The following is a 144,179-nucleotide window of genomic DNA, read 5'->3' as shown; positions in this document are numbered from 1 at the left end:
CACGAAATCATGACATGTTGGACCGATCAATATGTTGAAAGTGGAGGTCAGAACCACCAGAATCTATCAGAATAAAATCCATAAAATATAATGAAAGGAGCTAGTCTTGATCCCTAAATTTAGATATTTCGCTTCTGTCACCGTGGATTGTATGCACAACAATCAGAAGCAGATTCCATTTTGAATTTCACATGATGCTGTGCAACGTGTGATCAATGAATGATTTCCTTTACCCGGTGTAGCAGATCAAATGGAGAATTAGGAAAGTGAGTATCAAGGTGATGGGTAAACGAGACATTCTTGGTTCGAGAGAAGGGAGATGAAGGGGTCAGTATAGATCAATGATGGGTGAATGGAACAGTGTAGCTCAATGAAAACAGGCATGATGCGTGAAAGAGACAGTGTAGGTCACGTTGGACAGAGATGAAATGTGATCGGGACATGTTAGGTTGAAGTGAATGCTTGAAAGGAACAATGTAGGTCCACGTGTATACAGATGACGGGTGAAATCAGAGCAGTGCAGCTAAATGTGCACAGGGGTGATGGGATAACAGGACAGTTTAGATCAATGTGTATAAGAATGATGTAAGGTTAGGCAGCATATGTCAGTGTTTTGGGTGAACTGATCCACATAGATCAATGATTAATGACATGATTAATAAATGAGATCGTACAGGTCAGTAATTACAAGCGTGACTGGTGAATGTGACAACATAGATCAATTAGTACAGAGGTACTGGGTGAAAGGGAAAGTGTAGTTCAGTGAGAATAATGCTTGATGGGTGAACTGGACTTTGATGGTCAGTGGGTATAACAATGCTCGATGATTGGAATAGTATAGGTCAGTAAGTATGGTCAGGGCGACATGGTGGCTCAGTTGTTAGTACTGTTGCCACACAGTGCCAGGGACCAGGGTTCGATTTCACCATCGGCCGACTATTGTGTGGAGTTTGTACATTCTCCTCGTGTCTACATGGGTTTCATCTCAGTGCTCTGGCTTCCTCCCACAATCCAACGATGTGCAGGTTAGTTAAATTGGACAAGCTGAATTGTCCATAATGTGCATAGATGCGTTGGTTGGGTGCCTTGGTCGTGGATAAATATAGAGCAACAGGGTAGGGGAATGGGTCTGTGTGGGTTACTCTTTGGAGGGTCTGTGTGGACTTGTTGAGTAAAGGACCTGCTTCCAGTTATGCCAATCGTTACAAAATCTCAAAGGAATGAGACTGACCAGATCATCTGGCATCAACCGAGGCACCGGAAAAGACAATGGCAGAAAAATCCCTGTTGACCATACAAAGTCTTAATTACTACTATCTGGGGGCTAGGGACAAAATTGGGAGAGCTGTCTCAAAGACTAGTCAAGTAACAGTCTGTCACAGACTTAATTACAAAATACCAGCATAAAGACAATGTCCCAGACACCACCTTTACAACTCTTGAATAAGTTCTTTGCTACTGGCAGAACACAATCAGCAATCGTGGTGGCACAGTTGTATCCAGTCCGGTGGGAGTTGCCATGGAAGTCCTCAACGAAGATGATGGATCCCATGAAGTCTCATGGATTCACGTTAACAACAGACAATGTAACCTCCTGCTGATTACTATGTACTGTCTTTCGTCAGCTTATGAATGGTACTCCTGCATGTTGACCGACAACTGGAGGAAGCACGGAAGATGGCAAGGGCTAAATTTATGCTCTGTGTGTGGGACTTTGATGTCAATCACCAAGGGTGGCTCGGCAGCGGCTGTATTGATCGAGCTGTATCAGTCTTTACGGACATAGCTGCTAGACTGGGTCTGCAGTGCGAGGTGAGGGAACTAACAGGTGGGAAAATCATTCTTGTCCTCATCCTTACCATTCTGATAACTGCAGCTACATCTGTCCATGACAATATCAGTCAGTTTGAAAACTACACAGTCCTTGTAGAGTAGAAGTCCTGCGTTCCCATTGAGGATAACGCCCATCCTGTGTGTGGCACTATCACCGGCTAAATGAGGTAGGCTTTAAACAGATCCCAAAACTCAAGACTGGACATTTGTGAGATTTTGTGGGGCATCAGCAGCTGCTGAATAGTACTCCAGACCCAGTACTGAAAACTTATGGACTGGCAAAGCAACCAGTCAACAATTAGCACCAAACCAGGAGATCAACACTAATTCAATAGACTGAGGAGGTGGGCATGCCAGGATCAGCACCAGTGCACATCTGAAGCTGATATATCAACAGGACTACCTGTATGTCACCCAGCATGGGTAACAGTTGACAGACAGATATAAGCGATCACACAACCAACTGATTGTACCTAAGCAGTGCAGTCGTGCCACATTCTTGCAAGAATAATGGTGGACTTCTAAACAACGCAGTGCAAATGTACCCATCCGGAATGATGGAAGAGCCTAAAACAATAGTACAAAAGATCAGCCTGACGCTTGTGCAGCAAGCTTCAATCAGAAGTGCCCAGTAAACAATCCATCTCGTAGTCCTCCACTGGTCCCCAGCAGATACCAGTGTTCAGCCAATTTGAGTCGCTCCACGTGATATCGAGAAACGGTTGGAGACACTGAATACTTCAAAAGATACAACCTTCACAGTATTCTGGCAGTAATATTAAACACGTTGCTCCAGAACCTGCTGCTCCCCTAGCCAATCTGGTCCAGTACAGTGACAACACTGACATCTACCCGACAATATCAGAAATTGCCCAGGTATATGCTGTATCTTAAAAGCAGAATAAATCCACCCCAGCCAATTATCGCTCCCTTAGTCTTCTCTCGATAATCAGTAAAGCGATAGAAAGCTTCATCAACAGTGCAATTACACAGCACCTGCTAAACAATAACCTGCTCAGTGACGCCCAGTTTGGGTTCTACCAGGGCTTTTCAGCCCCTGACCTAATTGCACCCTTGGTTCAAACATGGATAACATAGCTTAATTCCAGAGATGAGGCGAAAATGACAGCCCATCAAATTAAGGCTGTACTTGACTCCGTGGGAGATCAAGAAGCCCTGGCAAATCTGCATTGAATGGGAATTTGAAGGCAAACTCTTCAGTCATAAGAGTCATACCTGACAGAGAGTAAGATGGTCATATTTTTGGAGGTCCATCACCTCAGCTCAAGGACATCTCTGCAGGCATTCCTCAGGATAATGTCCTAGGCCTAACCATCTTCAGCTGCTTCATCAATATTCTTCCCTCCATCGTGAGGTCAGCTGTGCGGATGTTTGCTAATGATTGCACAGTTGCTTACCATTCAAGACTCCTCAGGGTCTGAAATGGTGCCCACATAGAACAGGTGGTAAGGAACATTCGTGCCACGGAAATGCCAGGTTGTGACCATTACCTTTAGGAGATTATCTAATCAACACCCTTTTGACAGTGAACGGTGTTTTCACGACTGTCAACATCCTGGGGATTGCAATTGATCAGAAAATCAACTGGACTCACCACATAAAACACAGGAGCTGCAAGAGCAGTTCGGAGGCTGGAAATGCTGCGGCGAGTTACACACTTCCTGACGATACAAGGGCACTCCAGCACTTGCAAGGCACAAGTCACGAGTGTGATGGACTACTCCCCACTTAACGGAATTAATGCAGACCCGAAAACACTGAAGATAAAACAGTTTGCCTCATTGGAATTACATATGCATAAATCCAGTCGCACCCTCCCAAAGTTTAGCAGGAGCATAGTGTAAAATGCGACTGCAGAAATTCATGAAAGTTCATCAGGAAGCTCCTCCCCCACACAGCAGAAGGGCAGCAGGTGTACGGAAACAGCACCAAATTTTGTAACCCTCTCCACACCCCAAGCCATTCACCATTCTGATTTGGAAACAGGATATATTCCTGCACCTTGACTGGCATTGTTTCAAAATCCTAGAATTTCGGTCCGAATGGCATTGTTGGTCATTCCACTGTAAAGGACTGCAGCGTTTAAAAAAAAAGTCATTACCACTTCTCAATTGAAACTATGGATGGGTAATAACGGCTGGCCAACCAACGACGCTCTCAGCCACAAGTAAATAAGTAAATAGCCATTAGTTACTCAACTGATCCATTTTCCTTTATGAATGCAGCCAAATTAGAACAATAACTACGAACATTAATATTCAAAACAGGTACAATTAAACATAAAGGAACAATAGATATATTTGTGATTTAGATGCGATTCCCATTTCTTTTATCTTCTCAACAGTTCAAAGATATAGAATATGCTAATGTCCAGAACCAGCCAAAGAAATGTTTTACAATGCAATCAAGCACTGCACAATCCAAAATTGTGTGGCTTTCATTCCATTTTTGTCTATTGCTGGCATTGAAAACTTTCGAATCACTAGCTATTTTAATGTGAAGATGTTTAATCGATTTATGAAGCAACTCAGGATCTGGTTCATTAACGTTGTTATATCAAGGGAAGACATTGCTGTCATTGACAGTGTGGAAACATTCTGTTGTACGCCTGAGATGCAAACATCTGGCAGCATTTATATATTTGCTTCAAAACAAAGTAAATGTCACAGCGTAATCTTTGGCAGAAAGGCCTCTTTGATTAAAAATAAGCAAGATTTCACTTGATAAAAACTAATATTCTCAAAATGCAATCTCCCAATATTCCCCTTTGTTTGGTGCCTGATTATTTTGTCGGACGAATTTGCCTTGATGGTGTATATCTTCCATAAAATCAAGTATTTCTCACTGATTAACCTGCCAATTTCCATCGCAATATAAGAGCATACAGCGATGGAAGTGACACATTAGTTCAGATAGACAGTTGGCTCATGATGAGAAACAGTGATCCAGTAAAAATGAGTAATTTCCAGATTGCCCAAGTCACAAGCCTCCAATTCGGCACGCCCACTGGACCTGCACATCACTCCTCCCATCTGACATGTCACCATCTCACACCCGCCCCCCAACCCCGCATTTATCTCTCAGCCTCAGCCCACAAGCCTCATTCCTGTTGAAGGGCTTTTGCCTGAAACGTCGAGTCTCCTGGTCCTTGAATGCTGCCTAACCTGCTGTGTTTTCCCAGCAACACATTCTCAAAAAAAAAGAGAAAAGCCAAGTTAGGTTAGCTAAAATGGTGAACTGAATGGAAGATAAATTAATATATTTTCAAATTCGTGTAGAACATAGAAAATCAGAATAGACATTAATTGAATAAGAGTGGACAATAATGTGATAAAAGGAGTCTGTCTGTCCTCACATACAAACAAAAACAACTTACCACTCACATATATGCACCTCTATGCAGGATTTCCAGCCTTTTACCTTCTCTTGCAGCCATTCTATCGATATGGCGTTTCCACTTCAGTTTCTGATCATGCTATGATTTTGATAATGGAGGAAACTCAGTGATGGTAGCTCAGTTCAGTGTCAAGGGGCAATGGTTAAATTCTTCCTTGTTTGAGATGGCAAACCCAAGAATGGTGACAGTAAGTGCATTCAGTGATGGTCACGATATCGAATGTCAACGGACAATGGGGATATACTTCACTGGATATGATCATTTCCTGGCATTTGTGTGGCGTGAATGCTATTTGCCTCTTGTCAGAACCGTGCTGGAATTTGTCCAGTTCTGGTTGCATCTGGATAGACACTGCTTTGCGATCAAATGATTGGCCAAAATAACGATTATTGTGCAATCATCAGCGGATATTCTCAATTCAGGACACTAACCTGATTAACCCCTGCACAGAAATGACTGAGATGAAATTAAATGAATGACCACACTCACCGCAACCAATATCCTTTGTGCAAGATTGGCCACCAGCTAGAGATGGATCTTTCCCCTGATTTGCAGTTACTTGCATCTTTCTTGGACTCCATAATATCACACTCAATCAAACATGGTCTTGATATCAAGGGCAGTCACATTGAACTAACGTTTGGAATTCAGCTTTTTTGTGCTTGTTTGCAGTAAGGTTGGAAAGAGACCCGTATCTGATTGAATCTGGTATCCAAAGAAAGCAGTTTCAATACTTCTGCAGCTTGGTTATAAACAGATCAGCCCATTGTCTTTATGATTACTACATTTCACTGATCACAATATAATAGACGTTACATGGAACCAATGCAGTCTTTTCAGCTGATCGAGGGAGTAACGATCCTATCCCTCATAGCAATGTACTCCATATGTTGTCGCATATGTACCCAATTCTAATCTTGAATGCTCGCCATTGAACCTGCCTCATTCACATTTCTTGTCAAAAAATGGCATGACCTAGGTACTCACTGTGTGAAAGGTTCCCTCTTTGGAATTTGCAATACCAACCACGAATGTTTAATCATTTAGGCATTTACTTCCACGTTAGATGTATGGCGATCATCCTCAATCTGTTTTAAAAAGTCGATGGTTTTATTCAATGAATCCTTTATTTCCCGAGAATGATGCATCATAATCTTCTGAATAACAGCTCACGCAGAGTAATGAATGCTGACAGAGACAGCAGTAGTCACGTGAGATTCATCATCCACTTCTATTTTCTGACCAATTACATATTCTTCGATATTTCTGGTTTCATTTAAGGCTGAGATTATCCACTGCAATGAAACTCTCGACTTGGTCCAAGGTATCAATTGTACATTGGTTTCTATGTCTCTATATAGCTTTCTTCAAAAGCTCTTTAGAGAGCCATCAGAGAGAATGTAAATATGTGGCAATGCCTTGGTACCATGTGTAAGTTGGAGGATACTACATTCCTCGACCCTAAGAGACTGCAAGCTCTAGAAACACACAGAATATAAAAAAGGTGTGATATAAATGTGAACAATTGACAGTCAAGAACTGTTGAATAAGTGTTAAAGCAAGACTGTTTGTTACTTCCCGAGAAGCATCGAGGTCGTGATTTTCCCATTGATGTTCTGTCCTTGTTTGTTCAACTGTTAAATGAAGTAGGTTTGAAACGGAAGGTAGGAGGTGGGTTGATGGCTGTCTCGGTGAATTTTACTTATGCTACGCAGAAAGTGAGGACTGCAGATACTGGAGTACCAGATTTTAAAAATGTGGTGCTGGAAAAACACAGCAGACCAGGCAGCATCCGAGGAGCGGGAGAATCGACGTTTCAGGCATAAGTCCTTCTTCAGGAATGAGGCTGGTATGCCAAGCGGGCTGAGATAAAAGGTAGGGGGGAGGGAACAAGTGGGAACTGCGCTGGGAATACGAGATAGGTGGATGACCTGGGGGTGCAGTGAGAGAGGGACTCACTGAGATCCTTGTAACGGGAGGAGGAGAGCTTCTTCAAGGTAGGCATCCATGCAGGAGGATTTGCAGTAAGATAAGATCAACTCGGAGACAATGAGTGTAATCACTGCAGTTCTGGAAAGTTTAAAATCATTACCCGATAGATGCACTGTTACACTGATCGGCTGCTCTGCACTGAAGTCTGTGGAGATCCCTGAGGTTGCTTATTTTTGGAGGTTGATGCATGCAGACATCCATCAATAATGCTATCAAATTTATTCCGTGACCCTAAGAAAACATGACAGAATTTGTGAAAATATGTCGAGATTGTCTAGTTGCAGAACTGCCAAAAATCTGTATTTTTTAAAAAATATTCTCCATCAATTTATCTTCTCAGAATGACAGCAGTTCCCGTTTTCAATATTAGAACGTTCACATGATGAGGACAACAGTGTGCAGAGTATTTTGAGGATTATGACTGGGGCAGGTTCAGAGCGCGCTACTTTCACAGTACTTTTTTATGCTTCAGAATAGTTTGGAGAAAGTGCAGGAGAAGTTGTACATTTAACCAGAAACTTAGTTGATGTTCTAGATTTCACTAGGATTCAATTGCCATCATGTTAAATGGTGGAATTTTATTGCAATAAAAATAATCTGGAATTTTGGGTATAATGTTAACCTTGAAACAATTGTCGAATGTCAGAGAAAAAAAATCGTTTAGCTCCCTAATGTCATTGAGGGAAGAAAATCAGACATCATTACCTGGTCTGGCCTATGCATGAATGTAGACCATCAACAATATGGTTGAGTCTAAGCTGCCGTCTCAGCAATTAGAATTTGGCCATTCGTGCCACTGTAAATAGATGCACACGCTTCATCTGAGCGATGATAAAAGATTGAAGCTCTACTGTTTTACTTTTCTCTGCAAAGTGACAGAATCCCCATCTACGTGGGAGGCGGTTTTCAGCTTAGAAGGGAAACAAAGTGGACAGAGAATGCCATGAAACTGATGGGGTAAGCTCAACAGGCTTTCGTACTCCAAAACTTCGGTGCGTACGTACTTTCCGGCTATCAGTTGTATTCTATACCTCTGTTTGCGTGTTATTGCAATAAAATATCCTGTGCGCTGTTACAACACAAGGTAAACGCCTCTGTTGACTTAAACCAGCAGCACAGAAAAAGTTTCGCCACTCACCAACTCCCCCCACCCCACCACCCCTACCCGCTGTAATTGCTAAAATTTGAGAGGCAGTAAACAATCCCAAAGTCATCATTTAAATAAAACATTTAAGAACTTTTTTTAAAACGTCTAACAGAGAATAATTAACTAACAATTATTTACAACCCCTTTCCCTTGACCCTAACTTTTACCTCACCTTCGACAATACTGGTCTGATAAAAATCCCGATTACGATCTGCAAAAAAAAAATCAGTTTCGAAACCAGTCAGCTTTGCCTAGTGTCGTCAGTAGATTTTCCCCTGTAGATTCCCTCTCCAGCTTCGTCTCTTTGTTTAGTTTGTGCAAACACCTTCACCAGACAGGTACATTTCAGAGAGCTCTTGCAAGCAAGCAACATCTGACATTCATACCCCAAAGCATGGGATTGTTTATTTGTTTTAATATTATCAAAATACTGAATTCAAACTTGATTGGTGTTTTGTGTATTGAGGCATATTTTAAACTGATTTCCCGGAATTGAAATTTGGTTTTGACACATAGAAACCCAGCTAAGCTAACGGTTCGATCAAATATTACATTGTTACCTTGTTCAGAACACCTTGTGCTTTGTCGGGGAGCTCTGCTAGTTTGTCAAATCTCTTAAGAGTAACGTACACCTCTACACCATCATAACACACCTCTGAAGAAAAAATGATCAATCATAATGAAAATGCGGTGTCCTTTTATTCGTATTCTTTAAATAAATTATCAATACGTACAGGTAATTTTAATCTAAGTTCATATTAATTTCCTCCCACCTGAATATAACAGTGAGTATATGCGAATCTTCCGTATACTCCATTAGTTAAATGTACGCTTGCATGCTTATGACCTGCACCATGTATAATATGTAAATAAAAAGAGCATTACATTAGAGTCCAACAAAATAAATAAAAGTGGATTGTAATCTGTGCGGACAACAATCTCCGACACATGGTTCATGACACACATGAAAATGTTGCAAGTATCAACTCAACAGTTCTTTTTGATGGTGGAATATTTCCACTGGTAGGTGTTTAGTTTCTTTGAAAAGCAATTAACCGGCAGATCAATCGCATCGTCTTTTACCTGCAGCAATATAGCTCTAACTTGTATGTCACTAACATCAATGGCAACTATGAACGGCTTTGAAACGTTTGGTGTAGCTAAAACTGGTTTGCTGGTTGATGTTGTTCTCAAATGGTCAAATGCCACCTGAAATTGTTCTGTCCACTGAAACTTTGTGATCTCTTTCACCTAATTTGTTAATATTTTCCACTACACTGTTGACGTTAGGAACATATTTCGGATATCATCATCTCAGTCCTAAGTATCAAAACACTATTTCTTAGAAGTTGGTCATGGATGTTCCTGGATCAACCTGGGATCAACCTTCATAACCGATGTTATGACCAATGAACATCAACTCTGCTTTTGCCAATTCAGTTTTGTGTTAATATCAGCTTTGCTTCTCGTAGTCATGCAAAGAGCTCTGTCTCTGCACCATGTGATTTTTGCGGGACTTACTAAAACATCACTACTTTTTCTAAAGAGACTGAAAAGCCACAACTCTATTCATGAGTGTTTGGACTGTCTTCATTCCAAAGGGTACGACTATCCCATTTGGTGTTTGTAAACACAGAAATTTCTTTTCCCATCTCTTATAAATTATCAAATCTTTCAACTACGTTCTGTCGTCCTGAGACAGATAGCTTACTAACCTACCCTACTCCTGAAGGACCTCGTCATATTTTAATGTAATTTGTGGCACATCAAAATCCACATTAACTGAAGTTGATTCCTCACTCTGCAGGGCAGTAGCTAACACTTTTTTCTCCAGTTTTTTTTTTCTCTGCAGTATACAACGTTTTCAATATGTTCACATGACATACCTGAAATTTTATTTTCCAACTGGCAACTTTACTTGATAGTTCACCTGACTCAACTTTTCTCAATGTTATGGGGAATATTACACCTGGCTTTGAAGGGATTATCTACCCCTGGTAACAGTACAAATATATCATTCCTTCGGGAATATTTTACAGTTTTTAATCGACCACATAGTTCATTCTATACTGTGCCTTTTTTAGGCCCTGTTTAGTTAAAACCCTACCCGATACAATCTCTCCCTCGTCTCCGATACATAACCCAAGTGTGAGATCTCTGTCTTTAGTTATGTCAATACCTCTTGAATTAAGTCCGAAGGTCCTCTCACTTCATGTCCGAATATTATATCAAATGGATGAAACTGAATAGGTTCGTTTGGGGCATCTCTGATAGTAAACAATATGAATTGGACACAATTTACCTAATCATTCGGGTAATCTGTCAGAACGCTCTTAACGTGGTTTTCAGGGTCTGATGCCTCCTTTCTAAAGCTCCCTGGGATTCAGGACGGAACACAATTGATTTAGAGTGTTATAGGTCTAATCTCTCCATGATTATTTAAACAGCCAATCAGTAAAATTTGACCCTTCGTCTGATTGGATTTCTCTGGATAGTCCATCCCGCGAGAAGGTAGCTACTAACTCCTCCACCACCCTTTCTGCTTTAATAATCCGTCATAGAACTGTCTTCGGAAATCTGGTAGGCGCATCCATTTTGATTAGCAACTAGAGGCTCCCACTTTTAGCTCTCGGGAGGGGATCTACCCAGTTAATTATAATCCTCATAAAAGATTCTTGCAATGTGGGAATTGGCAACAAAGGTGCTGATTTTACTACTGCCTGTGGATTACGTAACCGTTGCCATATATGACATGCATGGCAAAAAGTTAACCACATCCTTGTGCACTCCAGGCCAATGTTTTTGTCCCTGAACCGGAGTCTTCCTTACACCGAGGTGACATCATACTTGTAGTTCATGAGCTACCCGTAACACTTCTTGCCAGTGTGTTACCTGCAAGACAATCTAGTGCACTTCTGCCCATGTCTCCTCTGTACTAACTTGCTGTGGTCTCGACTTCGTCTTCGGGTTCTGTCAATAAGATAATAGCCCTCAGGAATATTCTCTGCCTCCTTTTCTGAGTATGCACCAAAACATTTTTTTTATTGTCTCGTCTGTCTGTTGTACATCCATGAGTCTTTAAGGTTGAGCACTTCTGCCTGACCCTCTACTGTTCAGATTTTTATTCCACCATCAGTTCAAACAATGTTTGCGTTGGCTGAACAACAAATTCTTCATTCTTCTGTTTAGTTTCTGCTTCGTTTTGTGACTTATGATGGGGGATCGGGATACTACACAGTCTGGGAAAATTATAGATAATTTTTCTTTGAACTCCTCAGTTACCTGGTCTTGCTGGGGCCTCTCCACTAGAGTGGGGGTTAGTCCCATTTTGTATCTTGCTAAATCGTTCCGAAGAACAATCTATGTTCCTGGAACTGACACTCTGTCAATCACTCCCACGGTTACTTGCCCAGTCTTGAGTGAACACTCCAACCTATCCTTACATAAGGCAACGCAGAATTTCTGTCCAAGTATCCCATAACTTACAACCCTCTCAGCTAACAGGTTAGTAAAGTGTCAATACGCTCATCTCCTGGTTAGATTCAGTATCTCAACATTATAAATTCTTTCTCTTCTCCCCTGTTATTTCTGAACAAACTTTACCCACAGAGGCGAATTCTTGATAGAGATCTGGCACAACTCTATACAGAGCCCTTTCCAAAGTTGTACACTTTCCTGCAGCTCCTCGACTTTTCTTGGGATTTCCTTTACTAGTTGTGCTTCATCATCTGCATGTACGTTCATTCTTGATAGATTAGATTAGATTACTTACAGTGTGGAAACAGGCCCTTCGGCCCAACAAGTGCACACCGACCCGCCGAAGCGCAACCCACACATACACCTACTTATACCCCTTACCTAACACTACGGGAAAATTGGCATGGCCAATTCACCTGACCCGCACATCTTTGGACTGTGGGAGGAAACCGGAGCACCCGGAGGCAACCCACGCAGACACGGGGAGAACGTGCAAACTCCACACAGTCAGTCGCCTGAGTCGGGAATTGAACCCGGATCTCTGGCGCTGTGAGGCAGCAGTGCTAACCACTGTGCCACTGTGCCACCGTGTTACCCACTCTATGACAATAATTGAGTCATCTAGGTGACAGCCAAAGGTTGCATTTTAAGATAACATCTTTCCATTCTCCAATACACCGTGTGACTGGTAGTAAGTCATATGACCGGTGCTTGCCAACTTTCACTCTCTCTTCGAGGTATCGTACATGTCTTCACACTTCTAACACCTGCTGTACATCTTCATGACTTTATAATTGCTGATGCCTTCTTCAATGCATATTTTTATCTATCTCTAATATTTGTCTGTGCCACAATGGTTTGCTGTGTTTTACAGTTAACCTGAAGGCTGGTCGTTGCAAGTCAGCCCTGGGCCCAGATTTTTTTCCTCAATCGCCTTCTCAGTGAGGAAACCAAAAACTGAAAGTAGGAAAGAGTACTTGTTAACCATAAAGGATGTGTCTACCAGATTTACACAGCCAACTTCATTACGGAGTATGAAGGCAGAAAGAGTCGGCAGGGAGTGCATAGCTTTCTTCAAACGGTATGCGCTACCAAACAGAGATTCAGTCGGAACAAGGGTCAAACTGCACTGCTACGGTGATTAAGGAGGTTATGGATAGTTTAGGTATACAACAATTCAAATGCAGTGCATATCTGGCGTACAACCAGGGAGCTTTAAAAAAGGCAGGATCAGACCGAGAAGACCATGTTCAGAGCATATTGTCATGATTACCTGAATAACTGGGATAACGTTTTCCCATTACTTTCTTTTTAGACATTAAGGATGCCCAAGTGAATCTACTCAGCTCAACCCCTTCAAGTAAATGTTCGGGCATCAAGTGAGAGGCCTTTTGAAATTAATTAGATGAAAACTGACAGAGCCAAATTCTGGGATCTCACACCTAGATTATGTATCAGAGGTGAGGGAGAGATTAAATCAAGTAAGAGATTTAGCTAAACAGCACATAAAGCATAGAAAGATGCAGGTGCGAGATGCAAGCTCTAAGGTTCAGAAGTTTTCACGAGGAGCTTGTACATCTGCAGGAAGATGAGGATGGGATTGAACTGCTGGTTTACTTTTTGGAGAAACTCAGCATCCAAAAGAGAAAATGCACCATGATCGAGAAAGGACTATTGAACCTTACAACATTTGAACATGTCCATCATGAATAATGCGTCAGAAATGGCTGTGTTCATCTCACTTCCTGAACTTTATATTCCTCCATGTGAATTCTGACCATCTCTGGAAGTGAGTTTATAAATTCCTCCAGTAGAATAATCTGTCTTAGAGCCTCAAAGGTTGAATCTATCGTTAAAGCACACACTAAACCATCAACGGACAATGTTTATTGTTTTCAAACTCAACGTAAGTCTGACTTGGTTCCTTCTTTCCATTTCGGAACTGAAGTCTTTATGCTTCTGGCACCATTTCATAAGCACGTAAAATAGCGTATGTTTATAATCTCTGGACCGTCTCATCTGTCAGCACAGCAAATACCTCACTAGCTCTGCCCACCAGTTTAGTTTAAACTAGCATGACCCATAAATCCTCGGACCACTCCACCTGCGTTTCCAATTTTCGAATTAAAGAAAGAATGCTTTGACATCTTTTTCATCAAAATCTGGCAGAGTTTTGACATGTTTATGTACAACATTCCCATCTCTTTAAATCTCCATTCTGTTAATTTCACATTGCTGACAATTTGGCAACCTCTGAAGTTCTAATTCTCTCTCTTTTTGTCTCCCTCTTTCTGCTCTCTCGTTTTCTGTCACCGTTATTTTTCTTTCTTTCACTCTTTCTTCTCTCGCACCTGGATCAGCTAAGAACCTTCTCCCTCTCATTTTCCTCTGTCTCTGTCTCTCTCTATATATATATATATGGTCTCTTTCTTACTCACTCACTGTCTATTGTCTCTTCTTTTCCTTTCGTCTCTCTCTGTTTCCCTTTTTCTGTCCCTGTGTTTATCTTGAAACTCAATTTCCCTCAATTTAATGTAAGCTTCTTTGACCTCTACTGTGCTTGCCTGTTTCGCAGATACACCCAAGTGCTTCAGTAATTCCGTTGCAATTTCAGCTTTATTTTGTCCTTCGTTAAACCCAAATCTACCTTCTTTGGTAATTCTGAAAGTACGACCTTTTTCTTCCATTCTAACCTTTTTTGGCAAATTTGAGAATCATCGTCTAATTCCAGACCTGCTTTAGCAATTTTAAGAATAATTTCTTTATTTCTTTTACTGTAATCAACCAGAACTGACACAAATTAAGCAAATCATCGCACCTACAATAGACAATAGACAATAGGTACAGGAGTAGGCCATTCTACCATACGAGCCAGCACCACCATTCAATATGATCATCCGCTTCCTACCTTATCTCCATCACCCTTGATTCCACTATCTTTGAGAGCTCTATCCAACTCTTTCTTAAATGAATCCAGAGACTGGGCCGCCACTGCCCTCTGGGGTAGAGCATTCCACACAGCCACCACACTCTGGGTGAAGATGTTTCACCTCATCTCTGTCCTAAATGGTCTACCCCGTATTTTTAAGCTGTGTCCTCTGTTTCGGCACTCACCCATCAGCGGAAACATGTTTCCTGCTGCCAGAGTGTCCAATCCTTTCATAATCTTATACGTCTCAAACAGATCCCCTCTCAGTCTTCTAAACTCAAGGGTATACAAGCCCAGTCGATTCAGTTTTTCAGTGTAAGGTAATCCCTCCATTCCAGGAATTGACCTCGTGAACCTACGCTGCACTCCCTCAATAGCCAGAATGTCCTTACGCAAATTTGGCGACCAGAACTGCACAGAATACTCCAGGTGTAGTCTCACCAGGGCCCTGTACAGCTGCCGAAGCACCTCTTTGCTTCTATACTCAATCCCTCTTGTTATGAAGACCAGCATGCTATTAGCCTTCTTCACTACCTGCTGTACCTGCATGCTTGCCTTCATTGATGGGTGTACAAGAACACCCAGATTTCTCTGTACTGCCCCTTTACCTAAATTAATTCCATTGAGGTAGTAATCTGCTTTCCTGTTCAGATCACCAAAGTGGATAACCATACATTAATCCACATTAAACTGCATCTGCCATGCATCTACCCACTCACCTAACTTGTCCAGGTCACCCCATAAGCTCCTAACATCCTCATCACATTTCACCCTGCCACCCAGCTTTGTATCATCAGCAAATTTGCTAATGTTATTGCTGATACCATCATCTATATCATTAACATATATTGTAAAAAGCTGCGGTCCCAGCACGGCTTTCTCCTCGTCCAAATATATTCAATTCTGTCCAAATCTTAGACTGGAGACATCTAAACCTGTTCAAACCACGAATGTACCATGCGACGAACTCCAAACTGCTCAAATCCCGGACGAGCCCGCAAACATGTATGGCATGGGATAAACTCCTCTCCTCATTAAAACCGGCAAAACAGAAAAGATTCACCCCGTACTGTAATCTGTTAAAATTCGAGAGGCAAAGAACTATCCACAGTCAATATTTAAACTAAAAAAAAACGCTGTTGTTTAAATCCGAAAGAGAATATTAAATAATGAGTATTGGCAACTCCTTTCTCTTAAACCTATATCTTCCCGCTCCCTCAATCCCCCCCCAAACCCACTCACAATACTGGTCCAATAAAACTCCGATTAATAGTTTTAAAAATATAATCTTTCACGACCACTCAGCTTTACCTAGTGTCGTTTGCTAATTCTTCCTTGATAATAGATTCAAGTATTTTCCCGACTGCTGAAGTTAAGATAACCTCCCTATAATTCCCCATCTTTTGTCTACATCCTTTTAACAAAACCGTTGTCACATTTGCTGTTCTCCTATCTTCCAGAACTGCCCTTGAGTCCAGCGAATTATGAAACATTACCAAAACTGCACTTGATATTTCTGTCACTATATCTTTTCATACCCTAAGATGCATTTCATTAGGACCAGTAGAGATATGTAACGTTTAGCGTCATTAGCTTCACCAATACTACTTCTTTTCTGATAATGATCATTTGTAAGTCCTAACCTACGTTCACATCCTTGACATTACTGACATGTTATTCGTGTGATGACTGACATTAAAAAAAACTTTTCAATGTTTCACAAATTTCCTGTTATCCCATTATGAAATCACTCTTCTTGTCTTCTAAAGGACCAATGATTGCCTGAGCCACAACTTTTCATTTTATATTCTTCAAACCTTTGCTATCAGTCTTTACATTCTAAGCTAGTTTTTTCTCATAATTTATCCTACTTTCCGTTATAACCAATTTGTGGTTTTTTGTTGACCTTTGATGTTTTCCCAACCTTCTAGATTCAGGCAGGTCTCTGCCACTTTGTATGCGTTCCCTTACAATTTGATAGCCTCCGTTATTTCCTTTGGCATCCATGGCAGATTACCACTTTTCCTACAGACCTTCCTTTTCGCTGGTGTATACTTTTGCTGAGCACTTTGAAGAATTGTGTTGAAAGTCCTCCACTATTCGTCAGCTGATCTACATTAAAGTCTTTGCTTCCCGTCGTCTTCAGCCGTCTCATCCCTCAAACTATTGTAGTCTCTTTTGTTTTAGTACGTGACCCTGATATGGGATTTTATCTTCTGAGTTTCCACCTGTATTCTAAACTCAACCATACGGCGATCTTACCTACCAGAGGATCTATTACGAGGAGATCGTGAATTTTTCCTGTCTCATTGCACAGGACCAGACCTCGGGTAGCTTGTTCCATTGTTCATTCCAATATATACTGTTGAACAAAACTATTGCGGATACTTTCAATGAACTCCTCCTCAAGGCTACCTTGATTGACCTGTAGATTAAAAATCCCATAAAAAATGCCATACTATTTTGACAGGCAAATGGTCCTTCATTGTTGGGTGTGTACACCAATGTGATTCTATTATTTCGTGGCCGACAAACCATGCCTATCAGTGACTTTTTAGAATTTCGCCCAAATGAATTCAATCTTATTCTCCATAGAACCTACATCATCGCCTTTGTCCTTAAATATGAGAGCTACATTACTTACCTTACCTTTTTTCTGTCATTCTGAATCGTCTGATACACTGGATGTTAAACTCCCAGTTGTGATCATCGTCAACCATGACTCTGTACTGGCTATTAAATCGTATTAGTTCTCAATGATTTGTGCCATTAACTCAACTACCTTATTTCAAATGCTATCAGCATTCAGAAAAAGTGCCTTTGTGGTGGTTTTCATACCGTCTTTTTGAATTGTAATATCTCTAATAATAATATCTCCGGAGTTGTCCTTCCTTTCAATTTCTTTCATAGTTAAACTCTGCGTAGATAAACTCTGTGTAGTTAAACTCTTCACGCATGCAAACGTGCTGTTTCCCTGTCGTTTGCCCCTCCCATCATCCCCACCAATGCACTCGTGTGAATTCCAAGTGACCACGCTATTTGTCATTTTCGCTGCAACACTGGTTCTGCATCGGTTCAGACGTTGACCATCCCATTAGGTCAGATTCTCTCGTTCTAAAACTGATGCCAATGTCCCATGAAGTGGAAACCCTCTTCCCACACCACTCCACAAGCCATGTGTTTGCTTGCTAATTTTCTTATTACTAAGCAAATTTGTAAGTGGCTCAGGTCGTAACCCAAAGATTATAAATCTTGAATACCTGTTTCTTAATTTCTTTCTGAGGGCTTGATAATCCCCAAACAGATCATTCCTCCAAGGCATGCCTGTGTTCTTTGTCCCAAAGTGGACCACAGCAACTGGATCATTCTCCTTCCTCTCAATCTCCTTTCAGGCCGGTCAGCGTTGTCTCTCAGCCGAACTAGGATAGGCAACACACCGTATGAGACCTGTGATCCTCCTTACAATGGATGCTATTTATCCCCCAAGTAAAAATCCCCTACAACTATCACTTGGCTTTTGCTACCCGCTTTTTTCTCTCTGATTTCTCTCCCATATCCTTCCTCTCACTCATGATATTGATACAAAGCATCAATTGAGATCACTACCACCATCATCTTGTTTCAGATACGAATTATCACAGTGGTCCTGAATGCAATCTGTGTTTTCTCTAGTTTTGTTTGTATCCTGAAAGTTCGAATAAAGTTAATTGATTTTCCTTTTTTCTCAACATTGTTCTTTTATGTCTGCGTTTTTCATCTTATCTTATTGTTAAATTTTTCCTTGTTCATTCCGTACTCCTTTATAATTTCTGCACAGTATTGACGATAAGGATGTGTAAAAAAATCACTGATTTTGAGGGTTTCATGATTATTATTTAATTGAACAGTCTGGCCTGAACTGTCCTCCCTTCATTCTTGAATGTGCAAACGTTCTGACACTTTCAGACTTGTCGAGAAAACGCCTTCTTCCAGTCCTCTCAGGCCAATCCTCACATGACTTTATTTAAAGCGGCCTTCTCCTCATTTAGAACTTCGATTCCATGCCGATTCTCGTCCTTTGTTTTCCATGCAAATCTTGATAAAAACTGAGTCTTTACTCTCCAGCATTTGCAGTTCTCACTTTCTCCTTGGTTATAGTGGATTTGTGAACTACTAGATGTACTTTAAGAATTCTGCTGCCTCTCAGCCATTCACGTTATCATTATTCCAATTAATAACCAGAAAGTTGAAATCGCCAAAGCAGCTCCATATGGATTTGACAATTCCTGGAAATTTATCCACATATATTCTCATTTGTTTTTCCCGGAGTAATAGACGGCATATAGTACATTCCATAGTGATGTAATTGCTCCTTTTTGGTTTGTGATTATTTACTTTTAATTGGATAACTTCACTTGAGGAAATTCCTCATGCTTTATCATTCTGTACTCGTGGAAATTTATCACTGATCAATATTATGACTTGTCCTCCGATTTTTACTGTTTCTCTGTATCGCTTGAAGCCTGTGCATTCTGGAAAATTGACCTACCTATCTCTCTGCTTGCCTTCAGTGACATTAATTACTTCAATCCTTGTCTCTGAACTTGTGCTATCAAATCCTCCGTCCTTGTTTTTCAGACCCCTCGCTTGAAAATATGAATCATTCAATCTTAACAATTTCAATTTCGCTACACCGTGACTGGCTTTCTAATTATTAGAACCTCCTAATGTATTTCCGGACTGTCTTTTCTCGATCTTACTCTGTATCTCCCCCGATGACTCATACCTCCCCGCTACCATCTTAGTTTAATCCTGCCCCAACAGAATGAGCAATCATTACCGGAGGGATTCAGTTCTCATTCTGCTTAAGGTACAACTGGTATGGCTTTGCTACTACCTGACCAACAATTGTCACAAATAGCTTTCCAGAAAGCAAAGTCATCAAGATAAATTTCATGCAGACCAAAAACAAAAGTAAGATTTATTCTTATCGAGAAAGACCTGTGATGTACTTTCATGGTTTTCGAAACAATTTAAGACAAATATAAATAAAATCCATGAGTGGTACAAAGAAATGCAAGTTCTTGAGAGATGGGGGGTGGGGGTGGGGGGTTAATGAGAATGGTCAGGGAATATTTATCCTAGTAGAGCAGCCGACCAACTATACAATCTTTAGAAAAGGGATTCTTGAATGAGCATCAGATAAACCATAACATTCAAGTCTATGGATCACATGCTCAAAAGTGGGAAGAGTTGATAGACCGTAGTTTTGGCAGAGTAGCATCGATGGTACAAAGACCGAATTATTTAGTGGGTGATTCGATGATTATGTGTCTTATGACACGAGGTAAACCTCTCCCCACCCCTCCGGCCCGTTAACTTAAACGAACAAGACAGATAAGGTTTACCCCATGAGCTAATGTGAAAATTTGTGATGCAAAGAACTATTCCAAATCACTATTTAAAGTAAACATTAGCATCTTTGTTTAAAGTCTGTCAGGGAATATTAACTAACAACTGATTACAACTCATTTATTCAACCTTATCGATTACCATCCCCTCTACAATACTGGTCTGATAAAACATCTGATTAAGATTTGCTGAAAAATTCAAATTTCAAAAAACAGCCAGCGGTTGAATCTTCTCTTGGCATCTACCTCTGTAGGTTTGCTCTCTGGGTCGGTGTCGATCTTTTTTTACTTGCAAACTCCTTCTCCAGACAGATAACTCTCAGAGAGCTCTGATGAGTGTCGTACATTTGTTAGTATTTTGGCAATTCTCTCTCAACTGATCAAGTTTATTTTTTATCTTCTTCTGGTTTTATATCCCAAAACATCGGATCACTTCATGGTTTTAATATTGTCAAAATACCAAATTCAAATTTGTTTAGAATTTGGTACCTTGGGGCATAACGTAAACTGACTGGTTCAATTTGCATTTGCTTTTGTATCACAGCAGCTCAGCCAGTGCTAGCTGTTCTGACCAAGTGTTACATTATTATCTTGTTCTGGACTCTGTGCCTCTCTAAGACCTTGCGAGCTTTCGACTGTCTTAAAGGTACAGCACCCCTGACGTCATGAGTGATTGCAAAAGAATTAAAATCGTTCCAAGTCAATTATTTTTTTCAGGAATGTGGAAAACCACAATATTACTCGCTGAAATCACGGAAACCCAAGCTCACACGGAATTTATGTATCATACTTCATATTTAATAAATCACAGAATTTATTCAAGATGTAATACATATCACACAGTTTATATCACAATATCTTGCAAAGGTGGCCAGCACACTGGCCAGCATCTTGGAACAGCACACTACGTTTTAGTGATGTTGTGAATTAAATATATCAAGTTGCATTTCAGCTTGATGAATCCCCATTAGAACTGGAAAATGTTGAAGTTGTCACTTTTATAAACGTGGAAATTGAGGCACGAAGAAACTAGAACAAAGGCAACAAAAGGCACAAGGCTCTGGTAGGAAGAATGTTGCTGATGATTATGTGTGGTGATGAAAACACAACAAAAATATCTGCACAAAGTAATATTCTCTGGAGTAGATCAAATTTGCAGGATTCTTTCCAGGAACTACTAAAGGGTGAAGTGAAATTTGATACGTCTAATGATCATCTGTGTCACAGGGGGACTTGTCTCATAAGATTCTTCTTATCGAGAAAATGACGTTGTATACATCATCACATCTGTATCTTTCATGCACATCAGAATTGAAGTATGCATACAGTGTGCCTTTTGAGACTTGACAATCCAATAATCCAGTTTCAAAAACACATTTTTCATAACCTTTGGTTTTCTACAAATACCATGTAGTCACTAGGCAACAATTCCTCCTTGGTCAACATAGAGCTCCGTTTCATCAAAGTTTCTGTCATCTCATTCCCCCCAAAAATTTCTAAGTTCTGAAACAAAACAACAGATTCATGGCATATTCCACAGGAGAATATAATGCTTCGAACTTGGGCTGGCATGATGGGTCAGGGGTTAGCATTGCAACGTCACAATGCCAGGCAGCTGTGTTCAATTCCCCTCTCTGGAGTCTTTTTGTGTGCAGTTTACACATTCTTCATGAACCTGCAAGGGTTTCCTCCCGAAATCCAAAATTTGGGCAGATCAGGTGAATTGTCCATGCTAAGTTCCCGTAGTTTGAGGTGCATTAGTTAGGATTAAATGAAGGGGAATGGGTCTGGTGGGTTTCTCTTTGGAGGGTTGGCGTGGGTTGTTGGGCCAAATAGCCTGTTTCCACACTACAATGAATCTAATGTACAAAAACACATGAAAGCCCTTCAGCCCACTTTGTGCGTGCTGTCCATGTCGTCGTTGTAAACATACACCGTTTGTCTGCACATGACCCATTTCTCAATTCGTTGGCTTTTCATGCATCGATGTGAATGATTCTTTGGTGTTCCAATCGTAACCATTTCTAACATTTACCCTAGCAGCATATTACAGGCCCTGTTCACGTGCTGTCTAAAAGGATTTTTCGTTGCAAATCCCCCTTAATCTCTTTACTGCCCACCCCAGCCCACATTCAACCCCCCCCCCCCCCCCCACACTAACTTCAAGATATGCAGCCTATTTTGTGACATTTCCACCCCAGGCTAAAAGCTCTGACTATCGACCCTATTAATTCATCCCACCGTTTTGCAATTCTATCAGGTTTTTCCTTGGCCTCTGAAACCTCTTGAGGTCATTAATCCAAGTATATATCCCTCTTCTGCTGATAAGTAATGGATTACGATCCATGAAATATTCTGGTAAACCTCTTTTCCACGCTTCACAAAGACTTATTATTCTTTCCTATATTTTAAACAGTACTGTATGCAATACTCCAATGTGGCTCAAATCTTACATGCTTACACACTAAGTAGCGGGGGGGGGGGGGGGGGGGGGGACAAACTGGATGTATAAAAAGGAAGTTGAAGCGAAGGTTAGAACAAGAGAAGTCAAGAAAGACAACTGCATCAATGAGTCAGAAAATTCCAAAGGGATCATGCTGTGAGGTTGAGTGGAATAGGGGTTGATGGGAAGGGTGAGAGCAGTAACAAATTTAAAAATACTGTATATGAACGTACGAAGCATTAGAAATAAGATGGATGAGCTTGAGGCTCTTTTGGAAATTGACAGATACGACATTGTGGGGATAACTGAGGCGTGGCTTCAAGTGGACAGGGCCTGGGAAATGAATATTCAAGGCTACACGTGCTATCGTAAGGATAGACAGACGGGCAGAGGGGGTGGAGTGTCCTTGTTGGTAAGGGAGGATATTCAGTCCCTTGCGCTGGGAGGCCTAGAGTCAGGGGAAGTAGAGTCAGTGTGGATAGAGCTGCGAAATACTAAGGGTAAAAAGACCCTCTTGGGAATCATCTACAGGTCCCCAAACAGTAGTCTGTATGTTGGATGTAAGTTGAGTCAGGAGCTGAAATAGGCCTGTGGTAAAGATATTACTACAGTTGTTATGAGGGATTTTAACATGCAGGTATACTGGGAGAATCAGGATGGTATTGGACCTCAAGAAAGAGACTTCGTGGAGTGCCTCAGAGATGAATTCTTAGAGCAGCTGGTGCTGGAGTCGACCAGGGAGAAGGCAATTCTGGATCTAGTATTGTGTAATGAACCAGAATTGGTCAGAGACCTCGAAGTGAAGGAGCCATTGGGAAGTAGTGACCATAATACAAAAAGTTTCAACCTGCAATTTGAGAGGGAGAGGGTACAGTCGGAAGTGACAGTACTTCTGTTGAATAAAGGGAACTATGGAGCTATGCGGAAGGAGCTGGCCAAAGTTCAATGGTGCAATACCTTACCAGGGATGACCGTGGTGGCACAATGGCGGGTATTTCTGTGTATAATGCAGAAGGTGCATGATCAGTTCATTCCTAAAAGGCAGAAAGATCCCAGGAGGAGGCATGGGCGGCCGTGGCTGACGAGGGAAGTTAAGAAACATATAAAGTTAAAAGAGAAAAAGTATAACATAGCAAAGATAAGTGGGAAAACAGAGGACTGGGAAGCTTTTAAAGAACAACAGAGGATTACTAAGAAGGAAATACGCAGAGGAAAAATGAGATACGAAGGTAAACTGGCCAATAATATAAAGGAGGATAGTAAAAGGTTTTTTAGGTATGTGCAAGGCAAAAAAATGGTGAGGTCTAAAATTGGGCCCTTGAAGACAGAAACAGGGGAATATATTACAGGGAACAAAGAAATGGCAGAAGAATTAAATGGGTACTTCAGATCTGTGTTCACTAGGGAAGACACAAGCAATCTTCCTGAGGTAACAGTGACTGAAGGACCTGAACTTAAGGAAATCTGTATTTGCCAGGATTTGGTGTTGGAAAGACTGTTAGGTCTAAAGGTTGATAAGTCCCGGGGCCTGATGGTCTACATCCCAGGGTACTGAAGGAGGTGGCTCGGGAAATCGCGGATGCGTTGGTGATGATTTTCCAGAATTCGATAGATTCGGGATCGGTACCTGAGGATTGGAGAGTGGCTAATGTTATACCACTTTTTAAGAAAGGTTGGAAGAGAGAAAGTAGGAAATTATAGACCAGTTAGTCTGACCTCAGTGTTGGGAAAGATGCTGGAGTCTATTACAAAGGATGAGATTACGGCACATCTGGATAGTAGTAACAGGATAGGACAGAGTCAGCATGGATTTATGAAGGGGGAATCGTGCTTGACTAATCTTCTGGAGTTTTTAAAGGATGTAACTCTGAAGATGGGCGAGGGAGATCCAGTAGATGTAGTGTACCTGGACTTCCAGAAAGCTTTTGATAAAGTTCCACATAGGAGGTTAGTGAGTAAACTTAGGGAGCATGGTATTGGGGGCAACGTACTTGATTGGATGGAAAATTGGTTGGCTGATAGGAAACAAAGGGTAGTGATAAATGGCTCCATTTCGGAATGGCAGGCAGTGACCAGTGGGGTACCGCAAGGATCCTTGCTGGGACCGCAGCTTTTTACAATATATGTTAATGATATAGAAGATGGTATCAGCAATAGCAGTAGCAAATTTGCTGATGATACAAAGCTGGGTGGCAGGGTGAAATGTGCTGAGGATGTTAGGAGATTACAGGGTGACCTGGACAAGTTAGGTGAGTGGGCAGATGCATGGCAGATGCAGTTTGATGTGGATAAGTGTATGGTTATCCACTTTGGTGGCAAGAACAGGAAGGCAGATTACTACCTCAATGGAATTAATTTAGGTAAAGGGGCAATACAGAGAGATCTGGGTGTTTTGTACACCCGTCAATGAAGACAAGCATGCAGGTACAGCAGGTAGTGAAGAAGGCTAATAGCATGCTGGCCTTCATAACAAGAGGGATTGAGTATAGAAGCAAAGAGGTGCTTCTGCAGCTGTACTGGGCCCTGGTGAGACCACACCTGGAGTACTGTGTGCAGTTCTGGTCGACAAATTTGAGAAAGACATTCTGGCTATTGAGGGAGTGCAGCATAGGTTCACGAGGTCAATTCCCGAAATGGAGGGATTACCTTACACTGAAAGACTGAAGCGACTGGGTTTGTATACCCTTGACTGAGAGGGGATCTGATTGAGACGTATAGGATTATGAAAGGATTGGACACTCTGGCAGCAGGAAACATGGTTCCACTGATGGGTGAGTGCCGAACCAGAGGACACAGCTTAAAATACGGAGTAGACCATTTAGGACAGAGATGAGGAGTTACTTCTTCACCCAGAGAGTGATGGCTGTGTGGAATGCTCTGCCCCAGAGGACAGTGGCGGCCCAGTCTCTGGATTCATGTAAGAAAGAGTTGGATAGAGCTCTCAAAGATAGTGGAATCAAGGGTGATGGAGATAAGGCAGGGAGCAGATACTGATTAGGAATGATCAGCCATGATCATATTGAATGGCGGTGCAGGCTCGAATGGCCTACTCCTGCACCTATTGTCTATTGTCTGTTGTCTATTGACTGGCCAACGATCTCAGTTAAGGATCATACCGATGTCAAAAAGCAGAGCATTTGCCTTCTTTACCACCTGATGCACTTGTGTTGTCACTTTCGGGTACAAATGGTATTTATCCCATCTAATACTTCATCCAAAATGAAACAAACAAGAAATCTGAAGTAATTTTGGAAAGTGTCAAATTCAATTCAATAGAATCTACCATTAAGTTTAGATTTAATTAAAATTAACCTCGTTTGATGGATATCACGTAACTATTTAAACAGCTGAAAATAACATCTAGCTTACGAACAAGCTTCTTCGAAGAAAATTCGCCTGTCTTACCGGGAGTGGTTTTCATGTCATTAAAGAGATATAAACAATCCGGTTGATTCGAAATGGTCTTTGAAGCAGCTTCGGAAGCCAGTCATGTGTGTAGATAATTGTGAAGTATAATAGATTTTGGATTTCTCATTGAGAATTAAATTATTCATTTCTAGTGTGTGGTAATGTATACATATCACCTACGCATATAAACATAAAAATCAATGTATTTCTCGGTCACAGTGAACAGTCAGAATTAGCATAGTGGGATGATTAACAATCGTAGCCGCAACTTATTATCAATAGTATTTTGAGCATTTTTGACGTCGTTGGAATTAATTATTTTCTGACAATGTTGTCGTGTGAATTTACTTGAAAATTATCACTTCTAATCTGGAAGTTGTGCAGCTCATTCAGCATGTGGAAGTGGTTGATGTGGGTTCTGAGATATCACTAATATCGTACAACCTTTGAACATCATCGTTTGAGATGGACAAATGTGATGATTCCACATTTAATAAGATGTAAGGCAACACTTGGTATAATTGGACTGAGCACATTGGGCTGAGGAACACCTGAATTGGCACGGTGTCATAATTGTAATCTATATCAAGCATAACAATCTTGTATGATTCCTGCTTTGACAGTCCCGAGATTTTCCGCTGGCTGCAATTGATTTCAGATTCTTTTGGATTCTTCGATGATGTGATTATTCAATAGCTTATTCCAGGTCATGGATAGTTAGCCATAGTATGTGCATTTCATCCATATGAGCCAAAGGGAACTGAATTTGTTCCTTTCAGCAAGTTCTGCTGAAATTGAGCATGGTTGAGAGGATGGTACGTCACATCAGTTTTGCTGAGACCTCCCATCATGTTACTAATGGGAAATAATTGGACAAACGGATCTTGTCACGTTCTTTGCCAAGTAATTGTCATGTTTCCCCAACAACGCACTGGTGCAGACTTGGTAAGTATGCAAGTTACCCTGAAGAATACTTTAGACAATGGGATTGATTGAAGTTTCTGCTGTCAGGTCTAAAGCCATTGGAAGATTGATCTCTGCATTAGATGAAATGCCTGCACGAGTTATAACGTCTGGATTTGCACAAGCTGTTCGAAGGACTGGGTTCGTTGACGGCCATATGTCTGTTGAACATTAACTCATTGGTGGAATCTATACATCACAGATTCATGTCAGTTGGATGTGAAGGTGGTTCAATTTCAGTTTCTTTGTTGAATAATTTGTATCATTGAAGAACCTCGACTGTTCAGTGAATCATTACAGATTGGGGGATACTCTGGAGTTGAACCTCATGCACTGGTTGGAGAGTGTCAATGTTTTTTGAATAATATTACTCAATATATATTAGATTGAGGGAATAGGCATTCAATTCACAATGTGAAGTATTGTGGTCATTTGTGTTATTTGCACTTATTTCAAAAATCGAATGCGCTGTTTTGTTTGCAACATGTGCGTATTGGAACTGAAGTTCATTTGAAATATTTTATTTCCTCGAACTTCCATCGAATCCCTATACTGCGGAAACAGGTCATTTGGCCCAACATATCCATAATGACCGTCTGGAGGGTATTCCACTCAAATCCATTTCCCGACACCATTTATCTACATTTCACCTAATGCACATCACCTATACATCCCTGAACACGATGCGAAATTAATCTAATCTGCACGTCGTTGTGTTGTGGAAGGAGATTGGAGCACATAAAGGAAACCTATACAAACACAGGGAGAATGTGCAAACTCCACACAGACAGTCGCCCGAGGCTGGAATCGAATCTGGTCCCTTGTGCTGTGAGGCAGCAGTGCTCACCACTGAGGCACCATGCTGCATGAGGTAGAGATAGTGAATGAGTTGATGTCATAGAAGCAGATTCAGATTTTCAATTGAGTGTCTGGTTCTCTGTGTGCATATGGAAAGTGTTTGTTTCATGCGATTGCAATTGTCTTGCAAAGTGCTGGAATGAACAGAACTTGACAGGCTTGGAGGCGGTGTTTAAATATGGGTTTATGCAATTGCGAAATAATTCCAAACGTTCACACTAATTTTGAAGGCAGTCTGAATGTAAATATATTCATATCAAAGAGGAGGCTTAAATATAGTTTACAACTCTGAGGTATGAAGCAGGCATCAGTAATATTCATGAAAATGGTATCATTGAATACCAATCGATTTTAAAAACTGAGGATGCTGTGAATCAGAAACAAGAAGCACAGATGTTGCTGAAAGGCTCAGCAGGTCTGGCAGCATTTGTGGAGAGAAATCAGGTTGAACATTTCTTGTCGACTGATGCTTCCTCAGAACTGTTGACTCCTAGGTCAATTTATATGCACAAGAAAGTCTGAGGGAGGGGGTAAGTAGTAAGGGAATATAATTAGAAGAAAGAGAAGGAATGTTGAACAAATTGATATGGCCTAGGAAAGTGACTTGCAAATTTACAAACCTGCCACGCCAGGTCAATCAAGCAATTCTGGTAGATGTTTGAAATGTTCTTTGCTTGTGTGATTAATGATCATCAGGTCGTCCATGTACACCAGACAACCGAGTAATCCAGAAACAACTTCCTTAGTAAGTATTTAAATTGTGGCTGATGCAATTTTCATGCCAGATGGTATGTCTTTAGATTGGTATAGTCCGTTATATGCCACAAATGCCAAATTGTCTTCTCTCTTAAAGATGAAGGTACCTGACATTACCCACTGAGTATGTCCAGATTGTGTTGCCGATAGAATGAAGAGAGGAAGTATTGCGAATTAAATGTAGTTAGTCATCTAGGATTAAGGAAGATTCAGGCCAAGGAAAAGAAGCCTTTTATTGTTTTGGATTATGCAAGATGCGGTTGAATTTTTCTGTACCTTCATTAGGTACCATGAAACCCATAGGTAGAAATAAAATCATAGCCTTTGATGTCAATTCCCACATTTCAATAACCTTTAGACGGGATTTAATATATTATGTACGTCCCCGAAATAAAAACAGAAGTGGGAACCAATATTTCCTAATTGTAATGGGTGTTTCTACCAGGTATCCAGAGACAATTCCATGATGGAATGTCAGGGCATAAAGGTTGTGACGGAGCTGCTTACTTTATACAGGAAGATTCAGTCACACTAAAGGTTCCATTTTACTGCCAAATTATTCAAGGAGGTTATGGACAGTTCAGACATCAGTCACTTTACGTCAAGTGTGCACCATCCTGAATCTCAGGGATTAAAGATGGCAGCAGGCCGTAAAACTCACTTGAGCACTTATTGTCAGGATTACCCAAATGTTCCTATTTTTATTATTTACCATGAGGGATGCTTCACATGAATGGACTCCGTTTACACCACTCGAATTGGCATTCGGACAGAAGTAAGAGGGCATTTAAAATTAATTATGGAAAAGTTGACTGGTCCGAAGTCAGATAGCTTAAGGTTAGATTACATTTCTGAGGTGAGGGAAAGATTCAATAGTGTCGATAAATTAGCTAGACAACATTGGACGGTGGCACAGCACCGCATGAAGCACGAAGCAGATAAAATCCGGATGTTTGACGATGAAGATAAAGAATTTGTGCTGTCAGCAGTGGTAGGAGATTTTTTTCATAACTAGATTTAATTATTCCTATCAGATTGAGAAGAATTTAACTCAGATGAATTATCTGGTAAAAATAGCAGATAGGAGAAAAAAAATCAAGGATATTGTTTGAGCACGGTGGAATTGTACAATGGTAGTGAAAATGAATCAAAGAAGCAGGTATTGTTTCCTGCAGTCAATGTGAGTGATCAAGGCGTGACGATTTGGATTTTGATGTGTCACAGAAAAATGGTGAAGGAAGAAGAAGTCATTAGGAAATTGGATAGGGTAGAGTCCTATCTGTCCAAGGAGCAGAGAGTTATATTGATTTTTTTTACCGTGCTATGGCACTTATGTAGAAATGGAAGAGGGAGGACTAATGAGGTGAACAAAGGGATAAAACAACACCCGTACAGATTCAATCTTTTGAAATAAACGCAGCTTCAGAAAGAAGTGGAAGTTCATAGAGATGAATTAAAGCAAACGTAGTTTGCCAATCCTTTTGACGAAATTTGATGTTACTGAAGTATTCTGGAAAGACTGTCTGTAGGTCAATGGTATGACTAAATCTGACTCAGAATCAATTCCTAGACTGAAGATTTGTGTGGAGAAATCTGGACATGATGCATACATCACAAAGTTAGACTTCTTTTGTGATTGTTTTGTCAAAGTAAGACAGAACAAAAAATGTTTCTGCTTTTGTGATGCCAAGTGGGATATTTTAATTTAAATTAATGACCTGTTGTAGAGTTGACCAATTGTGCTGACTTAACGATATTTAGCCATTCAATGAAATATCAGATGGGAAATGTGGTAGAGTTCTTTAAAAGACTATGGCAGGGGACGTTGATCATAAACTTGCAAAACAAGTAATGGTGAAGATGAAAATAGTATTCTTCGGGCACAGCAACGGAAGTGGGTGACAACACTGAGGAAAATGAAGGTGAAGGCAATCCAGGAATTCCCAAAACCATTCTCAAACAAGGAAGCACTACGAGTTTTACAATCGAGCGGATTCTACAGGAAGTTTGTTCCAAACATTACTAACACTTTTAGTTCGTAATTCATGGGCCAACCTCCACTTCACAACAACGTGGATTTCACTCCTGCATACATTACAACATCTGTGACATAGTTAGCGTTAAATACAGCTGCAGCATCACTTTTGCGCTCTTATTAACAAAGGCAAGTATGCCATATACCTTATTAACGAGGTCACCCACCTGTTCTGATCACAGACTTCTTATGCAGCACCATTCAAAGCAACGAGGTTGACAATCTGGTAGCATAAAGGCTGTCTCACGTTGAAACACTACTCTCCACAATTTCCCCACCACACCAATATATAATTCTTCCATTACTCTCTTAATTGTTTCCTGTATTCTGATTTGGTCTATCTTTGCTTGCAGTTCGGTTGCTGGTTCATCATCATGCTTTGGTATACATGGTGAACTGTACCCTTATACTGGACCAGATAGCCTTATATTTACCTGTACAGTAACTGCAGAAGAGAAGTTGGATTGATTCATGTGCTAATCCCTGTTTGTACTGGTGCAGGCTCTAATTAGCAAAATAGAAGGACTATATGAAATCCTCAGAGAAAGTTGGCGATACTTGTTTAATTGACTGCCAAGCCTTTATACAGAATACTGAGTAGTTATTTATTTTTCATTTGAAGAAGATATTCTCATTTCAAACACACAACAATTCAAAACCTCTCTCTCAGAACCACTGTCTCACACACACACACGAAGACACATGCACAAATTCTCTGGCTGTCTACTCTATATCTTCCCCTAATCATCTTAAAAACCTCTATCAAGTCACCTCACATCCTTAGCTATTCCAATGAGAAAAGGCCCAGCATTCTCAACCTTTCCTCGTACGACCTATTCTCCATTCCAGGAAACATCCTGGTAAATCTCCTCTGCACCCTTTCCAAAGTTTCCACATCTTTCCTAAAGTGAGGCGACCAGAACTGCACACAGTACTCTAAATGTGGCCTTATAAAGGTCCTGTACAGTTGCAACATCACCTCACGACTCTTGAATTCAATCCCTCTGCTAATGAACGCTAATACACCATAGGCCTTCTTAAAATATCTATCCAACTGAGTGGCATCTTTCAAAGATCTATGAACATAGACCCCAAGATCCCTCTGCTCCTCCAACTTACTAAGAATCCTACCGTTAACCATGCATTCCGCATTCTAATTTGTCCTTCCAAAATGGACAATCTCACATTTGACAGGGTTGAATTCCATCTGCCACTCCTCAGCTCAGCTCTGCATCATATCTAAGTCCTTTTGCAGCTGACAACAGCCCTCCTCACTATCTACAACTACACCAATCTTCGTATCGACTGCAAATTTACTGACCCACTCTCCGACTCCCTCTTCCAAATCATCAATAAAATTTACAAATAACAGAGTACCTAGAACTGATCCCTGTGGAACTCCACTTGTAACTGGGCTCCAGGCTGAATATTTACCATCTACTACCACTCTCTGACTTCGACCTGTTAGCCAATTCTCTATCCAACTGGCCAAATTTCCAGTCCCATGCCTCCTGACTTTCTGCATAAGCCTACCGTGGTGAACCTTATCAAATTCCTTACTAAAATCCATGTACACTACATCCACTGTTCTACCCTCATCCACATGCTTGGTCACCTCCTCAAAGAATTCAATTAGACATTTAAGGCAAGACCTACCCCTCACAAATCCAGGCTGGCTGTCTCTAATCAAGCCATGTCTTTCCAGATACTCATAAATCCTATCCCTCAGTACCCTTTCTATTACTTAGCCTACCACCGAAATAAGACTAACTGGTCTGTAATTCCCGTGGTTATCCCTATTTCCTTTTTTGAACAGGGGCACAACATTTGCCATTCTCCAGTCCCCTGTTACCAGCCCCGTTGACAGTGAAGACGAAAAGATCATTGCCAACGGCTCTGCAACTTCCTCTCTGGCTTCCCCCATAATCCTAGGATACATCCCGTCAGGCCCGGGGGACTTGTCTATCCTCAAGTTTTTCAAAATGCCAACACATCTTCCTTCGTAACAAGTATCTCCTTTAGCTTACCAGTCCGTTTCATACTATCCTCTTCAACAATCCCTCTCTGGGCTTATTAGTTGAAGGGACTTTCGCAGAAATTGACAAAATGTTTAATTTGTATGTTCATTCCCAGAACCGTGACGGCCTTGTGGGAAATCACTGCAATTTGGTGGAAAACAAGGTATGTCTACGTCATTTGAAACTCAATGAATGCAAATATAACCTGATGCAAAGTATTTTAACAGGTGAAGCACATAAATTATATGCTTCACTCTCAGACGAGTTTTTCGGTTGTGAAAACAGTGCAAAATATAATTACTTGTCAGTGAATGCCTCAAGGCATCGAGGGAAAGGAGAGAACCAGGACAAACCTATATCAATACTAAACAGGCTAAGTAAACTAATTATGAGATGTGAATATTCGAAGCCAATGCAACACCAGAAGCTCTTCGACCTCTGAGAGAGGTTTACACCTTTGATGAAAGTCAAATCTCACCACCTGGCAAAGTATTCAGAACTGATGCATTTGTAACTGCTGAGCAGGAGAATAACCCCTGCTGGTTCTGAATTATTCGCTGAAACTAAATACTTTAGTTTCACATCAAGCTCATAAATTGGAAACGAAGCTGAATACATACATTGAATGGTTGGCAGCTGGCTTAACTGCAGTACGAACAAAGGAACATTGTAGTTGGAAGAAGGAGTAGGCAATTCATTCCTCAGAGCTCGCTCTGTCATTTAATATTTTCAAGGCTGATCTTATCCTGATCTCAACTCCACTATCCTACCAAATGCCTATAGCCCTTTATGACACATTTAATCAGAAACACATCTATTTCTTTCTTGAATCTGTTGTTTGATTCGGTCTTCACTTAACTCTGGGGTAGTAAGTTCCATATTCACAAAACCCTGAAAAAGTAGTTTCTTCGCATCTAAGTGTTGAATGTGCCTCCTCTAAATATATCTTTATGACCTCATGTTCAAGACTATATCACAAGTGGGAAAATCGGATCAACATATCCAGCTTATAAATACCCTTTAGTATGTTAAATACCCCAATCAAATCGGCTCAATTTATTCTGAACTGGATGGAGTAAAAGCGTGAACTATTTAAACCCTCATCACATCACAGCCCTTTCATTCCTGGAGAATAACCTGATGAACCTCCTCTGAACGGCATTCAATACCACCACATCCTTCTTCAGGCGAGGAAACCAAATAGAGACATAAAAGTCCAAGTGTGGTCTCACTAAAACCTTACAAATGCATAATCGCACTTCTTTAATTTTCTAATTCTGTCCAATTCGCAATAAGTGCCACGAATCCATTTTCAGATCATTTGTACTGATTGTAAACAATTGAAGTCTGTGAACTGATTCCTATGGCATACTGATAGCTTACAGTTCGCCAACAAGAGAAGGGCCCATTTAACCAGACTCTGATTTCTCTCGGGAAATCAACCCTCTTTCCCAGGAAATACTCCATGTTTAGCCTCCTGGCATCGAACTTTCTGCATCAGTCTTCTGTTCAGCAGTTTGTCAAACACCTTGTGGAAGTCCAGGAATATTACGTCCACCATATCCACCTTGCTGCTGACATCCTCAAAGAACTTCAACTCTGTAAAGCACAAAATGCCCTGCATGAAAGCGTGCTTCACTGGTAAATTGATGTTTGCCTTTCCAAGTGTTCCGTTTACTCCACTTTGTGATTGACTCCATCTACTACCTTATTACAGAGGTCAAACTACCTGTACGTTATTTCAGCTATCTCCTCTATTGAAGAAGGATGTTACATTTGAAAGTCTCTATCCATAAAAAGCTGTATAGAATCCAGCGAATTTTGGGAAATCATAAATTATGCCTTCACTATCTCTGCTGCGACCTCATTTTACATCCTAGGTAGAAGGTCATCAGGGCCGATCTGCCTTTAATCTTATCAACTTACTCCAAACAGTTTACCTAGTTCATCAAGTTCCACTGCAGCACCTGCAGGTTTTGTGAATAAATTATGTTGTTCTACTGTGTAAACTGGGACAAAGTATTGGTTTCGGACCTCTGTCATTTCTGAGTTTATCATTACTGATGCCATTTTCTATATCCGAATGTCCAATATTCGCTTTCACTATTGACTTCCTGTTCATACGCTTATAAAGGCTTTTGATATCAGTGCTTATGTTTTCTGCTAACTTGGCTTCTCTTAGCTCTATTGATTCTGCTCTTCGTGAACATTTACTGAAGTTTGGAATACTCCCACTGCTCCTGAGCTTCACTAACCTTCATAGCATGACATGCTTAATATTTATGCTCTCATTGACTTCCTGGATGGCTTTGAACCATTTTACACTACATATACTTCCATTGAGATGTATTTAGCACCTCCCACAGCATTTCCCACTGTTGTTCACCTCTTCCACAGCTTCACTTTTTCCCCAAGCTACTCCGACCAACTCCTGCCTCAGATCTGAATAATTGCCTTTTCCCAACACGAAACCTCTCATATAGGACTCTGTCTTCACTAGAGTATGATGACATCATTCCCTCCAAGTGGATTGTAAACGATAAGGTCATTTATCAATGTTTCATTATTGCATAATATCAAAGCAAAAAGTGCCAATACTCTGGTTGACTCCCTGACATGTTGCTTTCAGAAATAGCACCTTACAGTCTGAACAGTCCTTCGAGACTACCCTAACCACGTTAATTAATCCTATCAATACATATGTTTAAATCGCTCATAACTGCCATTGCGCCTTTCTCACATGGCCACCTTTTTTTCCTGGTTTATGTTACGCTTTGCTTCCTAAGTATTCTTCAGGATGCTGTAAATTATCCCTGTCAAGGAGTAGGAGTATCTTACTTTTTATTTCCATACAGACCGATCAACCATTTTTGTCCCTCATGAAAATATCAATTCTCGATGCAACCTTGATGATATCCTTCAACAATAAAGCAACTCCCCACCGTTTCTTCTTGTCTATCATTTCAGAATGTTGAATACCCTTGGATAATTAACTGCCCGTCCTGATCTTCCTGTCAATATTTTTAATAATCCCCACGAGGTGATATCTGGTTGTCTCTATTCGTCTCGTCAGCACAAATGTCTCCTTCTGTGCTGCATAAACAAAACCCTGGGTATTTGCCGCTTGGAGTACTGTGATTAGATGTGGTCAGCACACCTTGGGAAGGACATAGCGAACTTGCAGGGCGTAAAATATGCATGTATCGGTAAAACATAGCCATCTAACTATTCAAATCCCATGTGCTCATCCATTCGCCCACAGCCTTGGCCTTGTAGGTGCACATCTGAATACTTCCTCAATGTTATGAGGTTCAGACATCTTGGAAGGAGTGTAGCATAGGTAGATGGCGATGTTTCCTAAACTTCATGGCTCAAGCATTTCCAGGAAAGACTATCGAAATTATATCCTGTTTCCCTGTGAATTTGAAAAGATATGTTGTGATAGATTTGCTGTAAAGTTTCAAGATATAATACAGAAAAGACTGGGAATTTAGAGATGGAATATCTCCACAAGTGAGTGATTCTAGAACTAGGGAGCAACTCAATTCCACAAATGGAAGTAAATAGAATATAGAACATAGAAAAATACAGTGTAGAACAAGTATTTTGGTCCTCGATGTTGCGTCAGTCTGTGAGCAAATCTAAGCCAAACCCCCTACACGATCCCATCATCATCCACGTGCTTATTCAAGGACTGTTTAAAGGCACCTAATGTCACTGAGATAGCTGCATTGGCAGGCAGGGCATTCCATGTCCTTACCACATTCTGAGTCAATACCTGCCTCTGCGTCTGTCTTAAATCTACTCCCCTTCAATTTGCAGCCATTCCCCCTCGAACAAACTGACGCCATCATCCTAAGAAAAAGACTGTCACTGTCCACCCTATCTAATCCTCTGATCATCTTGTATGTCTCTCTTTAATCCACTTCTCTCCTAAGAGAAAATACACAAGTTCCTCAGCCTTCCCTGATAAAACCTTCCCTTGAGCCCAAGCAACATCCTGACAAATCTCCTCTGCACCTTTTTCAATTCCTCCACGTCCTTTCTGGAATGGGGCGAACAGAACTGTACTCAATATTCCACGTGAAGCCGCATGAGCATTTGTACAGTTGCAGTATGACATCATGACTTCGAAATTCAATCCCTCGAACAATTTAACACACTGTATGCCTCTTAACAGCACTATCAAGGTGGGTGGCAATTTTCAGAGATTTATGTATTTGGACACCAAGATCCTTCTGCATATTCACACTATCACGAATATTTCCATTGGCCCAGTATTTGGCCTTCCTATTATTCTTCCCAAAGTGAATCACCTCACATTTATCTGCATTGAAATTCATATCTACATTGAAATCCAATGGCTTTGGAGTTTATTGAACTTGATTTTGAGTCCTGAAGACGTGAGAGTTTCCAAGGGAAGGCTTTGCAGATGTACCAGCACTATGGACCACAGAATGTTGGATAAGTTGTTAATATTAAATCTGAGAGAAGGATTCATATGTTGTTAAAAATTTAAAGGGCTCTCAGCCAAAAACACTTGCCTTTGGCATATTTAGTTAGAGCAAAATGTAGAAGAAACGCTAGGTATGTCAACACCTATAGAGACAAAACAGAGTTAACTTTTTGAGTGCAGTGATGCTTCTTCAGAACTAGAAGCGGCTTGGAAAATGAGGAATTTCTGCTGCTCGTGCGTCGTTGGGTGCGGGTCGGGTGGGTGGAAAATGGAGCGATCAGATAAGTCGTGAGAGAGCCGAGAGAGAGAGAGAGAGAGAGCGAAATAAAATGACAGGTCGGCCAAGGTAATGTTAATGGTAAATCAGGCAAGAGGAGAAGCTGAACTGGTTACAATAAGCTCCCTGAGTTGGTAACAATCAGTTGGTACCAATGAATGTAACCCATTTCATGATAGGGTGCGTAGTGTTGTTATACCAAGGAAATAACCATTAGCACTTTGATATTATTGAACTCGGTTTTGAATCCTGAAGTCTTCAGGGTCTCCAACTGGACGGTTGTTTGCAGATGTACCAGCACAATGGACGATAGAGAAAATTAGCTTTTACAGAAATAGGCTTTATACAGTGGTTGTCTGATTGTTTTCTGGTTGGTTGACATCTTGTGGGTGTGCACGATTTTGGCAGAACTCTTCAGTCCTCCAGTAACCTGCGGAATCAGAGACATTGCACGTTGTATGCCGGCCAACCTGTGCCTCCTGCAAGGAAATTAGATTATCCTGAAGAAGTGAGATTAAAGAGAAAGACGCACTGATATTCAAAAGAATCATCTTGGGAAGGCATGTGGACTGCGGCCATTGAAACGAATTCCCCTTTATACCACACCATCCAATATACTGAATTATTTTGACTGCCTATTTTCCATCGAGCCATATAAGGTAATGGCATAGGAAAGGTCTCTTTAAACAATGAATTTGCACCAATCGAGAGCAAATATTTAAGTATTCTCACCCCATATTCCACCAATTTTATCCCTGTCCATTGCCGCCATTACTTCAGATGAAAACTCAATTAAGTTGTCAGACACGACCTGCTCTTAACATAGCCATCTCTACTGTCTGGCATTAACTTACCATTTTTCCAAGAGATATTGTTTACCTTGGTATCTCAAGTCACATCTCAATGCTTCTTCAATGTTTAAAGGTTTTCTGCTTCAATCACCCTCATAATCACTGTCATGGTATTACAGAATTAAGTAGATCAGACGAGATCTTTCGTACCAAATCTACTAAACTGTCAAGAAATACTTACTACAAGTGTAGCCCTTCGACTATACAAAACGTCATTCTCAAAACAAAATGTGTAAATCCACACTTGGCCCACTTTCATGCACTAAGCCAATAATTGTGAATGTTGTGACATTTCACGTCTTCATCTGAAATACTTTTTAATAGGTTTTGTGATTTGCACACTCAACTACCCTGCCGGACAGTGCATCTCTGACCGCCATATATCCCTATATATTTTGTAACCATCTACTGTCATTGAAGTTCACCTGATGCTCCCTTGTGAATATGTCTCCACCACTCTCCCAGGCAGTGCATTCCAAATTCTGATAACTCATTGAGTAAAAACGTTTCTCATCACCTGGCTCTTGCTGACAGACTTCATATTGTTACCCGCAAGTTACTAATTATAATTGTCACAGCATATCACTCTTTACACTGTCAAAATTGATGATAGTTTTAAGCATACCAAGTAGGTCACTTTTTAATGTTCTCTGGTGCAAGGAAAAAATGACTATTCACTCTATCCTTTCATTGGATCCAAATTTCCTCCCTAATTCTTCCAAAACTCCCTTTCACTCTTTCCTGGGCATTAAAATATTCCATACTGAATCTGCCTACAGCTGAATATAAAACTCCAAATGCGTCCTCCAAATGATTTTTCGAGGTCTGGCATCGCTTCATTGCTTTTATCTTCCACGCCTGTACGTAAAAACCACAGTATTCTATTCCTTTCTGAGTGACTGTTTCACAGTGCCTCACAGCACCAGGGACCCAGGTTCAATTCCAGCTTTAGGCAACCGTCTGTGTGGAGTTGGTACATTCCCCCCGAGTCAACGTGGGTTTCCTCTATGTGCTCTGGCTTCGACACACAATCTAAAGATTAGGTGAATTAGCCATGCTAAAATGTTCAGGGATGTTTAGATTAAGTGCATTACTCAGGGGTATATATAGGATAATGGAGTAATGTGAATGTATATGGGGGGATTTGTGTTCCGACGGTCCGTGTGGACTAGTGGGGCTGAAAACACTCTTTCCAAATTGTAGCGATTCCATGATATTCTATGATATTTCAACTTCCCTGGCTTCCATCTGAAATGCATGCCCATTAACCCTGAAGTCTCTCTGCTCCTGTATGTCCAGCGAAGTTGTATTATTCAGTCTGTATTGTATCTCTGTTCTGTCACCTGTACCTAGCTATTGCAATTTATCTGCCAGGTGTCTGCCGATTTTGCCAACATACGAATATTCATTCGAAGATGGTCAGTGTCATCCTCACTACTCACTATTCTCCAAACCGCCTTATCATTTGCGAATCTATATTCGAGTATTATCCTCTCTGTTGCGTTTGAGATACTCTTCCTGATTCTGACAGCTATTATTATCGTGCTCTCTTCTACTTCCTTCCCCTCATTTGGAGGTTTGTACTATTTCCTGATGAAGGGCTATTGCCCGATACGTCGATTTTCCTGCTTCTCGGATGCTGCCTGACATGCTGTGCTCTGCCAGCACCACACTCAGAGTACACGAGCCATTACCTGAGCTGCAGGGCAGATGTGAAGGTATATAAAACAATGTTAAAATAACAGAAAGGTTTTGTGTTGTACATGGTGTACTGAAATGAGGAAAATGAATAATTTTAAAAGCCTAAGACTTGTTACATTATTCCCCCACGCTTGATAAATAAGTTAGCTCACACTCATTGTAATTGGTGTTCACACAGCTATAGCTTCAAGCAATAGAGTAATCCTATTAACGGAGGAGCTGAAGCCAAGGTTTGCGGATTTTTTAAGGAATTAAGGAAGAACTAGAACTTAGTCTAGGAGCATGCTTGGCCATGCAATTAGAATCGTAGGGATCTGTGGAACAGCAAAAGACCCTTCAGTCCATAATGTCTGTGATGATCAAAACCAGTCAGCAAACTATTTGCATCCTAGTATCCGGTAGTTGGCCTGTAGTGTTATTTGCATTGGGATTGTAAGTGATGGAAGGACCAGTGACGATAGCACCAGTGATTAAAGGTAAGGGTGAGAATGTGTCAGAATGTCTGAGGCAACACTATTGCAACCCGACAGTGTTCGAAATCTGAAAGTCACTGCGTCTGAGATTGTTCAAGGCAGAAACTCTGAATACATTGAAAAAGTACTTAGATGTGCAATCTATTCTGTCTCTGCCCCACACAATGTTCTGTTTACATCTCAATCATATCCCCTCACAATCCCCCCTGCTCTCAGATAACCAACATCAGTTTGCCCAATCTGTCTTCAGGATTAAATCTCTCCAGCCTGCTCTACACCATTTCCAGTGCAATTATGTCATGTGTGTAAAGCGAATTTCAGACATGTGCACAATACTACAACTGTGGACTTACCAACGGTCAATACAGTTCCACCGTTACATCCCTGCTCTTCAACTCTGGGCCTTGACTATTGTTTATCACTCTTCCATTTTTAAACCATCTGCGAACTTAATAATATAAGATCAGTATTTCAGGAAAAGCGTCCTGCTGTCAACCACAAGCGTGTGGAGGGGAGTGGGGGGAGGTGTGGTAATCATCGGATCGCCAGAAACTCTGAACGACTCTGCATTAAAATACAACTTCCAAACTCAACCTCGGCGGTTTTGTTCCACTCCTCAGTTGCTATTGGCTGTTGAATTTAGTTATAAAAAATACCTTCTCAGATGTGCACGATCCAGCCCTTGCCTTCTGTAAACAAGTCAAAGGAACGAGGACAGACGGTTCCGAATCTGCATTGTGATTAACCCAAGGATCATCTCAGTCAATTCTGTGTACAGGACCAATGTACTACATACTCATTTTCTTTCCTCCGCCAGTTACATCCATATACTTTACCTTGGCTGCCTGTGCGTGTGGATGACAGTTATTGTTGTAATTGTTAGTGTTGTGTATCGATGGTTCAGGGCTGCTCAACTGTTGTGTGAAGCTACTTATTTGTAATATATAGTGATCCTCGGCAAATGGAGGCTGGTTCTGAGGCCGATGGTATTGATATTATAGAAAGGATTCACTGTATTAGAATTGTTTTCACTGGGGTTCGGGCTAATGGGGGGAACTCATACAGACTTACAAAGTTCTGATAGGACGAGATAGGATAAATGGTGGGAGTGTCCAGACCTAGGGGTTCACAGTCTGGGAATTCGACGTTGATCATTTATTGCTGAGATTAGAAGATGTTTCTTCACACAGAAAGTGTTGAACCTTTGGAATTCATTCCTACAGGGGACAGTTGATGCTGAAACATTGGATGTATTCAAAAGGCGTCTAGATATTCCTCTTGGAGCGAATGTGATCAATGGTTTTGGGGATAAAGAAAGAATAGGCTATTTAGTTGGATGATCAGCCACGATCGTGATGAACAACGTTGTAGGTTTTAAGGGCCGAACGGCCTCCTCCTGCACCTATCCTCCATGTTTTTGCGTCTTGATGTTTGCCCCTTCCTTCTGCAGAATTTGGTCCAGCTGACCGGATAATTGGGAAATCCTGCGTTCTTTCTAAATTTTTGAATGGATTTGTCGGGCATGGCTATGGAAACTAGGGAGAAGGGGACTAAGTTGGATGTTCAACTATCATTTTCCTGAATGGACGGAGCAAACTCAAAGGGCCAAATGACCAATGCGGCCCTTATATTAATGTGAACATTGAAAGATTTCCAGTAGCTGTTGGACCCAGTTCCAAAGAAACCACCCTGGTGCCATTATTTGGGGAACTAACCTCCAAAGGAAAGCCTAATACCCCATATTTGTACAGCAGCATACTTCTGCCCTCGGAATAGGAATGTGGAGACTTTTCACAATGTGGTGCCATGTCCCCCACCACTAAGCTGTGGAAGACCACTTTGCTGTCGGTGCCCACTTCAGCAATTGCAGAGGACGTGACAGGATTTTGGGTTCTACTCTCTGCGAGGTTCTGAGGATGCAGAAAATTGAAGATTATTTAATTGCAGTTCCCAAGTTAACTCTCTCTACCTTCTTTCAATGAGCCAGTTGAACATTATTATTTATACACACACGGGTAACACCAAGTGCTTATTATTCAGCCTTTCATGAATTCCTGGACATTGTAGGGGAAAGTTGACATCATGAGCCCTGGAAGTCCTGTGAAATGTAATGATCTACCCCGACAACAGTGCTGCTAATGAGGAGGGTTTTCAGGTTTTGGTTCTAACAACACTGAAGGAAGGGTTGGTATTGCTCCCAATCGGGACGATGAGTGTGTGCGGGAATTGATAGAATTTGTAAGTGGCTTTTCAACATTTGCCTTTGCTGCCTCTCGTGCTCCCAGACGATTTATGCGACGGGTTTTCAATGTGATGTTCGACAAGGCTGCAGTGGTTCTACAAGATGGTAAACATTGGCGAGCATGTGCCTCTGCAGTGGAGGAGAGAGTGTTGAATGCTAGGAGCTGCACTTATCCAGTCAACTGGTGCTGAACATTGCATAATCATTGGTGAACATTTGTGCTTCCGATGGAGGTAAGACCATTGATATTGCAGCTGAAGATGATTGGGCCTTGGACACTCCGAGGGAACATCAACAGGGATGTTCTTGAGCTGAGAAGGTTGCCCTCCATCAACCACAAATCTCTTCCTTTGTGCAAGATAGGTTTCCAAACAAAGGTGCATTTATCGCAGACACCCATAGACTTCAGCATTGTTAGTACTCCTTGATATCACACTCGTTCAGAAGCTGCCTTGATGTCAAGAGAAGTCATTATCACCTCACCTCTGGAGTTGAGCTCTTATGTCTATGTTTGAAACAAGACTGTTTTGAGGTGAGGTGTTGAATGGTCCTTGTCTCCAATCAAAATAGTGGTTTAGATTCTACATCACGGTAATTGAGCCTTCAGTCCATTGTGTCCATGATACCTTCTTTTCGAATCTCATTTCCTAGTTGTTCGCTCCTAGACTTGTATGCTATGGTGTTACACGTAGTTCTCCCAAATCTCTTACTCTTAAATCACGAAACCACAGCAGTGTTAGGTAGCAAAACAAAATTATTGGACTCGTCGAGTCAGAACCAGGAGTATCTCCCGAGAGTCAATCTCTTAATATTCCCCATTTCTGAGCAAACATTTCCACACAAATAAATATTCCTTATTCCTCCATTGTACATGCCTCGACCACAATTCCACAACTACACTGCATACACTGATAACTGACTAGGTGCAAAATCTTTCCTTCTCATCACCCGTTAATTCATTTGGACACCACTTTAACTCTGCCTCTCTTGACTTTCATTCTTCCTGTGACATTTTGAGTTGGCTCTCCTTACCTCCTCTGAACTATCCCCATCTGATTTCCCTGTCTCGGCCTTTTTCTCTTGGAGAGGACAGTCCTCAACCACCTTCATCTCTCTTCATTTCCTATAGGTTCTCATCCATCTCCCAGCTTCTGGAAATCTCTTCAGTGCTCTTTCTCTCTCTCCCTGTCTCTCTACCTCTCTCTCTCCACAGATCTCCCTCGTGATCAATTGCTGTCATTATGTTGCTATCTCACACCATCTGTTACCTCTCTATCTAGTTCTACAAATTCTGAAATGCATATTTGCAATTTATTCAACACCTCACAATTTACAATTCTTTCAAAATTGAGTTTGTCTCCTGAAGATAGGTATACGTGATTAATGTGTAGCACTAAGGAAAAAGCAAGGGTCCCAGGACTAACAAGGATAGAATACCGAATGGCCTGGACAGAGTAGACGTTGGGACGATGTTTGCATTGGTCGGAGAGACTAGGACTCAAGGGCACAGCCTCACACTAAGGGAAGACATTTTAGAACAGAGAAAAGGGAAAATGTCTTCAATCAGACAGAGGGATGAATCGATGTAATTCATTGCCACAGAGTTCTATGGAGGTCAGGTCATTAGGTTTATTTGAGACTGGGATAGATAGGCTCTTGTGGACCAAGAGGATCAAGGGTTACAGCAGGAAAGCTGGGGAATGTGATTGAGAATCTTATCAATCATTATTGAATGGCGGAGCCGACTTGATGGGCTGACTGGCCAAAATTCTGCTCCTTAGTCTTATGTTCTTATGGTCCAAAATCCTGGTGAGCTCCACTGCAAGTTTTCCTCCGTTCCCGGAAAAAAAATGACCATTCCTATCTCTCAGTCAATTGTTTCTGTTTGCATTTGACCTGGGGTTCCTCCTTCCAATCTCTCGATGTAAGACTTCCTGTCACCTCCCCATTAAGTACACTGCAACTTACTTAAACTATGCTCTTGATTATAGGTTCCCTCTACACCATCTCCAACAAATTCTTCAAGCACAACTACAATGGTGTTAGACAAAGAACAAAACCCTCTCTTCTCCCCAACAAAAATTAACAGGATAGAAACAGTATAGGGTTAGATACAGAGTAAAACTCTCTCCATACGTTCCACCAGAAAACATTCCCTGGACAGGCACAGTAGGTGATCACAGCTTAATTCTTTCCCAACTAATCACCTCCAGGTCCTGGGCAGCAGAGGATAATATACACTTTTGTTAGCGAGCCCTCCAACTCACTGCCCCCAGTTGGTACCATACGGTGTAAAAATGCAATTACATTGTCCTTATCACTGTCAGGACCGGAACAGCGAGGGATCAGATACAGAGAAAGTGACATTCGGTGATTGTATAAACGCTAATACTTGGATTCCGTGCTTTTAATTCTTGTCTGTCGCAAAGCACCAATGCGTTATTATTCCCAAATTCAAAATGTTCATTCAGCATTTTTGTGAATTTGCGTGTAATCACCCGGAGCAGCATGAAATTTGAACATTCAAATACTTCAATTCTGTGCATTATGTAAAATCAGAAATGCCCAACCATTCAATATAACTAAATAAGATCCTAGAACGTTAGCCAGCTTAATAGATCGCACCTTGAATGTTTCCAGTGATTCCACGTGGCGGTGAGTCACTAAAACAAGTTTAACCAAAGCCACAGATGTTATTTTAAAGCAGAATATAAGTTGATTACGTGGAAAAAAGAACGAAGCTAGAGAATTTGGTTTGAAACGTATGAACATTAGCATCGAAATAAGCCTTCAAACTATTTATCAGTACTATGCATGACTGATACTCAAGCCCAGAGCAATAATATTCCCATCTCATCACCGATTTGACACTTTGCAGCTTCATTCTTTTGGACAGTTAAGACGGATATGTTTGGGATTCGTTACTGATTCCTCTGAAAGACCATCCATAATTCTAGCGGATCACACATTTCGAGAATTGGAAATAGATAGAGGCACAGACAGACGAATACATACATAGAGAGATAGATATGTGGACGGACAGAGAGATCTGTAGATAGAAAGATGGATTGATAACAGACTGGTAGATAGATGGATTGATGAAAGAGTCGGTAGACAGACAGAGGGTTGGACAGATTGCACTGTGGCTTCAAATGAGAGCAGATCCTGCAGCCAGCAAGCCCCCTTCGAATTCCCTCAAACGTTGTTCACAATATCTAATGACGATAAATAATGGAGAAGAAACGCCTCACAGATCTGTCTTCACTTTTTCGAAGAAATCAACCTTAGATTGCAGACTGGTGTCACATTCAGAACATTCTACTCCCTCCGACCTTGACAGTCAGTAATTAAAGTGAGTTCCATCCCGGTACATTGCCAAAATTTACATGAGTTGACTGATCCAAACTCCAATCTCTAATCCCTCCATTGACCAGCACAATATTCAGTAATCTCCCGTCGCTGGGTAGACACAGCCCTGATGACTTCTGGTTCATGACTAAATATGATTCGTCAATGTATGACTGAGTTCCGAACCGCTGTCTAACCCAACAGCAAGCGCACCATTGTATTTACTGCGCCAGATTATCAGTGAGTGACCACACTAGGTGTTAGTATCTGCCATCATAGGACTGATATGAATTGTTTGTAGGTCATTATTGGATCCACCGTTGGGTTCTAATCTGGAATCTATCAGCCCTAACAAAATTTAATTAATTTCACTGCAATAGTGAAGGGATATGTCACTACATTCTTGAATTGTCCTCTAAACTTAGCTTGTGTTACGGCGTAGATGCCAGTGTTTGTGCAACAACTCAGGAGTTGGAGGATGAAGCCTAAATCTCTAAAATACGCAGGTACATAGGTATTAACACCCAGATCACCCAATCGCCGAAGTATAGATATCACTGTGAACACTGCCCACAACAGGATGAAATTGCCAGAAATAGCAAACAGTAAAATAATGGATTTCCTTCGATTCTCCATCTCAGTATCTCGGAGACTCTCCTTATTGCTGTGAGCTCGGAGTCTCCTGCGGGCATTGCTGCTCACTAAAATGTGTCTGACAGTGAAAACGTTGAGCTGCAGGATCAGTGCAAATGGAAGGCAAGGTGTGATAATGTAGGTAACAATTTCAATTGCAGCCCATAATGTCAAATTGGTATCATCCAGATTCAGACCACAAAACAAAGGATCATTCTGGAAACGATACCTATTGTTGTACATAAAATACCAGATTATGTTCTTCAAAGAGCTCAAGACAGTCACTGTTCCCAGAACTACAGCTGCTGTTTTGTCACTACAATATTTGGGTTTCAGCTTCTGGTGGCAAATGGCCACAAAACGATCGAAGGTGAATGCAACAGTGAACCAGACAGAGCAGTCTGTGACTGCATAAAGCAGCACAGCGTGAATGTTACACACATCCAGGTACTCCAGGAAAATAAAGTGTTCTGGAAAAAGAATGGGAATATGTCTCAATATCAGGTCGATGAGCACCACCAGCAGATCTGCCATTGCCATGGTCACGAGGTAGCAAGTGACACATCCAGCGAGTCCGCACTTGCCCCGGGAAAGTATCACAATCGTTATTACGTTAACTGAGAAAGTAAACACAGTTATTATATAACATGACATCTACGACAGGTAAGAAATCATTCAGCATCCACTCCCTCCACGACAGATGCACAGTCGCAGCAATGTGTACAATGTCAAGGTCACACTGCTATTTCCTCCAACAGCATCTTTACAACCGATGATCGCAGTTGCATGCATGAGAAAAGGTACTAGACACATTAAACTCTGAAATGAGTCACAGACATACCATTGAGATTGAAATGAAAGTGGCCATTCATTCAGTATCACTGCAGCAAAATGCAGGAAATCCATAACAAATGGCTCTGCGGGTACCCTTTCACAGAGGGAATGCAACATTCAAAGAACGAAGCTCATCATCACTTTTCCTTGGACTATTGTAAACGTGGGAACTGTACATGAAGGCTTGGCTGAATCTGAATTCGATGGCCACCAATATCCGGCGCGTACTTTTGCCAAAACTCTTCAGAAGGTATTCAACTGGATTGGTGGGGGAAGGGAACTGGAGCTGCAGATCCGGTGATGGAGAAGGCAGTGAACAGTCAGATACAGAGGGTATAGAGGTTGTGAAGAGGGATAAGGATAAACCGCAGGAGAATCGACGTTTCACTTAATCAGGAGTGATCATTTCATGCCTTCGTGAGGGGCATGTCGTGCCTCAGAAATCTTATTCAATTATTTTGGGGATATGATAAAACACAAAAATGTATGTTGAAAAGTGGATGTGATGTACATAGGTTTTAGCAAGACTTTTGGTAACGCACCCCACGGTAGGCTCTTTCAGAAAGTAAACAGGCATAGAATACAGGGAAATCGGTCTGTCTTGGTACAGGATTGGCTGGCCCACGGAAGCCAGGGGATCTTAGTAGGTAGAAAGTATTCATCCTTGGAGTTCGCTGACCAGTGGTGTGCCATAGGGATTGGTTCTGAGACCTCTGTTCTTTGTGATTTTTATACATGATTTAGATGAATAACTGGAAGGTTGAGTTAGTACGTTTGCCGTAGTACGTCTGACATAGGGTTACCATTCACCATACACAACAAAGGAGTGAGAAGGAACTGACAACACAAATACAGGAAAAGAAAGACTAAATCGGAGGACAGAAGGCAACATTCAATTCGGGAGAATAAGAAAGTGAATCGATGACAGAGTTTAAAACTTACGTGGGACACTAACGGCAGCAAGTAGTGGGAAGTAGATCCTCTCTACCTCCTGAAATACATCCTGTATGATGATCGCCTCCTCATAGAATGAAACTAGATCAGCCAAATTCATGATGCCTCTCCTGTCGATGGTGAAGAAAAATTCTGTGGAGATCAATTAGCACAAGTTGATGTCAGTGAAGGGAAATCCTAAATAAAGTAGAGAGGACAATCCCTGCGAGACAATATTCTGTTTTTTTTTTAGCTGACGTTAATTCATCGTGAACACCTGAGCTCTGTTAATGCAATTGTTTACTGCGTTTACAGCCACTGGGCAAATGATTTCAATGAACGCCCTATTAGTTCAAGGTTTTCCATGGAAACAAAATTCAGTGATGAAAGTATTCTCTGAGTGTTACAATGTGCTCAAGTCACGGTTTTAACCAATTTGAGAGTGGAAGACATCTCTGTCGTGCACAATGTAGTGTGTGTGTGTGTGTGTGTGTGTGTGTGTGTGTGTGTGTGTGTGTGTGTGTGTGTGTGTGTGTGTGTGTGTGTGTGTGTGTAAAATTCTGTGTATTAGATGGTGTACTACACGTTTGATAAATAAGTTACCTGATGCTAATTGCAAGTGTTGTTTACACAACTCCTGGGAGGCCAAGGTACAGAGGAATTGACGCCAATGATTGTGGCAGCATTAGAAAAATAATTAGAGCTTTGTCCAGCAGCATGCTTAGTTCTTGAATTAGAGTCATTCGGATCTACAGCACTGAAAACGACCTTTCTGCCGATAGCTTTTTGAATCACCAAAAACAACAAATGAACTGTTGTCTTCTATTTTCTGGCAAATGTTCACATCGCCTACCATACCTTGACATTGTAGGTACACTTCTCAATATTTCTTAAATGCATTGACGGTTACTGCCAATAACAATCTTAGAAGTAGTGACTTCCAGATTCCCACCAGTCTCTGGGGATGTAACGCTTTTGCCTCACATCTCCTTAGAAACTTCTAGCTTTCACCTTAAATTCATGTTCCCGTGGTAACTGATACCTCCACACGAGGGACAATCTCTTCGGTCCATATCTTTTTAACATCTCAATCGCCTCCTCTCTCAATCTACTCTGCTAGAACGTCAGTTTTTCCAGTCTATCTTCATGACTAAAACTCTGCAGTTGAGACAGCATCTTTTTAAATCTGCCCGGTAACATCCTAGTAAATCTCCTCTGCGTCCTTTTAAGTGAAATCGCGTCCTTCCTTTAATGTGGATTCCAGATGTGCACGCAATACCTAGCTGTGGCCAAGACAACGTATAAAATAATTTCACCTTCTTGCACTTGCTGTTGAAATGTGTAAATTAACTAATACTTACACGCCTCCAATTTATACTATCTAGAGTTTACTAACATGGCAATGCTATGGCTGGTAATCGTATCCTATCGTTCAAAACCCTGGTGAAGCTGTATTTGGAGTACTGCGCATAGTTCTTGCCGCTACACTATAGAAAGTATGTGGAAGCATTGGAATAGTTGCAGAAGAGATTTACCAGGATGTTCCCTGGTATGGAGGGAAGGTCTGATGGTGAAAGGCTGAGCGAATTGAGGCTGGTTTAATTCGAGACAAGGATGAAAGATGACTTAATACAGACATACAAGATGATAAGATGATTAGATATGGCAGACATTAAAAACCTTATTCCTCGGATCGTGATGGCTATCACGAGGGCACCTATCTTTACTATGAGGAATGATAAATACAGAACTGATGTCAGAGGTAGATTGTTTACTCAGCAAATAGTAAGGACTTGGAACGGCCTGCCTGCAATAGTAGTGTACTCACTAATCATCAGGGCATTTAAATGATTATTGGATGAACATACGACAATAGTGAAAGTGGGTTCTGCAGATGCTGGAAGTTAGAGTCAAGATTGGAGTGGAGCTTGTAAATCACAGCCGGTCAGGCAGCATATGAAGTGAAGGGCTTTTGCCTGAATCGTCGACTTTTCTGCACCTCGGATGCTGCCTGTCCTGCTGTGCTTTTCCAGCGCAACTCTGATATCAATGATAATGGAATAGTTTCGGTTCAATGGGTTTGAGATTGGTTTCCTAGTTCAGTGCAACATCGAGGGCAAAACGGCCTGTACTGCGCTGCAACATTCGATGTTCTATCTTCTATGCTCTAATGGTTGGGACTGAGTAGTCACACACTGAAAATTAAAGTGAAAAATGTGGAATTTTCCTCCATGTCATTCTAGACAGAGCGTTTGAGAAACGAATGAGGCCGTTATCGAAAACAGGTGGAATTGACATGTGAACCTGACAAAACGTATCCTTCACTGTCAAGGGATTCAGTCCGAGGCATGACGATGCAAAATCGAACAGTGCGAGGAAACTCTTGAGGAAGAGATGCAAATGGGAGAAGCAGCGCAAACTGAGATTAAATCTGAAGGGGTTTGCAAATTAATTTTGAAAGGTGAGGATTTGAATTCAAAACTATGTCTGGAGCTGTCAGATAGACCGAACACGGTCGGCAACATCTGTGAAGAGACAAACAGAGTGAACCTTTCCGATCCAGTGACCCTTATCAGATGCTTAAACACTTTAGAAAAGTGACATTCATGACGTTGACTAGGAGGGGGAATGAACCTGAGGATAACTGTGGGGAGCGTGTGGGGAGCAGGAACTGATCTGTGTAGCAGGAACTGAACAAGACAGAGACTGAGAGATAGAGAGAGAGAAACAGCGAAAGAGTGAGATAAATGAAAGGACAGACAGAAATAAACCAATGCTCATAGTAAACCAGGGAAGAAAACAATTTAGAAGCTTGGTCATGGGAAGTAGTATGTCAGTGAAAATGGATTTGCGGAAGGCAACACATTTCATGAATGAACTGGGGACTGAACGCGGCAAAGAGAAAGGAAGGGAATATTCATGTATGAAATTAGTGGAGTAGATGTTGAGTCCACGAGGCTGTAATATGTCCAAATGAAAGACTATTTATAGATGGACCAGCAACAAAATGATTTATTATGTGTAACCAGCTGCGATGGTACCTATCGGTGCTCCTGGTCGGCTGGACAGCTTGTGGGTGTGCATGGTAGTAGCAGGTGTCTTTGGACAACAGGACGTAACAGATGCTGTACCATTCTTTCCCGTACCCAGCCTAAACCCCTGCAGAAATCTGATTTATGTTCCCACACTAGCAGCTTTACTTGAAGCCTTTAACTAGTGAATCAGATACTTTGCAGGCTATGTATTGGTTGCACTGTGACTCCGGCAATGAGGTGAGTGCAAGCTGGTGAAGAGAGATGAAGGGAAGGAAGCCCTCACAAACAATAGAATGCCAATTTATATGTCATTTATGTGTCATCAGGAAATAGAGGTCTATAACAGTAAAATCATTGACACTAAAATGCCCGAAACAGTCACAAACAAGAAATAAACTATTCTCATTCCATATTCCAGCAGTTGTATCAGAGCCTTTGATGCTTTTGCATTGCAAGTGCACTTTTTTTTCAAAAATATGGAAGCTTCTGCCTCTATCATCCTTACAGCCAGTGTCACCGAATCACAGAATCAGACAGTACAGAACAAGTTCTGCAAACCATTAAGTCTGTGCATGACTTGAAATTGCATTGACACTCATTCAGCGTCTCTGCATCCAAAGCCTGGAACGTCTTCCTGAAAGCCATTACGTGTGGGCGTACTGCACGTGGACTGCACACGGTCAGAGGGTACAAACCTACAGAAAGGTGCTCACTCATTGGAGGCTGATATGAGAACGAATTCCACCGCTCATGGTCGAGTGAATCTGATTAAATACTTACCGCTGAGGGATGTCGAGGCTGAGCTTGACAGGTTTTAAATTCGGTAGGGAACCTATGCTTATGGGGAAAGACAAGAAAGTCGTGCTGGGGATTGGATATTACAGACAAACCTATAAAGTCCTAAGAGGACAGACACGGACAATGCAAAGTGTATGTTCCCGATGGTAGGAGTACTACAGAACTGCGTGGTTGTGATGTTCACAGGCTAAGGAAACGTGGTAGGCCTAGAGAAGGAGAAATTCCTTCTTCCAGAGAGTGTGATAAGATTGTGGAATTGTCGGCCACAAAAAGGGGTCGAGGCCAAACCGTTCAATGTTTTCCAGGAGGCGTATGATGAAGTTGCAAAGGGTTTGGTGAAAATGGGAGCGATCTACTGAAATCCGATTGAATAGATGGAACAACTCCTGGGATCGACTACCTTTCCCGTTCTCCTATTTACGTTGTGAACTTCGATTTTTTTTATCGCGAAATCGGAGAATCAAAAACTAACCACGAAGGAAAACGGTTCTTTGTAAACCATCGTCCCTCCATTGTCAGAACAGGGGTGAGGAGACTCTTCAGACTGAGCTCGCATCGCTGAACTTGCTCCCAGCTGACCCATTGTTTGATTGAGGCTGCGGATAATGTAAGGGACTTGGAGGGGTTCACGTCCCACTTCCTGAGTGTTTCATGAATGGAGACAATTGGAGAAGAAATTGTCACACACTATGCTGAAGTGGAAATATCACAGGCTTCCTGGAACGAGATCGTTCGACATTATTTTCAATTCAATCATGATGCATAGGTAGCAAAGATGATACCTAGCACTTATCGCCTGACTCTAATCACCAGAGCAGCAGAGGAGACGAAGATGAGTCATGTTCTTGAAATATTGCGTGTCCCACGTGGAGTGGGGACCCTGTCATTGCGAGGAAGGACCAGGCTTTGGACCCTGCGGCACTGAATGAGCGGCCGCGATCATTCTCAATTGGGATAGTGCGTGTTTATGGGTGACCCCACCTTACCCGCACTCTCTCATTTTCTGCTATCACTTGTCATTCCAGTAGTGTCTGTGGAAGGTAAAGTCGGAGAAGGCTGCATTGTTTTCTTGTAGCTTTTATAACCTGCTGCAACTGTGCCTTGTTGGTGGAGTGAATGTTAATGGGGGCTGTTGTCATATTGATAAAACTTTGGCGAGGTGGGGGGGTGTAGGTGTGAGATGGAAAGTTGTTATATCCCTGCATGGTGTCAAATCTCTGTCCATTGAGTCCACGTAATGACCAACTCTAATCTCATTACCCAACTATTGACCTGCAATTTTATGTGCCTGGCATTACGCTTGTTAGTCCAAATTCATCAAAAATCATAGGAGGTCATTCAATGAATGGAACCTGCAATGTTTCCCACCTCGAGTGCCAATCCAATGCCTTTTCCCCTTATCACTGTAGTCCATTTCTAATAACCATCTCATCCCCTCTTGAAGGTGCCTCCACCAAATTGACAGAGAGTAAAGTCCAGACTCTAGCTACACACTGTGTAAGAAAGTTTTCCCTCACATCACCGTTGGTTAACTTGCACATCATTTTCAACCGACAAGATAGAACATAGAATAACACCGCAGAGAACAGACCCTTCGACCCTCGATGTTGTGACGATCTTTGAACTAATCTCAGCCCATCCTCCTACTCTATCCAAACAACATCCATGTGACTATCTAAGGATTGTATAAATCTCCCGAACGTGCATGGGTTAACTACATCGGCAGGCCGGGAATTCCACACCTTTATCACACTCTGAGAAAAGAACCTACCTCTGACATCTACCTCTTTCACCCTTCAATTTGTAGTTATGATCCCTCGTACAAGCAGACATCATCATTATATGAAAAAGACTTTCACTGTCTACCCTACCTAGTCCTTTGACCATCTTGCATATCTCTATCAAATCGCCTCTCGGCTCCTTGTTTCCAATAAGAACAGTCTCTCTGCCTGTCCTCATAAGGCCTTCCCTCCAGATCTGGCAACATCCTGGTAAATTTCCTCTGCATCATTTCCAATGCTTCCTAATACTTTTTGTAATGGAGTAACCAGAACTGTACACAATATAACAAGTGCGACTTCATTCGTCCTTTTCACAGTTGCAGCTTGACACGACAGCTTCGGAACTCAATACCTCGACCAATAAAACCGAACACATTGTATGTCTTCTTAACAGCACTAGCAACCTGGGTAGCAACTTTGACGTATCTGTGTCCATGGACACCAAGGTCCTGTGCACATCCACACTGCCAAGAATCTTTCCATTGTCCCAATACTCTGCCTTCTTTGTATTCCTCCCAAAGTGAATCACCTCACATTTGTCTGCATTGAACTCCATTTGCCGTTTCTCAGACCACTTCTGCAGTTTAGCCAAGTCCACCTGTAAGGTGCAATATTCTTCCGCTCTGGCCACTACTCCAAAGCGTTTAGTGTCATCTGCAAACTTACTAACCCATCCACCCCTGACTGGATCCAAATCATTTATAAAAATTACAAACGGCAATAGTCCCAAAACAGATCCTTGTGGCACACCACTAGTAACCGGACTCCAGGCTGAATATTTTCCGTCAATCACCACTCACTGCCTTCTTTTAGAAAGCGAGTTTCGAATCCAAACTACTCAATCATCCTCAATCTCATGCGTCTGCATTTTCTCCAACAGCCTACCATGTGGAGCTTTATCAAAGTCCTTACTGAAGTCCAGGTACACCACAACAACTGCCCTAAACTCAGCCACATGCTTATTCACTTCCTCAAAAAAAAAATCAATGAAGTTTGTGAGACATGAGTTGACGTTGACGAAACCATGTTTTACTATCTGAAATCAAATTGCAAGATGACTATAAGTCATATTGCTTATAATACTTTCGAAAACTTTTCCGACAATAGACGCGACACTCATTTTTCTATGATTCCCTGGTTCATGTCTACTGCAGTTTCGATAAAGGTCACAACATTTGCAATCTCCAGTCCTCTGGTACTAAACCTTAAAACAAGGACGGATCAAAGATCGACGTCAAAGGCTCCAAAACCTCCTCCTGAGCTTCCCAGATAATTCTCGGGTGAATCCATCCGGCCTTGGGGGCCTATGTACTTTCACTTCTTCCCGAATTGATAAAACGTCTTCGTCACTAAACTCATTCCTTTCTAGCTTAATATCGTGTATCTCATTCTTCGCTTCTACAATATTCTAATTTTCCTGAGTGAAAATCTGTCCTCTCCTCGTTTGTATTCTCTTTTTCGAATAGGAATAGCATCTCCCTATCTTCTCTTCCTAACCCAGCTAAAATTATTGATACACTAGATCATATATCCGTGTCTCTGCCTTCTTGTATTCGAGGAGAACAGTCCACAACTTCTTCAATCTCTTCTCCTCACTGAACCTGCTTATCCTTGCGATCACACTTGCAGAGCTCACAAGCATACTCTGTCGGTCTCTCTTCTTAACCTTGACATACCTCATCATCCGATAAATAGCTATTATCAGATAGATATATAGGTAGATAGTTAGGTGGGTAGATAGATAGATGGATGGATAGATAGATAGATAGGTAGATGGATAGATAGATAGATAGATAGATAGATAGATAGATAGATAGATAGATAGATAGATAGATAGATAGATAGATAGATAGATAGATAGATAGATAGATAGATGATAGATAGATAGATAGATAGATAGATAGATAGATAGATAGATAGATAGATAGATAGATAGATGGATGATAGATAGATAGATAGATGGATGGATGGATTGGTTAATCGACAGCGATAGATTGACAGATGAATAGATCGATCGATCGATCCAACTGGTGAAGGAGCAGCACTCTAAAACCTAGAGCTCCAATAAACCTGTTGCAAAATAACTTGGTATTGTGTGATTTTTATCTAAGTTTTAACTTTGTCCACAACAGTCCAACACAGACTGTACCACATCTTGGCCACAAGAGCAGATCAGAGGCAAGAAGTCCTGCAGCGAGTACCTCGTCTGCTGAAAACCCTCCGACTTTTGTCCACCATTTAATTGTAGTGAATTGGTACAGATGTAGCACCTCAAATGTGTGTCCCCATCTTAAAGAGCAAATCAACATCAGGCAGCAGAGTCAATGTCGGGTCTGCAAACTTTCAAACCTGCAACATTGAAGCTCAGTTGCTGCTGTGCACATCATCCACTGGATGAAGAGCCAAAATTCAGAACTGGTGACTGAGTCTTACGCTTCACTAGACCTTCTGATTTAAATAGGTATAAATAGGTTGAACAAATAGGTAAAAATATTATAGAAAGATGTAGAGGCAATAGCGAAGTGGTGATGGGAGATTTTAATTTTCCCAACATTGACTGGGATATACTTAGCGTCAGAATTCTGGATTGGGTCGAATTTGCAACAAGCGTTCAGGAGTGTTTTCTAGAGCAGTATGTAAATACACCGACGAGGAAAGGAGTCATATGGAGACTGGTACTGGGGAACGAGACAGGACAGGTGGTAGATGTTTTGTGGGGAATTTACTTGCGAACAATGCCCACAATTCTGTTAGTTTTAGAATACTCTTAGATCAAGAAGAGAGTGGTCCTAAGGGAACAGTACTGAAACTGGGCCAAATCCATATACATTAAAATTAGCAATGAGCTCGGAAATGCAGATTGGAGATAGCTCTCTGAAGGCAAGTGCACGTTTCAGATGTGGGAGGCTCTCAAAGATTGGTTAAAGGTAGTGCAGGACTGGCATGTCACTTTAAAGGAAAAGGAAAGGAAGGGCAATATCCATGAACCGTGGATGACAGGGGTAATTGTGTGACTAGCCCAGAGGAAAAGGGAAGCATACATAAGGTCGAGGTAGCTAAGACCAGACCAGGACCTGGAGGGATATCGGAAGAGTGGGACAAGTCTGAAACGAGTAATGAAGCGAGCTAAAAGGTGTCATGAAACAGCTTTAGCGAGCAGAATTAAGGAGAATCCCAAAGCATATTATTTTTATATAACAAGCGAGCGGATAACTAGAGAAAGGATTAGTCCACGAAAAGATAACAAAGGAAGGCTTTGTGTCGAACGTGAGCGAATGGGTGAGATTGTGAATGATTACAAATTGTCAGTGTTCACTGAGGAGAGGAATACGATGAATGTTGAGATTAGAGATAGAAGTTTGATTCGTCTGGATCATGTTGACATGAGTAGGGAAGATATGTTGGGTGGGCTCGAGGATATTAAGGTGGACAAAACTCCAGAACCGGATGTAGGCTATCCAGATTGTTGAGGGAGGCGAGAGAGGAAATAGCTGCGTACCCTGAAAGATAGCTTTGTGGTATCCTTAAATACAGATGAGGTGCTGGAGGACTGGAGTATTGCTCGTGTTGTTCCCCCCCGCCCCGCCATAAGTAGTAGGATATTACTCGTAACGACAGACAAGAGAGCCTGACGTCACTGGTGGGAAAGTTGCTGGAGAAGGTACTGATGGATAAGATCTATGTATATTTAGAAACGAATGGGCTTATCAGTGAGAGGCAACATGGTTTTGTGCTTGGGAGATCGTGCCTTACCAATAGATTTATTCAAGGAAGTGACCAAGTTGAGAGATGAAGGAAGGGCTATTGATGCCATATACATGAACTTTACTAAGGCGTTTGATCAGGTTCCCCATGATAGACTAATGGGGAAAGTGAAGTCACATGATTTGCAGTGTGTTCCAGCTAAGGGGATAAAGTACTGGTTAAGCCATAAGAGACAGAGTGTAGTAGTTGAAGGGAGTTCCTCGAAATGGAAAAAGGTGGCCAGTGGTGTTCCACAGGGGTCCGTTTGGGGGCCACTATTGACTGCAATATAAATAAATGTACTGGAAGTGAGCAGTGTTGGTATGATCAGCAAGTTTGCAGCTGTCACGCAGATGGAGTAGCATAAAGCATAAGGGTCAGTTAGAGAATACAAGATAGATAGACTGGACAGTTGGGCGGAAAAGTGGCAGGTGGTTTCGAATCCAGACAACTGTGAGATGATGCATTTAGGCAACACTAATTCCAGGGCGAATTATGCAACGGACGAATAGCCTTGGGAAAAATTGATGGGCAGAGAGATCTGGGAGTGCAGGTCCATTGTACCCTGAGATTTGCTGCACAGGTGTATAGGGTAATCAAGAAAGCATATAGTATGCTTCATTTTGCAGGGTATTGAGTATAAGAGCTGGCAAGTCATGTTAAACATTTACAAGACATTGGTTCGGCCGCATTTATAAAACGGTGTACAGTTCTGTTCGTCACATTACCAAAACGTTGTGGGCGCTTTGAAGAGGGTACACAGAAGGTTTACGGGGATTTTGCCTGATATGGAAGATGCTAGCTATGAAGAAAGGTTGAATAGGTTAGATTTATTTTCATTTGAAAAAAGGAGACTGAGAGGTAACGTCATTGAGGTGTACAAAATCATGGAGGGTATAGACAAAGTGGATCGAAACAAGCTTTTCCCAAGGGTAAAGGATTCAATAACGAGAGGTCACGCTTTCAAAGTGAGAAGTGGAAAGTTTAAGAGGGATATACGCTGCAAATACTTCGCACAGAGGGTGGTGGGCGTTTTCAACGCGTTGCCAGCAGAGGTGGTAGAGGTAGGCACGGTAGATTCATTTAAGAGGCGTCTGAGTAGGTGGGGAACACTGGGACACAGATACACAGATGCTTAGGTATTGACCGACAGATTTGGATCGGCTCAGGCTTGGAGGGCCGAAGGGCCTGTTCCTGGCCTGTAAATTTTCTTTTTTCTTTGTTTTAATGTATCATCTCAAATCTTATACTGCCAGCTGACTGGATGCTCACAACACTGATTCACGTGGACTCATCACATTCCCAGTACTAGTTAGTGACACTGTGCTAGAGGCTTTGAACTATGGGTATGACTGAAATCGAAGGACCCATGCGTGGAAATCTGTTGTTCAAAATTCGATTCTCATTGAGTTTTGATAATGAAATCAATTCCTTTCACCGCTTAACTAATTGAGAGCTTAGGCTGAAGGGATATCTCACCTCATTCTTCAATTGTCCGCAGAACATAGCTTGGGCAATGGCATAGATCCCATTGTGCAGCAAACCAGGCAGTGGAGAATGAATTGCAAATCTAGAATGTACAAAGGTAAACAAATAAAATAACGTTTGGCCACAAGGAGATGAAAATGGGTGAAATAACAAATCGTAAAACATTTGATTTCCTTGGGCTCTGCATGTCAGAATTTCTGGGATCCTACCGATGCTGAAAGCCCAAAGTCTCCTGCGAGAATTGTTATGCAACAAAATGCATCTGATCGTGAAAACATTGAGCGGCAAAATTAGGGCAAATAGAGACAGGGCGTGAGAATGCAGCGAATGTCAAAATAATAACAGAATGATTATATAAATACATATAAATACATCATGTCGAAAATTACACATTTTCAGGTGCATAAAATGCCAGGTCGTATTTTCTAATAAACTCAGCACTATCACTGTTCTAAAATCCTGCATTCTGCATTTTCTTGGTACACTATGTATTGTTCATTTTTGGCAACAAACAACAGAAATTGGTGTTCCAGACAGAGCAGTCAGTTGTTGCAGAGACTGGCACAAAGTGAATGCTGTGCACATCCATACGCTTCAGGAAATTAAATTCGCCTCGATAAAGAATGGGAGTATGTCTCAATATCAGGTCGAGGATCATTCCAAATGGACCTGCTGTTGCCATGGCCATGAGGTGGACCTCACTTTGCACAGGCCAGGATCGCAATCATCACAAAAATGAAAGCAAAAACAGAAAAAAAAAATGAAAGTTAGACATCTGTACTCAAGAAGATGTTGATCCCAAGACAAAATACTGATTTCTTTGGCACCAACACACTGTGGCTGCAATGCATACAATGGACATGAGGCGCTGAAGCAATACATCTAGGCTGCCAAGAAGGGAATTTCCAAATCATCCTTTGCCGTTGGGTTACCAACTGCAGAATGGAGGCAAAAATGTAATTAGTTTAGTGTTATCTGATATCCATACTACTTGGAAGAACAAGGTTCGCAGACACATGGGAATACATCACCTGCAAATCATCCACTGAGCTGCACAAAACATCGTGACTTGAAAGTATATTGGTCATTGCAACAACAATGTTGCAACAGCCTATCTGAACAGTGCACAGTTATGTACAATTGACTTACAGTTGCCGCTTTTTGCTCGCAGTCTAATAACAGAAAACAGAGCTTTACATGTTGTTCATATAAGAAGTAGCTACTTTGCATTATGTACTTAAACTTAGCACTCTTTCAGAAACAAAATAAAAGCGTCTGCAGAAGATTGTAAGAGGTCAATCCCCACTTAGGATTAGGAACTTAGAAACGTAACAACAAGGGTTACCAGCAGTGACCTGATCCAAATTGTACTCAGCTGTCACTGTATAGGCCATGCAAGGCAGAATGGCCCAATAAGAGATCACATGTACAAACAGTTCGGGGTAACAGGTAGGATAAGAGAGGAATATAGACGGTTTAGAGAATGGCAAAGTCAGAGAGTAGATCTGCACTGAGAGACAGTTCACACGAACAGTCAGCGAGTGGGTCTGTACTGTAAAAGAGCACATTTGGGGTTTTTGTTTCGGGACAGCAAGTGTGGTAGCATATCGTAACTACACGTCCTAAGGTTTATAATGCGTGTTGAATGCTTCCACAACAAATTGAGTTATTTGATGTAAACTGAGGATATTTCTTCCGTCAGTTCCTGGAAGAAACTCAACTGCAGATCTGGGGGAATGACAGAGGACATGGTGGTTCCCAATGATATGATTCGGCGATTATGCAACGCCCACTGTCCAAACACAGTGACTGGATCATTCGTAACAGATTTATTGACTGAGATGATGCATTTAGTTTCAACATTTCATATCAAAGTGCCACTGCAATGACAGAGAGTTCGCATCGACAGTCAGAGTGTGGGTCTGCACTGGAAGAGAGTACACAGGGAGAGTCAGAGTGTGAGTCTGTGTTGTCAGCGAATTTACAGGGACAATCAGAAAGTGGGCCAGTACTGTCAGAGTGGCCACTGGAAGAATCAACGACCAGATTGCACTAACAGAGATTTCACAGATACAGGGAGTGAATCTGTCCTGATAGAAAGTTCACAGAGAAAGTCAGGGACTGGACTTGTACAAACAGATAATTTCCAGAGACACTTAGACAGTTCTGTTCTATCAGGGAGTTCACAGGGACAGTTCGAGAGTGGATCTGTTCTAAAAGGACCTTCATTGTGAGAGTCAGAGAGTGGATCACTTTACCATGGGATTAAAAAAGTGAGTTGAAGGGAGGCTCTCCAATTAATTTAGAGCATATTTCTCTGGACACTACCCGTGCAAACACACTCTGGAGAGGGATAGCATGGGTTTTGATTCAAAGTTACGCTCCATCCGCAATGTACTTTACGAAGCACTCCCAAGAGATGTACGGCGCGGTTCGATGCAAAGAAAAGATCTTTGTACATTGTCCCCAACATAACATTCCCAGGAAAGGAACATCTCGGTTTTAAATTTGAATAAAGCTCCCGAGAGAATGCACCTTCAAATAACCACAGTGTCAGGAACCGAGTGAAAATCTGGAAACCCAGAGAACACAGGTTCATTGATATGCAGTCACAGTCACACTGCAGCAGGAATCCTGTTCAGTTCCAGAATCTAGTTATGAAAGGTTTCAGAGGGGCCAATGGCCAGTAAGGAAGAGTTTGAGCCGTTTGGTGCTTAGTGAAGGAGTATGTTAGATTTTAACTTTTGTGAGGTAATTTGAGGAATAAACCTTACCTCAGTGCCGAAATAAAGAGCTCCCCAATTAAATACATTTTAATAAACGACTGATGCCTGCCATCTCAGACATGAATGCACAGTGCTGTTGTCAACCCTCAGCCTGCCTGCAATGCTGCATGAAACCACTATCCCATGAAGAGGACACATCAGTAATCAATTGGACATTCCCACACTGAGCAGACCTATCACCAACTGACGTGAAGTCTCCACCACTCTCTCAGACACCAAACAAAAAGATTGCTACATACCGAACAACACTAAAAGTTGCCCTCCCTGCCCTCCTCATCAACTGGAATGGACGCTCCACTCCCCATGTCATAATTCCAGGGCTGAGACGTCGCCTGCTTTGGCATCATCGTTCAGCCTGATATCAATAAACAGCAGAATACTATTCCACAAAAAACAAACTCAATTCAATCCCTAGTTCCAACATTGCGTCTCGACCCAATATGGGGAAAATGGAAGCAGAGAAGATTGGAATAGGATAAGTAATTCGACCGTTCGTTCCTGTTCCATTATGCAATGCGATCAATGGTCGATTATTCAACTCAATATCAAGGTTTCCGCTTGTACCCCCATATCATTTGGTCACTTTGGTCAAAGAACCTTGTTAGGTCCTGCTTGGAGATTTAAAATGTTTTGTCATTGTCTGCTCTCTGTGGCAGATAATTAGATGCGCTCACCCCACTGTCTGTGTGAGGACAGTTCTACTTATTACAGTCAGACACTGTTTAGACTGTGGCTCCTTGATTGTGGATTACGCATTCCACCCACCACTGCCCTTCCTCACCATCCCCCGGACGATCAGAGCAAGTATTCTCAATCCACCACTCTCATTCTTCTAAACTCCCCGTGAATGCAGTCCGAAAAAATCCATTATATCTTCACACATCTAACCTGCCGTCGCAAGAATCAATATTTGCCGCAATCTCATCATAGCCAAAACATAATTACAGCAGGGCATTCCGGCTCTTATACAAGAAATATATCACAATGAAAGACACCAAACTTCTTCAACATTTGCAATGCTTACTTTCATTGACTGGTGTAGTGGAGGACCCAGATCCTGCAACACCATCCATTTTCCTAATCTATCTTCATTCAGATGATATTCCACTTCCTTTTCCTCCGAAACGGGATAGCTTCACAATGATACACATTACACAGCGTCTGTCACGCATTTTGTCATTCGCCTAACTTGTCCAAATCACACTGAATTATTTCTGCCTCAGTGAACCATTATGGTTTACTAACCCATTCTGTTTTGTGTCATCAGCAACTTTTCTGATGGTCCGGCATGAAATCATTATTTATTGTTGGAAGTAGCTGTGTTTCAAGTACTGATTCTTGTATCCCGTTTGTCACTGGTTGGCACTTAGAAATGTTCTGTTTACTGCTACTCGTTGTAGCCTGTCTGCTGGTCTGCTTTCCATCCATGACAGTACAATACCCCAATCCCATTTTAACACAAAGTCTCCCCCAAAGCCAACAGATGTCCCTGACCAAGCACCAATGTGTTCGATCACCAGCTCTTCTGGCACTGCTACCTCTGACATCTCTCCTTGCTTCATTGTGGAATTGAGTTGTATTCCTACTTTCGTATGAGATGAAGTGAGAACTGCAGATGCTGCGGATCAGAGTCTAAACGTGCAGCACTGGAAAAGCACAATAGGTGTGGCAGAATCCAAGGAACAGTAAAGTCGATATTTCGGACATTCGAACTGGCACTCTTATCAACAATCTTGTCGATTTGCGCTCGATCTACAATTCTCGGAGAAAAAAATCTGGAAATCACACCACCAACCAAAAGAAGCAAAACATATAAATAGAAATCAGAATGTAACACCAGTGCATCACTGCAGGCTCACTGATGATATCGTGTATGGTGACGAAACGTCTGAAACCGAACCATCCAACCGTCCGAGCAAACCAACATCCAGAACATCAAACTGAGTTATGAATCTTTTCAAGACTCACGTTTCTCATCTATCTAGCTATATCATGTGCACCTACAGGGATCACAGAAAGGGTCAGTGCAGGTAAGAGAGAGGAGGAGAAAATATATCTTTTGCCTCTTTGCAGGCAGTGACTGTCGTGCAGAGGTTTGTGTTCGCACCCCAGCTAGCCACAATATATACACATGAATTATATGACGGCTGTATACGCAATTTATCTCTGTTTGTAGATAACACAAAGCGGTGCGAGGATACAGAGAAACGTCAATGAATTTGGGTGAGTGGTATGAATGGGTAAATGTATGGCAGTTACTGCTCAGATGGGAAATGATATGAGAGTGGTGGTGTTTGTAATTCCCCAGCTGAAAGTAGTACAGACAGGAACTCACAATGGCAATTAGAGGTGCAAGATTGAATGTGGGATAGGATTCAACATTAACAGTCACATAAGTCTCAGAAGAAATCTCAAATGTGAGCATCATTGTGTGCAGTTGAGATAATTGGAAACGAAGGCGGCATGATAGTTTTGAATGCGCAGAAGAAGGAGCTGATACACCTTGGTGGGAGAACATTGAGAACAAAAAAATGCAGCAGCAGACACAGCTGAAGGTAAACATGCCCAGATCGTGGGAGACGTGGAGGAGTAGGGAAAGAGCAGTAAATTAATCACACGTTGTCTTCAATGTTATTCATTTCAGTTTCCCAGCAAGGGAGGTGATGTTGACCTTGTACAAGACAGTCTAGAAGTCACAACAACACCTCTTCTTCCTGAGTAGGACTCAAAAATTCAGCATTTCCATGAGGACCCTCAGAAACCTTTACAAGTACTCCACAGAAAACATTCCATCTGATTGCACAACTGATTGGTACGGCAACTACTCTGCCCAGTATCATAGGACATTACGAAAAGTTGTGCTCACAGCCCAAACCACAACGAAAGACAACCATTCATTCGAGGATTCGATCTAAACTTCTCATTGCCGGATAAAGGCAGCCAACGTTATGAAAAACCCACTGCTCTCCGGTAATAATCCCTTCTAACCTATTCTGCTAACAGAATGTACAGAAGCTTAACACATGTGTCGACAGATTCAACAGCAGTTTGTTCCCTGCTAGTTTGAACGGAACTCTATTTATTTCTAATATTGACCTTGCTTATGTGCACTTCTTTGTGCAGATGGAACCTTGTATGCCTGGTCCTATCTGGACACCATATTTTCCAGCATGTTATAATCCACTGGTACTGCACTCAGAACAAGACTTCTGACTGCACGTAAGTGCATGTGACAAATATAATGCAATCAAAATGAAATCAAACGCATTTTAGTTTTTTATCAGCTGGAGTGTGGTATATCATTGTGGGTGGCACGATATGAGGGATATGTGAATGCTTTGGAGAGGAAAAGAGAGACAGAGACCATATCACATCTACAAGTACTGATCCCAAGCATGAACGACTGTGGAAATGAGAAGAGATTGAAGAATTTGGGGACTGTTCTCCTCGAATAGAAGAAGGCTCAGATACAAAGGTAAGTGGGAGTTTGTCAAAATAAAAACTAGAGCGGGGTTGGACAGAGGAGTTAGGGAGACATTGTTCCCATTTGAAAAGTGAATCGGAAGTCAGAGAGGGCAGCTTGAAACTGATGTGCAAATGAAACAACGGTGATATGAGGGAAAGATTTCTTCCACAATGAGTAGTTAAAGTCTGGCATGTATTGTCCAGCAGTCTGTTGGAGGCAGGTGTAATAAGAGTAAATTCAGGAGGGGAAATTATTGGGTATTAGAAATGGTTTGCAGTGCTAAGGGGCCAATGCACTGCATTGGAACTGGAGGAGAGAACCATTAAGGGCGAGATTAATTGATGAACCCCTGTGATTTAAGACACATTTGGAATAATAACTGTAATGCCAGTGAACATAAGGCTGCAGGACAATATTTGGGTAATGAGGCGAGAGTTGGTAGAAGTATGAACTCATTGGGCCGACCTTTGACACGATTCAGGAATACAACAGCTTTCCTTCTCTACTCCACCCCCACCGAAGCTTGATAAAAATGGGAACAGCCCACTTGACACTTACTCGGCCAACAAGGCACAGTCACAGCAGAGTAAAAAGCACAGCACCCTTCTCCGATTTTATCTTCCATACTCGCCTCTGGAATGACAAGACGCAGCAGAAGAGTAGGGAGTGGGGACAGTGGCGCCACTCACTCTTTCTCATAAACACATACCATCCCCCTTGGGAATGACAGCAGCCACACATTCAGTGTCGCTTTGTCCATAGCCTCGCTAATGGCAGGGCCCTCACGCCATGTGGGATCTGCGGTGATTCAAGAACATGGATCATTTCTATCTCTTCTACTGCTGTGATGAGTGCAGACATGCGATATATGCTGTGCAGTATCTGTGGCGCCTAGGCATCATGATTGAATTGAAAATAATATCAAGCTATCTCGTTCCAGGAAGCAGGTGTTATTTTCGCTTGCTCGGACAGCAAATTCTTCCCCAATTGTCTTCATCCTTAAGACAGCCAGAAAATGGGAACCAACTCACTTTACGTCTCTTGCATTCTCCATGGCTTCAATCCAACAATAGCTCAGCCGGTAGCAATGACCTCCCAGCTCAGCGATGGGGATCCAGGCACCGAGTCGCCCTCTTTGCAAATAATCTCCTCACCCCTGTTCTGACATCGGAGGTACAATATTTTACAATAAAACATCTTCACAGTTTAATTTTTTAAAAAAATCTTGCTTTGCGATAAAAGAAACTTAGAGTTTAAAGGGAAAATATGAGCACAGATGCGACATTCGGCCCCTTGAAGCTGTTCTGCTTATTCAATTGGATCTCGGCAAAAAACACAACTGATCTTCCCTGTCCCCCGCAATCTCCTTCCATTCCCATTGAATGCTTTATAACTTTGTACTACTCCTTCCGATAAAAAATGAAAGCTTTGACCTCGACCCCTTTCTGTGGCAGGTAATTCCACAATGTTTTCCTCACCTCTGTCCTACATTCTTCCTTTGATGGTGAGCACACCCCCGTCCCCCACAACCAAGCTCTGCAATATCCCGATCAGTAAAAACATATTTCGTGCCTTGTCCGTGTATGCCCTCTTAGAACTTTGCAGGTTTTTCTGAGATACACTCATCGCCAATACCAGATTTTTTTTGTCTTTCCCCGTAACCACTGGTTCACGTCTTGATTAAAATTTTGTCTATCTCAGCCTGGACATTCCTGTGCAGTAAGGAATTCTTCACATTCATGATCCCCTGAGAGATGAATTTCCATGTCATAACCTTTCTTTGGGATTGTGCCCTGTGACCTGGTGGACACCATGTGCAGTATGTCCGCACACAATGACTTTCAGGAAGAAGTTCCAGGTTTTGGAAAGATGTGTTGGGTGGGCTAGAGGATATGGCGATGAAATTCCAAATCAGGATGGTGAATGCTATGGAAGGAAACTTCCAAGAAAGTTATTTCCATGTATCTGTTTTTCTTATCTTTCTCTGGGTGGCACAATAATTCAATGGTTAAATTTGCAGCTTCACAACACTAAGGACATGGGTTCGATTCAACCACCGGGCGACTGTCTGTATGGAGTTAGCACACTCTCCCCGTGTCTGGGTGCGTTTCCGTCAATGATTTCAGTTTGCCTTCACCGTCCAAAGAACGAGCAGGACACTTGTATTTACCATGCTAAGTTGTGAATATTATCCAGAGATGTACAGGACAGGTGGATTATTCGTGGGAAATGCAGAGATACAGGGGACAGGAAGACCTGTGTGAGATGATTTTCAGAGTTTGGACTAGCTTGGCCGAATGGTCTGCTTCCACACTATAGGGATTATATGCTTCATGGTCACAGCATCGTGGGTTACGTTGTGGTGTCTCTCTATTGACAAGCTGCAGTGCATTTGAAGGAGAGTACACACAGCTGTGACTGTATCTAATAGTTGGATGGATTAAGTTTCGAAGCAGACTGTTCACGTGTCGATTGAGCAGTGATGTTGCTGGATGGTGTCAAGCTGCTTGAGTGTTGTTACTGTTGCACTCATCCAAGTACGTGGGGAGCATATCGTACTGCTGCTGACTGTTGCCTTGCCTTTGGTGGACAGGATTTGGAGGTAGGGGGAGGAGAGGCAGGAGATCCATTGATCCCTGCAATATTCGTAACCTCTTCCATTTACCTGGTTAGTTCAGTTAAATCTGTGTTCCTCTTAGTACTATGTAGGACTTCGGCTAGATCACATTTGGAGTATTGTATCAAGTTCTGTACTTAACACTGTTGCAAGGATATGATTACACTGGAGAGGATGTAGAGGGGGTTCGCCAGAATGTTAAATGGGATAGAGCAGTTTAACTCTGAAGACAGATGGGATTATCTCAGGTTCGTTTCTTTGGAGCAGAAAAGGTTGAGGGGAGCCGAATTGAGGTGTATAAGTGAAAGAGGAGTGGGAGGCGGAGAGGTTGCAGCAGTTGTCCTTAGGCGTGTGGTCAGCAACACAGGTGACAACTTATCAAGGTGAAAGTTAGGAAATTTCGAGAAGAGACAGCAGGATTTCACTTTCACACAGAGATTGCTGAGCCTGTGAAATGCCAAGCTGAGGCAAGATATCTCATCAGCTAAAGGTAGCAATTGAACGAGCAATTAACGTGTCATAACATTCAACATTATTTGTATAGTGCGGGAAAACTGTGAGGGGACAATGAGAAGCCAGTTATATGGTCCGTGCAGACTGAATGAGCCGAAGGACGTCTTCTGTCCTGCCTGATTCCGTGATTTTTATGACAATGAATGAAAGAGTGATAGGGGCAGAAAGTTTTGTATATTTTACACAAAAGGTTTACGCTGTGCACTTGCAATGCCAAGGCAAGCAGGGCTATGAGACAACTGCTTGAATAACAGATGAGAATAGCTTCTTCTGACTGTCTCGGACCTTTTGGCACCAAGGTTTTTTGCAAGACGCCTCCATTTTCTGACGACACACAGACAGGAATATGAATTGGACTTTTGCAATGGAGTGGAAGAAACGAGTGGGGACGTTGTTCATTGTCCCCTGTTCACATGGCTTTCTGAGATGATTTTTTTTGCTTGCTTGGGCTTCCTGTTCTTTCATCTGCCTTTGCAAGGTTGCTCTCACTTTATTGCTGGGATCACAGTACAACAGGTACACAAACTGGAAAGCCTCTGATTCATTGATTAAAGGTCATAATTAAAGCCACTGGTGTGGGAACATATTTCATCTTTCTGCAGGGATTTAGAAAGGGTCAGAGAGAGAATCGCACTCCATCTGCTACTTCCTGATGATTGAAGACTCCTGCCAGTACCGTGCACACTCACAAGCTGTTCACCTAACCAACAGTCCAATTGTTGCCGTTGCCACCTGGAAACAAATCAAACGTCATTTTGTGAGCAGTTCCGTTTGCTGGTCTGTCTACAAACAGCCTTCCATTTGGAAATGTTGCAGCGTACTGGACTCAATATCTCCTTCAATATTTTCAGGCCACGAACATTCACTTCCTTGCGTATCTTGTCACCTCTACACGCCAGTTCAATCATAAAATATGTTGCATTCTACAAGCCAAAATATCTTCACCAACACAGCATTTCCCATTATCAATCAGTTGGATTTTCTTCTTTCCTGGCTTACCACGAACGTTGGTTTATTTCTGTCTTAGCTTTGATTTGCCTCTCTCACACACACACACTTTGGCTGCCTCTCCGTCCCCCTGTCACTCTTCTTCTGCTCTACTGATCAGGTCACTCCTCCACACACGCTCTGTCCAACGATCCTCAGTCACATTACCTCGCCGCGTTGTCAACATAAATGCCACTTTTTGAGCTGTTTCGGCATTTGGGAAGGATCTTTGGATTCGAAAGATTAACTCTTTTTCGCAGATGCTGTCAGACCTGCTCAGTCTCTCTGAGAGTCTCAGCCCTCGTTTTGGCTTCAAATAGTGTGAAATTCTAGTGGAGGCACCGATTTCAAAAGGGAGAGTGCGAGGGTGAAATTGTATTAAATGTTGGCGACGCCACAGTTTACATATTGCGTGCACATCTGAAATCCACATTAAAGGAAGGACTGAAGAACACACAGAGGATATTTACCGCCATGTTGCCCGACAGATTGACAAAGATGCTATCTCAACTGCAGAGATTTTGTCTTGAAGACAGACTGGATAGACTGTCATTGTTTTCCTTCGAGCAGACGAGATAGAGAGAGGAGGTAATTGAGATATTATAAAATATACAGACAGTACAGATTGTTCCCCGTGTTCGAGGGATCTGTGATCACGGCGGCATTAATTTAAGCTGAGGGCGAGAAGGTTCAGAGGCGATGTGTGGTAAAAATGTTACATCCAGAGGCTGGTGGAAATCTGGAATTCACGACCTGTTCGATTGTTTCAGGCAGATGCAGACAATACATTTAAGATTTGTTGAGAAGTGCACTTAGAAAGTTCTAGTAGGCTACAGGGAAAGTGCGGGTAAATGGAATTGAAACAGTTCGTTGGCTACTTTTGGTCATTCTAAAAGTTATAGGCAGAAGAGCATTTTCTGTGCTGTTGATCCGCATTACTCTAATTCCATAACTAGGCATGTTGCCCGACAAAGCTCCAGATATTTTATTAATGCTGCTGCAACCTTTGGCTTCAACGTCTCTGTAACTAGGCCTCCTGCTTCATTTGAGCCAACCAAATCTACTGCAAAGAAATGACGTGCTTGCACTAAAGAGGACGCAGAAGAGATTTACCAGGGTGTTGCTGGACAGGATGCTTACAATCAGCAACAGGTAACTTATTTACCAAACGTGTCGGAATCCTTTACAATCCTTGGTATTTCAAAATGATTTGTTTCCCCCCATTTCAGTACTCAGAATAAAACACATAAATATATATGCACATACACGTTGTGCACCGACAGACGCCGCCCTCAAAAGTGAGACTCAGGCACGCTTTAGCTCTCAGATTTTCCTTCATCCCTGGATTTGTGTTCCAAAGAAAACTATTTGGACTGAAAGGGCATTTAAATAAATCATTTTACCCTGTGTCTGTAAACATATTAAACAATTTCATAGTAAACTATTCCAGCTCAGCTGGTGATGATGTCTTAATGCCAGCGCAGAAAACAACACAGAACATCGTTTCCCGGAATTGTCCTCTCTGCTCTCTACGGAGGAACCTTGGTTATTCGAACGAAATGGCCGGGAACTATTTCATTTGGATGATTGATTATTTGGTTAATTGATTTCCTCTGGGGCTCATAGTTTTCTAAGAAGTTTGCTCCCCATTCAGGAGAATAAGCAAAAACACACTGCGAAGAGATCCCGCCCTCCCCCCGCCTCCAACCTGGTCCGTTCGGAACCCACTCCACTGCCCACCCCCAACCCCGTCTGCCTCCAAACCGCACTCACCCGCCCCAACGCTGACAACTCCTATCCTGCCCACTGCCAACCCCGTCCAACACCAACCCCTGTCCGCCTCCACCCCAACCCCGTAGAACCAACCACTCTCCCCAACCTTGCACCCCTGTCCATCCCCACCCACTGCCTGACCCCCATATGCATCCGCGCCCTCCATCTGACCAACGCTCTCCATCCTCACCCCTACTCTTCGGCAGCCGGACTGGACATTCAGTCTTTCTGTTGCGTTTGTGGGCTAGGTCTCCAAATAGCAGGCCCACACACACAACGTTTTGACAGTTTCCAATTCTGCCATGTACAGGATAATGTTGGAGAGATGATCTGGAGAAGGATAGATTAGGGTATACCACTGTGTATAACTCCACAGCAAGTGTGTGTGCGTGTCGGGAGTGGGGGACCGGGGGGGGGGGAATAAGGCTGCAGAGATAGATAGCGTGTGTGAGAGAGAGAGAGAGGGAGAGAGAGAGAGAGAGAGCCCGAGTAGGTGGTCAGCAGGTTGTCTCGACTGTACAGGACTGTTCTCAGGAGCATTTCAGTGAGCTGAGTTCATTTCTAATCATTGTACCTGTAAACAAATGATTCGGTCAAGATTGAAACAGCTCTTTGACACAATGTTTCTATCAGAACCTTGAGATCCCCTTCGGATAATCCGACATTCGGATAATTGAGGTTTCCTTGAAGAAAGATTCCTTTCACTGGCTTCAACTTATTCCTACTGAACTTCACAGAATTATTGTTCACTCATTGAGACCAGATTTATCATGAGTTAGGCTGAGGAAGTTTCATTCCATAGGGAGGGTTTCAACAGACAGGATATATTTCAGGATTGGAGAGAAACTACTTGTCGCTTCTTGCTGCTGTTAGTGCCCCCAATAAGCGTTATTATCGATTCTCTAAACTGTATTGTACTCTTTCTTATTCTCCCAAATTGTACGCTGTCTTCTGGCCTCCGAATTGTACTTTTCCTTTCCATGTTTTGTTATTGGATCCTCCTCACTCCTTCAGTATGCATGGTGAATTGTAACTCTATGTAGGACCAGTCTACAATGTAACTACTGGCGACAATTTGACTTGAGTCATATCTGTTCATCTGTTGTTGGTTTCGATGTCAGTTCTTGGTACCAAGTAAAGAAGGACCACAAGAAATCCTTTGCGATTTTTGTTTTTTATATATATTATGAGAGACCAGAAATGCTGAATACATCATGATTATTACCTGCTAACATTATATTTCATGGATGAGCATTCTGGGAAGTCAGAAATGTTTACCCATATTTACACTCACGGGCACGAACACAGTCTCGCTAAGAAACAAACACTCTCACACACTCTGTCAGTTTCTCACATTCACTCTCAACCACACACCAATTCGCCCACACATTCTCACACAACCGAACTCACACAAACAACTAAAACTCGTGCTCCCACGAAATATACATTTGCATAGAAATCTTCACGCAGTTCGTCATGCATACACTCACACCACATACGCACAAACTCATACATGCACAAAATAACATTCACACACAGTCTCTCTGACGTATACACTTACTCACTCGCACTGCGAGACATACACATAGTCATTCATCTATTGTCATTATGCAGCATTTATCATGTGTCACTAATTGCATACAACATAGAAACTACGGAACAATATAAGCTTTTGAGTCCTCGATGTTTTCCTAACCTTTCGTCATACTCCTTGATCAAACGAACATTTTATACCTTGCCTTTTACTATCATCTATGTGGCTATCCAAGAGTCGTCTAAATGTCTCTTATGTATCTAACTCTTCTACCACTGCTGGCACTGCACTCTCCTCTAACTCTTGCTTCAATCACCATACAATTTTGCAACAAAGTGATGGCCGTTTCCGACCTGGGGAAAATGTTTTTGGCTGTCCACTCTATCTACGACTCTCTTTATCTTACATACCTTTATGCAGTCACGTCTCATCCTTCTACGCTTAAGTAAGAAAAGTGCTAGCGTCCTCAACCCTTCTTCATAAGACGTGCCCTCCAGTCCAAACAACATTTTAGTAAATCTATTCTGCACCCTTTCTAAAGATTCCACATTCTTCCTTTCTTCAATCGACCAGAACTGAACACAGTATTCGAAGTGTGGTCAAAAGAGGGCCAGATATGTGTGCTGCATATCCTCACGGCTCTTAAACTCAATCCACCTTCTGATGAAATCCAACAAACCATCCGCCTTTTTAACAACTCTGTCAAACTACTTGGCAACTTTGTGGGACCTGTGGACGTGGACGCTAAGATCCCTATGTTTGTCCACACTGCCAAGAGTCCTGAATTAATGCCTGTAATTTGCTTTCAAACCCGACCTTCCAAAGTGAATCATTTCACGCTTTCCAGATTGAACTCTGTCTGCCACTTATCAACCTTGCTCTGCATCCTATCAATGTCCCGTTGCAATCGATAACAGCCCTCCACACGATCTGCCACTAACTTTCTTGTCATCGGCAAACGTACTAACCCACTTCTGCATATAAGATACTTATAAAATTCATAGACAGCATATGTCCCAGAACCGATCGCTGTGACACAACACTGGTCACCAAGCTCCAGGCTGAATACATTCCGTCTGCTACCAATCCCTGTCTGCTATGGGCCAGCCAATTCTTTATCCAGACTGCCTGATTGTCCTGTATTCTATGTCTCCCTACTTTCTGGATGAGCCTATGGTGGAAATCCTCATCAAACGTCTTGCTCAAGTCCATGTAAATCACGCTCAATGTTGTGCATTTACTTCTATGTATTTCCACATTCTCAAATATTTCAATTACGTTTGTGAGACATGACCTCTACCTCACAAAGGCATACTGACTATCACAAATCAAACTATGGTTTTCCAGGTAATCATTAATCCTGCCTTTCAAAACATGCTCCAAGAAATTGCTCACAACTGAAGCTCCCAGTTCTATCACTATTCCATTTCTTGAACAAGGGAATAGCATTTGCCCCCCTCCAATTTTCTGGAACTACTCCACTGGACAGTAAGAACGTAAAGACCATTGGGAAAGGCGCAGTAACCCACTCCCTGTCTTCCGGTAGCAACCTTGAGTATGTCCCAGTTGGCCTAATGACTAATACAGTATGATTTTGTCAAGATTTTCAGCACATCCTCCTTCTGAACATCAACCAGTTCTTACGCACCAATCAGTTTCAAGCTGTCTTCAGAAACCTGGAGGCATCTCACAGTGGTGAAACCTCAAGCTAAATGTTCATTACGACCTTGACTACCTCCTCTGACTGAAGGCATAAGATCCCCCTCACTATCCCTGATGGATCGACCTTTTCTCTGGCCATTGTTTTGTTCCACACATAAGTGAGGGGGCAACTGTTATTCTCGTGAGAACATGTATCTGTGCCTGGGAATACTTGATTCAATGTTTGTTGTTCGAGCAGCATCTAATGTGGCTGTAGCGGCCCACACGGGAGCGGCAATCTCCGCTGCAGTGACTGCAATTGAAGGTACTGTCTTTGTGCTCTTTTCACGGCGAGTGCACTTTTCTGCAGCAGCAAGGCTCAGCTTTTATTCTCCTTTTTTTTAGACCTCTGCGTAATTCCAGCCCCAGCGAGAATGATTGCTTCCAATGTCCTCTCAACTCTCGACATTCATGTTCAGTAACTTCATGCGTTTCTTGCAGCCATTTTCGAAGTGTAGATAGGTCCACCGTTGTTCTCTCTTGCCGAAAACCAGTTCCTCGTACAGCAGGCCCTATGGAATCCTATGGGCTGGCACACCGTTTGTGTGGCTCAGCCAGCGGCGACAGAGTTGTTAGAGCAGCGTGAAGAGGTTAGGAATCTGGGCATGTGCGAGAAACTCAGTGTTAGCAACTCAGTCAGCCCACTTGTTCTCAATGAAGCATCTCAGGCTTCGAAGGTGGAAGGGGTTGAGAAACTGCTGTTGTCTGGAGTAGTGACTCCAGTCCTCCCTGCCACAAAGCAGTGTGGGAAGAGTGCAGACCTTGTAGACTTCAACCTCAGTGCGAGTCGTCAGATTTCTGTTCTCCAGGACTCTCTTTCTGAGGCTGATTCTCCATTCACCTATTAACTTCAGAGTATAGAGATAGACTATCCATGATGGTGGAGCCAAGGTACATAAACTCATGCACTACCTTCAACTCATAGTTGTGAATATGAATGGAAGAGGTGCTCAATGCCTTGACTAACACATTGGTCGTCTACAGGTTGATGGTCAAGCTGACGTCCTGAGAGGCACTTGACAAAGCTGTTCGTTAGGCGTTGCATTTCCTCTTCAAAATCTGCTGCCAGTGCCGAATACTGTGCAAACAACATTTCCCTGGTGAGTGCTTCATGAACCTTGGGTATCTTCCCTTAAACTGGTCGAGACTGAACAGCCTCCTGTCCAATCTGGTGTGAAGGTTGACACCATCAGTTGATATTCCAAAGGCGTGTTCCTGCATGACTGCGATGAAAAGGCTGAACAGAATGGGGATAACCAGACAGGTCTGCTTCAAACCACTGCTAATTTTGAAGCCCACCGAATAAGAGCAGTCAAACTGAGCGACACTCTTCGTGCCTGTGTGAAATGACTGACCTATCCTGAGGAATCTTGGGCGATAGTCCAACGTTTTGAACATGCCATCTCTGATCACAAGGTATAAGGCTTTTGTGGACTCTATGAAGGTGACGAAGAGTGATTGTCTTTGCTATCTGCATTTCTCTTGTAGCTGTCCAAGTGAGAAGATCATTTTGATTGTGGGGCATTCTTACCTGAAGCCACACTGAGTCAGTAGATATACGCTTTTGGCGATATTCTGCAGCCTGTTCAGCACCATGCAGGTGAAGCCCCTTCCAAAACTTCGAAGCAAATGCATTTCCGTTTAGTTGTTACACTCGCTTCTGTCCCCTTTGTTGTTATACACGATGACACTACTGCAGTCTCTCATACCTTGTGGTATTGCTTCCGCATTCCCGCACTGGCACAGTAGTTCGTGCAGGTGGCTTGCTGGACGCTCGTTGTGCACTTGATGATCTCTGATGGAATGCCATCCAATCCTGGTGCCTTCGCAGTCAGCAGCCTGTCGATTGTTTTACTCAGCTTTTTGGCTATCGGCAATGCGTCCAGTTCCTCCACGACAGGCAGGCATTCCACAGTGTGCAGTACTCTGTACAAAATGCTGTTTTGTCAGGAGTAGACTTCGGAATAATTCTCCACCAATCTCTCTATCTGCCTGCCTTTGTCTTTGGTAGTCTCACCTGTTACGTTTTTCAGCGGTGCAGTCACGCTCCAAGGTTTGGACCAATGGTTTTCTGATCCCCTTGTACACTTCACAGTGTTGCTGGTGCCAAATGTTGACTGAATTCTCTCACATAGTTGTCGACAGTAATTTTTTGCATAGGGTCTTGATGCTTTCTGAGCATCCCTCTTGCTGTCTGTAGCGCTTGTAGTGTTGTCTGTGTCGGGTGGCCTTTGTGCTCTTGTAGGGCGACACACTTTGCTTCGATTACAGCGGTGAGCTTACTTGGGCTTTTTTTCAAATCATTCCGATGTCATTGCCTGTTTCTTCCCGAAGGCCTTGAGTGCAGTGATTTAGGTAGTGTCCCTGAGAGTCCCAGCTCTGCTGAACATTTCCTTCTGGTGAGTCTGCAAGGAACGCATGTTCCATTGACTTGATGTACTCTGAAAGGAGCCGGTCATGAGCACGTTTCTCAGGTGGGGGCATCTGGTGCTTACCAGATGTATCTGATGCCATCGTTTGAAGCGAGGATACCTCCAAGACATGTTGTGCTGATCTTTGGTCTGGACATAGGTGTTAGAGACGCACTAAACGTGCACCATTTAGGCTCAAGCAACCGTTGGCCATTGTGTTTATACTGGCAATCTCATTCCACCCCATGAGGCTTCGCCAGAAGTCATGTTCATCTCACACTCTGACAAGAAGCAGCAACTGTTCCTGACTTGGAGTCCGACATATTATTACTGAGAGCTGTTCGTAGAACATTGAGCCTTTTGTCGAGTCGAAGGTTGGGGCATAGATGCTGACCAGGTTGACAGACTCATCGGATGTGTGGAGTTGAAGTGAGAAATTCTGCTCCGTCCCATTATTGTTGGTCTCTACCATCTTCAACAGCGTGTCCTTCACGGCAAACCCAACACCTTTCTCTCTGCTCTTGTCTGCGTCCGTTCCCTGCCAGAAGGAAGTGTAGTCAATGTCACGTAGGGTTCTCAATTCTGTGAAGCGTGAGACTTGGAGCGTTGTGATGTCCATTTGGACTTTCAGCAGTTCATTGTTAATCACTGCTGTCTTGCATGTGTTGCTGATTTCCCAAATATCATCTGATATACTAATGGTCATGGTCCGTATATTACAGCACCCTAGCCTGACTGCAGGCTTCTTTCAATGTACTCTTGCTTTGCTTGGTGCAGTGTTGACAGTCCACAATTCGGTCTTATTGTATCCCTAAGCATCACGCACTCAGTGGAGCAAGCGAACTGTGGTGGTACTGCATCTAATTGGCTGGGTGCTGGCCAGTTTGAGGCCAGCAGTATCTGACCAATTATGTACGATGGCCTTTCCCTCCATCGAAAGCAATCCCTGGCGACTTTCTCTATGCAAATCGAGCACAGCCTTCTAACCAGTAAACTGCTGCTTTGCTGTCATGTTGAGGCAATGCTGGAGTATCCTCTCTCGGCAGCAGAGCTGGGAACGGTTGTATGTAAGTCTGGTAATTGTCAATGCCGCAGGGTTCCATCTGCTCGGCACGAGTTTTGTCCAAAGTAAGGGCATAGCCGAAATAGCTAAGTATCTGTGTTGTTGCAGAAGTTGCCAGTCCAAGGTTGAAGACATCTTCGGACTGCCTTCGGGTCTCCAGCTGAAGGTTTGTCCTCTGGGTTTACTACTAAAGCTTTTTTCCATGATGAGATATGGCCACAAATCAGTGGAGGTTTGAAGTCAGACTTCACTCTGTGGGCAGTACATAAGGATGAGCGCACGTGTGGGATGATGGTGTATAAAGGATGGGGAGAATATGAAGGAATGGGGACACACGAGGTTTGGATGATGGTACAATTGGAAATAGTATGTGAACGTCGGATGATTAGGGCGACATGAGAGATGGAAGTGTGGATACAAGAGTGTTGGGGGTATAGGAGAGATGTGGGTATAAGTAGGTATATGGGCGAAGAGGAAGTGTAGCCAGGAGAGTTGGGCATATAGGAAGGATGGGACAATGTGATGGGAGGAAATGTGAATGCAGGAGGGTTGGAATATAGAAGGGAATGCGCAGAGACTGCAGCCTGATGCTTGGGGCTGGAGGAGATGCCCGGGCGAGGGCCTCGGGCTGGTGGAGAGGCCATTGATGGACGAATAGCTAAGGAGATTTAGAAAGAGCGAAGGAGCGCTTCTCGAGGGCAGAAGTCTGTACCTCTAAGTCCAGACCGCGGTCTGTCCTGTCCTTGTTGAGCCAAGTCAGTTGCGGCAAGTTCTTGGGTTGGGGCAGAAATGGCGACAGCTGTTGTGATTAAACCACTGCAAAGGCTGGAAAGAAAAGAGAAGAGAAATGAATGAAGAAACAAAAGAAAAGAGAGAAAAGAGCAAAGGTAAATAGAAAAGAAAATGAATGAAAAAGGAAGAAAGCAGATGGGAGCAAATGAGGCCCAGACTCTATAGCCTTCATGCATCCCTGCTACTCCACCGCCATATATTTTTTAGCGTAATATAGAATACCTCAGGGCTTTCCTTAATGCTAACTACTAAAGAGTGTTAATGCCACTTCCAACTTTCCCAAGTCCATCTTAGTGTCCTTCCTGGCGGCCTTGTAACACTCTAGAGTCCTGCCTGATACTTGCCTCGAGTGAAAAGTGGGGACTGCAGATGCTGGAGAAGAGAGTTGAGAATGTGGTGCTGCAAAATCACAGCAGGTCTGGCAGCATCCTAGGAGCAGGAGAGTCGAATTTCTGGGTATAAACCCTTCGTCAGGAATGAAGCTTGTGGGCAGAGGCACTGAGCAATAAATTGGTGGGGGTGAGTGCAGTTGGCAAGAAGGTAGCTGAGGATGCAGTAGGTAGACGAAGATTAGGGAGAAAGTGATATGTCAGAGACAAGGGTGGTGCAATAGATGGGAAAGGTCGGATTCATGTCAGTAATGGTGTGCCGAGTTAGAGGCTTGGGAATGTGATAACATGGCGGGGAGAGCAAATGAGGAAGCTGTTGAAATCCACATTGATCCCGTATGGTTGCAATTAGATGTAGTACTTGTGTGAAAGGGATTGGACATTGTGTGGACAAAGCAGAATTAAGTTATTGAGTTGAAGGATCATCCGTAATTGCGATGAGTGGTAGAACAGTCTCGAAGGGAAGAATTGCTTCCGCCTCTTCCTATCCTCCATGTTTCCATGTTTCTATGTTTCAAAAGCAATAAAACATTGATTTCCAGCACTTAGCCACACATGTTGGAGTTTGCCCCAAAAAACTAGTTCCGGACAACAGGGATCATTGTCTTTCACAATTGTGACCGTGTCCACTTGTAAACATTTTGAGCAGACTTTGAAGAAACAATTAAGTACTTTTAGACTTGCGGTTCACAAAGTAGACATGGAATGCATGCTTCCTCGTGTGAGGCAATCTGCAACAGGATATCTTAATTTTAGGTTAGGGACTGGCAAACTGAAAACTGAAATGGAAATTAATTATTTTTGTAAGAGTATGTCGAACTGTGGATTACATCAAAGAAGGTTTTGCTGGATGGTTAAACATGGAGTCAATGCGAGAAGGACTTCAACAGATTTTCTGTTGGGAGAAGGTTGAAGGATTAGATAGCCTGGGCAGGATAGTGTTGTTTGATTAGATTAGAATACCTAGTGTGGAAACAGACACTTCGGCACAACAAGTCTACACCGAACCTTCGAATACTAACCCACACAGACGCATTTCCCTCTGATGAATGCACTGAGCATTATGGGCAATTTGGTATGGCCAATTCACCTGACCTGCGCGTCTTTCGACTATGTGCAGGAAACTGAAGGACCCGGAGGAAACCCACACAGATATGGGGAAAATATGCAGAGTCCATACAGACAATCGCTCAAGTCAGGAATCGAACCTGGGACCCTGGTGCTGCGAGATAATAGTACTAATCACTGAGCCACCATGTCGCCCCAAAACTGCCACCGGGAGCAAGGCTGTTTCGGTCCGTTTTTGAAAGGAGGAACTTTCGTGTGTTAGGCGAATATAAACACCACGACACGACAGAAACGCGCCCTTTAAGGTGGCGAGAGTGGGATCTAAGTTGAGATCAATCATGATCCTATTAAATGATGGAATATTTCGATTGGCTGAACTGTCCACATCTAAGTTCTACATGAACAAAGAGCTATAGAGATCTAGAATACAGGAAAAGTGCATCTGATCCATCTCATCTGTGCCTTCAAAAGTAACTAAGTCACTGTTCTAAGGCAATTTTCCAACTCTTGGCCCATGGTGTTGTATGCTTTGGCATCGTAAATGTACATCTGAATGCTTCTGAAATGTAATATGCATTTCTAAGTTAGAAACGCTTAAGAGCACTTAGTTCCAGATTTCTACCACTCTTTGAGTGAAAAGGTTTTCCCGTACATCTTCCCTTATCCTTCTATTTCTCACCTTCAATTTATCCTCAATGATCATTAATCCCCATCAAGAAGTGTTTTTATTTCTCTCTCCGTCCCGTCTACAACTCTCATTCTTTTATTCATCTCAATTATCTTCAATCTCAAACTGCTCTGCTCAGAGGAAATTCGACTCAATCTCGCTCTTGAAATCTGATACTGTTTCCCTGGGCAACAGCGCACTAAATTGCTTCTATGCCAGACCGAATGCCATGACGTTCCTCGAGTTATGTAGCTTTTAGAATTGCAAACACGCCTTGTGTCACAGCTTCCATTTTATCCAGTTCCAGCATTACCACCCTTTCTTTAAACTTTATGCTTCGAGTAAGAAAAGCAAGAATTCATAATACCTTCCTTACCATTTTATAAGTCTGCCCTGGAAGCTTAAAGCCGATGTAAACACACACCAGGATTCTATTAATCCTACGAAGCTCTTGACTGGAAATGCTGCAATCTGCACTGAAAACAATAAATACCGGAGATCAGAACGAGTCAAATAGAATCCATTGAGAAACAGCAATGTAATGTTTTGAATCAGAGAAGCCTTTTGCTCTCCGTCCATAAATGATGGTTGACCTGTTGTAATCTCCGGCATTGGATGTTTCCACTGATCCTTGCCGCTACCCAAAATCCTATAATTTATCATTATTCTATTGTGTTACAGGAAATAAGTTCGGACTTATTTGCACAGAAGAAATGTAGACAGTTGTGAAGGCACTGGACTGGATACAGAAGGGAAGTTAGACTATTTGTCCACGGAGTAGGGGAGAGTGAAGAATTTCACATTGTTGTTCTTGGAAGAGAACGATTTTAGGATAGCTATTCCTGGATATTACGTAATCAGCAAGACATAAGTCAAACATTCCACGTTCCAATATTTGCACAACTCCAGTAACACTCACGAACGAAATGCAGTCTGGGTCAAAGCAGCAGCCACCGACGCTCCTGAACAGCAGTGCTTATAATCGACAAAGCACACTATGGAAATTAACTAAAAAGGCAGATAGCATCTTCATAACCGACCATCAATTCCATATAGATGAACAAGAGCAGCAGACAGATCAGCATGCCTCTATCTGAAAATTTCGCTCCTATCTATCCACCATTCTACCTGGCAAGGATATCGCCATTTCTTCAATGTCAGGATGTCAACATCGTGGAATGTCGAGTCTAATGGCATTGTGGGATTACCTACAGCAATTCGACTGCAGTGTATCAAAAAGGCAATTCATGAGGGCCTTTCAAAGGGGCAACTAGTAGCAGCCAATAAATAATGGGTCGCAGCTTCCCGTCCCCGAATGAATTTTGAATAACTAACAAAACGAATTGGTGATTATTGAGAGTTTTGGATACTCAGCTTAAATATTTCAATCTCTGTTCTTTCCCATACAGTTATACCATTTCAGCCATGCAGATCCAAATGGTTGAATAGAAAGAATCGACAAAAATCAGGAATCAAAAGATCTATTCGTTGTCATTGAATAATGGTTGTTTTTGTCTACTCGCAGGACGTATGTAGGAAATGAACTGAATTAATAACAAATGACTAACGAGAATTTTGAAGCATAATGAGCTTAATGCAGGAATTTCACTTGACTCGATGAAGTGTTTTGACAGCTCATAATGTAAGTGAAAGAGATGCACTCGTAACAATTTGAAGCAATCGTTTTGTTGATTTAATATGTGTAAAACGCAGGAAGTAAAGAAATTAATATTGCGAGTCACGAAAATAAGTTAAGGTAAACCACACAGAAACCTTTATATCAGTGGGCCTCTCTCAGTCGCTGGAAATGTGCATTTATGAAGGAAACAACAACAGAACTCCATTTCAGAAACAAGTCATCCAGAATCCTTCTAATTATGGGATAAGTATTTCCCATGTATATTTTGCAAGAGTATTCTGCACATTTTATTTGTATGAAACTTAAGAAGCAGTTCTACAAAGTCAAGAAGCTTGATTGCTGGACCATTAACATCTCTAAATTTTGATTTTGCTGGACATGTGAAGGACTTCAGTGAAGTTCCTTCAAAATGCGAATGAAACGAAAAGAAAACATAATCATTATAAATTGTACGCAAATGATAATGCATGTTTCGATTTAATACTATTGAGTTTAAAAGGAAACTTTTAAACTCAATAGTATTAAACAGAGACTATGACTCTGCAAAAATAAAGGTAAGGAAAACACGAAGTACTTCATCTTTCTCTAAGCACTTTCGATTGCAAGACAGTAAAATTAGACTTCAGAATTCGATTCATGTATCTTCAGATGTTGCTGCATATTAGCTGTGCCTTGGTTGACCCAAAGATGCATTGACAAACCTGAACTGTAAATTGCAATGAAATAACGTAAAATGCACGCACGTTGATTTTGGTATGTACAATTTGCGCGTGCCTTCATTGCTTCTGTATTATTTCCTCTATTTATGAAACAAGCATCCTGCTTTGCAAACAATCTTACCAATTTCCTACATTTAAAAAAAACCTTTGCAAATATTATTCTTTTACAAAGGCACAACTTACCTGATACGTTCTATTGCTTCTCCTTAAACTTTCTCGAAAATGTAACCTCTATCGAGATCGGCATTTAATTTCCATTGCCATTCAATCGTTTTTGGTGTCTGGTCAACAGGTTTCCAATTCTTAATACTATCTTCTTATTTATGATTGCATTGCTATAGGAATGAAAATTCTCTCTTTGATTCGTCAAGAGTTCTAAATTGCAACTCACTGGTTAATCAAATCAACAATGTGGCTATTTATTCTCTGCTGTTTCAGCATCAAAACATTTCCTGCCTTCAATAATCGGTGTTGGCCAGGGAAGCAAATGTTTGCAATTACTGTGACCAATGCAGAAAGATTAGCCTGACATGAGATACTGGAAATTGATTGCTTATAAATCTTATTAAATGCCATATCTGTAAGTCCTACTTTTGTCATTGGACGCTTCCTTTATGATATTAATCAGGGACTATGGTCAATGTGTCATTCTATCATGCAAGTAGCAGAATTACCACCAACAGAAATAATAATCAACTGATGCAGTCAGAGCTGAGAAACCAGATGTTGGAATTGCGGATTCAATGTTTTGATCATTCAATTTTACTCAGAGAGCAAGAAACTGAAATTGAAGTCATTGTGCCATAATTCGAAAAACAATCGTAGATTACTATGGTGTAAGCTTGGACAGGAGTTTATGATGAGCACTTCTTTAAAAATGTTTCAATAATAGAAGAAAGTTCCGACTTACACACTTTCCTTGGCTTATGACTTTCCCATGCTCCCTATATCATTTGCCCCTTTCAAATATCGTTTGAACAATTTAAAAGACATCAAAGGATCTTGACATTTGCTTTGCTCTATTTCTTGGTGTTTTGATTCCGAATAAGCTTTCTGATCATTAATTGCATCCGTAAATATTATACTAAATTAATACCGTTGGGCCAAGTGCTTGGTGACAATTGAAACTATTCATATTTATCCTTGTTACAAACCATCTGAAATTCATCCACACAATGTATATTTGTACAGGAGGAAACGGACAAGTACAGAATCGAAATGATCTCTTCGATTGTGAGCTGACTTCCATGTGATATGTTGTTCAGAAGCAATACAGCTTTCTCCCATCTCTATATTCATGCGCTCCTCTTCAATTCACGAAGTGCGCAAAGGTGCAGAGATGCCTTATCCAGCAGAGCTAAGATCGAAATTTATTCTAATGATTCTGAGCAATATTCCCTGTTACTAGATGTGTCACACACACACACACACACACACACACACACACACACACACACACACACACACACACACACACACACACACACACACACACACACCATCATCATCATCATCATCACGCCTTCTCCTTTACACTGCTACAAAATTCACAACAGGTACCAAACCTGTGTTCCTTGATCTAAACAGATATTCCATTCGACCAATCATTAATTTTATATCCATACTACAATGGCAAGATTTCTACTTGCTCTCACCTCCAGAATGGATTGTTAGTTGTTCCTTTCCCCATCTATTTCAAACCGTAATGCATTTGAGAAGAAATTGTGTTATTATATGTTGATTTGCCCGTCCCAATTATTGTTTCCAAATTGTGCCACCGGAAATGGATTTTTAGCTTTACTTCATTGTGGTAGTGGGGCTCTGGAAGGATGGAAACAATTCATTAATCCAGACTATTTCTGCAGGATTACACTGGTGCTCTTGAAGTCTGTCGACATGTTCTGACGAATGGTCTGGGCCTTCAAGACATTAACTTTGCTTTCTCTCCTCAGAAATTACCAGACTGCTGAGTTTAATGAGCAAACTTTGCTATTAGTTTCACCTATGTCATCTGACATACTTTATTCATAATTGAAATCTTTTTCTCACCTGTAGAATGTTACAAAATGATATGATCATAGAATCCTGACAGTCTGGCAACAATACTACGACCCACAAGTCCACACCAAACATCCATAAGCTACCCACCCCCAAAATTGGCATGTCTAATTAACCCAACCTGTACATCTTGGATTGTGGAGGAACCCAGAACAACCGGCGGAAACCCATGCAGACACATGGAGAATGTTCAAACTTCATACAGGCATTCGTCTAACATTGGAATCGAATCTGGGTCACTGACACTGTGAGGTAGTAATTATAAATGCTGAGCCACAGTGCCACCTGTACAGCAACGTTGGTGCTTGGTTACTTTGGTTCATTGTGAAACAAAATATTGGTCTTAACAAGAATTCTTCTACTTTAAAATTATGCCACCATCTTATTGACACCCCGATCGATGAGAACAGTTTTTGTTTCGCTGTGTCAATATTGTTCAAAATCCTGCATGCCTTCATCAGATTCCTCACTCAACCGTCTCTGCAGTATTTCCAACAACCAGAGATTACTCAGTCTAATCCTCTCTTTCGTCTCATCTACCCAGAAGTCTCACTTAATATACAATATCAAATGATGTGGGAAGATAAAAAGCCCATAAAATTGCTTCTCTGAGAACAATCTGATATGTGTTTTCTGTCCACTTTCACAGTGTCCATTTCCTGTCTTTCCAGCATCGATTTTCACTTAGTGAACTGTGCAAGGAGACTTGCAAAGTAGGAAACATATTCTGTAGATTGAGTGTGTGGATATACTGCTGATGTTCTGAAGCTGCTGATCGTTTAAAGCTTACATTATCCACACGTGGGGATTTCCTGAAGTTGGACAGTTTGCAAGCATAGTCAGCGACTGCCCCACCAGGTTACCACTTTGAAATTCAAGCCAATACGTTTCTGCTGCCGCCGTATATTTAGAAAAGAATGGGAACATCATTCAATAATTTAACTGAATTTCATTCGCAGAGTGACTGAAAGCACGATTTTATAGTATTTCAGAAAATGTTGAAGAAGAATCGTTGCTCACCAACATCATTAAACCTTTGTTTTTAATGTTTTTTAACCTGGCTTTTAGAATATTTGTAGCTCAGGTTGAGTTTCTGGATGTAAATTTGCTCACTGAGCTGGAAAGTTAAATTTCACACGTTTAGCTGTCATAAAAGGTAGGTTCATCAGTGACCTTCTGGTGAAACACTGGTGCTATGTCCCACATTCTATCTTAGTACTTAGCTTTCCTTTGGTTGGTAATGTCATTTCCGGTATTGATGTCATTTCCTGTGTAGGTGATGTTATTTCCTGTTTTTTTTCTCACAGGATGTTAGATTTGGTCCAAGTCATCGTGCTTGTTGATAGAGTTCCAGTTGGAATGCCATGCTTCTCGGAATTCTTGTGTATGTCTCTGTTTGGCTTGTCCCAGGATGGATGGGTTGGCCTCGTCAAAGTGGTGACATTCCTCGTCTGTATGTAAGGATACTATTGAGAGTGGTTCATATATTTTTTGGCTAGTCGATGTTCATGTATACTGGTGGCAATGTTTCTTCTTGTTTGACCAATGTCGTGTTTGTTACAATGTTTGCAAGATATTTTGTAAATGCTATCATTTTGCTTGTTGTCCATACAGGCTCTTTCAAGTTCATTAGTTGTAGTATGTTTACAGGTTTGTGTGCTACCATGATGCGAACAGGTGAGTAGTCTGGCAGTCAGTTCCGAGGAGTCGTGATGTATAGGAGAGTTGCTATGGTTTCTGGACACGTTTTGCCTGCTTGTTTTGGTTTGTTGCGGAGAAATCGCACCACTGTGTTCATTACGTGATCGTTCTTTTTGAATACACGTTATAGGTGATTTTCCTCTGTTCTTCATAGTTCGTCGGTGTTGCAGTTTGTAGTGGTTGGTCGAAATAAGGTTCTAATACAGCTTTGGTTGTGCATATTGGGATGATTCATTCTGTGGTTCACTATTTGTTCTTAATGTGTTGTTTTCCAGGAGACGGTGGTTTGTAGCTGTTGTGCGTGGCATTGGTTCTTCTCATAATGTTGTCTGTGATTGTTTGGCCACGTTGATGTTGATGGATGTGATCAGGACTGTTACTTCAAAGGAGAAGACTATTAACATTATCAACCCAAGGAAACCTGAATACATAAGTAGAAACATGGGCATAACTCCAGTGCTTCTCTGATAATGTTATACAGTCTGGTGATGCAACATCTGAAAATGAATCTTCCAGCTCAGCGAGCAAGCTTACATGCAGAATTAATAAACTCTAACCAGAGGAAACTGATTGTGAATTATTGATGTGTGGCAGCAGTGATTAAAACTGGGACACTTATAAATTCCCGTTCCACACACACGTTGACTGAAGGCAGAAAAATAAAACATTTTTGGTGGAGGAAAATAATTGAAAGGTTGTGATGACTGCACTCAGATCAGTTAACATGGTTCTCAGATGGATTGTGTCATGGGTGGTGAAGTAATAAAGATGGCCTTCCACAGATTGATACTGCACCGTCCTATGACACTCATTCCATATTTCTTGGGCTATTAAATTCAAGTACTTTTCCCAGTACTTTCTTGACATTTCTAAGTTTGCCACCGTTGACTGTCCTTACAGACATAGAACTACAGACATCCAGGCCCTCTCAATGCAAAGTATAATGCTTGATACCAACTAAAACGTTACGTAAAACTTGTGTCATTCTCATTATTCACCCATCGCTTTAATGAACTGCCGCCATTTGATTACCCCTCATAAGCCCATAATTCTCAACTCTGAACCCGACAGCTGCATCTGCCTACCCCCCCCCCCCCCCCCCCCCCCACCACCACCACCACCACAAAAGAACTTTCAGCTCAATTCATGCTATGTTTATTCAACAAGACCAACATCCTGATTAATATTCGCTGTACCCCCTCCGGGACATTCACATCATTATATGTAATGGTGAACGGAACTGCAAACTATACTTCAACTGTGGCGTATGCAAATATTGTACTGCTCCAATATAACGTCCCTGTTCTTACAGTAATATGGCAGGAGAACGCTGTCAACATTTCTTGCCAACTTCAGTGACCGATGGACAAGCACCCCAAGTTTCCTTTGTTTCTCAGAGGTTTCTATTATCTTGCCATTCATTGACTAACCATTTGTCGTGTTACTTCTTGAAAAATACATTTCCTTCTGCTTTCCATTGCTAATTTCCATCGGCTACTAATTTACACATTTGAGCAACTCGTCTGCAACTTCTTGCAATCTTAGATCTGCTTCTACTCTTTTAACCACTTGTTGCCATTTGCAAACTGAATTATTATTCCCATCCCGTACTTATCTCGAGTTTTCTCGGAAACATGTTGTGTATTATTTCAATGCCGCCCAGAACGCTGCTTCTTTGTCACGAAGTGTGGAGCATTTCGCTTGGTAACCAGAGGTGCATGCTCCGAATCTGAATTTGACAAACACGTACAGCAACATAGGTTGTTGAATCCCATAATGGTATCTGATGTATTCACTTAATCTTTAAATGTTAAATTGCTGCAAGAAAATAAACACAAATAGCTTTTCTTGTTCTTCTTTTAGTTGTAGTTGAGAGAATAGAACCATCTCTTGCGTTTGTGAAGATGTGATTACCTCTGAACCATCGGTTCACACCCCAAGAGGCTTAGCTGATGGAGCCATCATGTAGTTACAATAAGCCAGAACACCTTGATCAATAACGGGTCTCAAATTCACAGTTAATTCTTGTACTTGTTGTAAGCTAGAGCTCCACTCGTGCACAAACCCAATCTCCTCCTTACGTGTCAAGCTTTCATGAATGAACAACAGCGTAAAACTACGCTTACAATGTGTCTGAGCAAAGAGTCTTCCCAAATGTGCACCTATATAGCTGACAAATACAAGTTTTCTTTTGCATTAGTAATTTGACTTCCCAAAATTCATTCGATAATCGAATCACATAATAATATGAAATGACATGGTGAACGAGCAATTGAGGTTCAAAAGGGACGTTGGGAGTAAGGCATTGAAAGCTGGAAGGAAACTGTATCTACAACATGCCTGAAAGTGGAGTGCGTCCAATCACGCCTCTCCCCTCCTTCACCCATCACAACATTTATACTGACAACTATTTACCAATCCTTGTTTGTTCTGTAAAAGAGACATACCGGATTGGAAACGTTAGCTCTTTTCCTCTTTGCACTGATGCTGCCATATCTGCTGTTTCACCAGTATTCTGCATACACCACCTCTGCATCATCTGCATATCTGCATCATATTTCAGTTAGATTTCCTCGGTCTCGCTTCTCTAATACTTGTGTCGATGAACGGAATTAGATGTGTGACTGCTTTTTTTTTGGTTGGTGATAAATATTTCAAAATCAAATTTAAGAAACACCCACTTCCTTATAACTTACACAGCCACAGAAATGACACGCTTTCTCTCATGCACAAAGATGCAGGGACTCAGAGAGTGATATACATGCAAAATTACATAAAGACAGACGCACACAGATACAGATGCATGCAGACACAGCCACACACATACACACAGAGACACACAAACACCTATACACACACATGAAACAAACACACACACACACACAAATAAACATACGAATGAACGTTTCATATATTGCTGTAGTTGTAGGTCAGATTCAGAGATAAACATGCATTTATGCACCGATGCAGTCCAACCTCAGACAGCAATGTGGAGTCTCGTTTGAAAAGTCCACTCATTTCTATTATTGAAGTATTGAAGAAATATAAAAAGTGAACCACACCCCACGGCATATTCATCCACTTCCAAGCTCGCTCAGATGACTTGTTTGAAAATTCCTTGAAATATGGATCTCCTGCAGACTGACAGTTGTCTTACCAAATCATGTACAAACGTCTAATCACATTTTGTTCCTCTGTTTACTGACGAACCAAATCGACTAACCTTCGAAGGTATGTGCTCCAACAAATGGAAAGTACTGAATTTGTGACCATAATTTCGCTATTCATCATTTTAAAATCCATAATGTGTGTCACCGAAATGATAGCTGACTTGCCAATTCAATGGACTGAAACTTTATTACATGTCCTGGAATTAACAAAACAATTTTGTAAATTCCAATCCGTGGGCTCAGAGTTTCACGAGCTCACAAATGATTCCACCTGCCCCATTTGTTCCTGTCATTGCATTCAGTCCTTTGGTGATACTCTTCCATATCTTTGATAAATCTATCCCTATTGTCTTCTTCTTTGTCTCTGCATTGACTCAGAATGCATTTATGTTGACTCTGTTTGTGTGCATACGGGAATCAATGTGATAAATAATTGCAACTCTGTATGTGTAACACTTCGTTGCTGTCTGCATGCCTCTGTGCGTCTGTGTGTGTGTGTGTGTGTGTGTGTGTGTGTGTGTGTGTGTGTGTGTGTGTGTGTGTGTGTGTGTGTGTGTGTGTGTGTGTGTGTGTGTGTGTGTGTGTGTGTGTGATTCCATATTTATTTATGAGATTATATAAGTAGATCAGTATAATGTGTTGGCATATATGCAGCTTTGCTTGTGAGTGTTCATTTGTGTTTCACATTTACAGGTGATTAACTTTTGCATGTGCTTGTGTTAGCTATGAGACTGTGGGATAGTATCTCTGCTATTTACGTGTGACTGTGAGTGTGTCAGTTTCCGTATGTACAAGAAAGTGTCTGCGTATGTGTGTTAATACTCATTTCTAGCTATTGAGGTGTATGTGTGTTCATGCCTGCCTGTGTTTATATTTGATCATCCATACTCCTTCATTTGACAGAAAGTATTTCATTTTTTTTTATCTGTCAGAGAACTTATTTCTTCATTATCAAGTGCATTGGCATTCACAATGCCTACCTATTTTCAGGTGTCTCTTTGCCTTTGTCTTTCTCTGCCTGTGCATGTGTGCTGTTTTTGCACTTACATCTTTATATCCGGGTCGAGATGTACGACGATAACAATACCCCTTTGGTTATTTTCCTATTTCTGTGCCTCTCTTCACGTGTATTTATGTATTTTACCGTACTACTAAGTGTCCCTGCGTCTAGATGCCTGTGGCAAGTGTTTCAATGACAGTGTGATTGTCTGCGGATGCCTGTAATTCTGCCTGTCACCATTTGTATTCATTAGTGGAACTGTAAGATTATGTGCATTTATTTGCCTGTTAATTTACACGACTGCATGCATATTAAAGCGTTTACATTTTAACGTATTAATACCCATGTTTGTGTGTTACTATGATGTAGAAAGGTAAAGCCAAAACCAGTCAGTCTTCCTACCTCTGCATTCATAATACCGTCAAATTCCTGCATATAAGTATCCTCAAATGTCTGCCACATTTTCCTAAGCAGAGTTTAAATTACCAATCTGAGTCACTGCGAGTGCTCAATTCCAGGCACTCGTTTGTACCTTCAGCAAGGTATTAGCAACGTTTGATGGCAACTTCTGCCGAGCCAAATTAAACACCGTAATCCAAATGATCAATACAAAAGTCTAAAAGGCTGTTTTTGCAGCATAATTCGCGTACACAGGGAGATGTACAATCATTGTGAAGGGACAAATGAAATATAAATAAATATACATCTGACCAGATTAACTGGCACGTTTTCCTGATTGATTTTCTGACGGTAATCTTCACAGTTCACTTAGTAAAGGAACATCAATCTTAAATGGTTACTGTCTGTTCTCTGAAAATCAAAGAGCTGTACAAGGGATGTTGGGCAGGGACCTTTCAAAGCTCCATGCTGAAACGACAAGAAATATTTGATCTTCTTGATGAAGCAGTCCAAAATGCATTTCAAAGTCTGACGACTCACTGATAGCCTGACCATCTTCTCCACTATGCTGTCACTATCATTCACTATTTACCACCTGTTTGATCATGAGGTCTTCTCCAGATTTTGAAGGAACCAGTTGTTGTGCAGCTTCTTGTGATCACGAAACAAGCCACGTTTAACATCAAGCATGAACTGGAGAATCGACAAAAGCCTATTTATTGTCTCTTCCTTTTAACACCTGCTTTTGTACTTAGTACAAAACTCTCCTTTACCTTATTCAGAGCGAACAGCTGCAAACCACAGTTGGTAAAAGGATCAACTCAAAATAAGTTTTCCTTTTAAAAAACTCAGCGAGTATTTACCAAGTATATTTGGTTGCACGTTTGATTCTGCATGGCTCTCTTTGCCTGTAAGTCAATCTGTATTTATGTGAATGCATGTTTCTGTGGCTGAGAGTTTCCCGGTTTCTGTCTGTGAATCTTTGAGGATGATTATTTATGTGTGTGTATGCGTTCAGTTTTACGTGGCTCTTCGTAATATTCCGCCTCAGTGTATGCTCATGATTCGGCTCTTTCAGTGATTCATGATGTTTAACTTGATGAATTAAACTTTGCCTCCATGTCTACCAGTTTCTGTCCATGGTAGACTCGGAGGAGGATGGAAGAACTCTGCAAACCAGGCACCATCAGGAGTTGGAGAGGTTAACTTTTCGTGTTTAACTCTGCTTTACGTCTGGGGGTGTTTGTGAAGGGAGCTGCACATAAAGAGGTTCGGAGTACAGAGTGGTGAGGTGGGAATAGGTGAACACTGGTAGACGGTATGAATTCATTAGTCAATGAGGGAATGAATCACTGGAGTGACTAAAATGAAGGGTCCATGGAATGAATGAAAGCGAAACGGGGCTGGGAAGAGAGTCATGTGATGGGAAGGGAGGTTATTTGTAGTTGGAAATCTCAATGTTGAGTACTCCGAGCTGTACCTTGTCAAGAAGGAAGGAAAGGTGTTGTTCCTCCAATTTGTGGTTTGATTCGTGGTCGCAAAAGAGGAGGCCAAGAATGGTCGTGTCCGAAAGGGAGTTGGAAAGGTATAAAAATGGATGATAACTGGGAGGTCAGATATACCTCTGCCGACCTGGCTGAGATGTTCAGTGAAACCTTCCTTCAGTTTACATTTGGTCGCCCCGACGTAGAGGAGACCACATTGCGAGCACGAGATGCAATAAATGAGTTTAGAGGCGAAGCAGCTGAACCTCTGTCTCACCTAGGAGGAATACTTGCAGCCCTGAATATATGTGAGGAGCGATAGCGATGCCTTATCGTCAATGGAAGCCATCAGGATGGAGGAATCATATCGAACAACGAACATTATAGCGCAGTGCAGGCCTTTCAGCCATCGATGTTGCGCTGACCTGTGATACCAATTTGACGCCCATCTAACTGATACTATTCCATACTCGTCCATATGACTATCCAATGACCATTTCAATGTCCTTCAGGTTGACGGGTCTAAAACTGTTCAAGGCAGTTCATTCCCGCCTCCTACTCCTCTCAAAGTAAAGAAACTACCTCTGACATCTGACCAATATCTGTCACCCCTCAATTTAAAAGTATGACCCCTTGTGCTTGCTATCGCCATCTGAGGATAAAAGCTCTCAGTGTCCAACCTATCTAACCGTCTGATTATCTTATATGTCTGAATTAACTCACCTGTCATCCTTCTTTTAATGAAAATAGCTTCAAGTCCCTCAGGTTTTTCTCATAAGATGTTCCCTCCATACCAGACAACATCTTAATAAATCTCCTCTGAATTCTCTCCAATGCTTCCACATACTTCCTTTGATGTCGTGAACAAAACTGTATGCAATACACCAAATGTGGCTGCACCAAAATTTAGCACAACTTTCCCATGACGTCACCATTCCGAAACTGAATCTCTCTACCAATAAAAGTAACCATATTGTATGCCTTCTTAACAACGTTATCAGCCTGGTTGCCAACTCTCAGGGATCTCTGGAGCTGGACACCAAGATCTCTCTGCTCATCTCCACCACCAAGAATCTTAACATTCGTCCAGTACCCCGCATTCCTGTTACTCGTTCGAAAGTGAATCTCTTCACACGCTTGCCCATTTATTTCCCACAAGTATCGGGAACATGCATTCATGGCTAAAGGGGATGGATGGTGAAATCAGGCTGGAAGTTTTCAAAGCAGCATAAAGCGTCAGAGGAATTTTTGATCAATTGAGGAGGAACTAAATGTCCAAAAGAGTTGAGCTTCTGTGGGGTTCACTATGCCAAAGTGCAGCGGATGCTGAGACAGTATGAACATTTAAGGAGAAGTTTTACAGCTTTCTATTTGCTTATGGGTTGAAAAATGTGGAGAGAAAACAGTAAAATAGAGGTGAGGAGCATATTAGTGATGGCCGAGCTGACTCGATGCTAAATGGCCTAATTCTGGTCCTATATCTTATGAACTTATCAATGTATTTGAGAATGCACTAACAAGAAGAAAAAAAGTCGAGTGGAGAAATGGAGAAATTAACGTTTTTTTATATAGTTTACGAACCGGTTGGAAGATACATATACTTTAATCGTTCCTCTCCCTGTAAAGCTTTCTCGATATGACTACTCAGCTAATTGTTGGGAAGTTGACAACCCCTACTCTCACAACCATTTTGATTTTGCATTTCCCTCAAGTTTGGCTGCATATTTGTTCTTCCGTTTCGCCCGGGCTGTTATAGCGTTCTATAATAAATTACCTGCAAAGCCACTTCTGCTTCTTTTTTTTTTGTTTGTTTACCAGTATGACTTCATTTGAGGAAATTTCTAAGATCCACCCTTTTGGTTTTGCTATCATCACTTCCCTGGTCAGGTTGATGTCCGATCAGCAGCTGATGAACAAGACATTCTAACAGCCTTTGTCCCAACTGGAATTCTAAGTGGACAGTATTAAACAAGAGAGGCGATATTTCGCTGCTCAAATTTGAGCCATAAATGACTTTTGTACATGCATGTGGGGAGCAGCTCAAAGCATGTCGGCAAACCTGCAAGCAGTTGCAACTTCTGTAAAAGAAAGTATGCCTCATTTTGAATTATAGAATCGAATTAAATAAACCCCACAGTGTGATAGCAGGCAATTTTGCCCAACGCGTTCTCACTGACCCTTCAAAGAGCATCGCACGCAAATGTACTACCGACCCTATCCCTGTCAATCTGCATTTGCCATGGCTAAAGCATCTAACTTACTAATTCCTTAACACAATCGGTAATTTGACATGACCAATCCACTTTGCTTCCAGATCTTTGAAATGTGGGAAGAAGCTTAAGCAGGCTTTTAACTTATTTATCCCTTTTCCTGGCCAGATCCGCATTTCGTAACTGTGAACTGAAAGTTTAAAACTGGCTCTTCAGGACACTCAAAACCTGAGGAAATGTCAACAGCCAGACGTGAGTATGGATAAATTTTGAAGGATTTTCTGATTATCTCACATTCTAATCAGTAAACGGAAGTTTCTCACCAGCTATCCATGTAATGTCCTGATCATTCTGAAGTTGCAAGCCCGATCCGAGGCCTCAGGAATATGTTGTAAATTTACTGCAATCTATGACAGACCCTCTAAGGAACTGAATTTAGTGTTATACTGTGAAAAAGTGGAGATGCGTAAACACACTGAACCCTCCCCCGAAAAAACGTCACCTCATCACAATCCCGAGGTCAGACGTTCATTGTTTCTTTGTCTTTCCATTCAGTTTATCAAAGGGGCAAATGTTATTTGTGTTGTCCATTTCCTGCAATCACACATGTGCTTAAGAATATCTGAGAATACAAACAAATAACAAAAGTAGAGGCTCTGTCCATAGAGCTTGCTCTGCCACTCAATAAGATTGTGGCTGATAACATCACACGTGATACATTTAAAATGTTTCTGATCCGAGGGTTACTTGACTGGGTGGAAGTGGTATAATATACAATGAAGGGATCCATGAAGTTTTTTCTTTAAACGAGACTCCTATTTAAGATAGAAATGAGCAATGTTTTTGTTGTTCTCTCATTGTTCTAAGAGTCTTCGGTATTTCTTCCCCAAAAGTGAGTGGATGCAAAACATTTTAATATTTTGTTGAAAGATAATTAAATAGCGAATGGATGAAAGAATATCAGGGTATTTTGGACCTGATGTTAAAATCGGATCTGCCGAGATCATATTGAATGGTTGAGTAGCATAGACGAGCAAAGTGACCTCTTCTTGCTGTTTGCTGGTTTGCTAAATGAGCCATCAATGTTCAAATGAGACACACGATGGGGAAAACAGCTGTAAAAAGCAAATTCGATACTGGTAAACGATAGCGCAATTCTATTCATCAGCAGAACTCATTGATAAAATATTGTTCTGTTTATACGCTAAGTGGCCTAATTTCTATTCCTTTATTTTGTGGCCCTGCGATCGAAACGCCTGGTGAGTGGCACGGCAAGCCTTCAGCCATTCCCAAAAGTAAGACTGACCATTACTGACTATTTCCTATCTCTCAGTCAATTGCTTTTATCGATATTTGATTTGGGATTGCTCCCTCTAACATTTGGATGCGAGACTTTCCATCACATCCACTTTAAATAACATGTAATTATCTTACACTATGCTCCTGATTATAGGCCACTTAGCACGCTGCCTCCACAACGTCTTCAACAAATGCTACAAGGACAGCTACAGCGCGGTTAGACACTGAACAAAGATTTCTCTACTCTGTACCCCAACAAAAAAATACGATAGTAACAGTTGGGGGTTCGATACAGAGGAAAACTCTCTGTATTGTTGCTTTCTCTAACAATTGTTGCTTTCTCTAACACCTCATACTTCAACTGCTTTATTCTCACAAGGAAGCGTCTTTGTTTGGTTCGTACCTGGGGGAGTTGTATTCCACTTACAGGAACTGACTGAATGATATGGCATTAGGGAGGATAGGGAGCTTTGGCTGACAGCCCTCAAGAATTATGACCAATGCCTTGGCAGCCATACTTCCTTGTAACATGTAATGGAGCCTGGATGGGAGAAAAAGAGCGTTTCTGTTTTTCTCTGTGTCTATATCAGTGTCAGTACTGCTGCAATCTCAATGCCAGTTTTGCACCTTTACCACCTCTTCCTGAAGTAGTCCCAGGTTGAAGCAGAACGGAAGGATCATGATCTGTTCCTCAAAGATAGGGTGAGTGCAAGAAAATATCGAACGAAAGACAGCGAGAGAGAGAGAGAGAGATAACTCGGACATACACAATAGTCTTCAGCCACTGGATCATTCCTAAAATTTGATTATCTTTGAATCTCTTCGATGTCTTTCTTTCTAACAATCTTTAATTCATTGTGTTAAAGAGGGCTAGAATCTTACAGCACAGAGACAGATCTTTTGGCCCAACCGTGTTCGTACCAAATAAGATGTCCATCCACGCTATTCCCATTTCTCTGAAATTGTTCCATGTCTTTCGAAATCTTTCCTATTTGTGAATGTGTTAATGTACCAGCTTCAACAACTTCCTCCAGCAGCTCAATCCATATGCATTCCCCACCCTGTTTTCCTTTTATTCCTTCCTCTATAACCTGAAATTGATGCCATCTGGTCCTTGGGTTACCAACCCTGGGCAAAAGACTAAGTAACTTCGTCCTGTCTAAGCCACTCATTGCCTTACGCACTACTAAAATGTTCCCCGTCAGTCTCTTACGCTCGAAAGAAAAGAATTTCCAAGCTTGTCAAACTTCTCCAGATAACTCAAAGCGTTTTGTCCTGATCACATTCTTGTAAATTTCTTCTGCACTCTTTCCATTTTCATAACTTTCATCTTATAGCAAGTTGACCAAACCTGAGCACAACCATCCCGGTGCAGCCCATCAACGTCCTGAACAACTTGAACATAATTTAACAAATTCAAGACTCAATTTACTGACTGAAGAAGGCGAATGTGTCAGAGTCCTTCTTCACCGTCCTGTGCATCAGTGACACTACTTTAAGAGAACCCTCCATCTGAACTCCAGGATTCATCTGTTCCATTACACTCCTTGAGGTCCTACTATATACGATGAAGCTGAAAATGTGTTGCTGGTTAAAGCACAGCATGTCAGGCAGCATCCAAGGAACAGGAAATTCGACGTTTCGGGCCAGAGCCCTTCATCAGGAATGAGGAGAGGGTGTCAGGCAGGCTAAGATAAAAGGTAGGGAGGAGGGACTTGGGGGAGGGGCAATGGAGATGTGATAGGTGGAAGGAGGTCAAGGTGAGGGTGATAGGCCGGAGTGGGGTGGGGGCGGAGAGGTCAGGAAGAAGATTGCAGGTTAGGAGGGCGGTGCTGAGTTCAAGAGAATCGACTGAGAGAAGGTGGGGGGAGGGGAAATGAGGAAACTGGAGAAATACCATGAAACCAATGCTTCATTTCACTTTCCAAAATGCAACGACTCACATTTCCCTGCATTAAAATCAATTTGCCATTTATTTGCCCACTTCCCCACCTGATCAAGCTTCGCTGTAAATTCTGAGGATCTTTCTCACTGCCCACAATACCACCTATTTTATTCTCATCTACAGTCGTACTAATTATGCCTTAAACATTCTCATCTAACTCATTGACATAGATATCAACCATCAATTGCCCCAGCGCCGAACCCTGGGGGACACGCTTTGTCATAGGTCTGCAGTCCGACAAGCATTCTTCTACTATTACTTTCTGCTTCTTCATTTCAGTCTATTAAGTCTCCAAATTGCCACGTACGCTGAACTCCATGTCATTAAACCTTCCAGAGCTGCCACCCGTGTGCAACCTTATCAAAGGGCTTTGTTAAATCCAAATAGACAATGTCTACCGGCCTGTCCTCATCAATCTTCCTAGTCACTTCTTCAAAGAATTCGAATAAATTTGTGAAGAGTGATCTCCCACAAATCCATGCTGACGACATCTAATCAAACTCTGTCTTTCCAAATGCATGAAAATCTCTCAGCATTCTCTCAATTAACTTACCGACGACAGATATTAAACTTACTGGCTATCCTTCCAAAGTTTATCTTTATTGCCATTCCTATAGTTTCCTAACGTTCCCTATCCTCCTGTCTTCGGAAATTTCACACTTGTCTAACGATGATGCAAACATGTCAGCCAGGCTCCTCCAATTCTTTCCTTAGTCTCATGCCCTGTCCTTCGATATAAATGCTCAGGACCAGCAGGTTTATTCAGCTTCATACATTCGAATGATTCCAACAATTTCTCTACTCTGGTGTGGACTATCCCCAATATATCACCACTAACTTTCCCACATTCCCAAGTCTTCATGTCTTTCCCCATGTAAACACAGAGATGAATATTTATTGAGAACTTGTCCAACCTCTTGCAGTTCTAACCATATACATTGGTCCTTGAGACATTCTATTCGTTCTGTAGTTAACCTTTCTCGTTTAAGATGGTGGAAGAATCTCTTTGGAATCACTATAATCTTCTCAGCCAAGCGTGCACTGTGCTCCCTTTTTGCCCACCTGATTTCGTTCTTCGTAATCTCCTTTAATCCACTGTATACCTCCATGGATTCTCTTGATCCCATCTGCCTGTACCTGATCTATACCTCTTCCGTTCATTCTGGTCAAAGCCTCAATATCACTTGCATTCTTGCATTCACTATTTTTGCCAAAGTTGCTCTTCAGCATGCAGGAACGCATACACCGTGTAATCCATCTATCTTAAAATAAAAGACAACTCATTGGCAGATTTTCCTTTGCACGCAAACAAACTGGTCCAATCAAACCAAGATCCAGCTTACTTCAATCAATATTACCATTGTCAGAATTTAGAACTTGAATATCTGGACCAGTTTTGTCCCTATCCATATCAATTTAAAAATCTATAGACCTATGGTTGCTGGTCGCACTGTCACTGCAGTCAGCTGCCCTGATCGATTCTCCAGAGAACGTCAATTCGTTCGCCTTCCTGAGCAGCGAAATCGAAATAAAGCTTGGTAAAACTGCCTAAAAACACTCACCACATTTCACCCTATCTAACCCCTTTCGCGGTATAGCACTGCCAAGCTATGTTAAGAAAACTTAAACTCACTACTGTGAGAAACTAATGACTCATGCATGTCGCCCCCGTTTTCTTACAATTCACGTAGACTATGTGTTGGCCTATATTACAACACCAATTACGTCACCACTTATTTCTTAGCTTCACACAAAAATCTCAATGAATGATCTTTCAGTTATTTCATCTCTGATCATTGCAAGTAAGGAAGGCAGATGATGGTTGCGCTTAATCAAAAATGCAACATCCCCATCCACTCTTTCTCCCACAACTGCAGCCTGTCACATTAACCTGCTAGACCTGCTTCACTCTCAAAAATTTCCCATTCGAATCTGCCTATTTTCTCTTAATGTATTTCTTTATGCGCCCGCACGTAGATAGCTATGCCTGCCCTTTTGTCGGGCACGTCGTACAGTTCATCTTGTACAGCTACACTGGCACCATTCTCTACCGTTTCCTACATGCCGTCGATAATTAAATCGGCACGACCTCGTGTTCCCACAGGGCGGCTCAGCAGAAAATCCGTCTTGAAAACAACTTCCACCCTGACCTTAAGTTCACGAGGACCTTGTTGGACACTCGTTTTCCTTCCAGGACCGGTCCATCTCCATTTGAAGCCACCAACTCAACAAACACATGTACTTCATACCCGGGGAGAAAGTGAGCACTGCAGATGCTGGAGATCAGATTCGAAGAGTGTGGTGAAGAGTTTATGCTCGAAACATCAATTCCCCTGCTCGTCAGTTGCTTTCTGACTGGCTGTGCTTTTCCAGAACCACACGTTTCGCCTCTGATCTCCATCATCTGCGTTCCTTACTTGCTCTGATCTCTCCTTAGCCATGTTGCTGTAATGGCTATACTACCATAAATCATCGGACACACGTGTCAGTCCTGTTGCATTGAAACATGGCAAATTTAATCGAACAGGCATTCCTCGTTCGTAAAGTTTTCGTGCCTGACCTTTCTCTTCAAGGTTGTGTTTTTGAATACTTTATCTACTTCTGCAATTGCATTTGCCTCCCTGCTGTTGAAGATAACACCTCGAACACGCAACCCCACCATCTGTCAAATTCATTTATACCCCGTCTTGTACAACGAGCAAATCTGGCCGCCATGTTATTGCTCCACTTGCAATGAAGACATAACCCATCCTCTTCAACTTCTAATTTCTGCCCCGTAAACATCTCAACGATCTACAAATCTGAATCTATGCTCCCTGCACCAATACATCAGGCATTCATTCACCTGAAGTATTTTCCCTTCCTTACCCTGACCAGCACGTAGCACTGTATGTAATCCAGAAATTACCATCTCGGAGCTCCTGGCTTTTAACTTTTGTTCCGAGCTCTCTACAATTACTCTGCAGGACGTCATCCTTGTTTCTACCTATGTCATTCGTGCAAACGTGGATAATAAATTCTGGCTGCTGAATCACCTCCTTGGGAACATTCTCCAGCCGCTCGGTTATATCCCTGACTTTGCACCCGGGAAGCAATACAGCCTAATGTATTCCTGCTTGCGGCTATAGAATCTCTTCCCACCCTCAAATATCAATATCACTGAAGCCCTGTTTATGTTATCCTTTCCCACTGTGCCCCAAACCCAGGTGTATCCAGCTGGACTGGGTACTTCTGCTTTCCGCTGAACAGTCATCACAAACGCTCCTCTCCTGCACAGCCAACCATTTCTATGCTTGTTTTCAAGCCGAATGGCCACAACGCATCCTTGCACTCTTTTCCTACTCCCAGGCTATAATCTGCCTTCATTTTAATTTTGGCCACCTCACAAAACTCTTAACTCTGAAGTACCCAGCTTTTGGATGATTCTCGTTGCATTCAGCTCCAGCTCAACTCCCAAACACAGTCTTCCAGGAGCATCGGTTGGGTGCACTTCCAAATGTTGTATTCATCAGCAATATTTAAAATCTAACCGAGCTCCCATATCCTGCAGGACAACCATGTGGTTGCACGAACGACCATCTCAAATTCTGCCAAACGAAAGCGGAAACTCAAAAAGACATTTAACATGAACATTCCTACAGATCCTACTGCACCACAATGTTATATAATATCAGGGAAACAACCTAAAACAAGTATTTTCCACGTTTTGCAGGGAATAGATACATTTGTGAATGTAAGCACCTTTCAATTTGAGGAGCTTCAATGCCATCAATCCTCTCCACACCAGCTAATGTGAGTGTGCGGCTGTTTCTGTGTCAACATGTGTCTAGATTTGTGAATGTTGCTGTGCACTACTCTCTCTCTTTCTCTCTCCCTCCCTGATTTAAAGTCTCATGGTTTTTAAAGTCCACCATCCCATGTGCAGTGGTGTGTGAAAATCAGAAGACAGTGGCATCGCATCACTTTAATCACAAGGGAGCAATCGACAGGGAGACCCGGAACCTTGCACCCTCAGTTACATTGTATTTCTGTCCTTTTCTATCTCTCACTCTCTCTCACCCGATCCCACTTCCTTTCTCCATCAGTCTTTCTCTTTTCCCCCTCTTGTCTTCGCCAATCTCTCCTCTCGCTATCTCTCCCCATCTCTCTCTTTTCACTTTCTCTATATTTCACCTGACGCGATCCCTGAGTTGTCCCTCTATCTCATCCTCTTACTCTTGACCTCTCACTCTGCCTAAGCCTACCGCCAATTCTGCCTCCGATCCTTCTCGTGCTCTGTCTCTCTCTTTCCCTCTCTGCCTTTCACTTTGTTCGGCTTCGGACTCGCTCCCTCTTTCTCCCGCTCTCTCTCCTACAGACTCTCCTATCTCTCTCTGCCTCTCACTGTCTCGTTCTATCTTCTTGAGGTCAACTCTCTAAACCCATCCCTGCTCTCTCCCGATATCTCTCTCTCTACCCGCACCTGTCACAATCCCTCCCTCCCTCTCTCTCTCTCCTCCCTGTCTTTCTCTCCCTCCCTGTCTCACACTTTCTCCCTTCCTCTTCTCTGCTCTCAATAGGCAAGGTTGGTCCACCATTCGGAAATTTTGCTGTGATTGTGGTTGAACACCATCTTTCTCTCAGCTCATTCTTGAAGATCGAACTCTGAGAAATCGGATGTGAGAAGCAAGTTTTAAACCTCAGAAAAACATGTATCCATCAAACGTTAATGAGAACATTGATCAGATTTTTGTTGAGAACGTGTTACGGAAGAATACTGTGTACCTTCCTTCCATGACTTCGCTGATGATTGAAGGATAACAGATTGGATGCGAATCAACTTGACTGATCCTTTCGTGCGTTTTGTCATCAGGACATTGCTGGGCATTTTCCCACATTGCTGAGTAGAAGCCACTGCTGTCGAACTACTGGCATCGCATCGCTCATTGAATGACTAGTTCTGTTACACCAATCTTCAGAGCTATTCTTGGAAGGATGTCAGGGCCTACAAATTTTGCAATACCCAGGTCCACCTGCTTTTTTTTCTCATGCTACTTGGAGTGGGTGACTTTGTTCAATTCTGCGATCTGTGATGCCGGTTTCATTGGAGGAGGGCACGACGAGAAACCACAAACCGTATACCTGTGTGATCCGAGTAATTGCTTGCAAAGCAATTCATTTCATTCTGCGTGCAACAATTTAAAATCAAATCAAATCGCAACGATGTTCATCAACGCAGGGGAGTGCGCCTCGTTAAGGATGTCAGCAAATTTTTCAAGCTTGCATATGGAATGATGTGCTGTGTCCCGTTCACCTTCACTGATACTTTTAATGCAACCATTTTGACACAATAATCTTTTGCCGACAAAAAGGGCTGTGGGCACACACCTACACCTGACCCCGAGAAGCAGCCTGCAGAAAAGTTCTATTCGGTTCCAAAGACATGGAGCTTCCCCCACACCACTCGACTGGTAACCTGACAAAGGCCTGCCACACCACCACTGCACTGTTCCCTTAAAAGAGGCTTTCTCATCACCCACTCTGTGGTCCGTCAAAATATGCTGTGTGTGCACAGCAAAATGTTTCCCTGGCAAAGGATTGTGTGATCGGTTGAGACGAAGAGAGGCATGGAGACTGTTTGACATAGATACAGAGTGCAAGGCGTCCACAGAGAGAAGGAACATTGAGATGCATTAAGATGGCGGCAGCTAAACAGAAAGAGAAAATGGAAAGAGGAGAGGGAGAACGCGAGAGTGAAGGGAGATACCGAGAGAAAGGGAACAAAGGAGAGAGATCAATTCCACCCAGGGCAGTCCGAAGTGGATGACGCCAGAGGTGAAAGCAAAGATTGAGTGATGTAAACTCAACTCTTTACCTCGGTCCCCGTCCCTTCACTTACTCGAGGATCAGCATTTGAGACGGAGTCTGTCTCCACCTAAGATTCTTCAACACAAGCACAAACAAACAATAATTCACTCCCCTGCTTGGTATTTTTAATGAACCTTTATTTTAAATTATTTACAAATCGAAGGTGCAATTTTGCTATTTCTCACTGGCTCCCGAGTTGGAAGAAACATTAATAAAGGTCCCTGTAACATGTGTGATAATATTCGGCAAACGAGCACTGCTCTCATTCTGTTATCACAGTGATAAGCTGTTTCATTTCAGAAGCATTTTCTTTCAAAGGGGAATTCCGGATTGCGTGAAGAATGGGTTTGACTAATTTGGATAAAGGGATAGCATATTCTTCAGATGCACTCTGAACTTTATCTGGGTCATGGCATAAATCACGGTGTTTGTGCAGCAACTGAGGAGTTGCAGCATGTAGCCCAACTCCCGCACGTATTGATGTAGATTCACAGAGTTATATCCAATCCAGGACATCCGGATCCATATGGAATAAACCATTATAATCGACCATAAGAATATGAAATTAGTCGAGATCACGGACAGTAAAATGATGGATTTTTTTCGATTTTGCATTTCTGTGTCACACTGAGCATCCCCACTTCTGTGAGCCCGAAGTCTCTTGCGGGCTCTGCTGTTTACTAAAATGTGTCTGATTGTGAAAACATTGAGCAGTAAAATCAGGATAAATGGTAGTGTCGGGTTTAGAACATAGTGGAGGAACTCGATTGCTACCCAGACACGAGAGTATCGAACAGCTTCTGTTATCCAACAAAACCAGGGATAGTTGGCCAGCCAGTAACGATGTGTGAGCATAAAATACCAGAGAATATTCTTTAAGCAGCTTAGCACAATCACGATTCCCAGAATCACACCAGCCGTTTTGCTCCTACAATATTTACTTTTCAGGTTTTGGCAACAAATAGCTACAAATCGATCAAAAGTGAAAGTGACAGTGAACCAGACAGAACAGTCAGTGGCTGCATGAAGCAAGACAGCGTGAATATTACACAGAGGAATGCACCTGAAGAAATAAAACATTTCCCGATAAACAATCGGAATTTGTCTCAATATCATGTCGAGTACAATGACCAACAGATCCGCTATTGCCATGGCCACCAGGTAATGACGGACACATGGAGACAATCCACAATCTTTAGAAAGGAGGATATGGATCGTCAGTCTGGTAACTGTGAGGGAGGTAAACAAAAAAATTAGACATACATCAGCTTAGAGGCAACGGTACCCGTTTGACTGAGGACCTATTGAGATATTTAAAAGAGTCAATGTAGTCAAAGATTTTACTTGAGTAATTGAATCTGAACTAGTAAAAGGGACCATTCAAATTACTTAAAACCATTGAGCTAAAGCACAAGAAAATCTGCCTCGCCAAGCAAAAAGACCCAGATATATTAGAACAGATGATATCTAATGCATTTCCACGCACTCGATCATAGTAGAGTACACACAAGTCACTTCTTTACAGTTCATAGTAGGATGAATATCTTCCTGTTACTTGAAGATAAACGAGGATTGAAAATACCTTATTTTGGTCCAAGTTGATTGCGACCATCTGTAGTGAAGTAATGAAAGTGCACGGTGAAGTATTTCCATCTTTCTCTGTCTGACTGTGTTCTAAACATTGTGCTCTTCTCCCTGGAATGGGCTCAATTCCCTCATGACCTTAACTTTGATTCAATTAACTGACGTCCGACTGTTCAAATATAAAGTCAGTTATAGAATGTTCTAGAGAATGTCGGTTATGGAATGTTCGACGGAATGTCAAGGGAGTCACAAAGATCTACAGACAAAAGAAAATCTGCCCATAAAATCTGACAAACCAACTCCCAAACATTGCGCGAAATAACGTCCAGGATCATGACGCAAGCCACATAAGGAGGAGGAGAGAAGATACAATACAATACAGGATCATATTGTTAAGTAGCATCAACTGACCATCCTGTCCTTTAAATCTTCTTAACCATTCAATGCGATTATGCACCAACTCATTGAGCTCCACACTGTCGGCCACTCGCAGGTAACTTTCGACAATGTCGTTAATCAATCAGTGAACCTCGAAAAATCTTAATGATTCTGCCTTTACTGCTGTCTGCGCAAGAGAGTTCCAAAGACTCACAAAACTCTGAGAAAATTTTAAAAACTCTCTTCATTTGTATAATAAATCTAAGGTTAGATTTCAAAAGACGTAAACAGCCCCTCATGACGTCTCGCTACTTCATAAGCATCAGCTCGCGTTTGAACTTACTCCTGACCGACTCTGGACCATTGATAATTCATCTTCTCAATGATGTCTTGTACTTTTAACTTGAATAACCAGCGACTCGAAATATTTGCATAAATGTCCTCCACAATTCCCCAAACCATTGGAGTTTGGAGAAACATTGGGCAGGTTTGTGAAGGTTTGTAGCTCAGGTTTGGGTTAAGGGTGTAGGTGTGCTCGCTGAGCTGTAGGTTTGATATCCAGACGTTTCATTACCTGGTTAGGTAACAACATCATTGGCGACCTCAAAGTGAAGCGAAGCTGTTGTCTCCTGCTTTCTTATTATATCTTTCTCCTGGATTGGCTTCCTGGGGTTTGTGGTGATGTCACTTCCTGTTCGTGTTCTGAGGTGTTGATAGATGGCATCTAGATCTATGTGTTTGTTTATGGAATTGTGGTTGGAGTGCCAGGGCTCTAGGAATTCTCTGGCATGTCTTTGATTCGTCTGTCCCAGGGTATATGTGTTGTCCCAGTCGAAGTGGTGTTTGTTTTTCATCCGTGTGTAGGGCTACGAGGGAAAGAGGGTCGTGTCTTTGTGTGGATTGCTGGTGTTCGTGTATCCTCGTGGCTAATATTCTTGCTGTTTGCCGAACGTAGTGTTTGTGACTGCCAACACCATAAACCTGTACCCCTTTCCGCTGGGGAATTCCAAACCCCACGACTCTCATATTGTTTCACACCCGAAATACAACTACAACACATTTGCACATGAACACCACTTGCTCAAAATTACTGAGGTTTTCTGAATCTTCCCACCCAGCTTTCAGTCATCTACAAAATGCGATATTTTAAGTTTTCAGCCATCATCTAAATCATGAATATATATCGTGTATGATTGGAATCAAAGCATAGATCCTGCAGTACCACCCTCGTCAAAGGCTACAATTCAGCAAAAGATTGATGCATTATAACGCTACGTTACCTGAACGCTGACCGGTTCTCTATTCACTGGCAGTGTATTTTTGCTGGCTCAGCTGGTACAAAAAACGTGTTTAGAAAATATTTGCAGTTTAAGTTGAGGTAATGAAATCACCAACCTAAACGCTTAAATAGTAAGTGGGATATAACACCAGCACTTCATCAGCGTCTTACTGATTATGTTACCTAGTGTGGTGAAGAAAAGCCTGAAACCATACTTTCCAGTTCAGTGAGAATGCTCACATGCAGAAAGGAAAACATAATGAGGTAAGATAGCATGAGGCAAGATAAGGCACGGTAAGATATTTAGACGGGTAGGGTAAGGTAAGGTAGAATATGATATGATAAGGTCAAATCAGGTAAGATACGTTAAGGTAAAGAAAGGGAAGTAAAAATACTCTAAGATCAAAGAAATAACGAATGAATGCAGTGGTAACAAATGCAGACTCTCTCATGTGTATTTTTTTCCTGAACTCTCATACACAAGTTTGTACACCATTTGAATGTGGGGAAATGACATCCCCGAGCCAACCAACTTCATGTAGCAGAAACTGTACCATGTTCACAGTCATTCAAACTCTACTGCATCGATGCTCAGTAGCAGCAAGGTGCAATATCTCGTGGATGAAGTGCCGAAATTTACAACGTCTGCCTGAGCCTGAAGCTTCTCTATGTACCCTAAATGTACCAATTCAAGATCCAGTATTGCCCCGCGACTGGATACTCAGAACTCTGATGCACTTCAATTCATCACGCTTCTGCTGCTCGTCAGTGTTCGGATAGTGAAGGTGTGTCAGCAAATATGATTGAGGTCAAAATATGAATGTGATTGAGGTCAAAATATAAAATACTTCGTTTCTTGAACAAAATTGACTCTCCAGTCCATGTTGATGCCGGGAACAATTCAGTGCTTTCACCGTTTAATTAATTGAGCGATTCGAATGAAGGGACATATCTCAACATTCTTGAATTCTCCTCTGAACTAAGGCTGAGCCGCAGTGCAGGTCCCACTGTTTATCTGGCAACACAGGAGCTGGAGGACACATTCCGTTTCTCAGAATCTGAAGGTACGTAAGGCAAATGACTGCACAGCCACTGTTTTATTGACATCACCCTAAACGTTATCACCACGAGATGAAATCGCCATAAAAAGCAAAAAGTAAAACAACGGATTTACTTCGAATTTTCACATTAGAGTCTCTGGGATGTTTCACAGTGCTGTGAGCCCCGAGCTTCCTTCGAGGGCTGGTGCTCACTAAAATGTGCAAGATGGTGAAATTATTGAGCAGCAACATCTGGACAAAGAAATAAAGGAACAAATATCCTAGCTTGTCCAACCTCTCCCGAGGACTGAGTCCCTTGTTGACTGGCAACGTATGTATAAAATTCTTCTGCACTCTTTTTAGTTTAATACCATCCATCATGTAGCAAGTTGAAGTGAACTGAAAACATTAAAAGGGTGATTTCACCAACGTCTGGTGCATTTGCAACATAATTTCTCAACTTCTGTATTCAATGACCTGACGGAAGGCCAGTCTGCCAGAAGCCTGCTTCACTACCGTGTCTACTTGTGTCTCCATTTCAGAGAAGTTTCCACCTGACCTCAAAGGTCCGTCAGTTCTATTGTAATATCTTTTACAATGAAGATCCTACCTTGGGTCGACTTTCTAAAATGCAATATTTTGTACATTAAACAGCATTTGATATTTCTTGGCCAATTCTCCAGGTGATAAAGATTATGCTGCAAATTGCTTATAACCAAACTCATTGCCCGAGATTCAGGGTATTTTAGCGGCAGAATGAAGGCTGCTCTGGCTCAGAAATGGGAGCAACAGTCGACGAGACACCCACAAAGTGAAAAGTCTCCTCATACCTGTTCTGATTGCAGACGGGGTCAATATAACATAATTAAATAGCAAACGTTGATGCAGAGATTGGTTTTAAAAATAATTGCGCTTGGGCGACACCTAAGTCTTGATGAAGGGTTTTTGCCCGAAACGTCGATTTTACTGCTCCTCGGATGCTGCCTGAACTGCTGTGCTTTTCCAGCATCAGTAATCCAGAATCTGGTTTCTAGCATCTGCAGTCATTGTTTTTTACCGAAGTATATAAACCCAACAGTGACTCCATGAAATTCAAAGTTCGCTCAGGAAATGGGAGCAGGTATAGGTTACTCTACACTTTGAGCCAATTCTACCTATTAAATGGAAGCATTGTATATCATTTAACTCAGCCCTCCTTGTTCCCGGTCTCATCACCCATTCCCGTGGTCCCCGTTGAATAGGAATGACTCCAACAATTTCTCGGAAACCGATGTCAACCCGCAGTCGGAGGAGCCAGCATTGTGTTTGGAAACTTTACACGCTGATACGGGTGCCCCTTGTTGCTGGTATGAATGATTATCAAACGTTGTGTTTATCATTTGAACAAAAGGCACTGGTAGAAGAGTGAAGTTACTTAGTCCTTCGTGTTATGTTTATTACGTCTGCCACACTGTGTTTTACACACACTTGGAGCAAATAACTGCATGCCAAACCTCATAAATGATATTCGTTTATTGAACACAATACTGAAACAGCAAACATAGAATCAGTTAACGATTTACAATAATCCTCCATCTTATACTTTATTAACTTTGTATTATCGCACACCACAGCAGTAGAACTTGGCCGGCTAAATGTGGCGATATCTTATTCTTTTTATAATGATCTTGAAGGTGTTTTCCCTTTTGGTTTCAATTCTCAATCTACTCTGCTGAGTGGCGTTTGTGGCAATTCTTATTATTCCAAATATTTGCTCACCGTTCAGAAGGTCTTGAGGGGCTTCCCGTGCACTGATGAGGTCCAACAAACCTGTTCCATCAGGTCCAACCAGGGGTTGGCGTATTGATTGCATGTTGTCCTGATTGTGCCCATTTTGATGCACATCATCTTCTCCAAAGAAGAGTGTTGCATGTATCAGTGACTGACGAATGACGTAATGCTTCTGACTGACTCCCGTGCGTATTGCAGGGTCTTCAGCTGTCAAGTGTGTTTACAAAGATTTGAAAGGATAAGAATTGCTGCAAACCATCTGTAGGCAACTGCAGCCTATCTGATTCTGCAGCAGATGGATTAACACAGTCACTTGAGTCAAGGATGGCTTTAATTTATGGTCATTTTCTAGAAGTTCATCTTAATTCAATTGTTTTGGGAAAACTGTCCAACCACATAATGATGGGAAGAAATCTTTTATTCTTGTAGGTGTCTCTTCTCGACCAAATGAACACCTATATAAACACATCCGTTTTGGTTACTATTGGCTCTTACAAAATTGTATTATTAATTGATTACATCCACCTAAAATCAGGTTAAAATTGTGAATGTCTCGTCATAGGTGCATAGCTCTATGCCTTTACATTAACTTCACAATGTTTACCATACGCATTTAGCTCCAATTGCAATTACTGAATAGTGTTAACTGTGCTGTTAAATATTCCCTTCTATCTTGTGCTGAATCCCAGACTTTGAACCAGTCTGGCACAGGCCATGTGTCAGCATACGAAAGGATGTTCCTTATCCAGCTGTTTCTGAACAAATGACAACAATTGCTTGTTAGATCCTGCTCAATATGCAAGTTTACACATTCATCCCAAGATCGTTTGTGTATTCTCCGCATCTTGTAACGTTTTGCATGTTCCTTATGTAAAGCTATGATTCTCCAAGCCTTGACTTTGCATTCTCCTTCAAGATGAAAGTGGGTCTGGAAATGTACAGCAGGACAGGCAGCATCTGAGGAGTAGGAAAATCGACTTTCCGGGCAGGAGCTCTCATCAGTAATGAGGTTGGAAGCGTCAGAGTGGAGAGATAAATTGGATAGTGTGGGGCTGGGAGGGTGGTAAATGTGAGTGCAACAGGTAGTTAAAGGAAGGGGGAAGTGACAGTTCGGAGAGGAAGGTGTAGCAGGCATTTGGGAAGGAATATTGACAGGTGGGACCGGTCATGAGAATGGTGCTGAGCTGCAATTTTTAATTGGGGTTAGTGGGATGGAGGAGGAGTGTCCAAACTGTTGAATTCCACATTGAAGCCCTGGGGTTGAGGGGTTCAGAGGTGGAAGATGAGGCATTCATCCTCCAATCGTCGGGTTGTGAGGGAGTGACAGTATACGAGGTCCAGGACCTGCATGTCCACGGCAGATTGGGAGGGAGATTTGAAATGTTCAGTCACAGAGCGGTGAGGTTGATTGATTGGTGCGGGTGTCACGGAAATGGTTCCTGATGTGCGATGCGAGAAGGCGGCCAGACTCCCCAATGTGAAGGAGACAGTATCGGAAGCAATGGATGCGATAAACGATAATTTTAGAAGTGCAGGTGGAACTTTGATGGATGAGTAAGTCTCCTTTGTGCCCATGGATGGAAGTGAGTGTGAGCTGTTGGCGCAGATTTTGCAATTCCTGTTACTTCTTCAGTTTCCTAAGCATTTTATGTCAACTGAGAAACTATTTCTGCTATTGACGTTGCTTTCTCCCAAGCCTCGCCCTAACATGTCCGTTTAGAACTTTATACAAATCCTGCCAAAAGTATTCAAAGTTTTCACGAAGATTGATAGATCACGTTGTGGATGCAGCAGTTGCTTTGCTCACTGATCTGTGCGTTGTCATACAAATGTTTGACCACCATGTTATGTCATATCATCAGTATGACTGTTGGGAAGCTTTGTTGTTCTCCTCTGGTTGATATTTATATGATCCTTTTTGTGGTCCTTATGGTTGCCGATTTCGCTCTGCAGCAGTTTGTATATTGGATCTATTGCTACATGAGTTCTGATGGCACACTGGTTTGAACAACAAGAAGGAAATCCCATACCTATCGCTACTAAGCTTTCCCTACGATGGCTAGGAGACAAATTAAATTTAGGCACCCCAACCCCCTGGCCTGAATTTACTCAGATGAAGAAAAGTTGGTCATGCAGTTTTGCTGGCAGCTTATGTTCATGAATCTGGATTGTTAATTTTTTCTGGTCTGTCCGATGAAATATTTATGTCACTTGTTCCACAGGATTTTGCATGTTACTTTGGTTTGCGTGTTTTCTGTTTGTGATTTTTCACCTGTGTTAGTTGATGGTGTAGTACAGTTGTGGGCTCGTGTGCTATCATGATTTGTAGTGATCGTGGGAGTTTGGTTGTCATTTGTGATATGTTCTTGTTGTAAGACAAAGTGACAACTACATTTGAGTGTACACTGCACTCTTTGTCTTATCTGCCTGACTGGTTTTGACGGACAAGGTCTTGGGTGTCTGTTCATTCTGAAGTCCTCGGGTAAGGTTCTTCCTCATCTTTGCGTCGTATGGTGTGTTGAATATTCTCTCTTTCTTTTGTATTTTGTCCTGACACAGATCTGCTTGTGCACGGTGGAAAGATTGCTGTTGTATATAACAATTTTGTCTGTGTGGGTATCCTTCTTATATGCCTTCTGATCAACAGCATATTCACGAGTTTCAAATTCACCGGGGAAAAGGAGCACGACAATCATGGTGGAAAAAGTGACCAGCGGTGAAATTCTTAACGAAGCATATAGGAAGGCTACCCATATGGAACAAATGTTTCATTACAACAGCAACCACCCGAACATTCACAAACAGAGATGTGTCAGGAACCTATTTTAACGAGCCATAATGCACTGCAAGACACCAGTCCCACTCAAAAATGAGGAAGAATACGTGCATATGGTTGTCAGAAACAACGGATACACCAACAGTTTTGTCTGCTGATACCTATCAGAAAGACAATAATAGAACGACACTGTCCGTCCCAGCACATTGGTCAACAGATGTTATATCAAGAACAGATCAGCAATGACAACCAGACAACGATGATCATTGGGAACCATCGTAAAACGTTATCCCACAACCACAGTATGCAAACTAATCAAAAGGTCAAAAGACATCATACCTGCAACATGCAGATTAGCAAAATATAAATATTTCATGAAACGATTGCATTGAACAGTACATACGACACTCTGGGGGGAAAAAACCAATCTGGACACATGAACCGCAACTCGGTGCAAAACTACACGGCCAATGTTCCCTCGTCTCAGTACACAGAGTCAAGGAAGACCGTCAATTTGACTGGAATATGTAGTCGTTTCAGAACAAGCATTGCACATCAAGGAATTCCTCGAGACCTGGTTTTCAAGGTGGAATGCCATTGGCAAGGAATGTCGAAGAAAACCCCATACAAAAACCACTGTTGATTAAAACCGGAAATCACACCAAACACCTTATCCAATCGTAGAAAGTAAATATCAAGCCGATTATAATAACAACGGTTCAGGGAAGTCGCTCTGATTAAGTTACCTAGCATCGTGACGAAATGTCTCCAACCCAACTCTCAGTGAGCAAACCAACAACCGCAACCCTGAAAGTATTTAACTACAACGCGTTCTGTGGAAAAATTCCACAGGTCTGTTAATCTGCCTAGTTAAAAACATTCCACGTCAGCACATACCTGTCTCCTAAGATTGTGTCCTCATCCTCACTCCAGATTCTGCAGTCATCAGGATCATCCTTCCTGCTTTGACCCTCTGTTGGCCTGTTAGAATTCTTTCCATGCGTCGGTCACAGTCAGAATCGCAAAATAATTTACTTGGTCTTCTCCATAATCTTTGGTCTCACACTTCCCCTCTCTTGCCCTTCCCCCTCTCGCCCGCCCCTCTCTCGCCCTACCTTCTATTGCCCCTTCACTCTCCAGCCCTCCCATCTCTCGCCCTCCCCTCTCTCGCTCTTCCCTCTCTCGCCCTCTGCTCTCTATCTGTCCCCTTTCTCTCCCTCCCCATCACGCCCTCCCCTCTCTCTTGCCGTCCAGAACATATCCCTCCCCACTCTTGCCCTCCCTTCTCTCTCTCCCTCTCTCTCTCCCCTCTTTCGCACATCTCTCTGTACATCTCCCCTCACTTGCCCTTCACACTCTCGCTTTTCCCTCTCTCGCCTTCCCTTCTCGATCCCTCCCCCCTCTACCCCTCCACTATCTCGCCCTCAACCCTCTCTTGCTCTCCCCCTCTGTCGTCCTCCACTATCTCACCCTCCCCACTCTCTCGCCATCCCAACAAATCCCTCCCCACTCTCGCCATCCCTTCCCTCCCCCCTCTCGCCCTCCCGTCTCTTGCACTCCTCTCACTCCATCTCCTCTCTCTCGCCCTTCCCTCTCTCGCATTTGCCTCTCTCGTCCTCCCTTCTCTATCCCTCCCCTCTCTCTTCCCCTCCATTTTCTCTCTCTTCCTTCTTCGCTTTTCACTCTCTCCCCCTTACCCACACTCACCCTCCCGTCTCCCATCCTTCCTCTCTCTTGCATTCCCCTCTCTCGCCTTCCCCTCGCCGGCTCTCCCCTCTCTCATCCTCCTTTCTCCTGACTTCCCCTCTCTCCCCTACCCACTCTCGTCCTCGCCTCTCTATCCCCCCTCTCTCCCCGTCCCGTCTCCCGCCCTCTCCTCCCTCGCTTTTCCCTCTCTCACCCTCCATTACTTTCCCCCTCCCCACTCCCATCCTCCCACTCTCTCGCCCTCCCCTCTCTCTCCCTCCCCTCTCTCGCCCTCCCCACTCTCGCCGTCCCCGTCTCTCGCACTCCCCTCACTCTCCCTCGTCATTCTCACACCTAGCCATCTCTCGCCCGCCAAACTCTCACACTCCGCTCTCTCTGCCCCTCGCCACATTCTCACCCTCCCCTCTCTCACCTTCCCATTTCTTGTCCTCCCACTCTCAGGACGTCCCCACGCCCGCCCTCCCATCTCTCTCCCTCCCCTCTCTCGCCCTCCCCTCTCTTTCCCTCCACTCTCTCTCCCTCCTCTCTCTCCTTCTCTCGCCCACCCATCTCTCCCTCCCCCATCTCTCGCCCTGCCCCCTCTCTCCCTCCCCTCCTCTATCTTTCCCTCCTTTCTCTCCGTCCTCTCCCCCTCGCCCTCCACGCTCTCGCTTTCCCTTCTTTCTCTCCCGCCTCACTCTCTCTCGCTCCCCTCTATCTCCCTCACCTCTCTCTCCCGCCTCTCTCTATGCCTCCTCCCTCTCGCCTTACCTTCTCTCTCCCTCCCCTATCTCTTGACTTGCGCGGTCTCTCTCCCTCTCCTTTATCTTTCCCTCCTCTCTCTCTCCTCTCTCTCTCCCTCATCTCTCTCCCGCCCTCCCCCTCTCTCCATCCCCTCTCTCGCCCTCCCCTCTCTCGCATTCCACTCTCTCTCGCCCTCTTCTCTCCCTCCCTCCTCTCTCTCTCTTCTCCTCCCAATCTCTCTCTCCCCTCCCTCTCTCCCTCCCCTCCCCTCTCTCCCTCCCTCCTCTAAACTTCCCCTCTCTCTCTCGCCATCCCCTCTCCAGCCCACCCCTCTACAGCCCTCCTCGCTCTTTCCCTCCTCTATCTCCCTCCTCCCTCTCGCCCTCCATTGTCTCGCCCTCCATTGTCTCACCCTCCCCTCTCTCACCCTCCCATCTCTCGGCCTCCGCTCTCTCGCCATCCCCTCTCTCACTCTCCCCTCTCTCCCTCCTCTCTCTTGCCCTCCCCTCACTCTCCTTGCCCTCTCTTGGCGTTCCCTCTCTCTCCCTCCCGTCTCTCACCCTCCACTCTCCCTCCCTCCCCCTCTCTCTCCCTCCTCTCTCCCCTCCTCTTTCTCTTCCTCCTCTCTCCCTCGCACTCGCCTCTCTCTCTCCCTCCCCTTTCTCTCCCCATCTAACCTTCCCCTCTCTCTCTCGCCATCCCCTCCCCTGCCGTCCCCTCTCTAGCCCTCCTCGCTCTTTCCCTCCTCTTTCTTCATCCTCCCTCTCGCCCTCCCCTGTCTCACACTCCCCTCTCTCTCCCTTCCCTCTCTCGCCCTCCCATCTCTCTGCCTCGCCTCTCTCGCCCTCCCCTCCCTTGCCCTCGCTTCTAACGCCCTCCCCGACTCTCGCCCTTCACTCTCTCGCTTTTCCCTCTCTCGCCCACCCCTTCCTCGCAGTCTCCTCTCTCTCCCTCCCCTCTCGCACCCTCCCCACTGTCTCCTTCCCCTCTCTCGGCCTTCACTCTCTTTCCCTCCCCTCTCTCACCCTCAATTCTCCCTCCCTCTCCCTCCTCTCCAACCCCCTCCTCTCTCTCTCTTCCTCCTCTCTCTCTCGCCCTCGCCTCTCTCTCTCCCTCCCCTCTCCATCCCCTCTCTCACCATCCCCACTGTATCCTTCCCCTCTCTCGGCCTTCCCTCTCTCTTCCTCCCCTCTGTCCCCCTTTACTCTCCCTCCCTCCCTCCTCTCTCTCCTTCCTCTCTCTCGCCCTCCCCTCTCTCTTGCCCTCCCATTCTCTCGCTCACTTCTCTCTCGCGCTCCACTCTCCCTCCCTCCCCCTCTCTCGCCCCCCTCTCAACCCCTCCGCGCTCTCTTCTGTCCCTCTCTCCCTCACCCTTACCTCTCTGTCTCTCCCTCCCCTCTCTCTCCCTCCCCTCTAAAACCTTCCCCTCTCTCTCTCGCCATCCCCTCTCCTGCCCTCCCCTCTCTAGTCCTCCTCGCTCTTTCCCTCCTCTCTCCCTCCTCCCTCTCGCCTTCCCCTGTCTCACCCTCGCCTCTCTCTCCCTTTCCTCTCTCGCCCTCCCATCTCTCGCCCTCCCATCTCTCATCAACCACTCTCTCGCCCTCCCCTTCCTTGCCCTCCCTTCTATCGCCCTCCCCCACTCTCGCCCTTCACTCTCTCGCTTTTCCCTCTCTCGCCCTCCCCTTGCTCGCCCTCCCCTCTCTCTCCCTCCCCTCTCTCTCCCTCCTCTCTCTTGCCCTCCCCTCACTCTCCTTCCCCTCTCTCGGCCTTCACTCTCTCTCCCTCCCACTCTCACCCTCCATTCTCCCTCCCTCTTCTCTCTCCCTCCTCCCTCTCGCCCTCCCCTCTCTCTCGCCCTCAAATTCTCTCGCTCACTTCTCTCTCACCCTCCACCCTCTCTCGCTCCCTTCTCTCTCCCTCTCTCTCGCCCTACCCTCTCTGTCCCTCCCCTCGCTCGCCTTGCCCTCTCTCTCGCTCTCCTATCTCTCCCTCCTCTCTCTTCCCCTCTCCTCCCTCTCCCTCCCGTCTCTCGCCCTCCACTCTCTCACACCCCCTTCCCTCACTCTCCCCTCTCTCATCCTCCTCCTCTCTAGCCCTCCACCCGCTCTCGCCTCTTATCTCTCGCCCTGCCCTCTCTCTCACCCCTTCCTCTATCTCTTACTCACCTCTCTCTCGCCCTCCCCTCTCTCTCTTCCTCCCCTCTCTCTCGCCCTCGCCTCTCTCCCTCCCTCCCCTTTCTCTCTCCCTCCTCTCACACTCCCACCCCTCTCTCCACCTCGCCTCTCTAGCCTTCCCCCCGCTCTCTCACCCTCCCCTCTCTCGCCCTCCCATCTCTCGCCCTCGCCTCTCTCGCCCTCTCCACCCTCGCCCACCCTTCTAACGCCATCCCCACTCTGCCCTTACCTCTCTCGCTTTTCCGTTTCTCGCTCTCCCCTTGCTCGCCATCCCCTCTCTCGCCCTCCCGTCTGTCTCATTTCTCTCTCTCTGCCTTCCCTCTTTCTCCCTTCACTCTCTCACTCTCCACTCTCCCTCCCTCCCCCTCTCTCGCCCTCCTGTCTCTCTCCCTCCTCTCTCTCGCCCTTCACTCTCTCTCCCTCCACTCGCTCGCCCTCCACTCTCTCTCGCTCCCCTCTCTCTCCCTCCTCTCTTTTGCCCTCCCCCTCTCTCCCTGTCCTCTCTCGCCCTCCCATCTCTCGGCCTTCCCATCTCGCCCTCCCCTCTTTCGCTGTCCCCTCTCACGCCCTCCCCATCTCTCCGACCTCACTTTCTCCCCCCACTCTCTCCGTCCCCTCTCTCGAGCCCCCCACACCCCCTTCCATCGCCCTCCCCCTCTCTCACACCCTCCTCTCTCTTCCTTCCCTCTCTTTTGCCCATCGCCACTCTCTCTCCCTCGCCTCTCTCACCTTCCCCTCACTCTCTCTCCATCCCCTCTCTAACTGTAACACTCCCTCCCTCCCCCTCTCTCTCCCTCAGCTCTCTCTCCGTCCTCTCTCTCACCCTCCTTTCTCTCTCGCATTCTCCTCTCTCGCCTTTCCCACTCTCTCCGTTCCTTCTCTCACCCTACCCTCTGTCTCGCTCCCCTCTCACGGCCACCCCTCTGTCTCACTTCCTTCTCTCACTCTCCCCGCTCCTGCCCTCCCTCTCTTTCTCCCACCCCTTTCTCTCCCTCCCCTCTCTCACCTTCCCCTCTCTCTCCCTCACCCTCCCCTTCACCCTCCCCTCTCTCACCCTCCCCTTTCTCGCCTTCCACTCTCTCTCTCTCACCCTACCTACTCTCCCTCCCCTCTCTCACCCTCCCTTCTGTTTCCCTCCCCTCTCTCGGCCTTCCCTCTCTCTCCCTTCCCTCTCTCACCCGCTTCTCCCACTCTCGTTCCTCTCTCTCTTGCCTTCCCTTCTCTCGCCTTCCCCCTCTCTCTCGCCATCCCCTCTCTCGCAGTCCCCTCTCTCCCTCCCCTCGCTCGCCCTTCCCTCTCTCACCCTTCCCGCTCCTGCCCTCCCTCTCTCTCCCTTCCTCTCTCCCTCCCCTCTCTGTCACTCCTCTATCTCTCCCTCCTCTCTCCTACCATCCACTCTCACGCTCTCCTCTCTCGTCCTGCACCCTTGATCCCTCTCCTCTCTCACTCCCTACACACTCCCGCCCTCTCTCTGTCTCTCCCTCCCCTCTCTTGCCCTCCCATCTTTCGCCCAACCCTCTCGCCCTCCCCTCTCTCACCCTCAACTCTCGCGCCCTCCCGTCTCTCCCTCCTCTCTCTCTCCATTCCCTACTCTCCCCGTGCCTCTCTCACCTTCCCCTCTCACCCGTCCTCTTCTCGCTCTCCACCCTCTCTCGCCCTGCGCCCTCTCGCGAGTTTGTCTCTCGCCCTCCCCTCTCTCCCTCCATCCTCTCACTCACTCCCTTCCCTTCTCTCACTCTGTCTCCCTCCCACCCTCCCCTCTCTTGCCATACATTCTCTCGCCCTCCCTCTCTCTGTCCCTCCCATCTGTCTCCCTCCCCTCTTTCTCCTTCCCTCTCTCTCTCCCTCCCTTCTCTCTCCCTCCTTCTCTCTCTCCCTTCCCTCTCTCTCGCCATCCCTTCTCTCTCCCTCCTCACTGTCTCTCCCTCTCCTCTGTCTCTCTCTCCCCTCTCTCTTGCCGTCCCTCTCTTGCCCAGTGTCCCACTCTCCCTCCTCCCTCTCACCCTCACGCTCTGTTGTCCTCCTCTCTCTCGCTCTCCCCTCTCCCGCCCCTCTGTCAGTCTCCCGCACTCCCCTCTTTCTCCCTCCTCTCTCTGTCTGTACTCTCTCTCACCCTATCCTCACTCACCCTCCCTCTCTCTCCTTCCTCTCTCTCGCCCTTCACCCTCACTCGCCTTCCCACTCTCCTGCCCTCCTATCTCTCTCCCTCCCTTCGCTCGCTCGCCCTCTCTGGCCCGCCACTCTCTCACCCTCTCCTCTACCACTCTTCCCATCTCTCACTCGCCTCTCTCTCGCCCGCCTCTCTCTCGCCTTCCCTTTTCTCGCCATTCTCCGCTCTCGTCCTCCACTCTACCCCCACCCCTCACTGGCACTCCCCTCTCTCGCTTTCCCCTCTCTTGCCTACCCCAATCTCTCGTCCTCCATGCTCACGACGTTTCCCTCTTCGCCCTCCAATCTGCCCCCTCCATTCTCTAGCCCTCCCCTCTCTCGCCCACCCCACTTTCTCGCTCTCACCCACTCTCCCTCTACTCTCTCACCTTACCCACCCTCCCCTTCCCTCTCTCGCCCTCCCCCTCTCTCTGCCTACCTGCTCTTCCCCTCTCTCTCCCCTCTCTTACACTCCCTATTCCATTGCCCTCCCCTTCTCTAGCGCTCCGCCCTCACTCGCCCTCCCCTCGCTCGCCCTTCTCTCTCTCCATCCACTCTCTCACCCTCCCCTCTCTCGCCAGCTACTCTCTCTCCCTCGCCCTCGCTCTGCCCTCACTGTGACCCCTCCTCTCTCTTCCTCCCTGCTCTGTTGCCCTCCCCTCTATCACTGACACCTCTCTCTCTCGCCATCCTCTCACTCGTCCTCCCCCTCTCACCCTCCCTGCTCCTGCACTCTCCTCTCTCTCCCTCCCATCTCTCACCATCACATCACTCGACCTCCCCCTCTCTCTCTCCGCTCTCGCCCCACTCCTCTCTCACCCACCCCTCTCTCTCGCCCTCCCCTCTTTCTCCCTCCCGTCTCCCACAGCTTCCGCCCTCCCCTCTATATCCCTCCCCACTCTCACCCTCCCATCGCTCACCCTCCCCTCTCACGCCCTCCCCCTCTCTCGCCATCCCCTCTCACCTTCCCCTCATTCTCGCCGTTCTCTCTCCCTCACCCTCTCCTCTCTCGCTTCCTCTACTCACACTCGCCATCCCCGCTCTCGCCCTCCCTTCTCTGTACCTCCCCTCTCTCACCCTCCCTTCTCTCACCCTCCCCTCTCTCTCGCCATCCCCTCTGTCACCCTCCCATCTCGCGCACTCCCCTCTCGCTCCCTCCCCCTCGCGCCCTCCCCTCCCTCTCACCCTCCCCTCTCCATCACCCTCCCCTCTCTCCCTCCCCTCTGCAGCCCTCCCCTCTTTCGCTCTTCCGCCTCCCCTCCCCTCTTTCTTCATCCACTCTCTCTCCCTCCCCTCTCTATCGCCCTCCTCTTACTCTCGCCCTTCCCTCTCTCTCCCTCACCTCTCTCGCCCTCCCCAACCTCCGCTCCACTGTCTCCGTCTCCCCTCTCTCCCCACCACTCTCTCCGCTCACCCTCTCTCCCGCCCCCACTCTCCACCTCCCCACTCTCTCGCCCTCCCCCTCTCTCGCCGTGCCCTCCCACCCTTCCCGTCTCTCCCCTCCTCGTCTCTTGCCCTCCCCGCTCCATCGCCCTCCCCCTCTCACGACCTCCCCTTCTCTCGCCCTCCCCTCTCTCGCCCTCCCCTCTCCCGCCCTCCCTTCTGTCGCCCTCATTCTCTATCCCTCCCGTCGCTAGCCCACCCCTCTCTCACCCTCCTCTCTCTCTGCTCCACTCTCTCGCCCTCCCCTCTCCCGCCCTCCCCTCTGGCGCCCTCCCCTCTATCCGTCTCCTCTCTCGCCCTACCCACTCTCCTGCTCACCCCACTCTCGCCCTCCCATCTCTCTCCCTCCCACACGCCCGCCCCTCGCTCGCCCTCCTGCCTCTCTCGTCGTCGCCTCTCATGTGCCCTCCCCTCTCTCTTCCTCCCCCTCTCGTCCTCCCCTCTTCCCCTCACCTCCCTTTCTCCCTCCCCTTTCTCTGACCCTCCCCTCTCTCTACCTCCCCTCTCTCGCTCTCCTCTATCTTTCTCTTGCCCACTCTCTCCTTTTCTCCCTCCTTCGCTTCCTCTCGCTCTGTCTCTCTCCCTCTCTCTTTCTCTGTCTCGTCCTCTTTTGCCCCCTCACGCCCACACTCGCTCTCACCCTCTCACTCTCTCTCTCCTGCCACCCTCGCTCTCGAACCCCCTTCTCACACTCTTCTCTCCTTCTTGCCCTTCCTCTCTCTCACCAACTCTCTCTCTCACTCTCTCTCACTCTCTCTCTTGCCCCTATCTCTCACGTCCCTCTCTCATTTCCCGCCTCTATCTCTTTCTCTGCCCTCTCTCATTCTCTCTCTGTCTCTCTATCTCTCCATCCTGATCTCTGTTGCCCTCTTTCCTCACTCCTCTCTCACTAGGTCTTGCCCCCTTTCTCGCTCTTGTTGTCTTTCACTCCTGTCTCTCTCTGTCTCTTGTTGTCTCTTGCCCCATCCCTCGCTCTCCTCTCAGGTTCACGCTTTCTCTTGCACCTCTCATTATCTCCTCCCATCTCTCTCTCTCTCTCTCTCTGTCTCTCCCTCACCCACCGTATCTCTGTCTTGCTCCCTTCTCTCTCCCTGCTCCTTCACTCTCTCTCCCCGTTCTCTCACTCTCGATCCCCCTCCCTCCCTGTCTCTCTCCCCACATCCCTCCGTTTCTCACTGACTGAATCTCTTTCACTCCTGTCCCTGCCTCCCTCTCTCTCTCTGACACACTCTGTCTCCCTGGTCCTTCCCTCTCCCTCTGACCCAGAGACAGGGGCTGGTTTAGCGATGAGGCTGCTTGTGTGTGGGGGTGGGCGGGGGCTGTTGGTTTGAGATGTGCGATAAGGGGGAAAACAGGGTAGAGACAGAATTGCAGGAGGGAGACAGAGACGGAAGGAGAGAGAGAGAGTGAGGGGGTTGGGGAGAGGGAGGAGTGGAGGCAGGTGGAGAAACCGGGGTTGGGTGTGTGTGTGAGAGTGAGGGGGACGAGGGAGAGTGAAAGGGAGAGTTGGTGGAAGAGACAGAGGGAGAGAAATGTGGAGTAAGAGTGGGGGAGAGAAAATGGCGAGGCCAGATTGGAGTCGGGAGGACAGAGGGAGTTAAACCCAGCTCCTGAGCTCAGGGCGCGGTGCTGTCCCCTTCCCTGAGGACCAGGACTTGAGACTGAGTGTGTCTCTCTCTAGCTCAGCTTCTCCAACAGAAAGACACACAACAACATCGGTCACTCCGCTGCTCAGCACGCTTTAATCAACATTTTTATTGTTTACAAATGGAACTGATGGGAACAGTCAGTGGGATGGTGCCTTTTCTCACAGGCCCCTGAGTTGTGAGAAACTTTGCAATGTTTCCCTGTAACCTCCCGTGTGGGATAAGCATGGTCAAATCAGCACTACCCTCAGTCTGTTACCATAGCGACAGGCTGCTCCATCGCTGAAACACTGAACTGAAATGAGAAAATCCCGGATGGATTGATTAATGAGGGAATTTGATTGATGGATGGATTTGGGTGAAGGGATATTTAAGCACATTCTTCAGCTGCTGTCTGAACTTAGTCTGGGTCACGGCATAAATCGCGGTGTTTGTGCAGCAACTGAGGAGCTGCAACATGAAGCCCAATTCCCGCACAAAGTAATGGAGATACACAGGGGAATACAGAATCCAATCTATCCGTATCCACATAGAATACAGCATGAACGTTGACCATAACAGGATGAAATTGGCCGAGATCACAAACAGTAAAACGATGGATTTTTTTCGGTTTCTCATTTCAGTGTCAGACTGAACGTCCCCATTGGTGAGAGCGCGGAGTCTCCTGCGGGCTCTGCTGGTCACTAAAATGTGTCTGACGGTGAGAACATTGAGCAATAGAATCAGGAGAAATGGGACACACGGGGTTAGAATGTAGTGGAGGAACTCGATTGTGACCCAGACACTGGATAATTTCATAGCGTCTGTTAAAGAACAAAACCAGGGACGGTTCATGAGCCGATACCGAGCCGTGAGCATAAAATACCAGAACATGTTCTTTAAACAGCTAAGTACAGTCACTGCTCCCAGAACCACAGCCGCCGTTTTCTCACTGCAATATTTACTTTTCAGCTTCTGGCAACAAATGCCCACAAACCGATCAAAGGTGAAAGTGACGGTGAACCAGACAGAGCAGTCAGTGGCTGCATAAAGCAGGACGGCGTGGATATTACACACGGGGACGGAGTCCTTCAGGAAATAAAACTGTTCCCGATAAACAATGGGAATGTGTCTCAGGATCAGGTCGAGGATAACGACCAGTAGATCCGCCACTGCCATGGCCCCCAGGTAACGTCTGACACATGGAGACAATCCACAATCTTTACAAAGCAGGACGTAGATGGTCACTACGTTAACTGTGAGGAAGGAAAACAAACCCATTATCCATCAGCCTGGAGGCAAAGGGACCCGTTTGATCGGGGACCCAGTGAGATTTTCAAATGTGTCCCTGTATTCAGGGATTTATTAAAATAATTGGAGCTGGAATAACAAATGGGAAGGTCAGAATTACTGACAAAAAAGTGACATAAATCACAAGAAACCCTCCCTCCCCAAACACACAGAGACACATCCATAAGGACATTGGTTTCTAGAACATTCCCACACACTCGATCACTCAAGAGCAGACACAGGTCCCTCCTTCCCAGTTCCTAAAAGGGAGGGTAGAAACGTTTCTGTCCTGAAGGATTCTCTCCCAGTTCCCTGAAGACAAACGGAGTTTGGGAATTTCTGTATTTTGGTCTAAATTGTGGTCGATCCTGTGTCCTGAAGAAATGTGAACGCTGGGAAGACGTATTCCTCCCTTTAACTGCCCGAGGGGGCTAAGGAACAGTCTCTCCTTTTTCCTGGAACGGGATCTCTTCTCTCGGGATCTTATCGTTTGTTCACTTCACTGACGTCCGGCCGTTCACAACGAATGTCAGGGACAGAACGTTCCGGGGAGTTCCTTGACCTGTCCATCACCTTCCCCCCTATCCACTCCTCCCTCCTTTCTGACCAATCACCTCTCCTCCACCTCCACCTGCCGATCACATTCCCAGATTCCTTCCCCCACCCCCCCAGCTCCAGCCCCAGCCCTCCCATTTATCTCTCAGACCGCGGCCCACAAGCCTCACTCGTGATGAAGGGTTTATGCCTGAAACATTGATTCCCCTGCTCCTTGGATGCTGCCTGACCTGCTGTGCTTTTCCAGCACCACACTCCTGGTCAGGAAACAGTCTGACACCGTCATACTGACAGGATCAGGCCTGAAAGGTAATGTTTCATGAAGGTCCATCACCATTCCTGGGTATACCCCGTTGCAGGGGAAGACAGACCCAACACTGGTGGGGGCACCCTGTCATACAGCCAGGGAAGGAGTTCCTCTGCAATTCTCCAACATTGATAACAGATCACAGATGGACAAGGAATTCACCTGAGGATGGACATCTCCCGCCCCTCACACATCCCTTTGGTGATAACTCAGTTCCCCTCGATGTTGAAAACGAATCAGAGAAAGCACTGAGGGTGACAAGGACACAGGCCGTCCTCTGTGTGTGGGACTTCAATGTCCATCACCAAGAGTGTCCCCACAGGCCCCCCACTGCCGGAGTACGGAGATACCTCAAATCCACAGCAGCCAGACTGGGGGAAGTGATGGGGGAAACATTCTCACCAAACTCCTTGTCCCAGATGGATCTGTCCCTGACAGTCTCTGTCGAAGAAGCCATCACACAGTCCTGGTGGAGGGAATGTTTCAGCCTCATATTTGACATACTCAAGATTAGTGTGGTGCTGGAAAGGCACAGCAGGTCAGGCAGCATCCGAGGAGCAGGGGAACCAACATTTCGGGCAGCAGACCTTCATCATGAATGAGGCTGGGTACCTCCGCGATGGAGAGATAAAGCATATTAGACGTACTGCCCAGTCAAATGCATGGCACTCCCTCCTGTGAAGTAGGACATACTTCCAAAGGAACGAGCACATGGAAACTGGGCATCCACGAGGCACTGTGGGTGAGCAGCAGCTGCAGCATCAATGGCCTTCCATCCATAACAAAGTCAGAAATGGTCTGTTCACTGATGGCTCCAAGATGTTCAACACCATTCCCAACTACACCAATACTGAAGTAGGCTATTCAGCCCATCAAGAGATGTAAACAAAAACGGAGTGAGGCCATTCAGCCATTGAAGGCTGTCTCTCAGCAATTGGAGCAGATCTTCTAATCTCTCATACCTGTAACACACGAAATGGAGGCAAGATTCACCCTTACCAAGCTGCGACGCAGGAATGCGAGGAGGACGGGTTACTGAACCAGGAGCAGAGATAACTTAGGCAGGAATCAGTCTCTATCAGTCCAACAAAAATTAACGACTGTAGTGACCAGTGCTGGGACCTCAACTATTTGTAAACTCTATCAATGGTTTCCAGAAATGGAACAAATATGTTCTAACTAAATTTAACCTGACACTAAGGTCGCGAGAAACTGAAGTTATCAAGGGGAGGTAGATAATCTGTAAATAGATAGGTAACAGACAACAACTTGGTAGATCGAATGTAATGTGGGTAACTGTGAAACTGATTTTTCTTTCAGGAAGAATAACAGGCTCTGCATTACAGGACTTAGTGATACCATGTGTACTGGAGGTTTCACGCTTACTCCATTGGACATGGGATGTGTTTACTCCATCTCCCTGATGGTCTGGTACCTGATGTTCCCAGAGGACCCATTGCTCTCAATACTCACAGGATATTTTGATGTGGTTGGTTGGTGGTGGGACCTGGTGAGGGAGAGGATGCTTTGAGCCCTGTAGCAACGGGACAGCCTTTATCTGCAAGGTCATCATTCCGTTCTCCGTGGAGACCCGAGGACAATGGGATGGCTGATTGTTTCTAAATGAAGAGGCTGTGGCTGTTTCCGGGACAGTGGGTATTCACCAACATAATGTATTGTGTATGGACACACTGGAGCATTAATGGAGTAAGAGACAGAGGGTCCCATCGCAAGAATGCGAACTATAGGCATTGGCAGATCAGCTGAAATGATTAGATATACCACATTCTCAATCCACCTCACAGAACTAGCCCAGAGGAGATATCTGTTCACCGTGGTACACTGTGTAGACCAGGCCAGTGTACTGCTCAGTACAATCCAGCAATCAGTCGAGTGGTACACTGCACAGATCATGTCTGAGCATTTGTCTTTAAACATGGACTAGACATCTGTCGAGTCTGGGAAGCTGGGACAGAGACAATAAAGAACTGCAAATGCTGGAATCCAAAGTAATCAGGCAAGAAGCTGAGAGAACACAGCAAGCAAGGCAGCAGTAGGAGGTGGAGAAGTCAACGTTTCGGGAGTAACCCTTCTGCGGGAGTCCTGAAGAAGAGTTACACCGGAAATGTCAAAATTCACACCTCCTGATGCTGCCTGGCTTGATGTGTTCCCCCAGCGTCCCGACTGTTTAGTGTGGGAAGCAGTGGAGACCACACCCATGCATTGATCTATGCACCCGGACTAGATACTTGTCCAGCACGGGGAACACCTGGAGACGTTACCATCCCAACATGTAGGACTATGTATACCACCCCAGTGCATTGATCTGCATACTAGGCGCAGTTACCCTCCCAGCATGTCGAGCGGTGTTCCCCACCCCAGTACATTGCACAGTAACACCGTGTTAGATCCCTGCCCAGCGTGGGGAAACTTGCAGCCCATGTTGGAAGTGACAGGATGTGCAGCTCCCATCCTTTTACAGCTCCATATCTCCGTTGTGCCATGACAAAGGGGTGCTGTGGTTGTGAACACCACTGCCAGAGGGAGATGGCGAGGAATCAGTCTAAGTATCACCACATGGGAAGGGTTTGGGAAATAGACAGAGAGGAGGAGACTGAGAGACAGTGTCATGGAAGGATGTGTTCTCAGGTTTCAGAATGCTGAAATGAAGACATTTTAACAGCATCCTGTAACATGAGCCAGTGTTTCCAGGAATGCCGGGTGACCAAGATATTGGTGTGAGGTCAGATGATAGAGAGTATTGGATGAATATTTGTTCTGCAGCTTTGTATCTGGGAGGTGGGTCAGCAGAGTCTTCGACTCATTGAGCTGAATCTAACAATAATTTGTCTCTGTGCTATTTTCATTGAGTGTGACAGAGGGATCGTCCGCACGAGGCTGAGCTAGTTTCCCGGGTTTATTGTATCAAACTCAACTCAATAACTACTCACCCCGCACCATGGTGTACCTCTCCTTCAATGCCAGCCCGATTCTCCTACCCATCATGATTGGAGGTACTCACCATCTCCCGGTTGTCCCTGGATATTCCGTGTCACCTGACACTTGTGCCATCTTTAAACGGCCAATGAGCACACGGTTGAGCTTTCTCAGTTCAGAGCTGCCCTGCACAGTTTATCCTGAGCATGGCAGATAAGGGGCAATTACCCCGCGGTTTGTCGACAAGGGCACGGATGTCCTGGTAATTGGGCTAGTACAGAGGGGGATCATTCTCTTCCCATAGAGGGCTACACCACCAGACCCACCGAGTATGGTCTGAGCTCCCCATCCAGCTCAGTGTAGTATCTGCGGTCTGAAGAAATGTCCAGCAATACAGGACAAGCATCAATGACCTTCCCCGCTCCGTCAGGATAAGGATCACCGGATTCTCTCTGCTCCCTCACAGTCACTGTATATCTGATATAGCACATACCCCCGAACAAAGCTCAGGTTCCATCACTCTCAGTACTGCATGCAGTACCTTCGTCTTTCTCTCCCTCTACTACACCTCCCATGCTAATAACACTGCATGGATACATCACTGAGGACTGCCTCCCTCCGGACACCTCACCATGACCCTGCCCCCCACTGACACCAGCACTAACAGCAGGGTAACACACTCCCACCCTCCCTCCCTTTCTCCCATTGCAGGAGAAACAGCCTAGAATTGGTCAGAACGGGCCAAGCCGGATGGTGGAGTGTTCGATATCCGTTCCCTCACCCCCACTCTCCTCCCGCCATGTGAGGAGGACCCTGGTCAGAGCCGTAGAGGGCGAGGACGCCTCGTTAGAGATTCTGAAACATCTACGTCCCACTGACCGAGTAAGTAGCAATGTTCAGTGAAGGATAATTCTCACTTTAAACCCAATGGCAGCTCCATTTCCCCCCGGCACAACTTAGAAGCTGTCGCCCTGATGCCATCTCCTTTTTGTGTCGAGCTGGTACAAATGGAATCCCCACGGTCTCGGTGGGCATCACCACCTCCCAGGGAGGGAGCACAGAGACTCCCTCATACACCTCCTCCTGTAAACAGCTCAGACACTGAAAATAACCTGTGATTTTACTGCTCTCCCCACTTGTCCTGTCATCTTCAGTAATCTGTGCTCATATACACCCTGGACTCTCTGCTCCTGCACACCCTTCATAAGGATACAGTCTCTTTTGAAATGTCTTTAATTGTCTTTCCTCCCAAAATGCATCACCTCACACTGCTCTGCATTGATCCCCATCTGCCATAAACCTGAACACTATGCCAACGTGTCACTGTCCTGTTAGATTTCCACACTGTCCTCCATAGACTTTACAATTCTTCCAGGTTTGGCGCCATCTACAAATATTGAGATTGTCATCGCGTCACAGTCCCCATGAAACAACTGAAATCCTGCCCCAGGCACACGAGTGTGAGCAAGTGAAATACTGCTGTAGTCCCACGGACTGAGTCGAATAATGACTTGCTGTCGATGGATCAACAAAACTCCTGATACACACCAGACGGAGTGAATGAAGTATTGACAAACCATAGAACAAGGGAAAGCCGGATTGGCTCCACTTAATATGTATTGACATCAGGGTATTAACGTAATGAACTTAAAAGTGTTTACTGTACCTTTAAGAGAGAGTGAATGTTGTTCTGAACTTAGAGCATCCAATCACCTGTGTATATGTGAGGATGGCAGACCCAGAGTGTCAAGGGCAACTGAAAATATGTCACATTTGGCTGTGAAATACTCAGTTGGTTACTGCTTGGACAACAATTCGAATCAGTTTAAGTAATACAGCAGGATACTCAAACCTAATCAAGTTTGACTTTATTATTTTACAAAAATTGAACCAATGAGATGATCTGATGTTGTGGATAAAAAAATATGCGGGCATTTTGAAAATTGCAGACAGAGCAACTGCCATCAACGCAGATCCAAGAGATGAGGAAACACTCGCTATCAAAGGTACCTTTTCCTATGAAACATATCCGCATAAAAAGAAAGAAGATGACCCAGAAAGATATTCTCACAGAAGAAGAGAGAAAAACCACAGCTGCTGTGTAGTTCTGACATTAAGTTGATCAAATTTTAATAAGCACTTTTTTTTAAAAGTATATTGTTATTGAGTTGGAATTGGGGAGTAAGCAGTTAAGAGAAAGGGGGTCTCAGAGTTGTGAATAGTTGATGTAAAATGTCCACTTTCAGAGTTAAAAAATAAATTGATGCTTTTATTTAAACAGTCGAATTTGGGAGTTCTTTGACACTCATACTTTAATAGTTTACGTGGTGAATTGAGCATTTCTTCATGTTTAGTTTACATTACCAGGTGAGCTTCACGCCGTGTCCGAGCAATTCTTGTGTGTGTATCTGTGTGCCTCTATGTGGGACAGGTCTGGCAGTCTCTGTGGTGATTAAAGTGATGCAATACCACCCTCTGCTGGCCACCACACGCCACTGCACAGGCATTCGCAGAAGGTGAAAACCAAAAAGAATTCACTCAGAGAGGGGGAAGGGGAGGGCAGCTGCTCACAGCACAATGCAGACTGATATCTTATCCATGTACTGATCTAAATGTCCTTTAAACGTTGTAACTGTTCCTACTTCCACCACTTCCTCTGGGATTTCATTCCACAGACAAGCCAGCTTCTGGCTAAAGTAATTACCTCTCATGACTTTTGTAAATCGTTTTCATCACACATTAAAATATCCCTCAGTTTGATTCCCCAACTCTAGGGAAAAGATATCAGCCTTTCAGTTTATCTGTCTCCCTCATGATTTTATAAACCTCTGTAAAGTTACCCCTTAATCTCATTCTCTCCGGTGAAAAAAAAGTCTCAGCCTATCCAGCCTCTCCTTATAGCTCACTGCATCTATTCCCAACAACATCCAGGATAACCTCTTCTGAACCCTCTCCAGCTTAATAATATCAAGGTCAATAATATCAAACTGAATAGTCAAGGTATTTTCTAAGGGTCGGGGAGTCCAAAACTAGTGGACATAGGTTCAAGGCGAGAAGGGGAAACAATAAAAATGACCTAAGGGGCAGCTTTATAACACAGAGGGTGGTGTGCCGATGGAATGAGCGGGCAGGGTGACCAGACTGGGCACAGTATTCCAGAAGAGGTCTCACCGATGTCCTGTCCAACCTCAACATGGCGTCCCAATTCCGATACTCAGAGGTCTGACTAGTAAAGACAAGTGTGTTTAACACCTTCTTAACCACAATATCTATATGAGATGCAAATTTTAATGCAATATGCCTGACGGCCTAGGTCTCTGTTCGACAACGCTGCCAAAGGCCCTACGTTTAATTGTATAAATCTTGCCTTTTGTGATTTACCAAGCCCAACCCCCCTCATCAATCTAAACTCCATGTGCAACCCCTACCCCTTCAATTTAACATACCCTCCTCCTCTCCAGGAGGCCTGCACATTCAACTTTGATTTTCACAATGACCCTAAGCTTGGTTTGCCTTGTGTTATTAGGGGGAGGAGGGACAGATTACAGACCCAGTCAGTGGGGAGGAGAGGCTGGAGAGGAATCAGCGGTCTGGTATCATTTCATGATTTTAGGAAGAGGGCAGTCGCACGTGAGAGTTATGAAATACTGATCGATGCTTTGGGGCCAGAAACTATGCTCTTTCTTTGTATCTAGTGATCAGAAATTAATATCTATTTGAGACCCTTCATTGGGCAGTGTGTGTTTGCAGGATTTCTTTCCCGAATGTCGTACTCAACATCGACAGTTAAGACAAATGTCTTGCATTTGCTTAACAATACAAAGTGTTCTGTGTAGTTCAGTAATGGTAACCTGATTATAATAAGTCCACACCGAGCTGAATGCTGACACCTAAAATATGACCAAAAATCTGGGTATGGTAGTTTAGTGGGTTGTGCCCCTATCTCCCAGCCAGAGCTCTGTATTTGATTTCAATTCCTGAATGTATGTGGTAGTGTTCCTAGCTCTGGACTATAAGGTCTGGATTCAAGTCCTGTCTGTTGCAGAGGTATGTCACAGCATGTCAGAACAGGCTGATGTGCAAACACACAGGAGAATAATGTTACAGCTTTCTGGGTATTGCTGAATGATGCTAGTGTCCCCACTTACGGACACAAAGGTCTCGGTATAAATCCCACAGAAGTGTCTCATCATACATCATAAAAATGGTTTTGGAATTGTGACTTGAGAAGCAAGAGGTGACAGTATTGATTTTGAGAATATAGGCCCTGGATGACTGAAAGCACAACTATTCGTGTTGATTGGAGTCGTATTTCTCAGCAGTAGAGGTTTATAAATCAGAATGCTCATGGATAAGGAAAGTAGTCAGAGTTTTTCCCCAGATTAGGGGCGTCCAAAACTAGAGGGCATTGATGGAAAGTGGGAGGGGAAAGATTTTGATGTGGCCTGAGGGGAACCATTTCACGTAGAGGTTGGTTTGCGAATGGATGGAATGAGCTGCCAGAGGAAGTGGTGGAGACTGGTACAGCTACAGCATGTAGAAGGCATCTGGGTACTGACAGACCTGCCGAGCTTTTCCAGCAATTTCTGTATTTGTTACAAAATGCATTTATTTTAACTCAGGTATTCTGAATACATTAAATATTTTATTTTTTAATGACGCAGGGACATCTGAACATATCTTCAAATCGACCGAGACCATTTTCTGTTCAGGGTATGGCTCTGTGCATGACAGCAGCAATGATGCTCAGACATGTAGCAGGGAATGTGATGGAGACATAGTTTGCACAATGTACAAGGAGACCTCACATGATTTAGTTTGGGTAAGGATGACATTATTGTGTGATTCAATCAGAGTGGGAGAAAATGTAATCTGCCCGAGAAGGAATTGCCTATTGAACTCTCTGTCTTTCATTGTTCCTCATCACAGCAATGTGTGCGAGTTATAAAAAAATTTCCTGCAGTGTAGAAACAGACTATTCGGCCCAAACAGCCTATACCAAGCCTCCAAAGAGGAACTGTCTCTGGCCCGCTCGTTTAGATTTACCCCAGCCAATGCACCGAACCTAGAAACCCCTTAATATTATGGACAAGTTAGCATGACCACACCACTTAACCAGCACAGCTTTGAACTGTGGGAGGAAACTGGAGCACCCATTAGAAAGGGAGAATGTGCAAACTCCACACAAGTAGTCACCCAAGTCTGGAATTGAACCCAAATCCTTGTTGCTGTGAGGCATCAGTGCTAATCACTGAACCACCAAGCGATGCTTTGGGCATTCCCTGTGAAGAATTCATTGGAATCTTCTCATTGTCTAATGCAAAGGGAATTCAGACAAGTCCAACTGTTCCAGGATGAAATCTCATTGCCATCCGCTTATGTGAGTAGAATATCTTCAAATGCAGAATCTCTCACTTTTTCATTTTCTCATGAATTACACTAATATCTGGACAGAGTTCTTTCAATTTGAAATTGCAGAGATTTTGTTCATCGGTTGTGTGTATGTGCGCGCAAGCGCCAATGTTTTTAGAAAGGGAAATATCGATTAGATTCCCCACAGTGTGGAAACAGGCCTTTTGGCCCAAAAAGTCCACACCGACCCTCCGAAGTGCAACACTCTTAGACTCATTCGCCTACATTTATCCCTTCACCTACCACTACAAGCAATTTAACACGACCAACTCATAATACTTGCACATTTTTGAACTGTGGGAGGAAACCGGAGCACCTGCAGAAACGCACGCAGACATAGGGAGAAAGTGCAAACTCCACACAGACAGTTGCCTGAGGCGGAATTGAACCCGGGTTTCTCGCGCTGTGAGGTTGCAGTGCTAGCCACCGTGCCGCCCATTATATATTATATATTTGGAATATCCAAATAGTTTGCCATTCATCTTTCCATCCATTTTGAGTAACATTGCTTCTGGATCATAAACATGTTGTTTTAGCAGATTAAAGAAACTAGCCTGACTTGTTCCTAAAACCGACGCTGACCCAATCTGAGCATGATATCATCGGCTATATCATCAACCTGGTGACATTTAACATTTGTTGTGAGCATTGGAGGAGTGGGAGTAGAAAAGGTAACAGTGACCCAAAAAGCCGGGGAACTATAGACCAGTGAGCCTGATGTCAGTGTTGAGTAAATTGGAGGGGATTCTGAAGAGCAGGATTTACATACATTTGGGAAGGCAAGGGCCAATCGGGGTAATCAACGTGGCTTTCTGCAGAGGAAATCATGTCTCATTAATTTGATTGAGTTTTATGAAGACGTGACAAAGATGATTGATGAAGGCAGTTTGATAGACATTGTCTAATATGGACCTCAGCAAGGTGTTGATAATATTTAGATTGGTAGACAGGTTAGTTAGGTTCGGTCACTTGCGGTGCAGAGGAAGCTGGTCACAATTGGCTTGAAGGAAGAAGGGTATTTTTTTAGACTGGAGGATTGTGAGCAGCAGTGTGCTGTAAGAATCAGTACTGAGTTCACTGCATTTCATCATTTATGTAAAGGACTGAGATGTGAATAGTTAGTAAATTTACAGATGACGGTGATATTATGGATTATTTCAGAGTACAACGAGACCACAATTAGATGGGACAAAGGGGCAAGGAGTGACAGATAACGTTTAATTTAGATAAATACGAGGATTGCATTTTGGGAAGGCAAATCAGGGGTCAAATTACACATTTAATGGTAAGGTACTGGGGAGTGTTGTGGAACAAAGGGACCTCGGACTGCAGGTATACAGTTCATTGAAAGTGAAGTCGCAGGTAGACAGAGTGGTGCAGAACACATTTGTCACATTTGCCTTAATCAGTCAGAGCATTGAGTACAGGAGTTGTAGTGGCATGTTGCATCTGTCCAGGATGTTGGTGAGGTAACTTTAAGAATACTGCGTACAACTCGGTGTCTGCTGAAAAGACTTACATGGATGCCCCAGGACTGGAGGCTTGAGCTTTAGGGAGTGGTTGATTAGTTTGAGGTGTTTCCCCTTGGAGTGTCAGAGGTTGAGGGGGTGACATGATAATGGTCTATAAATCCAACGGGGCATGAATACTCTGAACAGACACATTCTGTTTCCTAGGATAGGAGAGTCCAGAACCAGAGGGCATAGGTTGAAGGCGAGAGAACGAATGATTTAGAATGGATCTGAAGGTAAATGTTTCACACAGAGAGTGGTGTGTGTACAGAATGTGCTGTCAGAGCAAGTGGTGAAGGCGGTTACAATCGCACATTTAAAATGTATGTGAAAGAGGAGGGATATTGGCCAAATGTTGGCAAATGGAACGTTCAGTCATCTATCTTCCTGAACACTCTTGAGAAGAGAAATCCTGACATTCAATACCACCTGTTTAAAGAAAACACTTGCTGTTCCTCTACTATGGCCTATTGATGTGAACAAAAGAGGTTAACATGAGGGTTCAGGTAAAAATGATTAGCCTGATATCAATGAAGTGGATAACCTCTGTTGACATCAAGGAACTGAACATAACTGAACTTAATGGGAATCGGAGTAAACTCTCCAGCGTTTGGAGTAAAACATGGCACAAAGGAAGATGTACCTCATCTCAGTCCTGAGTCACCTCTGTGGAAAATCATCAGGGTAGCTTCCTTTTCACAAACAGCTTCAGCTGCTTAATGTCTCTCCGCCCCTACCCTCCCCACCATAAGATCAGATGTGGGGATAGTCACTGAAGATTCCACAATGTTCAGAATGTTTTGTCCTCCATCAGCTCCTGAACTGGACTGTGTCCATGTGCAGCAAACATTGACTCCATTGAGGCTTGTGCTGTAAAAGGGTCCGTACCATTCATGTAACAGTACTGCCTGACACTGCACATTGCCACAGTAAAATAAGAGGTCATTCAGCAATTTACGCTGGTTTCACAGGAATATGAGGAAGCCATTCAGCTCTTTGACACTACTGGAGAAGACCAGGGACAGTCCATTCAGTGCCTCGAGCCTATTGTTCAGGAGGAGAAGGAGTCTAGTGTGATGGACCACACCACACCCCTTCGAAAATATTTGAAGGTGGTAGCCGAGACTCTAATGTTTCCTTATTTTAAAGGAAATATAGTGTCTGTTCCAGATGCAATGCGAATGGTCAAACTAATCGATGTGAAGCAAAATACAATTTATTTAAAGACAAAAGATAAAATGAAACCCAAGAAAGAAGAATTTAGAAAAACGTAATTCTGTTGGACAAGTTAACAGAATAATGGATCTAGGAACTATTACTAATGAACTGTTCCAATCTCGGAAAATCCTATAAACACAGCCCTTGGCAAAAAAGAATATTCAGACACAGATTGTCACAAACATTTCTCCAGTCCAGGAATTAAAAACAGCATCACTATAAAATTCAGGGAGAGTAGCAGCCAGGAGACATTCACTGAAGCTTCCAACTCTGTGGAGACCTCAATAGGTTCTGATGTTACTGAGAAACCAAACCCCAGAGATTCTAATCTGTGAGAGCTGGCCACACCCATTCAGACTGCATTAAAATAAACCGAAAGCCTTCCAAACTGCTTACTCAAGTGGGGTCTTAACTAGCCAGCTTGTTAACGATCGCTCAAACTGTCTCTTAAAAGAAACCAGGACAAAATAACCTCTTAGAAGCTACATTAAAGCATCATTACACTTATCAGCAAATCAAGCTGTTAAAGAGGAACTAGGGGTAACCCAAAGAGGCCCTTGGCCCTCTCCAATCAGGCGAGGGAGAAGCCATTCAGCCCCTTGAGTCAATTACACAGGAACAAGGGGAGGTCATTCAGCCCCTTGAGTCACTTATACAGGAACATGAGGAAGCCATTCAGCCACTTGAGTCAGTTGCACAGGAACAGTAGAGGCCATTCCCCGTCAACGTGCTTCCACACGGATAGAATGAGGTCATTGATATTGATTCCTGATGAAAGGCTTGTGCCCGAAATGTCCACTTTCCTGCTCCTTGGATGCTGCCTGACCTGCTGTGCTTTTCTAGCAATCTACTCTCTACTCTGATCACCAGCAACAGCAGTGCTCACGGCCTCCTAATTGATGCTCTAACATGATGAACATGTCGAGCAGAGGTTGCACAGACAGACTGCGCCACGTTGATCTTCGTGGCTCCATTGCTCATGATACACACGTGGGACTTTAACGTGGTTTTCTAGTGGTGTGGAGGGAAGTCTTGTGTGATGTCTCAAGACGGCATCTTTCATCTCCGAGCAGACAGCCTGGTGTTGTCTACATAGGGCGGAAGTGGGTGGGAATGGTTACCTGTTTCAGATGGAAGGTGTGATTAGTTGTTATTGGGAATTGTGAACAACATGACGTTCAGTGCAAGATCACACACCCAGTAATGTGGGGAGAGTTAATTAAGTCATATAACCTATTAGAAATGTTGTATTAGTCTGATGAATGGCCTCTACATGTACAAATAATGCTGATCATGTTCATGTTGATCTTGTCTAGTGCTCGTCCTGTGCAGTTAATTTGTATGCGTTACTCTGTCCAAATCTATTTCCACCCCATGATCTGACTGGCCACTCGTCCTGTGATCTGCCTCCATTGGTCACAAATAAAGTTTTTCCCTGTACGAAGATACACGTGACAATAAATCAAACCAATCAATCCTGGGTAAAGTATGGAATTTCTCACTCTGTCAATGTCTCTTTTGGAAATAAGTGATCGCTGCTACTCCTCGTGTTTCAGCACCACCATTTCTTCGTCTCTCACAGCAGTACAGATTAAACACTCAATTTCTTCACTCTACCAATAATGGAAAAAAATGTATTTTTTTTCTGGTGGATATTGAGTTATTTTTTTCCGACAAGTAGCTAATTAGTCATTCAATTTCATCATCAGATTTCTGCATCAATACATCTCCAACCTCTGTATACCTCGCATCAAACACCATTTTCAAAGGGATTCAAAATATTTGGTGTAGCTAAAACTGGTGTGGTGATTAATCCTGCTTTAACATTCTCAAATGCCTCCTGGTATTGTTCTGCTCACCACAATTCTGTGATCTTATTTAATAAATCCATCAGTGCAGCCAAGAGGCTGCTGAAGTTTGCAACAAACTTCCGATAGAATCCACTCAGTTCCAAAAACCGAAGCACCTCTTTCTTCGAAGATGTTCGTGGAAATACCTCAAAGCCCTTTGTCTTTGTGTTCCATGGGGTCAACCTTCCATGTCCAATGTAATGTCTCAAGAACACCACCTCTGCCTTCGCGAATTCTGTTTTCTTTAAACTTATTACCAAGTTTCCTTCTTGTAATCGTTCGACATGCTCTGACAACTGTAATATGTGAGCTTTCAATCACTTGCTAAAGATCACTACATCATACAGATAAACTGCACAATTTGTTCATCTGGCCACATCTTTGTTCGTGTGTTTTCAATTTGGCTGGAACGTTATTCATTCACATGACATACTTGATACCATTTATGTCATATGCAGTATCTTTACTAGATAGTTTAACTGGCTCAACATTTTTTACTTTGAAAGGGGATACTAAACCTGGCTTTGAAGGGATTTCCTACCACTGGTGGTATCCCCGCGGGAAATCGTCATTCTATGCTCTGCCCTCTTCAGGTGCTGCTTAGCTAACTCAAATATTCGATCTAATCTTTCCCTCACCTCACATACATACACCAAGTGTGAGATCTCTGACTTCAGACCTGTCAATTTATATTTAATTGATTTCAAAGGACCTCTCACTTCATGTACGAATATCAACAACTTAAAGGAAGTAAGCTGAGTAGATTTATTTGGGGCAGCTTCGATGGCAAGCAATTTAATGGTCTTCAGTGTCTGAGCCTTTCCAAGACTCCCGGGATTCAGGATGGAAGTGCTGTATGGGTAATCTATCCATGATTTCCTTAAACAGCTGAGCGGGAAAATGAGAGCTTTGCTCTGACTGAATCGCTCTGGGTAGCCCACAGCGAGTAAAGAAACCTAACAACTCCTCTACCTCCCTTTTTACCTTAAAAGCCCATAATGGAATTGCCTCTGGAAATCTGGTAGACACATCCATTATGGTCAGCAAATATTGGTTTCCTCTTTTATTTTAAAAAGGGGAGCTACACAATTAATCATAACCCACATGAAAAGTTCTTCGAATGCAGAAATTGGCAACAATTGTGCGGGATTTATTACTGCCTGTGACTTATCTACCATTTGGCATGTATGATATGTACAAGAAATATTAACCACGTCCTTGTGCATTCCAGGCCACAAAAAATATTTCTGCACCTTCGCCTGAGCCTTCCGTACACCTAGGTGACCACCTGCAGTTAGTTCATGTGCTACTTGTAACAATTAATGTTACCGGTAACACAATCTGTTGCACATCGGCCCATTTCCCTTCTGCACTAATCAATCATGCCCTCCATTTTTAATTTAAGATTCGATCTTTAAATTAATGACGTTCGACGTTATATTCTGATTCTTCTCTCTCTCTCTCTCTCTCTATCTCTCTCTCTCTGTCTCTCTCTCTCTATGAGTGTGTGTGTATGTGTGTATATATATATATATATATATATATGTGTGTGTGTGTGTATGTATATATATATATATATATATATGTATGTGTTGAAAGTCCATTAACCTTTCAGGACTAAGCATCTCTGCCTGACCCTCCGCCTATTCATGCTGTTCCTGCACCGTTGCATCAAACAGGGTGTCAGGTAACTGAATATCCTTTGGCTTTTTCGTTCGTTCTTCCTTCCTGCTGTGACTTATGACAGTGGGACCTTGTAAGTACACAGTCTGGAAAGATTCATGGGCCTTTTTCTTTTAACTCCCCAGTTCCCTCCTCTTCCTTTGACTTCTCAACTACAAGGGGTGCCTCTCCCACCTGGATCCTGTTAAATCGTTCCCATGAACAAACTGTATTCCTGGAACTGTCACTCATTATCACTATTACTTCCCCAGTCCTGATTTGGCACTCCTACCTGATGTTACACAAGGGAATGCTTAATTTCTGTCCCCACTCCACAAATTATCACGCACTTGAGTAACATGTTAGAAAGAGTGAAAAAATGTCCATCCCTTACTATTAGAGGCCGAGAGAATGTGAGTACTGCAGATACTGGAGATCAGAGTTGAAAAGTGTGGGCCTGGAAAAGCACAGCAGGACAGGCACCATCCGAGGGGCAGGGGAGTTGAAGTTTCAGGCACAGGTCCTTCTTTAGGAAAGTTGGGGGTAAGGGAGGGGGAAGGGAGTTGAGAAATGGATTGGACTTCTTTACTCACCTGTGGTAAAATATTGCCAGTGTGCTTTATTCTCTGTTTCGTAGTGTAGGATCTCCCCTTCTCCCAATTTCTACCCCTCACAGGATGAAGATCATTCTAGAAGCTAAATTTCATTTCATGCAGCAATGCAGTTTACCTGTTATTTCTGCCGCCCTAGGCATTTCCTGAATTTTCTGTTCTTTGAAACGAATTCTTACCATCTCTGGAAGTGAGTTTTAAACTCCTCCAGCAGAGTAATCTCTCTTCTAGCCTCACAGCCTTATCCATTTTTAAAGCCTGCACCCATTTATCAAAATGACTGTGCTTAATTCTTTCAAAATCAACATAACTCTGACCTGGTTCCGTCTCTATATTTCTGAACCTCTGTCTACGTGCTTCTAGTACCAATGCATAACCACTCAAAATAGCTCGTTTGACATCTCCATAATTTCTTGGCCTCTCATCTGACAGCACTGCATAGATCTCACTCGCTGTGCCCAACAGTGTAGTCTGAAATAGCATTACCCACAAGTTCACTGGACACGCCATCTGCTGAGCCAATTTTTCAAATGAAATAAAAAAGGTTTTTACATTTTTCTCGCCGAAATATGGCAATGTATTAACGTTGTTGTATATCCTTCCGGTCTCCCTTCATCTCCATCCTGCTAATTTAACTTTCTTATCTAATTCCCAACTTCTGAATTTCAAATTCTCTCTCTTTCTTTTTCCTCTCTTTCCCTTTCTCTATCTTTTCTCTTTCTTTCTGTCCCATCCTTTATCTTCTAACTCCAGTTGCCACATTTGTAATTTAAGTTTTTTTTCTAACATTACTGCGCTTGCCTGTTTGTCTGATTAACCAAAGTTCTTAAACAATTCCATGACAATTTCAGTTTTCCTTTTGTTCCTGGTTTTCCCAATTCTAATTTATTTGTTAAATTTTAAAAGTATGCCCTTTCTCTGTCTTTCTAAACGTTCTTGGCAAACTTGGGAATCATCTTCAAACCCCAGAACCTCTTTCGTAATGTTAAAAGTAATTTATTTTAATTGAACCAAGCACAAGGAAACAAAATTAAATGAATATTCTCACCTTTGAAGATCTAGGTCACTAACTGCCAAGTGATGGAATATCCTGGGAACTTTTGCGCCCCAAATCTGTTCAAATTCCATACGACAAGCCCTCAAGCTGTTATGATGTCGATGTCGAACCCCTCTGTTAATTGAAAGCACACACACAGAAAAGCTCACCTCGCCTCATAATCTGTTAAAACATGAGTGACAGAGAAGTCCCAAATTTAACTATTAAAAGAAAAATAATAAATTATAAATATGTAAGCTAACTCACTGAGCCTGAAGATTTGTTTTTAGATGTTTCGTCACGATGCCTAGGTAACATCATCGGTTAGAGTGTCCGGTGACACACTGGTGGTATGTCCCGCCTCTCTTTCTATAGGTCTTGGTTTCTTAAGTTGTGTGATGTCATTCCCAGTTGTTTTCATCAAGAGAGGCAGATAGAATCTAAATTGATGTGTTTATTAATGTACTTCTGGTTAAAATTCCATCCTCTCAGAATATTTGTGTGTGTCTTTGTTTCACCTGTCCTAGGATGTGTGTGTAGTCCCAGTGAAAATGGTGTCCTTCTTTGTCTGTATGTATGGAAACTAGTGATAGTGGGTCATGTCTTTTGGTGGCCAGTTGGTGTTCATGTATCCTGGTAGCACGACAACAGGACAGTTTAAAATGGAGGAAAAATGATATTAAATACACTGTTTAACCAGTGTGTGTTCAGATGAGGAAGATTGTTCATACGTTTACAACACATTGTGAATGAACAATGGAGACATAGTTAACGAAAAATAGTGCACATGATGTATAAAATTTTTAAAGATTAAAACATTGTTTGAACCTCATCTGAAGTGATATGTTCCCCTTTTCTCAACGTTCGTCCTTTTCTGGGATTACCTACTCTTGTCTCTCATTCTTATCAGGATGTGTGTCATAACTTCTTGCTTCTGGTATCCCAACTTATTTCAGTTAATCCACTTTCTACCGGGAATTAAATACATTGGCCTGCTGGGTTTTTTGCAAAGATAGTGTCTGTCATATTATTGGAAATAAAAATTCTGGCAGCAGACCCAGCATTTGAACAAATTACTCTGTTGTACATGCACTGTCCAAATTACCACAGCAGAAAGGACCAAAGCACACAGGACCACAGCAGAAAGGACCACAGCACACAGGAATTGTCAAAACATTGAGGTCTGTACATCTATTTCTTTCAATAATCTAGATTTCTCATTTTTCTTATCTGCACGTCTACATCCTGTCTCTCATTCTCTCCTTGTATCTAGTTAAGAAATCCACCAATTATTCTTCGTGTCCCATCTCTCAAAACTTCTTCTTTCGGTTCATATTTATTGCTCTCTACTTGATGTAATGTGATTATAATTGAGCAATGTCACTACAATGACATGAGACGGGAGCTGGCCAGATTTAATTGGAAGGGGAGCCGAGCAGGGTAGACCATGGAACAGCAACGGCAGGAGTTTCTGGGGATAATTCGGAAGATAATAAAATTCATTCCAAAGAAGACAGAATATACTCATTGGACAACAACGTAACCGTGAGTGATTAGGCATCAAACCAAAAGAGGAAATATTCAATGTGGTGGAAATTATTGAGAATTCAAGTTTTGTGCAAAGATTTGTAGCTCGGGTGCTCATTGTTGTGGTTCTGTTCGCCGAGCTGGAAGTTTTTGTTGCAAACGTTTCGTCCCCTGGCTAGGCGACATCATCAGTGCTTTGGAGCCTCCTGCAAAGCGCTTCTTTGATGTTAAACTACTGGACTTGTGCCTCACTACACACTTTACATTCAACAACCAGATATACGAACAAATCAACGGAACACCCATGGGATCACCAATCTCGGGACTCATAGCAGAGGCAGTTATGCAAAGGTTTGAACAAACAGCCCTACCACAAATTCAACCCAGACTCTGGGTCAGATATGTCGATGACACGTTTGTAATCATCAAAAACACGGAAATAGAAAAAACACACCGGATCATCAACGCCACACTCACAGGAATCCGATTCACGAGAGAAGAAGAAAAGGATAGCCAACTCCCATTCCTATACTTGATAGTAGAGAGAACACCGAACGGAGAATTCACCACTAGGGTACACAGGAAAACAACACACACAGACCAAGTCCTAAACTATGAAAGTAACCACCCCAACACACACAAACGAAGCTGCATCAGGACACTATTCAAAAGGGCCACAACACACTGCAGTACACCAGAACTGCAAAAAGAGGAAGAGGAACACCTATACAAGGTATTCGCCAAAAACAGATACCCGCGCAACTTTATCAATAGATGCCTAAGAGACAGACCACGGAACGAGGACATGCCACAACCAAAAGGACTAGCCACACTACCATACATCAAGAGCGTTTCAGAACTGACAGCCAGACTACTGCGACCCTTAGGACTCATAACGGCACACAAACCAACAGCCACGCTCAGACAACAACTCACTAGAACAAAGGACCCGATACCCAACATGAGCAAAACTAATGTAGTTTACAAAATATTATGCAAGGACTGCACAAAACACAATATAGGACAAACAGGAAGACAGCTCACAATCCGCATACATGAACATCAACTAGCTACGAAACGACACGACCAGCTATCCCTAGTAGCCACACACGCAGAC

Source organism: Hemiscyllium ocellatum, chromosome 29, assembly GCF_020745735.1.
Source record: "Hemiscyllium ocellatum isolate sHemOce1 chromosome 29, sHemOce1.pat.X.cur, whole genome shotgun sequence".
Lineage (NCBI taxonomy): Eukaryota > Metazoa > Chordata > Chondrichthyes > Orectolobiformes > Hemiscylliidae > Hemiscyllium > Hemiscyllium ocellatum.
Note: the sequence above shows the minus strand (reverse complement) of the source record.